The sequence below is a fragment of the Sprattus sprattus genome (assembly GCF_963457725.1).
Source record: "Sprattus sprattus genome assembly, chromosome: 13".
Taxonomy (NCBI): domain Eukaryota; kingdom Metazoa; phylum Chordata; class Actinopteri; order Clupeiformes; family Clupeidae; genus Sprattus; species Sprattus sprattus.
This window is the reverse complement of record NC_137911.1, coordinates 16202591-16337590: the sequence shown is the minus strand read 5'-3', so window position 1 is coordinate 16337590 and position 135000 is coordinate 16202591. Positions and strand designations below refer to the sequence as shown.

The 135000-nt window shown below is 42.1% G+C and overlaps 8 protein-coding genes across 22 annotated transcripts in view; 7 read left to right on the top strand and 1 right to left on the bottom strand.

The window, feature by feature from the left end:
* Positions 1 to 9985, top strand: part of trim9 (tripartite motif containing 9) — a gene marked incomplete at both ends in the record, with an annotated part of 36807 nt that extends 26822 nt beyond the window's left edge. For 2 of the 8 annotated variants that reach the window (XM_080850326.1, XM_080850325.1), the window contains 7 exons: positions 1205 to 1315; positions 1752 to 1914; positions 2448 to 2593; positions 5441 to 5579; positions 8284 to 8587; positions 8952 to 9114; positions 9908 to 9985. In XM_080850326.1, the coding sequence (XP_080706452.1) occupies positions 1205 to 1315; positions 1752 to 1914; positions 2448 to 2593; positions 5441 to 5579; positions 8284 to 8587; positions 8952 to 9114; positions 9908 to 9985 (1104 nt within the window). Of the gene's footprint in view, positions 1 to 1204; positions 1316 to 1751; positions 1915 to 2447; positions 2594 to 5440; positions 5625 to 6702; positions 6742 to 8283; positions 8588 to 8951; positions 9115 to 9907 lie in introns of all 8 variants that reach the window. The other 6 variants (XM_080850329.1, XM_080850328.1, XM_080850324.1 and 3 more) reach the window with 5 other exon arrangements.
* Positions 9986 to 13107: 3122 nt separating this feature from the next.
* Positions 13108 to 23995, top strand: pygl (phosphorylase, glycogen, liver; the record flags this gene model as incomplete). 2 transcript variants are annotated; one of them, XM_080849825.1, is made up of 20 exons in its annotated part: positions 13108 to 13350; positions 13791 to 13892; positions 15365 to 15443; positions 15910 to 16013; positions 16711 to 16842; positions 17047 to 17158; positions 17396 to 17478; positions 17647 to 17784; positions 17883 to 17975; positions 18084 to 18230; positions 18457 to 18620; positions 19010 to 19124; positions 19404 to 19505; positions 21427 to 21574; positions 21757 to 21815; positions 22179 to 22320; positions 22598 to 22805; positions 23151 to 23285; positions 23590 to 23656; positions 23806 to 23995. In XM_080849825.1, 20 exons carry the CDS (start codon positions 13108 to 13110, stop codon positions 23989 to 23991), a joined length of 2559 nt encoding a protein of 852 aa, XP_080705951.1. In that variant the 3' UTR covers positions 23992 to 23995. The 2 variants fall into 2 exon arrangements, with proteins under 2 accessions (XP_080705951.1, XP_080705952.1); XM_080849826.1 differs by lacking the exon at positions 13791 to 13892.
* Positions 23996 to 31575: 7580 nt separating this feature from the next.
* Positions 31576 to 37417, top strand: LOC308374837 (activator of 90 kDa heat shock protein ATPase homolog 1-like; the record flags this gene model as incomplete). The annotated part of the gene is made up of 9 exons (XM_080850784.1): positions 31576 to 31655; positions 33316 to 33506; positions 33948 to 34030; positions 34152 to 34269; positions 34590 to 34678; positions 34845 to 34970; positions 35585 to 35686; positions 35823 to 35874; positions 36221 to 37417. 9 exons carry the CDS (start codon positions 31576 to 31578, stop codon positions 36391 to 36393), a joined length of 1014 nt encoding a protein of 337 aa, XP_080706910.1. The 3' UTR covers positions 36394 to 37417.
* A 15578-nt stretch (positions 37418 to 52995) lies between these two features.
* On the top strand, positions 52996 to 82803 carry larp1b (La ribonucleoprotein 1B). Of its 5 annotated transcripts, none has more exons than XM_080850422.1 (19): positions 52996 to 53966; positions 57845 to 57906; positions 59511 to 59570; positions 60390 to 60609; positions 60940 to 61065; positions 63765 to 63936; positions 66941 to 67085; positions 68283 to 68445; positions 69695 to 69936; positions 73199 to 73252; positions 73887 to 74252; positions 76527 to 76641; positions 76816 to 76973; positions 77792 to 77898; positions 78070 to 78233; positions 78493 to 78637; positions 79954 to 80063; positions 80411 to 80538; positions 80875 to 82803. In XM_080850422.1, exons 1-19 carry the CDS (start codon positions 53591 to 53593, stop codon positions 81298 to 81300), a joined length of 3339 nt encoding a protein of 1112 aa, XP_080706548.1. In that variant the 5' UTR covers positions 52996 to 53590; the 3' UTR covers positions 81301 to 82803. The 5 variants fall into 5 exon arrangements, with proteins under 5 accessions (XP_080706548.1, XP_080706549.1, XP_080706547.1 ...); XM_080850423.1 differs by having other exon boundaries at positions 60387 to 60600; XM_080850421.1 differs by having other exon boundaries at positions 60387 to 60609.
* Positions 82804 to 83377: 574 nt separating this feature from the next.
* pgrmc2 (progesterone receptor membrane component 2) lies at positions 83378 to 93681 on the top strand. The gene is made up of 3 exons (XM_080849592.1): positions 83378 to 83738; positions 87279 to 87434; positions 91697 to 93681. The coding sequence occupies exons 1-3, from the start codon at positions 83387 to 83389 to the stop codon at positions 91792 to 91794; spliced, it is 606 nt and encodes a 201-aa protein (XP_080705718.1). The 5' UTR covers positions 83378 to 83386; the 3' UTR covers positions 91795 to 93681.
* Positions 93682 to 95012: 1331 nt separating this feature from the next.
* asmt2 (acetylserotonin O-methyltransferase 2) lies at positions 95013 to 102290 on the top strand. The gene is made up of 9 exons (XM_080849912.1): positions 95013 to 95224; positions 96413 to 96520; positions 97618 to 97792; positions 98470 to 98599; positions 98945 to 99013; positions 100035 to 100153; positions 100374 to 100511; positions 100873 to 100995; positions 101140 to 102290. The coding sequence occupies exons 2-9, from the start codon at positions 96440 to 96442 to the stop codon at positions 101349 to 101351; spliced, it is 1047 nt and encodes a 348-aa protein (XP_080706038.1). The 5' UTR covers positions 95013 to 95224; positions 96413 to 96439; the 3' UTR covers positions 101352 to 102290.
* Positions 102291 to 103024: 734 nt separating this feature from the next.
* Positions 103025 to 116485, top strand: jade1 (jade family PHD finger 1). 3 transcript variants are annotated; one of them, XM_080850502.1, is made up of 11 exons: positions 103025 to 103256; positions 105048 to 105120; positions 106114 to 106184; positions 106558 to 106715; positions 107079 to 107269; positions 107678 to 107889; positions 108280 to 108447; positions 111061 to 111177; positions 111765 to 112301; positions 113364 to 113481; positions 113727 to 116485. In XM_080850502.1, exons 2-11 carry the CDS (start codon positions 105072 to 105074, stop codon positions 114929 to 114931), a joined length of 2826 nt encoding a protein of 941 aa, XP_080706628.1. In that variant the 5' UTR covers positions 103025 to 103256; positions 105048 to 105071; the 3' UTR covers positions 114932 to 116485. The 3 variants fall into 3 exon arrangements, with proteins under 3 accessions (XP_080706628.1, XP_080706630.1, XP_080706629.1); XM_080850504.1 differs by lacking the exon at positions 106114 to 106184; XM_080850503.1 differs by lacking the exon at positions 103025 to 103256 and having other exon boundaries at positions 104944 to 105120.
* A 16937-nt stretch (positions 116486 to 133422) lies between these two features.
* The window catches only part of rcan3 (regulator of calcineurin 3), a gene marked incomplete at both ends in the record, with an annotated part of 30237 nt that continues 28659 nt past the window's right edge, over positions 133423 to 135000 (bottom strand). The window contains 1 exon segment of the mRNA XM_080850522.1: positions 133423 to 133592. Within this exon segment, the coding sequence (XP_080706648.1) occupies positions 133423 to 133592 (170 nt within the window).

Below are 135000 nucleotides of genomic sequence, written 5' to 3'. Positions count from 1 at the left end.
GTACGTCACGTATTGTTTTTTCATTATGCCTGGGATAAGATATTTCTACTCCCTGTGCTAGTGGATAAGAGCACCCACACATTGGCCAGATCTCTGTGTCACATGCTTATCTCCTAAACAAACCAAGTGTCCTGAGCTCTAACTAGAGATCTCGTCTTACTATGCCACGCCACAGGCCACCCTGTGCATGGAAGCATGTTGTGTCCAAAACGCACCAATTGAGGAGCCTCTTCCCTCCTCAGAGGTCTCAAAACCTGGGAAGCCCCTTTCTAAAGTGTTAACTGTGGACTGGGGAATTCCATGCCAGTTGTGTGATTGGGTGAGTGTGTGTGAGGTTGTTTTTGTTGTTGTTGTTGTTGTGTCGGTGTTTCTGCAGCGGCATCCCTCTCTTTAAGGCAGGACAGTCAAGCATCTTCAGCCCAAAGCCACTGCACCATGAAAGCCTGCAGGGCTAGATGCAGAGAATCACTGATGCAGTTACCTAGCAACGGCCCCTCAGCAGGACTGGTGATTCCAAGGCGCTGTTGTTGAGGAGACTGGAAATAGCATTGTTCTCTAGCAATAACACTATCCTCTTTTTGGTGTTACTCTTATGGGGTTTTAATCTTGTTACTTGTGTATTTGACTTTAAGTCTTCAACTATTCAGCTTTTAATGTGTTATTTTTAATGTTATTCCCTCCACCAATTATCATATTATCATTATTTGCAGTGGTGGTAGTAGTGTAATTTAAAATGAACAGTAGTAGTAGAAGTAGTACCATTTAACAAGAACAGAAGCATTGCAAGAAGTATGCATGCGTGTTTCTGTGTGTGTGTGTGTGTGTGTGTGTGTGTGTGTGTGTGTGTGTGTGTGTGTGTGTGTGTGTGTGTGTGTGTGTGTGAGAGAAAGAGAGATTTTCCCTGAGGAGAAGAGGAATGCCTGGCTATCCAAGCGCAGTGACATTCATTAAAGCTGTGTCGACAGTGTTACCAGAGGGGCCATTGAACAAGAAATACGACTGTGCCTGCTGTTCCCCAACTCGCTTATTTTTCTCACCACACACACGGATCTTATTATTATTTGCTCACTTTTTACCCCCTCTCTCTCTGATCCTATTACTCCCTCTCTCTCTCTCTCTCTCTCTCTTTTCTGCCCCTCTCTCTGTCTCTCTATCTCTCTCTCTCTCTGTCCCTCTCTCTCTCTCTCTCTCTATGTGTGTGTAGGTGGTGAGGGATCAGATCTCCCACTGCACAGTGAAGTTGAGGCAGACTACAGGCCTGATGGAGTACTGCCTAGAGGTCATTAAAGAGAATGACCCCAGTGGCTTCCTGCAGGTACCCAATACTGCATGAATGTATGTATGTATGTATGTATGTATGTATGTATGTATGTATGTATGTATGTATGTATGTATGTATGTATGTATGTATGTATGTATGTATGTATGTATGTATGTATGTATCTATGTATGTATGTATGTATGTATGTATGTATGTATGTATGTATGTATGTATGTATGTATGTATGTATGTATGTATGTATGTATGTATGTATGTATGTATGTATGTATGTATGTATCTAACATTCTGTCTGTCTGTTTCTGTATGCCTGCTCATGTATCAGTTTATCTGTCTATCTAAGCATTTACACTAAGAACTCTATTTCTTGCATACTAATGGACCTTGGTGAATGTGTCCTTTGCGCGCCTCTCCCTTTTCCCTCTTTGCCTCTCTCTCTCCCTTTCTCTCCTCTTCTCACTTTCTCTGTCAGATCTCGGATGCTCTGATCCGGAGGGTGCACATGACGGAGGGTCAGTGGGGGAAGGGCACTATGACCCCCCGCATGACCAGCGACTTTGACCTGACGCTTGACAACGGGCCACTGCTTCAGTCCATACACCAGCTGGACTTTGTGCAAATGAAAGGTAGCTCGTGTGTGTGTGTATGTGTGTGTGTTTAAGAATGTGCATGAGATGTGTGTGTGTGCATGTGTGTGCGTGTGCGTGTGCGTGTGTGTGTATGTGTATGTGTATGTGTATGTGTATGTGTATGTGTATGTGAGTGTGTGTGTGTGTGTGTGTGTGTGTGTGTGTGTGTGTGTGTGCATGTGTGTGCATGTGTGTGCATGTGTGTGCATGTGTGTGCGTGTGCGTGTGCGTGTGTGTGTGCATGTGCATGTGCGTGTGTGTGTGTGTGTGTGTGTGTGTGTGTGTGTGTGTGTGTATGTGTATGTGTATTTGAGTGTGTGTGTGTGTGTGTGTGTGTGTGTGTGTGTTTGAGAATGTGCATGAGCTGCGGATGTGTGTGTCTGTGTGTGTGTGAGTGTGTGTGTGAGTGTGTGTGTGTGTGTGTGTGTGTGTGTGTGTGTGTGTTTGAGAATGTGCATGACCTGCGGGTGTGTGTGTGTGTGTGTGTGTGTGTGTAAGGTGTTTGAGTTTGTGTAAATGTAACTCCTCTCTTTTTATAGTTCCGGCCGCTCCGATCCTTCAGCTCGAAGAGTGCTGCACTCAGAACAATAGTGCTACGTTGTCGTGGAAACAGCCCCCTCTCTCAACCATTGTAGTGGAGGGGTACATCCTTGAGCTAGATGATGGAAACGGGGGTGTATTTAGGGTGCGTACACACACAAGCATACACAGACACACACAGAATGCATACACACACAAATGCAACATGATTTGTACATTTAGGCTACAAATCTACACATACTTCATTTAGTATATAAGTGCACAACATGTGCACACCACTAGCACGTACTGCCTACAAGCCCAAGGCCACATGCACACACATGTGACATTTATACCGAGATGTAGCATTATTTTTCTTTAAAGGGACATAAAGGGTCATCCTTTAAAGGACAAGTCCTTCTAGCCATCACACACCACATAGGAATAACTGTTAAAGTGTGAAAACACACACACACACATACATATATACACATACACAAACACACACATCCACAAGCGGCTTGAAATTAAACCTTTTTAGTCAGTAAAGGCCAAGCCCAGCATCACCATACTGTCCACCAATAGCAATGCACTTCACCATTAACCTCATCATTATTCTCTTGGTGGAGTCCTTCATTGTGTCCTGGTACAAGACACTCTACAGTTGGTCTTTAAGCCTGATCATAGGGGAGACCAATCCTGCCCGCAGGGGTTTTAAACTGTGTGAACTTGTTGGGTGTGTAACTCTATTCCCAACCACCTCACCCAGATGCTGATTGAACATGTACCACAGGTGGCCTCTATAGTCTGTCTACAGGCAGGTACATTTAGGTCATGTGAATAAATCAGGCCATTGATAGGCTGTTTCCAGGTTAGTAGATAGCTTGCAGCACAGCTGGCAGCTCAGACACTGGAATAAAGCATGAACATGGATGAACATGCTTAGTCACACACACACACACGCACACACACACACACACATAAATAGATTCACACACACATACTCACATCTGTAATCTCCTATGTTGATCTTTATGTTTACTCTCTCTAAGAGCTAAGCCACTGCTAACACAGAGACCTACCTCTACGGAGCAGCAGCGCACAATAACACAGTGTCAATAACAGAAACCTAAACCACAATGGGACAAGGAGAGGCACGGCAATCAGCAACATATGGTCTTACCCCACCACCACCACCACCACCACCACCCCCATCCAAACATGCACACTCTCGAGATACACAACCCATATGGTCATGCACACATACACACATGCATGAAATGGCATACACATAAAAAATGATTGATTATAAATAGTAAATGTTTTGTATACACATGCCTCATTGCACTTGTCACAAAAAATTGAAGTCACAAAACCTTGTGATACAAGGTGGTTGCATCCAAATGAAAAATCATATAAATTCCTTCTGGTTTTGTGCTTTTCAAATTGGCCGTACACGCTAGTTCTAGAAGAATCAGTTTACTGAAGTGGAACCACAAAAAAAATCAGAATTAAATACACACCTACAATTGAATTCCCATGGACTATTACATAAGTATGGTAAATACAGAAACACACACTACCAACGTGGCTCTTTGGCACACACGTGAATGCACTAACATGTCCCTGTGCTCTCAGATATCTACACAAGGGCATGCATACTGACGCACTCTCACTTCCCCACCACTTCTACTCTGATATACACTGACATACTCAAAAGTGCAAACACACATACACCCACACTCACTCCAAACTGGCTCTGACTGCATGTGTAAAAGGGCATATGGTGTGTCCATGACCATGAGTTGTGTGTGTGTGTGTGTGTGTGTGTGTGTGTGTGTGTGTGTGTGTGTGTGTGTGTGTGTGTGTGTGTGTGTGTGTGTGTGTGTGTGTTACTGTGATTCACACTTGATCGTCAGTGGAACTCTACACAGATCATCTGCTATTTTAAACACATTGTGTGGGATGGTTTTCTCCCACATTATTTCTCTCTCTCTCTCTCTCTCTCTCTATCTCTCTCTCTCTCTCTCTCTATCTCTCTCTATATAACTCTTTATCTATCTATCTATCTCACGCTGCTTCTCTCTCTCTCTCTCTCTCTCTCTCTCTCTCTCTCTCTCTCCATCACTCCCACTATCTCGTGCTCTCTTCCTCGCCCACTCTATGTGGAGTAATTATAGACTGAGAGAGATCTTCAGAGTGTATGGGGTTTTGCAGTGGGCTGCGTGTGTTATACAGCACGACGTGCACAGCCCCTGCACTACAGCTCTGGGCCTCTGGATTCGTTTGAGCTCACACTGTACCTTCCCGAAGCCATGTTGCTCTTCTCTCAAAACCTGGATTGTTCCCCAATATCTTTAAACATCCTCAAATGTAAATCCTCAAATGTCATCATGAACAGCCTGAAATGGTTCCACATGAAGCTAATGGCTTTTGAGCTAATAGCGTTTGTGCTTCCTACATCCCACAATATAATGTTGTTCCAGCAAATATGACTATGGCAGGAGAATGATGGGTATTACCATTTACCTGGAACCTATGAAGTAGACATATATGTACTACGTATGAGCTCTAACAATACTGTGAGACACTGCAAAAGCATAGCAAGTATATTAAGTGCAAAAGACCGGTTCGTTATTCAGGTCCTGGTTGTATTCAGAGAATTAGATAATAATTAAGTAGGCGCTCAGCGTTCTCTGCCAAGCCATTTAGCTGTAATTGATGTCCAGTAAGGGGAAGGTAATAAAGATGCTTTTGAAAGAGCCTCTGGCAGCTTTATTGAGTTTCACTGGGGCTGTGTGAGGGAGGGAGAAGAGCTCTGGGATTGTGCTGTTTGTCCAGTCATTTAGACACAGACTGGACACTCATGAGAATGACTTAGCATGGACCAGGGGAAAGACCTACTAAATCCTGTCTTTGATTCCTCTTGTGTGTGTCTGTGTATTCTTGTGTGTGTGTGTGTGTGTGTGTGTGTGTGTGTGTGTGTCTGTGTGTCTGTGTGTGTATTTTACAGGAAGTGTATGTGGGCGCAGAGACCATCTGCACTGTGGATGGCCTTCACTTCAACAGCACCTATAGGGCCCGTGTTAAAGCCTTCAATGGCAGTGGCGTCGGCCAGTACAGCAAGACTCTCATCATGCAGACCTCTGAAAGTAAGAGAGCACACACAAAGACTGATATCAGACACGTACTCAGACATCATACACAAACATCAGTAAACACATAAACTCATCCACAAATTCAACATCCAACGTACATGCACACACATACAAGTTTATACACACTCATTAACACACACACAGACACACCTTTTCATATGCTGCTCATACATAAAAGTCTCCGCAAACAGTGTGCATAAATGCGCTTGCTTCTCCATTGACTGCTGCCACTGCTTATCCACAGGGAAGCTAGAGATTGTGCAGTTGGCCTGATGATGCTTATCTAGAGGCATGCGACTGCAATCACTCCATTCCCAGCCTAGAGTGTAGCCTGTGCATAATGCAGCCAAATAGTGTTGTGCACAAAGCATAGCCCCTTAGAAGCACTTAGGTTAATAGCCAGCGCTAAAGTTACCCTGTATGCTGTACGCTGAACGCTGAGTCTATCCCAAGCTGGCACTTTAGCTGCTGCTGCCACTGTTCTTTCCTCAGCAAGTGCCTTGATGTGTGCCATCTTCTTAAAATGGAGGATTCGGGCGCCTGCATGCTTCAGATTTGAGATGTCAGCCACTGGCAACATGTCAAATCTGATATCTGGAGCTGTAGATCTAGATTAACTAGAGCTTTACTGCAAATGAATAGCCCACAAGTCAGCAAATGATTTAAGCTGTTCCAGTCTCTTTGTTTTAATGACTCCTGCAGCAATTTGGCATTTTAAGTGGAGCTTTTAGCTCTTCAGTAATCTGAAACAGTGTGTTGTGAGCATTATAGATGGCAGGTAATAGCAGGTGCTTTAGCAGGTGTTATGCCCCATATTATAGCAGGTGTTGCAACATGTTTACAAGACTGTAATGAAGTTTCTATAACAGAGTGAAGATTTAGGAGGAGGCCACTAAGATGATCCAGCTTCCCTGATGAAATCTGCTTTCCAGTTTTCTCTCTCTCCTTCCTTCTGCTTCAATGTGTTCTGCTTTATCTCTCTCTTCTCTCTATCATTTCACTCGCTTCCCCCATCCCTCCACCCTTCTTTGTCCACTTTATCCCCACCTCCGTTCCCCTCTCTCTCCCTCTCTCTCTCTATCTCTCTTTCTCTCCATCTCTCTTCCTGCCTCATCAGCTGGACTCCCCCCATGCGATATTAACTCTCTTGCTGAAGGTATGGATGGCTCACAAACGCACACCACTTTCATACAAACTTAACTACTCTTTCCACATTTTCCCCTCTCCTTTGGTGTGTTCTGAACTGCATGCACCACCATTTTAGACCAATAGATGGCTCCCATCTGTATGTATGCATCCTTATAAGGCTGTTGTCCTCCCCTATCTAGCAGCATCTCCTTGACCAGCTAGCTGGCTGTGAAAGGATGCTGGTGCAGGTGGAATGCTAGCTGCAATGGTATACTGCCTGTAGGGATGCAAGCTGCCCACTCACTGAATGACTCATGTTTTTTGTATAGCCTGGCCTCCCGGTGTTGGAAGTTGTGAAGCATGTGTGTGCGCATGTGTGTGAGTGTGTGTGTGTGTATGTTTGTGTTTGTGTACCTCACACAAGCCCACAACCCAGGCTTTCTGCTAGCAGTCTGTTGGCAGGCTGCAGTGGAACGCAGTGGAATTTCAGATGAATGCTCCATTGGACCCACAGGTTTGGCAATAGCCAACAAGCCTGAATTCTCAGACAGGCAACCAGGCAACCATGTCAAGAAGTCACAGCTATGAATACTGCCTGTGGCCAACCGTGGGCTCTTTTTGCCATGCAGAACATGGTCTCAGTAATAAAGCTGAAAATTAAATCTATTTCAGAAAAATCCATTCAGTGAACTGATTAAATCAAAGGGAAGTCATTGAGATGGCGAAGGAGATACATTAGCTTCTACAGATGCGTAATCAATTTGGCCATCAGTATCTCAGTGATTTACAGAAAGTTGCTGTTTCAGCCCTTTCGAAAGTACTGGTCAATGCAGAAAGAAATCTGTTCCCTGTACATGACCTGATTCTGGAAAAAAAAAATATTGGCCTTGACAATAATGACTGCCAGACCAGAGAGAGAGAGAGAGAGAGAAAGAGAGAGAGAGAGAGAGAGAGAGAAAGCATTGACTAGAGTCTAGTCAGTGAACAAAGCTGCAAGCCCCAGGCATTCTTACACAACACATAGGCCTACTTCCACTCGTTGCTAATGCGGTACCTCCTCGTACAATTGTTCCCTATGTCATCCATTCAAATATTAGCGTCATCCTTTCTTTTCTTACCATACATTTGACATCTACACTCAAAAGGCCTTGCGGAAATCCATTAGTTCTGTATAACATTCATTTGTCTGAAGCATGTAAGATCTCTCAGGCGCTGATGCCTTTGATCAGAGAGACAGTTTATTCAGACCCATTCTGTACAGCACAGACCCCCACTGGAGAGAGGCGTGTCTTCCATCATTGCTGAGGGAAAGGAGGATGAAAGGGAATGGATGAAGATAGAAGGGAGAGGGTGGAGAGGTGGGCTAGAAAGGGGTGAAGACAGAAGAGAGAGGGACAATTGTAGAGAAGTAGAAAAAAACATGGAATGATCTCCAGTTGGGTCTAGTGTCTGGTTTGTTATCAAACGCGACAGCTTTTCGGGACTACCATTTCAAAAGGGTTAAAGTGTATGGTATTCTGTTTTGTTCGTGTGTTTGTGTGTGTGTGTGTGTGTGTGTGTGTGTGAACAGTCGCCTGGTTCGTCTTTGACCCTGCGTCAGCCCACCCAGATATCCTTTTGTCCAACGACAACCTGACGGTGACGTGCAACAGTTACGACGACCGGGTGGTCATGGGCAACACAGCGTTCTCCCGCGGCGTACACTACTGGGAGATAACCATCGATCGCTATGACAACCACCCAGACCCGGCGTTCGGCATCGCCCGCGGTGATGTGCTGAAAGACGTGATGTTGGGGAAAGACGACAAGGCCTGGGCCATGTATGTGGACAACAACCGCTCCTGGTTCATGCACAACAACTCACACACCAACAGGTGAGGCAACAACACACACTTTCATACACTTTGGAGTGTGTTTGTCACTGTGGCCTTGAGTGTGAGTAGGTTTGTCTCTTGAAGAACTTTTTGTACATATCTAAAAGACAAATGGAGAGAGGAAAGTAGAGAAAGTAAGAGAAAGAAAGAGAGATCGAGAGAGAAAATTGTAAATAGATTTGTGACTATATGTGTGTATATACTCTTTGTTTATGTGGTTCCCAGAGGTTCTCTTTGTCTTTATAATCAATCTTTTAATCAATACCATTGATGTAATGACCCTTTTATTAAACCCACTGTCATCCATTCTCTTTGTCCACTCTTCTACCACTCCTCCATCCCCCCTCTTTGCCTCCTCTCTCAGGTCGGATGGAGGGATCGGTAAAGGGGCAACTGTGGGGGTGTTGTTGGATTTTACCCGAGGGATCCTCCTTTTCCTCCTCAACGACGAGCAGCAGGGTCCCGTGGCCTTTGAGGGGCTGGAAGGCCTCTACTACCCTGCCATCAGTGTCAACCGCAACGTGCAGGTAAGACACACGCACACTTTCTCTTTCTCACTCTCTCTTCCTCTCGCCTTTTCCCTCTCCAACACACACACACAATCCCCCCCCCCAACACACACACACACACACACACATATCACATTGAGGTAATCCCCATACACAATAGAAACGAGACAACACAAGCAACAAAATGTACACACTGAACAGAGACATAAACTCCATACAATATCCATGCATAGAGAAATGATAACTGTATATGGAACACACACACACAAGAAGTTTTCTGCCACCACAGACCACACCATTTTGACAGTTCACAATCACTTTGTGAAAAGGCACAGTGATCTTATTCAGTCAAATACTTTCCAGGGTCAAAGTATGAATTTAAGAGTGCCAGTGTTTGCAATTATGCATGTTACAAGGACACCAAGCTGGACTGTCAACTGCTCATGCATAAAATGAATATTCATAACATGACAGGGACCTTTCTTCCTCATCAATATGCATGTAGGATGCAATTGAACAGATTTTGAGTTTATCACTCTGTGGCTCCACTGTGCCACCCATAGTATAAAGTATGTCATTACACCCTGAGAGGCCAGAGCGATTGCACACATTTAAAAAGATTGACACAGTGTTTTTGAGGTTGCTACTACACTGATGGACTGTATAAGTGGCATCACATATAATGTAACTGTTTAAGGTTTTAGGGGTGCTTTCTGACACCATATCTAAACTTTAATTCATACTTTTAACTATGAAAGAGCTCCATCTCATTCTGTGTGTGTGTTTGTTTGTTTATTTCTTTGTTGAGCAGGTGACGCTGCACACTGGGCTACCCATTCCTGACTTCTACACACCTGGAGACCCTGACCCCAACGGCTCTGTCTGTTAAAGCCAGTTCTGTCTACTCTGTGTCACCACAGCACCATGGCACCATCTCACCCACACCTCCATGCTCCTCTTCTGGGCCTCCTTACGCCAATACGCTCCTCCTCCCTCCCTTCAGCCTTTGTTGTGCATTGAAGCACACCGAAGCCCTCTCCTCTCTCATCTGGACTGCATCTCATCAGAGACTCACGGGCAGACAGAGGGACATTTTGGAAAATGGAAACGGCATACGTGTACTCTGCAAACAGCTTTTGTCTGTGTGTCTGTGTGTCTGTGTGTGTGTGTGCGTGTGTGTGTGTGTGTGTGTGTGTGTGTGTGTGTGTGTGTGTGTGCGTGTGTGTGTGTGTGTGTGTGCCGTCACAGACATTTACTTCACATACAGATAGAGTGTGCAACAGTGTTACGACACTTCCTCATTCTTGTTGTTATGCGTTGTGTCATGAGCACAAGTTCTGCTTGGACTCTTCCATTGTCCTACTCCATTACTAGCGCATCACTAGCATAGAGTGACCACTAGGGGGAATAATCGAGCACGTTAGGTGAATTGGCCGCAATAACTCCAGGTGGTCTCTGTGCTTTGCTCTGCTTTGCTTTGCTTTTGATGGTCTAGCAGCAGCTCTCTTCTCCTTTTCGCTTTTTATGTGTTTCTGTACAATGAGCAACTACCACGCAAAACAGCACTGACCCTCAGTCAGTTGCTAGGAGCATTTAGAGGGGGGAAGGAGGTGGACAACTGTCATTGGTGTAAGAGTATGTTTTCTAAGAGTGGAGAGGAGGTTGTGTGCGTCTGATTTACAACTCTAGAGTCTGAATGTTGGGTGTGTTCTGTGCTTCATGTTTGTGTCCTTGGGATCTCAACAATAACAGATTTCACAGTTCTTGAAAATTATTTTATACCCATCTAGGGACAAATTCCTGAATATTAAGAGTACTTATGTTTCTCCAGAGTATCTATAATTCCTATTATATTGATTAATATGATTATAATTGTTATTAATCTTCAGTGTCATGTTGGCACATGTTTTATGTGGTGCTCATGGTGTCAGGCTTTATACCGAAATTCCTCTGCTGGTGCCATGGGTAACCATGGGTATCTTTAGGTTACTGTGCGTAACCGTGGGTGACCAAGTCCTATGTTTTTATACTCGCCCTCTTGAAATACCCCTCTGTAAATGACCCATTATTCATCGCAATGTGGAGATACGCGTTAGGAGTCAGTGATGTTAAAAGCACTCTTGTTATGGCTGTCTCCCATCTGTTTTGTACAAAAAACACAAGAAAACAAGGCCCTTTCAGGTTGATGTAGATTTCTGTCCCATGTGGGTGTACCTTAAAATGCGACTATAACTGACCCCACATATCCCCCATCTTATGTGTACTGAACGGTATTGAACACAATACACTAAATAAGCACAAAATCCTTTCAAACGAAAGGCTGAGGTGCTGTGGCATGTGTTAATTGTGGTATGCTCCTGTTCCTGACACTTAAGTACTCAAGTGAAGTTCAGCTTTCTTTACACTTGTGGGCTGCTCAAGTATAAGGTGCTATCCACACACACACACATACACCTTGTGTGCCTCTTCACGCTGAGTACTTGATGTGAACAGGCAATGAGATATTTTTGTGGTGGCATAATACAGTTGTGGTGTGGAGTGTCATTGAATGGAGGTTGCTTTCAGAACTAGAAGTTTTATGATTGTGAAGTCACAATGGAAAGCTGTAATATTACAATTGTGATGTCATGGCATTAAAATAGAATGTTCCTTCTTTTTTATTTCATTTGGACTTTTTTGTCCAAATAGCCCCAACAGAAAACTCCTCAGAGCTAGTTAATACTGGCTAAGTGATACCCTCACACATGACTGAGCTGTGGCCTGATTATACACCATTGAGGCCTCTGTTTGAGAATCTTTGTTAGACTTGGAACGAGAAGGGATCCCCCCCCCCCAAACCCAGACTCAACCGGGGCATCCAACACAAGGAGCTCTGTTTTACATGTAGGGCACTCTAACTAGAGAACAGGGGTATTATTTTACCAATACATAACTTGATGTGGACACAGAATAGTCCTAATAGCTCTATCACTACACCTCAACTGCAACTCCACAATGTCTAAGTGTGGATCCTTCATTGGATCTGTGTTCTATACTGTACCTTTTACATGACATTACACTCGCCTTGAGACTGCTGCCTCAAAATCTCTTAAATCTGAGCTGCCAAAATGCAAAGCTTTCTATAGGCCAGAGAAGACTACCTGTTTAATTCCAAGCATAGATGTCTGCAAAGCAAATATTCTTATTAAACAGGTATAGGGCTGTATTGTGGTATTTAATACTAAAAAGAATGCAGTCTACTAAAGCATTACACTGTGCAGCTGCTAGATTTGACAAGACAAAATAAACAAAGAATATATATATTGTCATTTACTGCAAGAGAACAATGACTCTGCTCTTTGGGTGTTTCATTTGCCAAGTGCAAAACATTTACAAATATACAGAATCTATTTTGTGATGTCAGCTCAAGTATGAGTTTATTTATGCTTACACGAATGGAAGAACGCCCATGGTTGTATAGTTGGCTGTGACATGAAATGGGTCACAGACAGAAAGACAGCTGAATAATCTGAATCCAACCATGTTCTCTCAAAACTGAAGCCATGCTACTGGATGATGTGTGCTCGTGCTGTCCAGCCAATGATGTATGGTAGAATATAGAGTTCTTCGGTTGCTGTCGTCAACTGTCTTATTTATTAATTTACTCAAGAGGATATGAAGAATGAAATATGGTTATGTGGTTTATTATAATTATCGTTATTATTATTATCATTATTATTATTATTCGATGTTTGTATTATACTGTACCAGCACTTGGTGTTTTCTGTAACTGCAATTAGGCTACTAAATAAAATAAAGTCAGTGTGTTATCGCCGCCATGTACTGAGCCATGTATTTATTAAAATCTCACTGAAGATCATCTTGCCAAACGCCTACCTTGACAGGCCTGTCTCAGCTACCAATGAGAAAAGTGGAGGAGGAGACGCCTGATTAGGCAACCTTCTTCCTTGTATAAAGCACGATTCACAAAATCCAAATGCCGGTCCAAAAGTAGGGAGAAAGTTTTGAAGCATGGCTGCTCCACTGACTGACCAGGAAAAACGCAAGCAGATCAGCATCAGAGGAATCGTCGGGGTAGAAAATGTCGCCGAGATCAAGAAAGGATTCAATCGGCACTTGCATTTCACTCTGGTGAAAGACAGAAATGTAGCCACTCCGAGAGACTACTATTTCGCTCTGGCGCACACCGTGCGTGACCACATCGTTGGTAGATGGATCCGAACGCAACAGTTCTACTACGAAACTGACCCAAAGGTGAGTGTCCAGCCCGAAGGTAACGTTGACAATTGGTAATTTTGCCATCAGATATACCGAAGAGTGAGAAGCATGGACATGTTTGTAATATAAATGCAGATTTGGTGAAAAGTTGCACATAAGAACCAAACAAGTAATTCATTTTTCATTAAACAGACGAGCAGGTTGGTTCCAACCTATGTGCCGTTGCTCAATCCTATCACGCCCACTTTGCATGTACATGCAATGGCCCCGATGTGAAGAAAGCGAATCTGACTAATATAAATGTCTACAAATGACGTCCCACACCAGCAAAACATGACATTCTGTCTACATAGATAATATAAATAAAATTTTAGCTACAGATGAGCTGTATTATAAGAATCAATGGAGTATATTGTTTTAACATTGAGAAAATAGTAGGAGAAGTTCCCTAACATGCCTGACCTCTTCGCTTGCAGCGGGTTTATTACCTGTCACTGGAGTTCTATATGGGCCGAGCTCTGCAGAACACCATGATCAACCTGGGGCTGCAGAATGCCTGTGATGAGGCCATCTACCAGGTGACCCACTTGCACAATCACAGGGGGACACAGGGTAGAGAGAATTCAGATCACAGGCTATGCCAAGATGATGGCAATTTGTGTGTGTGTGTGTGTGTGTGTGTGTGTGTGTGTGAGAGCGAGAGAGGGTGAGACAAGGAAAGAGAGAGAGAGCACTGTAGAATGACCGTGCACATTTTAGACACGTCACTTGGCAACAAGTTGCATCACTTGATATGAATAACCGTAGGTGGAAGTTTGCTGTTGCCTCTGATGCTGTCCAACCTGTACACACACACACACACACACACACATGTTCTCTCTCTCAATTAAATGTAGTTCAATTCAAATGAGCTTTGCCATTACTTTTTTTGCATTGCCATCGGAACCCTGGAAGTAGGCTAGCAGACAGACAGACAGACAGACAGACAGACAGACAGACAGACAGACAGACAGACAGACAGACAGACAGACAGACAGACAGACAGACAGACAGACAGACAGACAGACAGACAGACAGACAGAGTGCCAAAGTTCTGTGTCATATGCTCACTGCTACAACCTGCAACTTTTATTTTGTAAGCTGCAATCTTTATAGTCTCTGTTACTTTGAATATGTCTCAAGGCCAATATAAGGAGCAACTTTTATCTCATATCAGAAAAGGGATTGACATACAGTGAGAAGCCTCCTGCCCAGATTAGAATCAGAATCAGATTTTTTTTAGCACATTCTGTTGTTACCCTCAAAAAAATATTTCACACCGAATGATGTAAATTTAGGACTGTGTATATGTCCTACAGTTGAGTTATATGCAAGCGTCAATGAAGAATATTATATGGATATGTGTTATTGTTTTCAAACCTGTGTTACTGGACACAACCAACGCTTTTGGTCTTTGCACCTTGCACTTTGTGATTCCCCTTTGAGAATAGATTTTTAGGGAAATCCATTTAGGGAAGTCATTTTCTCTCAAGCGCCAGTTTTTTTGTTCTCATGGCCCAGACAACGTACTTGTGCAGGAGCTTTCAATTTCCACATTTGTAATGTTTTATTGACACAACAAGAATACTTGTGTTGCCAAAGCATGTGTACCAGTGTTGAAGTTTTAGTGCATTTCTTCTTTGCCTTGCCACATTGTGTCCCTATTGCCTAATTAAGCTGAGTTTTGTGGCTTGTGTCTATTAAAGGTACAGTGTGTAGTTTTAAGTAGCATGTAGTGATAAGGTTGCTGAATTGCAACCAGATGAATACCCTTCACTTTACAAGCATGTACCTACAGTGGCCATCAAATGCCATAAAAACGTAAAAAGCGTAGATTCCATTTCTAATAATAGATGCCACTAAAAACTACACGCTGTGCCTTTAAGTGGACCACTGTTTCTATGAAGACGCAGTGGTTATTTAGACCAACCTGAATTCCTTGGTTAATCTGCTTCTAATAAGACTCTCTCTTTCTCTTTTTGTGCACTCTCATTTACATTCCCACCCTCAGTTAGGGTTGGATATGGAGGACCTGGAGGAGATGGAGGAGGATGCAGGTCTGGGAAACGGCGGCCTGGGGCGGCTGGCAGGTCTAGAAGCTGTTTGTTTTTATGTGTAGTTCCTCTCAAATTTGCAGTGCATTAGCTCTTGTCTGAGTCAGTGGGAGAAGTACAGTTAAAGTGGAAATGTACTGATGGAAAACTACAAACCACCTTGCCATGGCATGCTAGGACAGGAAATGCAAGGAACTCTCTCACTGACACACACACACGCACACACACACACACACATCTACTTCCTTTGGGCAGAGTTGCTCAATCTAAACCACAGCATAGAGATGTCTAAATATGGTTATTGCCATTAACTGCCTCAGATGTAACAATGCACTTTCTCAACACGCCTGTAAACTCCCTGTTTTTTAGGTTTAGTGGCACTCAGCCTGGCAACATACAGTAACATATTTATGCCTTCTGTAAACCTGTATCACTTACTAAAATCTGAAGTATAAAAGGGTAGTCAGAATGCAGTATGACCTATTGCCTTTCTTCCATACAGCTTGCTTCCTGGACTCGATGGCTACGCTGGGCTTGGCTGCATATGGGTATGGCATTCGCTATGAGTATGGAATTTTTAACCAGAGGTTCAAAGATGGCTGGCAGGTGAGATCAGCCTACAATATTGTATATGTATGTGTGAGAACTCCCCCTCTCCCTCACCCTCCCTAACACACACACACGTTTAATTCCTATGTTTTTACAGACCTTTTCCATAATGGGAATATCTGCTGCAAGCTTTTATAGTTAGTTCTTATGATAAATAAGTCTTTTGCCAAAACAAAAATAAATTTTTCAAAAATCAGATTTTATGCCACATGCCGATTAAGACCACCTCAAGAAAGTATGTAAGGAATTTCCACTGTGATTTGTGCAGGGAGCCCCTTCCTCTGATAATGAGAGGGTCAAGGTCCCATGAGTTTGTAGTATGACAGGAACAACCTATCAGTAAACACGTAGCGGTGCCTGACCAGAGAGTGGCTGTGTGGACTTGCAAATGCTGTTTGCAGTGTAGTGAAAAGGTTGTAGGTTATTTTTGTACCAGTAATATTGGCCAGGCCTACATATTTGCAGTGCAAACTGTATGGAATTGTGTAAACATGCTCTTTGGGATCCTAAGCATGGCCTCAAGTTGATTATTCATTGACGGTTACTGAACAGCCCAGTGTACTCTTATATTATGAAAGTAACTCAAGTTAACTGATGTGGTTAAATGCAACGGCAAAATGGTTTTGATGTAGTTCATCCTATTTGTGGTTTCCTTGTTTGATATCTTCACCCTGTGTGATTGGCTGGCTGTCAGGTGGAGGAGGCCGATGATTGGCTGCGTCATGGTAACCCTTGGGAGAAGGCCCGGCCAGAGTTCATGCTGCCAGTGCATTTCTATGGAAGGGTGGAGGAGACAGAGGAGGGGTCTAAATGGGTTGATACACAGGTATGATATACACACACACACACACACACACACACACATTATGATTCTAAAAAACAAAGGTAAACACAAACACTGGTATCCTTCATAGAAAGGTCAATGACTGGTTCCGTATCAATGGTTAGGCTAAATCCTGTTCCACATTACTGCCAAAGTAATTAACCTAAAGTTCATGTCCACCTTGTCTTTATCTCTTTGTGTGTGCAGGTGGTTTTGGCAATGCCTTATGACACCCCTATTCCTGGCTACATGAATAACACAGTTAACACCATGAGACTCTGGTCTGCTCGTGCCCCTAACGACTTTAACCTCAAGGACTGTGAGTGTTTACGGGGCGTGTGCGTCTGTGTGCAGGCATGAACATTGAACACATGCTTGCCCAATCATATTGAGTTCCTCGTCATCTTCCTATTGCAATGTTAACAGAATATTTACTTTTAAATTGAACAATTTTACCTAAGTAAGATAAAGATAAAATAGCATATCATATTAGTAAGACAACAGGGTAACTCTGTTTGAAGCTGATGTCTTTTTGCCATTCTTTGTCATGACACAGTCAATGTTGGAGATTACATCCAGGCTGTGCTCGACAGGAATCTGGCAGAGAACATTTCTCGAGTGCTATACCCCAATGACAATGTGAGTTAAGCTTTTAGCATAGTCTATACTTCATTCTTGATATTATGAAGCATTTCTCCCTTTAATATCTTCTTCCTACACTCAATAGCAACTTTTATAATTGATAATAATAATCTGAAGGTGTAGTCTTCAGTGAGAGACCCTGCATCCCATAATTCTGTTTTGTAGTTCTTTGAGGGGAAGGAGCTACGACTGAAGCAGGAGTATTTTGTGGTGGCTGCGACACTTCAGGATGTGATTCGCAGATTCAAGACTTCAAAGGAGAATAGTGGGTCCCCTCTGTCATTTGACACCTTCCCTGAAAAGGTGTGTGGACTTCGGATTTGTATGTTTGATTGATACCTGTGTTTGTGTGTGTTAACAGTACATTAAAACATGTGGGTGTGTGTCTGTGTGTCTGACAGGTGGCCATCCAACTAAATGACACCCATCCAGCTATGGCCATCCCTGAGCTCATGAGAATCTTTGTGGATATTGAGAAGTTGGACTGGGAGACGGTTAGTATGTCTACACCCAAGTTATTCAATGCCTAAAAAGAAAAGCCTTTATTGTCATTGTATTTGCTTACAACCAAATTTGTGTGTGTGTGTGTGGGTGTTCCACAGGCCTGGGATATCACCAAACGCACGTTTGCCTACACCAATCACACTGTCCTCCCTGAAGCTCTGGAACGCTGGCCTGTGGAACTGATGGAGACACTGCTGCCGAGACACCTGCAGATCATCTACCGCATCAACCAGGTCCACCTGGACGTGAGTGTCACACACACACACACACACACACACACACACACACACACACACAAACACACACGCACACAAACACACACAGCTATACACCTGAAAATAATCCACAGTATTGTCCAGATCAGTCATAGACCCACATATGAGTCTTAGACCCATATACACACACAGATACACAAATACAGACATCCACACACACAAACGCATGTACAACTCGTGTGCCTCTGTTGTGTAGGCCATAGCAGTTCTGTTTCCTGAGGATATGGACCGTATCCGCCGTATGTCTCTGATTGAGGAGGAAGGAGGCAGGAGAGTTAACATGGCCCATCTGTGCATCGTGGGCTCCCATGCTGTCAATGGTGTGGCTGAGATACACTCCAACATCATCAAAACCGACGTGTAAGTCGTACACACACACACACACACACACACACACACACACAGAGACCCCTGCTCTAGTATGCACACATCTCACAACCTACACTGAACACTTCATTTCAGTACTGAAAATCATATGTCATATGTCTCATTGAGGATTGTTAGTATACCCGACAACAGCAAAACCCTTTATTAGTGATAATATATAACGTAGGGCTGTCAATAGATACAAAATGTTTTACTAATTAATCGCACATTTTACGCACACGTTAACGTTGACAGCCCTAATATAATGTAATATATAAATTTGTATAAAATAATGATTTTAAATCAGGGGTCATGGCACCTGCTTGAGATCTGCAACAATAGTACCATTGAACACCAGGAGCACCACTGTTTCCCACTTTCAGATTCCGTGACTTCAGCGAGCTAGAACCAGACAAGTTCCAGAACAAAACGAATGGAATCACTCCCAGACGCTGGCTGTTGCTTTGCAACCCTGGCCTGGCTGACCTGATCGCAGAGGTGAGGGGTTACCTGCAGCAAAGCCTGAGCAGATATACGATCACATCCTTACATATACAGTACAGTGCAGAAGTCTTAAACACTGCTGTAAACTGAGGATGCTTTCAAAATGACATGAATTTTTTTGCTTATAAATTACACTTACAAAGTGCACACAAAATAATGTTTGAAAATCTAAATTATTGTGCACAGTACTGTATGTTTGCAGAACAAATATAAGATTGTTTAAAGGATTGTGTGAAAGAAACTGTCTGTTGTGGTGTCTCCCTTGGTGTTTAGGCTATCGGGGAGGACTATGTCAAGGACCTGAGTCAGTTAAAGAAACTCAATGAGCTGGTGGACGATGATGCTTTCATCAGAGATGTGTCCAAAGTCAAACAGGTGAATGCACATGAACATACACACTCATAAAGACGCTGACTCACACACACACTCTAACACACACACAATGTAGTATGGGTTAAATTTTCTGAGGATAACACAGGAAATGAAGAAGGACTGGAATTCCACCCCCATTTCCTGCTCAATCTGCAGAGAATGAGATTTGATTTGCACCTGAAGCGAAGCTTTCTTCTGTGCTGACTTGCTTAACTGCCAACCCTGCTAGAGGCAGATAGGCTTGTCCTTTAAGGCAGGGGAGGCTCAGAGTATCAGCTCCAGAATCTGTTTGTGTCAGAACCTGGACTCACATTTACGATAAATCCATTAGCTAAAAGTTACTACTAATGGACTGATTTATGAACAGCTTGGAATAATATTGGTGGTGTTACCTGTAATTTTAGGACTCCTTATTTTTTGTCCAGCAATAATATTAGCGTATAGTATTTTAGCACTAAAAGTAGATCCCACATTCACGTGGCAGGAGTTTAAAGGACTTCTATTTAAGGAAGACCAAAATGCTTTGAAATGGGTCCTCTACTGTAAAGAGATGGAAGGATTTATGACTTGAAGATGATCTGTGACTATGAGCTGCTAAAAAGGGTGTGAGTACAAACACAGTGGTCATTTGAGTTTGGGAGGTGTGCTCTGACCTCAACACAAACAGGTTCTGCCTCCCTATTAGGCCACAGGAATATTACCATGTACCACAAAGTGGTAATCACTCAGTATTGATCATAGAAAAGCTGCTGATGCTTCAAAAACTAAAATGAAGGCAAAAAGACATATCTCTGCCATATCATAGTGAGCAGAAGGCCATGAAACACCCTATCTGCTGCAATGAGGCCAAGCCTGCATTTGCTTTTACCTCAGGACGTTCTTCCCTGCAGTTGTGTACAGGAACTCTTATCTTAGAACATTAGGAGTGACTTAGATAAGATTGTTTTGGAATATGAGCCTGGGCTGATCAAATGAAGCAGAAATAAATACGAAACTGAACTGAACAGTGCAACAGGTACGTCTCCGACAGAATGATCACACGCACACATCCAAACCAGGTACAAACATGAAAAAGCACCCTTGAACACACACAAGCAGTACTCATTTCCTTTCACTCATGCACATGCATACTAACACATTCAGACACACACACACAATATTGAGAAAAACACCCTGCAGGCCTGTCCTCTGATGCCCACTGGTGAAAATGAGGAATTGCAGCTCATATAGAAACAAAGAGGTCTGTTCTCTAGCTGACCTGAAGCTGTGTGACTAGTTCTTCTGTTATTAGATACCATACATACACACACACACACACACACACACACACCATCTGCTCTCGAACCTCGCAGGTCAGGACAGGTTCTAGCCCCAAGCACACACTCCTCTGTTATAGATTTCTTGCTGAGTCAGACAGATGAACAAGGACATACCAGGGTTGAAGTCACACACACACACACACACACACACAAAAGCTTTGCATGCTTTTGGTACACCTGTTTGGTTCACCTGTACAAAATGGTAGATTCAGGTTTCTGCGGCAAAAACAGACAGAACTATGCTACCCAGCTGAAACTGATCCGAGTTCTTTAGATTTGAGATGATTCAAAATTATTATTTATTTGCTGAAGACACAATGATCATAATCCCAGCCCTGTAATGTCTAGGTATCATGTCACCTGTAGGGGCACAAGCTGTACAGAAACTGGCCATGTGAAAACATGCCAACATGTGCTCACGTCTTGATTGAACTCATTTCCCTCACCAAATAATATCTTCCCTCCTCCCACAAACAAAAGCTTCCAGTTCAGCCTCAAAAGACACATCTTCTTAGGGCATCCATTTAGTCCTCAGGGAGGTTGAGGGAGTTGCTTTGTAACCGTTACTGGCAGAGTAATGCATTGTGAGTTGTGATGTGTGCCAGGACAACAAGGCGAAGTTTGCCCAGTGCTTGGAGAGCGAGTACAAGTTGAAGATCAACCCTGCCTCCATGTTTGACGTCCATGTGAAGAGGATCCATGAATACAAACGCCAGCTGCTTAATTGCCTCCACATCATCACCATGTACAACCGTAAGTACAGTTAACACACACACACACACACACACACACACACACACACACACACACACATACTGTACATATGTACTTATGCGCGCACTCTCACACACACAGACACACACAGACATTCACACACATACCCACACACCCACACCAGATAATTAACTAAATCACTTTTTTCTGTGTGGTGACAGGCATCAAGAAAAAGCCCACTGCTGCTTTTGTCCCACGCACTGTCATCATCGGTGGAAAGGTAGTCATCTCTGATTTTTCTCTCTCTCCAGCTCCAGACAGATCTGCTGAGTTGCTAGGTTAAATGGATCAGTGAACGTATCAGTTCGCTGATAGCACTGTGTGTTTGAATTGTCTTCTTAGTAGCTTTGAGTGCAACACAATTTGTTTCATTAAACTAAGAAGTCAACTTTAAAATACATTCTGTCAGTGTCCGGTCAGACTAAACCTGTTTCAGATTCTGACAGAATCTCTATCTGAACTGTCAAATCAATCTCCCTGCTCATGCCAAATTATTTGAAAGTAAAATTCTCGTCTCTAACCACTCTTTTGCTCACTCTCTCGCTCCCTTTCTGATTGATGTGATGTGTGTCTCCCCCTGCAGGCTGCTCCAGGGTACCACATGGCTAAGATGATCATCAAGCTCATCACCTCTGTGGCAGAGGTGGTCAACAACGACCCAGTGGTGGGCAACAAGCTGAGGGTCATCTACCTTGAGAACTACAGGGTGTCTCTTGCAGAGAAAGGTGAGTGAAAACATATCCACAGACCTCATTAATGCACAGACAAATACTATGCACATCTGGTCACTCACTCTTAGTCACTCAAAAACAAGAGATGTCGGCTCATGGTACAAATAATGCACTGACACATTCTATCAAATCCCTTGCAATTACACATGCACATGTTCAAACACATATTCACTCTCACTCACTCTCCCACACTCACACATTCCCACACACCTCCCATTCCAATCACTGTGTATCCATGACAACCCTCTTCCTCCAATGCTTCCCTGGCCAGTGATCCCTGCCACGGACCTGTCTGAGCAGATCTCCACAGCCGGCACCGAGGCCTCTGGCACGGGGAACATGAAGTTCATGCTGAACGGCGCCCTCACCATCGGCACCATGGACGGAGCCAACGTTGAGATGGCCGAGGAGGCGGGCGAAGAAAACCTCTTCATCTTTGGCATGAGGGTGGACGACGTGGCCGAGATGGACAAAGAGGGGTGAGACCACATACCTTCCACAGTTACATATGTGCCCGCAAAACACTGTTTTCATATTACACAACCCATAACGAGCTATAGTTGTACCACTGCTATCAAACAAGGTAAGCAGAAGATGAAGGCTAATAGAATCATTGAGACAATGTTGCCATCAAGGTTAAGAGAACAGATAAGAAAGACGCATGACAAATATCACAAATGCACAAACCAAGGCTGTCCACCTGACAGGAAATACAGACTGCTGAGAAACTAACCGGTGTTCTTCTTTCATTTAAATATTTTATTGTTAATTTATTTCCCTGTTAGTTCTTAGCTACTTAGCATTGTATTTATTGTCCCTCTCAGCTACAATGCCATGAAGTATTACAAGGAGTTGCCTGAGCTGAAGCAAGTCATCGATCAGATCAAGAGCGGCTTCTTCTCCCCAAGCAAGCCTGAGCTCTTCAAGGATATTGTGGACATGCTCTTCAATCATGACCGGTGTGTACAGTCCACTGAGCTCAGTTCTAAAAGTCCTAGAAGGGACTCTAAAAGAGCAGAGTGTTTTTCATTACTCACCCAATCAGGGCTGAAGTAGAGGATGTAAAACTTTCTCTTGGAATCTTGGAAAGGTCAGGGTGGATTTGTCTATGGAAGTACTTTTTACCAAAGCTGTTTGATGTCAGATCCATCTGTACTGAAATGGGACCAACTTTTTCTTACCTCTCTATATGAATGTTAAAAAAGAATATTAAGCCCGTTTTGTTTTTTTGTCTCTTCATCTTTCATGATTCATGTTTTTCAGGTTCAAAGTTTTTGCAGATTATGAGTCTTACATCGAATGTCAGGACAGAGTTAATGTTCTCTACCAGGTAAATTACTCAGCTGTGTGTGTGTGTGTGTGTGTGTGTGTGTGTGTGTGTGTGTGCGCATGAGAGAGAGAGAGTGAGCACTTTTGAATACCTTCTCATTTTGAACAAATTTTTGTCCATTCACTCAATTAAATGAATTGTGTCCACAGAATCCAAAAGAGTGGACCAAGATAGTGATCAAGAATATTGCCGCTTCTGGAAAGTTCTCAAGTGATCGCACAATCACCGACTATGCCACAGAGATCTGGGGTGTGGAACCCACTGACCTGAAGATTCCTCCCCCCAGCGAACCACGTGAGGCTATCGAGGAGGCAGCCCGTGCTTTGAAGATGTAAAGATGCCCCCTATCAGCCATCTAAATGGGCATTAAGTCCTTTAATACTTTGTACTACTTTTACTATTACAAAATGTGTCAGCAGATTACAGCATCTTAATAGTACTTTTTAAAATACACTTTATGGGCCAATGCCATAGAACTAGGCACTTTTTCTCTGCTTTTCAACTGAAACTTATAGTGTTATTAACAGGCTAGTGTTTCCTAACCGGCTGTCTTAGTAGATCATAGAGCCAGAGTATATTCTTTTACACTTACATTCTGAGGATAAGGATGAAACCCTGATGTGTAGTTATTGTGATCTCTCTGATCTATGTGTGTATGTGCAGTCAGGAAAAGCTGATTGTTAGTGAAGTTCTCAGAACAATGAGCTGGTCAGTATCTCTGTTCACATTCTCAGTAGCAGACACATGTGTTTTTTCCTAAATTCAAAAAGATTTACCTCTCATGTAAGGCTATTTGTTGAGAAAAACCTGTTTGCTTTTTGGTTTGTATTTGTAACTGCTATGAAACTAAACTTTACAGTTACTGCTAACTCTGCATCCTGACCTATTGTTCGTTTTAGCATATTTTTTCCAATACTAACTTTCAAAAGCAGTTTCACTGCATTTGTCAGTCATCACTAAGTGAATGTGTAAGGTCTTGATTTCCCTGGACAGTAGGCCCTATATGTTTTTACACTTGCAGTATTTCCCCATTAAAAAGGGCCATGAAAGTGTTGTCACACAGGGATTGTTTCTAGTCCTTCAATAAACGTACACTGCTCACTGTGTTGGTCACTTATCTGGGTTTGTTTGTAATGGACTGAATTCTTATATTCATTCTAAAGATTTAATTGGCTGGCATTTCATATCTCTAATTAGATTTAAAGTGAATGTTGAAGTAAGTGCCACATACTGTGTTTGAACTGCTTAGACAGTTTAGAACTATCTTGGTGAAAATTAATAAATAAACAAATAAATAAGAACGCTGAGACACATATGGGGTGCCGTTTGTAAAATGTTGCACGTTCTGTGACCCTGCTCGGTTTTGGTATATTTAGCATTATCAAATAAAAAAGCACTACAATATTCAATACATTAGTCTGAAATGTGCAAGATTTTAGTTTCCATCTTTCCCCTTACAAAGTGTAAATTTCATTAGTATATATTTGAAGATTCAAGGTTTCTGTGGATGTTATTTGTATGTCTCATGGTAATAGATAGAAAGGACTATTATTTTATGCGAGAATTGATAACTATTTCTGCACCAAATACCTTTTGCTTTTTTTTAAGATGGATGGTTATTCTCACCCCTTGTTTCCTTTGTGTTTAACGTTTTAATGGCACTTTATCATTGATCATTACGTTGCGTTCTTTTGACATATCTGCATTATTGTGTTTGCGCCTACTGTATACAGTGGGCAAAATAATTATTTGAACTCCTCGCAATTTCGCAAGTTTGCCCAATTGCAAATAAATGTGTGATCTATAATTGTAATGGTAGGTCTATTTTATAACAGTTATGAATTGATTTAGATTTGTTGCGGTAAATAAGTATTTGAACCCCTAGCAAAACATGACTTAGTACTTCGTGGAGAAACCTTTTTTTGGCAAGCACAGATGTCAGACAGTTCTTCTAGTTGGTCACCAGGTTTACACACATCTCAGGAGAGATTTTGGTCCACTCCTCTTTGCATATCCTTTCCAAATCCTTAAGGTTGCATTTTCAATGGGAGGGAAAGAGGTTGAAGCCCAATACTCCACGGTACATGGTCCCATCCATAGTCCCCTCGATGCGGTGGAGTTGTCCTGTGCCCTTGGCAGAGAAACAGCCCCAAAGCATAATGTTTCCACCTCCATGCTTGACGGTGGGGATGGTGTTCTTGGGGTCATATTCAGCATTCTGACTGCTGAATATGAATGCTGGATATACATTATTTATAAATATATGTATATACAGTATACAGTACATGTTAGAAGTAAAGTTGGATATCCTGTATATCTTGGTGCCCCAGAGGTCCCAGGTGGTAAAGCCAGTAGGTCACACTAAAGAACATATATTCTGTTCTAAGACAGCTCCTAGGCTTTAATGTAAATGAGCTAGGCTTGCAATGCAAACAGGTCTGGCAACCTTTTGTTGTTCTGTATGAGAGTTTGGATGGTTCTCAATGGCCTCCACCATTCCCATACTATGATTAATTGCAGTCACTCACACCTCAGTTTGCTTCCTGACCCAAGGTTTCTGTGCAAATCCAGTGTGGGGACCTTTCCTTTGTTACCATGATAAGATTACCATTTTGGATGTTCTGCTGGCAAACTTTTGGTGGTCACAGCAGCTGCTTGATCATGAATTTTACAATGTATTTGGCTCAGATGGAGTCCAGAAAGTTTTCTGTGAACCTGGCCAGGACTACCACAGTAAATGAAAGTCCTGACAGTGAAGCACAGAGGTGGGAGTGTAATGATATGGGGATGTTGGGGGAGATGACATTTATAGATGCGCCATGAATGTATGTGAATGACTGTGGGTATACCAAAACATTGGCTGACAAGACCAACTTGGCAAAAGAAGAATATTCCAGCGTTATAATGATTTGTAGGTCATTGCCAAAATCACACAAAAGAAGAAAAACACCTGGCCAAGTATGTTGCCTAACTTGAATCCAATAGAACACCCTATTTTAAAGGGAAAGATAGAGCAACTTTACCCCTGCAGCAAAGATCAGCTGAATTTAAAAAATGTTATGAAGAATTCCAGAACATCTCTCCAGAAATGTGTGCAACACTTGTTTCTTCTGTGCCATGTGGAGGGTTAAGTCAAAAAATAAAGGTGGACATTTGAAACATAAATCCACTAATCCAGCCACTAATCATTTGCACTGTACTGTGTCAATTATTCCACTTTACATATGCACATACTCTGCGCTTTTATTGCTATTTTGTACTTCTGGTTAGATGCTAAACTGCATTTCGTTGTCTCAGTACCTGTACTCTGTACAATGACAATAAAGTTGAATCTAATCTAATGTAATCTAAATAAAAAAAGCAAAGCTCCGTAGTGAAAGATGTAAAAGTGACGCATTTTTGAATCATTTGACATTTAAGTGATATTGCACAGGGGTTTAGCCTATACTGCTTCTACAAACCCTGAATTCACCACCCTTATTGAGCTTACAATTCCCCTAGTGAAGATATTCATTTTATTTATTTAATATACTAAGATAATTAATGTTACATTCATGAGTTTTACTACTTTAATTAATTTACTGGATTTCTCATTTACATTTACACTGCCAAAGAAAGCTTTAGGGCATTTTTTTCTCGTACATCATATAATCTTATGGCAATAAAAAAGCTCTTAATCAAAAAGCAAATTCAACTAAATATAGTGAATCATTCAGTGGAGAAGTTGGGTGAATGGACTAGGATTCTGTTTACTGAGTTTGCCGTGTATATCTAAAGTGGCATGACAATGTGGGACTAGGAAGGGCACACACGACTACGCCACCCTCGGAGTTTCACCCTGGGAAATAGTTAAAATATAAATCAAACTAGCCCAAGGAAGCAGAGACGTGGTTTCCATAAATAATATGTTTGTATTAAATAAAACACCAGATAAAATACAACACAAGAATTTGCAGCTGCTCGAAAGAGTACAGCAGGGGCAACACAACCACTAGTACCAGCACAGACAAAGAAACAAAATATAACCTGGATTTCGGTTTACTATAGGGGCAGATCATAGACATGTATAGGTAGATGCCGCCTCCACTGCTTCAGCCCGTTGCCTCGGCGAAACGCGTCGCCGCCATATTGTTACAGGAGCTCTCTGACGCCAGAGGTCTGTCAAACGTGTCAAACAACCGCAAGTTGCCAGGAGCTGCGGTTTATCTGGATACAAATCGCGATAACCTTTTACATTTCGCAACCAATTTCATGGAGTATTCAAGGGTTTATGCTCTACGTGAAGTGTGTGAAAAAGATTTGCCTCTACATTACTTTGAATCTCGCTAGTTAAATCGCCAGTCATTCATGTGCATGGGTCTATGATAAACGCGCACCTTTCTTGCACAGCTTGTGCACTTTGAAAATACTGAGAAGCTCTATAAACTATCGAAATAGTGCTTCTTTAGTTACTACGTATTGACCATCATTAAGAGAAAGAGCATACATCAAATAGTGAAAAACTGGCAGTCAGTGTGTTTTTCATAGTTTAATAGTTCCTTTTCAAGTATGTGCATTAAGAAATGAATGACTCAGTATAATGTGCAATGGAATAACATATATATGATATATATAATATGTGATACAATATAATATAATATATTTTAAGTATAGGTATATAATCATATTCCACAAAATCAGGCTGCACCACATTGCAAAACTGAGCACGCAGCAATTACAGACTGGCAACAGTCGAAAAAAGCTCAGCAAGACGATACTTTTTAAAGGGTTCTAGCCTAGATTAAATTATTATATTATATCATATATTGTGTGAAATTCTATATTGTGTCAATTGCACTGCATAGATCTGAAAATGTTATGAGCATGATTGTATATGTCAAATTGTACAAATGTACAAATATATACAGTGGTGGCCAAAATTATTAGAACACCTGACAGATCTGAGAATAATTACCTTTCTTTTGCCTCCAAAACATGATTTAATTTCATAATGTTCATGAAACATGCAGATGGCTGTGGTGAGCACAACAAATATCAGATGAAGTGAATCCTACTGTTTTTATCCACTTTTAACTTTAATATGTGGTACGTCCACCTTTTGCAGTAATTACAGCAGCACATCTCTCTGGCATAGAGTCAATATATTTCTGAAGAACTTCAACACTAATGTTATCCCATGCCTTCTGCAACTCAAGCCAAAGGCTTTCCTTGGAATTTACGATAGATCTGTCGAGTTTATTTTCCAACTTGCCCCGAATTTGCTTGATGGGTTTGAAGTCCGGACTTTGAGAGGGCCGGTCCATCATTTTCAATGTTTTAGCAGATTCCTTGTCGCCGGTAGTTTCGGCAATAGTTAAAATAATGTTTAGGGTCATTGTCCTCTTGGAAAATAAATCCAGGCCCAATAAGACGTTTCCAAGAAGGAACTTTGTGCCTCACCAAAATGTTGTGTTATACTTTTGTATCCGTGATGCCATCAATTTAGCCAAAGTCACCTGTTCCTGAGGCTTAAATTGCACCCCACAGTATAATGCTACCCGCTCCTTGTTTAACTGTTGGCAAGAGATACTAATTTTTATATCTCTCCCCCTCACTTCGTGGAACATACACGCTTTGCTTGTTGCCAAACTATTCAAACCTGGACTCATCAGTACACAACACTTAAAGCAATCTTTCTTTGTCCATTTCTTGTGTTATTTTGCAAATTTCAGGCGTTACACTCAATTATTTTCTTTCAGTAATGTTTCTTTGCTGCTATTCTGCCAAAAAGTCCTTCTTCTCCCAGTTTCCGACGGACAGTTGTTGAAGACACTAATGCACCATTAGTCATTGTGATGTTGATCTCGTCACACAGTTCTTGTGAAGTCTTTCTTCTGTCCTGAAGACTGAGAATTTTGAGATGCTTCACTTGTGTGTCTGAAAGTTTCTTTTTGAAACCTCTCCCCTTTCGGTTCTGGTGCCATGGTGGTCTAAAGTGTACTTTACAGTGCTTGGACTGCATCTCAAGTCCTTGGCTATGGGGCAGTAACTCCAGCCAGCATCAAAAAAAGCCTTTATTCAAACCCGTTGCTCACTCGTTAGCTCCTTCTTCACCTTAGCCATGTTCAAAGAGCAACATGTGGTTCAAGACTGCTTCTAGAGGCTTTGGATCTATACCATTTGGTGGTGTGGCCTCAGTGACAAAACACTGATGTTACCAATCACTTAATGAGCAGGATAGGCCTTGTACAGTCAAAAGAATCGCCAAGGTGTGTCCTAAGACTCTTGCATCACCATCAATGTAACCACAATAACACCTGACAATGATTACAGAAGTAATTTGGCTTCTTCTGTGCAGGAACATGATTGTGTGACATTGACAGTGAAATAGGCCTAGCTTGTTTTTGTACGGAAAATTACCTAAACCTCAAAATGATGGCTCTATTCTATGGTTTATAGAGCATAATGATGACTTTGTAGATATTGAATTAGTTTTTAAGGTATTTTAAAGGCCAATTCAACAAAAACAACTGAAAACTCTTAAATATGTCTAGTGTTCTAATAATTTTGGCCACCACTGTATATATATATATATTATAATATGAATATATACCTATACTTAAAATATATTACATTATATTATATTGTATCACATATTATATATATCATATGTTATTCCATTGCACATTATACTGAGTCATTATATTATATTGTATTATATATATGCTATGTTATTTATATTACAGTTCAACTATTGAGATGTGTATGTATATATTGAGATATATAGCTTTTTTTGTAATGTTGATTTGTGAAATAACTGTGTATTGCCAATTGCACTGTTCAAGGTTTCTTAATGCACATACTTGAAAAGGAACTATTAAACTATGAAAAACACACTGACTGCCAGTTTCTCACTATTTGATGTATGCTCTTTCTCTTAATGATGGTCAATACGTAGTAACTAAAGAAGCACTATTTCGATAGTTTATAGATCTTCTCAGTATTTTCAAAGTGCACGAGCTGTGCAAGAAAGGTGAGCGTTTATCATAGACCCATGCACATGAATGACTGGCGATTTAACTAGCGAGATTCAAAGTAATGTAGAGGCAAATCCTTTTCACACACTTCACGTAGAGCATAAACCCTTGAATACTCCATGAAATTGGTTGCGAAATGTAAAAGGTTATCTGATTTGTATCCAGATAAACCGCAGCTCCTGGCAACTTGCGGTTGTTTGACACGTTTGACAGACCTCTGACGTCAGAGAGCTCCTGTAACAATATGGCGGCGACGCGTTTCGCCGAGAAGCAGTGGAGGCGGCGTCTACCTATATGATGTCTATGGGGCAGATTATTAGTTAGCGATGGCAGCACCTCCGGAGGTCACACCAAACGTGCTCCCCACACACATAGTAAGGGCGAATTAATTCGCAGAGACCTAATGGTCAAATGCCAAATGTATGACATAACAACATAGGACACAACAAGAGCTAATTGTCAATCGTGCCCAACCTTTTACATCATCACGCTTATCTTCGCATAGTTACAGAAAGGAAACACTACATCTTTATCTTGTCCTAATCCTTTTGCCAACAGAGTTCCTATCTTGCTAGTAAATGTGCACGCGTCGTATCCACTTAAAACAAATTCACACGTCTTTCCCTCTTACACAATCTTCCGTTTTACAAACATTATTTTCAATAAACAGCCCGTCATTTTCTCCGATATAAGCTTGATGTGTCGCATGTGAGATAGCGGAACATTTAGAGTGACACAAATGTTTCACACGGACAGCAACTATAGTACCCACCACGGCGAACAAAATTGGTGGAACAAGCTGCCTGGAGTATTCTAGAAAGCGTGCATCGGACAGCGAGAAATCATTCGCCGGGTGAAGAGCCTATATCGCCTCATCTGTATTTATTTATCAACTGAACAACTATGGCGAAATGGGGAGAAGGAGACCCTCGTTGGATTGTGGAGGAAAGAGCAGATGCAACAAACGTCAACAATTGGCACTGGTAGGAAAGGGTTCACCGTTAAACCATCAAACCGGTTAACGCTATCATACACTACAAGTGATGGCTGGGAATGCTAACGTTAGCGCTGTTGGTTTGCCCCTTGCCATCTAATTTATTTTCTGGTTTAGGCTACAACTTGAACTGTTCAGTATACACGTAGAGTAAATGTTAGCTTAGTGTCTCTTTTAAAAAAAAATGGTAATGTCGAAGGAACGGCAAACGTGGTCAATTATTTATGCTAACGTTTGCTAGCTCCCTAGCTGACAGGCCAGCTAAGTCAACTTTTGAAGTGTTCACTGGCTGGCATCTGTCGTTATGTCAACGTTCGCAAGAGAGCTCCGTGAACTCTACTTTTTAAACAGCTACTTGAAAATATAACTGATTGGCATTAGATGTATAATAAGGTAATGTTGCTTCAGCCACTCGTACAAGTCAATCGTTCGTACACTTGCTTGAATTGACCCAACGCTGTGCTATCACTTTCAGACAAACCTGCTCACTTCTTGTACATGTATCAAAACGTGTTTGTCTTCTTGTCACTGAATGAATGTTTTAGATGATCTCCTTCAGGCGACATAATGGGCTAGTGATGGTGAACTTGGTCCCCTGAATTGCAGTACCTCATCCGCTGCTTATTCTCAACGTGGGGTATCCGGGTGTAATGTTCTGTGTAGACCATACCTGACACTGCAGTCCAGCTTGTGCTCACCAGAGACGGGACTGTCAGAGGAGGATGCATGACAGTTTTATCTTTATTGTTAAGTACCGTGGTCATTTTTGTTGAACACACGATTGAATGATTTGTACATTAGCGGACGCTAAATTATAAATATTTTGCACATTAAAATAATCTTTGCCATTATAACACTGTACCTCCTGAGATTGGCTATCTCAACCCGTCCTGTACTCCTTGAATGATGGCAACTATTCATATCAAAATCGAATCAGTCAAGAATTGTGTCCCTTTGAAAGCAGACTGAATGTGTCCTGATGTGCAATACAATGCTGATACTAATTGTTACATTCCTGATTATGACGAGTGTGGTGTGCTGAGAAATGATGGCCCTTACTAATACTCCTTATCAGTAAAAGAGGGGTGAAGGAGAATATTTGAAAAGTATAGCAAGGCATTCAAATCTGAAAACATGCCAAAATAATTGTTTTTGCCAAATCACTATCATTATATGAAGAACATGACCTCTGTATTTGTATTTTGTTCTTCTGTATTTATGTTTTCAAGGGATGTACAACCTACACTTTCTCATGCATTCCTGTTTCAGATATCCCCTTCACCATAGCGAAACAATATAGCCAATGCTCTGGTTTGGCCCCATGCGATTGTGTATTTAAACTCACCAACGCAATGTGACAATTCAAGCTGCATGCTTTTCATCAGGCTTAAAGGGTTGGACTGAAAGAGAGCATGCAGCCTGGAATGCCTTGCATTGGAATGGCAGCAGGATGATGCGCAGACTTATTGGGCATGCAGATTGCCTTTTCCTATGTCCCATGTCTTAGTGTCTGTGATTTAAATGTAGTATTCAATAACTTTTAGACTATTTTGAGTGCACCGATTAGTAGACACTTTTTTATGACTATAATGAGCTTGGCCTTTGCTTCATCCCATTGACTGTGCCCTTTCTTCTGTTGGTGTGGTCAGGACGGAGCGCAACGCCACAAACTGGTCGTCTGAGAAGCTGAAGGAGCTGCTCGTGGGCATACAGGTGGAAAACGAGCATGGCTCTTGTGAGGTGACGGAGGTGAGCAAGGTGGAGGGCGAAGCCACCATCAGCAACCGCAAAGGCAAGCTCATCTTCTTCTACGAGTGGAACCTCAATGCCAAGTGGAAAGGTGAGGAGCACACAGCAACACACGCTAGACACGCACGCTAGACACGCACGCTAGACACACACGCTAGACACACACGCTAGACACACACACACACACTAGACACAAGACACAGAGAGAAATTGAGAGAGAAAGAGAGTGCGACAGAGAGAGAACAGTCACTTCACTGGAACATCAAGGCGGAGTGGAAGATGCCAACTGCAATGGAACCTCAGTCAAGTGGATAGTTGTGGTTTATAGAGAGGAGCACACACACTCAGAGGTCTTGCAACAAGGTGCCATAGAGAATTTGCATATTTTACCGGACTACTATCAGTACTTTCATGTATGTCCTTGTTGTCGGTTGAGGTCCTACTAATACAGTTGTCATATTACGCTGTGCTGTAGTCCTAATGTTGAATACAGTGGCATTGCTAACTCATTATCTGTCTGTGTGTTGTGTAGGAATAACAAAAACGGGGACCAAATTCAAAGGCCTTATAGAAGTTCCAAACCTTTCGGATGAAAATGACATGGATGACCTTGATGTAAGTTTTGATTTAAAAGGACGAAATGAAAAGGTTATTCTCCTGTTTTCTTGCTATTGCTGCTCTACTGCATGTTGGTGTTATTTTAACGTAAGTGTGACGTTTCCGGGGGGGGTCACAGATTAGCGTCTCACTGAGTAAAGACCAGCCTGACACTCAGCTTCTCGCACTCATGAGGAAGGAGGGAGCAGAAAGGGTGCGCACTGCCTTGGGCAGCTATGTCATCTTTCTCAAGACAGGTAAGGCCCTCCTACACACCTATGTATATGTAGAACCAAGTGACCCAAGTGGGAAAGCTACCTCACACACAAAAATTCAGATCACAAAAGAGCAGTGGTTAAATAATTTTTTTGCTGATTGCCAAAGGGGGACCAAGTTTGACAACCACTGCAAAAGAGTAACACTGAGGGACTGAACAACACCCCACTGCATACTGCATGAAATATACATACCGATATAGATGGATTGTGAAGGAATATGTAAGCCATTCTTGGGTTTGCTCGGGACTACAGCTCTGATCCTTCTTGTCTGTCTGTCCGTCTGTCCGTCTGTCATACAGAGTTCACCCAAGGCATGATCCTGCCCACAGCTAACGGCATCAGCAAGCAGCAGCCATCTCAGTCTAAAGCCAAGGTGGACAAAACTCTGGTGGGTAGCAAAACAATGCGCAGATTCACAAGGGCCCTTTTAACATATCCATCATATTTCTGAGACTGTAAAGTTGAGTCAGCCCATGCCAAAACTAGTAGTTGTATGTGGGCATATCTAAGACAGTGATATCTCTGCATCAAATGTGTCCTTTGTTCTTTTTCAGATCGGTTCCAACTGCTCGAAACCTTCCGCAAACACCGGAGAGAAGATCCAAACCTGTAAGTTCCGCATTAGGGACACCTTCACGACGTCCCCTGGGGAGCTGTACAGAGTCTTCCTCAGCCAAGAGGTACAGTTAGCCTTGACCAATTACAACAGAGTTCTGCTGCCCATGCTGATCCCTCTGTAATAGTAGTGTTGATAACCGTTCTGTCACACACTGCAACAGGAGAGGGGTGTGTAAGAATGCAGTTATGTTTTGAGTGGGTCAGTAGCATAATGCAAACAAGGTGATTTTTGATCCAGTTGTCTCCAATACCTTTCACACATACTGCCTCTGTGGCCTATACTACTCAGCTGTTTGGCTCTTGACACAGGCTGCATGGAGATATATCAGTAGGACATCTCTCACTCTATTCAGCTTAGTTCTTAGTTGGGAATCGTGGAGAGAAAAGGGGCTCGGTACCATCTCTCTGCACACAGTCTGGCAACCTGTAGCATCAGGGAAGCAACATTATGCCGCTGACACATTGTTTGAACATTCAAACCTGATACCATGGTCTCTGGAAAGAATAGAGGAGACATTTCACACTCCACTCTATGTATGGATCCAAACCAGGGGAGCTATTCACAGAAACTGTCTGGGATCTATAAGTTTAGGTATTGTATTCAAGCTTTGATTTGAAGCTGATGTTGTACTGAGTACTGATTTACCTGACTCTGGGTCTTCCTGGTTGTGTGTAGATGGTGCAGGCCTTCACACATGCACCTGCTGTGGTTGAACCTGTGAAGGGCGGGAAATTCCACATGATTGGTGGCAATGTGCTGGGAGAGTTCCAAGAGCTGGTGAGGTCACTTCCTGTTTATCCAGCGCATTTGAAATATACCAGTACCCGACATTAAAGAAAAATTAAAAAGCTGTCCTGATCTCCTTATACAGATAAATGCAGAAACAAACTACAACATGTTTTCTGTTTGGCAGGTTCCTCAGCAAAAGATTGTAATGAAATGGAGGTACAACTCCTGGCCCAGTGGTAAGACAACATTAACATCGTACACTCCACAAAAACACGTTTCAGTGTAAGACGATCTCTCGAGACATGAAGCCAGTACACAGCCATGTTGGATATCCAGATCCTTCTAAAAATGGGAAGAAGTTAAAGCCATGTTAAGATCCTCTTGAATTATGTAGTGGAAGGTTCAATATGTTCTGTTTAAAAAAAAAATAATACTTAGAATCCTTATAATAATTTCATACCATATAATTGTTTTGAAGGGACAAAAAGTTTTGTTGAAAATTTGAAAGCAATTTCAATGCTTATGTGATTATAATTCTATGCTGGTCCAGTTAACAAACATATGTGCACCTTTCCCCCGTAGAGCACTATGCTATCATCACGTTAACATTCTCCGGCCGGGAGGGAGAGACAGAACTGAACATTGAGTGTCGCGCTGTGCCAAAGAGTGAAGAGGAGAAGACAAAGGAGGGCTGGCACCGGTACTACCTGCAAGGCATTAAACAGACCTTTGGCTACGGAACCCGGCTCTACTGAACAGAGCAGCTTTTTTCTTTCTTCTCTTGCTTTGGTTTTTGGTCACGCACAGAACAGAAACTCAACATCAAGAAGTAACTCTGCTGCAGAGCCAACTTGGCACTATTTCATACTGGTTGGTTTTTAAAAACAAGAAAAGATAAAAGTTTTTTTTGGGCGTCATTGTTTTTTATCCTTATGTACAGAAAGAATGGGTGAAAAAACTGAACTGTAAAAGTTGCAATGACAAGACAAAAGGAAGATGGAAGAGAGTAGTTAAATGTTCATGAATTATCTATGAGTGTGTTCAAAATGTGTTACTATGTTTGTGTGTGTGAATGAAATAACTGAAGTTTTAATTGCAGCACAGTCTCCGTTGGCACTGGTCCTCTATGGTCAGTGTAGGGTTAGACTGTGCCTTTGTGGTTCTGAAATGCCTTGTGCAGTTCTGAGATGTTAAGTATGGGTTGTTTCCTCTATGCTTGTAATTGTATAAAGATGAAAACAAAGAGCATGAAAAAAAAGAAAAGTAAAGAACTTTGCAGCCGCTTAAAAATGTGTTTCATTCTGATGGTAATTTCAAGGAAAGTAGCACGAAGGCAGAATGAGTGAGTGTATGCTGCGTCTCTGTCCGTCTCATCCCCTCATGTTTTCAGTATCACGTGTCTGTGGATTGAATTATGTCATTTATACTGAATGTGTTTTAAAGTGCTGACCACTGTTAAGGAAACTAAGTCCTCTGACAGGGAATTGCTTGTGTCAAGCAGCCATCATTGAGGCATTAGTGGGGGCTATATTGAATTGATGTGCATTGTAAATTTACGCATCATGCTGTTAAGTTTTGTCTTGTATTTCTTTATTCCATTTTGGTCCGGTGGACTCCCCGGCCATGCCAGTGCATTGGTTGTGTTGTCCTGGGAAGAATATTTTTCACCCATGCTGCTGAGATTTAAAGTGCAGGAAAAGGAAAAACAAAATGAGGCGTCTTCTGGCTTCCATCTACGTCAGAAGTGCTTCACTTCAAAACCACGCTGCCACTTTATTATTTTTCTCCAACTGAAGTATTTTTCATCGATAGCACAACACTTTGTAACCTGTTGAAACCTCATTGATTTCATATAAATAAAATCATCCTTGCATTCCCCATTCCTCTGTATAGTCTCTTCCCAAGTATGAGTGAGTGCAGTAGCAGCCTATCACATGCAGAGGGCTGTACTGTATACAGTTAATGATGACTGACACACACAGTGCTTTACATTTTAATGCACAATATGCATCGTTGAAACACAGGGATTTGGCAAAAGAGACATGTAGGCGAGTACAGGATTGGGTAACACAAGGACAAACCAGAATAAAGCTTTAAAACTATGAACTGGTATGCTTGTTCAGCTCTTCCCATCCAATGCAAACACTTGAAGATTGAGTAATAATTCCTGATTAGCGTCACACTGAGTAAAGACCAGCCTGACACTCTCACGCTCATGAAGAAGGGAGCAGAAAGGGTGCGCACTGCCCTGGGCAGCTATGTCAGCTTTCCCAACACAGGTAAGGCCCTCCTACACACCTATGTATATGTAGACCCAAATAGTCTTAGTCAAGACTCAGATTTATTAGTTGAATTATATTTTACTGCACCTGTCTTTAGTGGCTATAATCCCTTCTCGTGACAGTTTAAATTCCACACATCTGTAGCCCGAGTATGTGAGCCATATACACATTTTGAGCTGCATTATTTTGCATGAAAGGTGCTATATAAATAAAGTTTTATTATTATTATTATTATTATCATTATAATATAGCGAGGAGTCAAAAGCCAAAATGTAAAGTGTGCTTTACAGGTCAGCATTAGTTCTGAGAACCTTACAGCAGAGCAGAGAAACTTGAAGATTGAGTAAAAGTTCATCACTATCGCAATGGATTTCTGATTTTCACCTTTATGAAATTAAGCAGTTTCACAGGAGGTTGTAATATGTATAACGATATAGTATTTCTCATTCATAAATATAGTATTGATCATAATAGTTATTTGAACTACTTGTAAAGGAGCCAACAAATTATTAAGTGTACACATATTACAGATCTGGTATTTTTTCCCCCATCCAACCTCCAGAATACAAACACATTCAAATAAAGTTATTATTTTCACTTACATATTAACATACACACATCAATATATTATTAAACTTTGTCTGCAGATCATTTGCATTGGACTTCAAAAACGTTCTCACCCCGACAAATAATAATTCACCAATAATCAAATTCATAACCAAAATTACTGTTGGGTCTTCACAGCAGTTCAAAATCAATCTGTTTCCAATGACATTCGTGGGGGAGGCAACACCATGGATAGTAAACCTGAAGTCACAATTTCATATTTAGGGGGTAAAAAGACTACAAAACACACTTTGAAATGACAACGGCAAAGTCTGAGATAATTATCTTACCCGTTTGTCAGCGAGACTGTTCAATCCAAACAGATGTACAGCTCGGACTCCTAAAAGGAGGATACATTGACGAAGAGTAGCAATCACAAACCATTTGCATTGCAGCGGTGTGTTGCTAATAAGGTGAGCAGGAAAAAGAAAGCACGTACACTGGAGGAGCTGTCATTATAGCGAGGTTCTCTTATGGCTATCTTAGGAGGCTCTTCCTTCTTACACGGCTTTGCCTTCACAGGAATATCCTGCCACCTTCTCCTGCAAAAAAAGCCAATTTGCTGAATAACATAGACGCAGTAGATCAGTAAAGCAGGCTCCATCTAATATCCCTTGTCAAACGTTGTTAGTAACATGCCTAAAGTCTACTGCTTAGGGATGTGGTTTGACAGCTGACAAAAACATTAGCAAATGAAAAGCCTACGTTTATCATCATAATCAAGTATGTTGAGAGATAATGCTAGGAAACAAAAATAAAACGTTAAGCTTTAGGTACTTCCGTTGTGGGCAACTTCGTGGTCTGTCACAATGTCCCACCTGTGTTGTCTCTCTTGACTCTCTTTGGTTGCGGAGGTGGCATGAGCCTGCTCCGCAATGGCACTTAGGAAATCAAATGTCCTCTCGGTATCTATGCACTGCTTCCTGCAGACGACAAGAATATCACACACACATGGACGAGTTGACAGACATTAGCAGGGTACTGACAAACAGGTCTGTTACTCCACAACTTCCCGGAAGTTACAATGAAAATGACAATATTTCCAGTCAGGTTAATTAATGCCAAACTTACACGTGGTTAACGGATAAGGTTCTGCCGTGCCTTGATTGTGTGATTAGGTTAGCCTTTGTGAGAAGAGATCTCAGAAACATCTCCAAAACTTTAGCTAGGACAGACGTTTAGGTGGAACAATACACAGTTGGCTCCTATGGATAAAACTGAGCTTGTTAAAAGGATACAAATAAGCACTGGCACCGCCATGGCCATTCTTCCCACCTCTGTATCCTTTTGCATGATCTTCTTAATGCGACCCTGTCCAGGATAACACAAGGTGAGCACTTGCCGTTTTAGCACAAATAGAGCATCAGAGAAAATAGGGTTTTCGCTTGTGCCATTGTGCACAAAACACCTTCTCAAATGTTTTACTTACAGGCGGAAATCGAACATTGTATCGTCGTCTTTTTCCAGGCATTTTAAACTTTCCCCTTGGAGTTGCTTGTTTATGCATTTTGCTTGATGGACGCTGCGGCCTGCTTATATTTACCTGTCACAGGAAGTAAATCAGGGAAGAAATGAGGTTAAAGGCCCCTTTCAACAAATTCGACACCTTCACTCTGGTAAGCGTGCATGTTTATAAATCATTCCTAATAGCTATTGTGTGATTTGGGAGTGTCATTTTGCGGGGGAAATGTATGTAATGTTGAGTAGGCTACGGAAAGTGCTTGATTCAATTTCCAGAGGTCAGAAATATACCAGAAAGACAGAAACAGGCCTAGACAGTTAATTTAAAAGACTGAAGTATGAACATACATTTTAAAAGGTAGGCCTAATTAACAATGATGAGAATTTTACATTTTATCTTGGTCATGTGGCACTTATTCACACATATCGGTGCAATATGTCTGTGTGCATTTGGTTTTCAGTGGTGATTGGAACATTAATAAGTGCACTTAATAAGTGCACCCTAAAAAATCTAGCTGTAATCTAAATGAAATGCCTGAACTGTGATGTAATACATCAATGCTGGTGTCTGGCATTTTGTCGGTTGAAAATGGCCCAACAAGCCATCTACTGTTTATAATCATCCTGAACCTTGACCGATGCTGACATTTTGGGACTTTTCTACGTCATGATATTCATAGTCGCTCTAATCAGCATCAGCATCAGAATCAGAATCAGAAAGGTTTTTACTGCCAAGTAGGTATTCACCTACCAGTCAACTGGGGAGTCACCTATGTGGGTCAACTGGGGAGTCACCTATGTGGCTGGGGCTGGGTTGTTCCTGAAATCTACAATCCTGAAATCTACAATCAACTCCACTGTTTTCAGCGAGTTGAGCTCCAGGTTGTTCTGTGCACACCAGGTCACCAGATAGTCAATCTCCCACCTGTAGGCAGACTCATCCCCACCAGAGATGAGCCCAATAAGGGTGGTGTCATCCGTGAACTTGAGGAGCTTGACGGACTGGTGACTGGAGGTGTAGCTGTTGGTGTACAGTCGTGGCCAAAAGTTTTGAGAATGACACAAATATGCATTTTCACAAAGTTTGCTGCTTCAGTGTCTTTAGATATTTTTGTCAGATGTTACTATGGAAGGCTGAAGTATAATTAAAAATATTTAATAAGTGTCACTGGCTTTTATTGGCAATTACATGAAGTTAATGCAAAAAGTCAATATGTGCAGTTTTGACCCTTCTTTTTCAAGACCTCTGCAATCCGCCCTGGCATGCTGTCAATTAACTTCTGGGCCACATCCTGACTGATGGCGGCCCATTCTTGCATAATCAATGCTTGGAGTTTGTCAGAAATAGTTTTTTTTGTTTGTCCACCCGCCTCTTGAGGATTGACCACAAGTTCTCAATGGGATTAAGGTCTGGGGAGTTTCCTGGCCAATGGACCCAAAATATCAATGTTTTGTTCCCCGAGCCACTTAGTTATCACTTTTGCCTTATGGCAAGGTGCTCCATCATGCTGGGAAATGCATTGTTCATCACCAAACTGTTCCTGGATGGTTGGGAGAAGTGGCTCTCAGAGGATGTTTTGGTCCAGCAAGCGCCAGGACCGTCTCCTAAACATGATTCAGCTGCGGGATCGGGTCACCTCCAGCACAGAGCTTGCTCAGGAATGGCAGCAGGCAGGTGTGAGTGCATCTGCGCGCCCAGTGAGGCTAAGACTTTTGGAGGATGGCCTGGTGTCAAGAAGGGCAGCAAAGAAGCCATTCTCTCCAGGAAAAACATCAGGGACAGACTCATATTCTTCAAAAGGTACAGGGATTGAACTGCTGAGGACTGGGGTAAAGTCATTTTCACTGATGAATCCCCTTTCCGATTGTTTGGGGCATCTGCAAATAAGCTTATCCGGAGAAGACAAGGTGAGAGCTACCATCAGTCCTGTGTCAAGCCAACAGTAAAGCATCCTTAGACCCTTCATGTGTGGGGTTGCTCCTCAGCCAAGGGAGTGGGCTCGCTCATAATTTTGCCTAAGAACACAGCCATGAATAAAGAATGGTACCAAAACATCTTCCGAGAGCCACTTCTCCCAACCATCCAGGAACAGTTTGGTGATGAACAATGCCTTTCCCAGCATGATGGAGCACCTTGCCATAAGGCAAAAGTGATAACTAAGTGGCTCGGGGAACAAAACATTGATATTTTGGGTCCATTGGCCAGGAAACTCCCCAGACCTTTATCCCATTGAAAACTTGCGGTCAATCCTCAAGAGGCGGGTGGACAAACAAAAAAAACTATTTCTGACCAACTCCAAGCATTTATTATGCAAGAATGGGCCGCCATCAGTCAGGATGCGGCCCAGAAGTTAATTGACAGCATGCCAGGGCGGATTGCAGAGGTCTTGGAAAAAAAAGGGTCAAAACTGCACATATTGACTTTTTGCATTAACTTCATGTAATTGCCAATAAAAGCCATTGACACTTATTAAATATTTTTAATTATACTTCAGCCTTCGATAGTAACATCTGACAAAAATATCTAAAGACACTGAAGCAGCAAACTTTGTGAAAATGCATATTTGTGTCATTCTCAAAACTTTTGGCCACGACTGTACAGGGAGAAGAGTAGAGGGGAAAGAACGCAGCCTTGAGAGGAACCGGTGCTGATGGTTCGGGGGTCAGAGACATGCACGTGCTGCCTCCGGTCTGACAGGAAGTCTGTGATCCACCTGCAGATGGAGTCAAGCACACTTAGAGGATGGAGTGAAGGGCCATGTTTACTGCATCGTCTACAGACCTGTAAGCTCTGTAGGCAAACTGCAGGGGATCCAGTAGACGGTCAGTGATGGCTTTGAGATGCCGCAACACAAGCCGCTCAAATGACTTCATCACAACAGAGGTAAACACCGGTGACAGCTGTTCAGCACAGTGTGGATGAATGTTTTTTTTTTTAATAAATCACCATCATTGTCTTTGGCAGGTTGAACTTCTTCAGCTGCCGCACAAAGTACATCCTCTGATGTGCTTTTTTGGTGAGGGAAATGAGGTTTAGCTCCCACTTGAGGTCCTGGGAGATGATGGTGACTTGTCATTACATTACATAAAAACTCACATCGCATAAAAACTCATATATTGTAAAATGCACACACACAGCTCTCCCATTTCCATTAACTAGATATTTAGACGCAGTTTAACGTATAACAAACAATGATCATTTAGTAGTAAACCGCTGCAGAACTTATACTGACACTGTCCTTTATCATGTCAACTTTACTACTTGTGCTCTGATGCACCTTAATTTAATGTAATTAATTTAAATGCAACCTTAACTTGAAAAGCTGTACTGTATGCATACTGTACATTATTCTCTCATCAGTTTACTAAGTAAGTTTCTGTAAAAGCTTTTACAAGTTGTGAGTGAGTCTGGCTGGGGGAAAAAATGAAACTATTCAAGACTAGTGTGTTTCTTGTTTGTATTTGTTCCAGCATCCTCCTTTCCCGTGCCTAGACATGAGCCCCTCATCTGCTGTGCCAACCAACCAACCAGGTTGAAAAAACAGACAATTGCCAACGTATGCCGTTAAATGTTTTCTCCTTTTCTATGTAAAGTATACAATAGAAGAGAATCCACCTTTGTGCAATATCACTTAAATGTCAGATGATTCAAAATTAAATGTATTAATTTAGCTTCTGGTGCACAAAAGTACTGATAAAGCAGCAGGTCTGTCCAAATTGCTAAATAAATTAGATTATTGTCAGGGTCAAATTAAATGTAAGTGTAGCAATGAAGCCGTAAATTAAATTGAGACTTTATTTAAAGTCATGGAAGTTGTTCAGGGATGCATCAATTAGTGTCTGCAGTGATGTGATACTGCAGGGCAGAGAGCAGCCTCTAGCTTTTATTCACCGTCATATTCTCTAGCTGACCATGTGACACTGTGATATTCAACCTGACACTTTGTGTACTGTAGTAACTTACCACCAGATGATGGCAGCAGTATTAAAGGGATGCTTTCATTGTAGTTTAAAGTGTAAATTATTGTCATGTTGCAGTAGTAAGAATAAATTAAATATCTCTAGTGTTGGTTGGTTGAGTTGTGTTGTCTGATCATAAAGTCTGAAATGTTTTATTATTGTTATTATATTTGAGTATTGGGAGGTAAAATTGAAACTGGCAATACATTAGTTATAAAACACCTAGCTACATCCTCTCATCACCCTTCCAATAATGTGATATTCCTGTATACAGACAATGTGTAATATGTAATACATTTTCCCCTGGAAGGATTTTAATGCCGCTTGAACTGGAAGAGCTGCGTTGTATAAATATATTGTGTTATTATGTTAGCATTAACTGACACGGTTTCTGCTCCAGCTTGTGCAAATTGTAAATGAGCCTTACGAAAAAGAACACAAACTCTTCATGAGTGCATTTCTTTTTTCCATGTTTTGTAGGAGGACCCAGAGACGGGCAGATCAAATAACTTCCAGCATCCTCCTTTTCAGTGCACAGACATGAGCCCCTCTCCCTCTGTGCCAGCATCAGGTGCGCGCCTCCTTGTGTGTTTGAGATATGCACACTCTGAATGCAGGGAATGCAGTTTTATTGGCTATTGAAGAGCACATCAAGTATGTGTATGCTGAATCATCTTGTGTGGTGGTGTGCCACAGTAAACTTGACACAAGTTGAGCAACAGTTCATGATGATACCAGCTGATTACACCTTTTAACAAGTAGGCAACAATATGAAAAACGTCATAACACTATCTTCACAACTGATGAGTACACAATGGATGGACATGATCACATTGATCAGTGAGTGTTCCAAGGGTGACATTCAGAGGTTTGGTTCCATTACGACAGGAGAGCATCTCAGATGTTTTTTATACCCCTATTTTCATAAATACACTCACAGTTTTTCCACCTGTAACCCATTTTCTCATATTTCATATCTGAAAATCGCACCATTAACTCCTAATACAGAATAGACTTTGTATCTTGTTGAGCTGTAGTCCAGATCAGAGGTTTATGGGAGGAGTAACGTTAAACTGTTCTCTGCTTTATCAGGAAAGCAGCACACCTTTTGTTCCCTCACAGACGCTCTACAAAGGTACAAACAGACAACCTGTGGAAGTAAATTAACGTCTAAATGATTCCAGTCATGAGGGTCTTCTTTGTTTTATGCGCAGCCCTTTTGGCGACTCACAGATGTGCTCAAGGTGAGAAGAGTTGATGGAAAAAACATCACAAAGTAGTCATTTTTAGTTGTCTTTTTTTTTTTTTTTTTAGCAGAGTTGGTTGTCTGTAATCATTTGAGTACTGGGAGGAAAAACTGAAACTGGCATTAAATTAGTTATAATTCACCTACATCCTCTCATCACCCTTCAATAATATGATATTCCTGTATTCAGACAATGTGTTTAATTTAATAAATGTCCCCCAGGAAACACCAGGCTGCAGAATTTTGAAGAAGCTCTGAAGAACTTCAGTGAGGAGGAATTACGCAAGGTCAGTCAAGTGAGATGTGAAATAGAGCAAGCTGCGTTGTATAAGTATGTTGTGTTATTATGTTAGCATTAACTGACACAGTTTCTGCTCCAGCTTGTACAAATTGTGAATAAGTCTGATGAAAAAGAACACAAACTCTTCATGACTAGCGTGTTTCTTTTTTCCATGTTTTGTAGGAGGACCCAGTGACGGGCAGATCAAATAACTTCCAGCATCCTCCTTTTCAGTGCACAGACATGAGCCCCTCTCCCTCTGTGCCAGCATCAGGTGCGCGCCTCCTTGTGTGTTTGAGATATGCACACTCTGAATGCAGTGAATGCCGTTTCACTTAACTTATAGCAGTGGTTTTGTTTGTGTTTTAGTGGAGTTTGTGAAAGCAGCCGACATCAAGGTTATCGCAGCAATGGGTGATTCACTGACTGTGAGTAGCCCTGGACTACTGCTGTAGCTGCAGATTAAACTTATTTTATTAAACTTAAAGCTTATTTAGCCTTTAAAATGAAAATACTGATTGTGAAAATGTGTGTAAGTATCTTTCGTAAATGTGAAAATGGTGATAATGACGCCAATGTGTTACTCATTGCTGTATTGATTTTTTTTATGTCGAAGACTGCAATTGCTGCCAATGCATCCACAATTTTGGGAGTGCCAATTGAATATCGCCATGTTTCATGGAGGTACAGTGCCCTTTTCTGAAATGACAAATTGTCTAATTTTGTCTTGTATCCTGACATCAAATTAGTGCTACATCCAATTACTTTACTGCAGGACATTTAACTACTATCACAAATGTCCCAGCACTGAGTACAGTGTCTATATTTGACATGAGTCTGGAGCCAAATAGTCTGATGACAGGACATTGTGTAATGGTGGGATATATCATGTAGTATCCCATGATCATGCACAATCATTTCTGAGAAGTTTGTTTGTTTGTCTGTAGCATTGGAGGACATGGGACATATCAAGATGTCATTACTCTCGCAAGTGAGTTCATGCGAACGTCGAATGTCTGTGTGTGTCATCAAGGCAGAGATCTGATATTTGCTCTAAATGAAACACTCCCTCCTCCTTCCAGATATTGTGAAGCTCTTTAACCCTGATGTGCTTGGCCCTGCTCCTGAGTGGACTATGAATGGACACCCCGCAACGTTAGAGAAGACAGGATTCAACCTGGCCGTTACAGGACATAACAGTCTGTAAGGTTTTTGTAATTTTCAGTTTTGTTAACAGCTCACAATTACACATCACCTAAACAAAATACAATTCAATGATTGATCCTGTTGTTTTAGTGGTCAATGTCATGATCTTCTTGACATTTACACACACAGGTAATCAACAGGCCATTAGGCAACAAAAAAAAACCCTGCGTCAAGTGAGATAGCATGGAGACGTTATTTCATTTCCCAGTAGTGCATGAGATATTTATTGATTTATGAACACAATTATGATCATATTGATAACAGTGTTGAACAGGAAGCTGTTTTGGGTACAAAGTCCTTATTGATAAATTCTGAACATGTTGTGTTGGACATTTTGTGATTATTGTGGTTGTTTTCCTAGAAACTTTTCTGAGCAGACAAGAACCGTGATTGACACCTTTAAAAACTATCCAGTAAGCTTAAATCCTCTGTGATGATGAGTGACAATACTCTTCTCTTTCAATGGCTATGGGGAATCTGTTTCCTCTGTTTATCTGTATTATGTATCTGTATTTCTATATGTATCTGTATATGTCTCTGTATAACTACACTGTTTTCCTCTGCATTTCTATATTTATCTGTACATGTCTCTGCATTTCTATATTTATCTGTACATGTCTCTGCATTTCTATATTTATCCGTAAATGTCTCTGCATTCCTATATTTATCCGTATATGTCTCTGTTTATCTATACTGTTTTCTATATCTGTTTTCTGTTTTTTCATTCAGGCCATGAACTTCGAAGAGGACTGGAAACTGGTCACTGTCCTGATTGGAATGAATGACATTTGTGATTACTGCAAAGACAAGGTGCACAGAGCCATTACATATATGCACTTACTACTGAAACTACTCAAAATTATTGATATGGTGTTATAGAATTACATTTTTAATGCCTTTTAATTCTCCCATCAGAAACTCTTCTCTGTAGATAACTTTGTCCACCATATCAACGAGTCTCTTCAAATGATGATGGATGAGGTAATGCCTGAGTGGGACACAGCATTCAAAATAGACTTTAAGTGTTGCCCTGTCATAAAAGGAAGACAGATCACAACTAGACTAACATATTGACCCTATTTTGTGGGTATTTCTGAATTTCTGTCCATGTCCCTGCACATTGACATGCCGTCTCCCAGGTTCCAAGGCTGATTGTGAACATGGTGCAAATCATGAATATGGAGCCACTCAGGGAAGTTCAGAAGCCAACACTGGGCTGCCAGTTACAAAAGTATGATTTCTTACCCTATGGATAACCTCACAAATGCACATAATCAGTCAGTGAAGAGTGATGGTTATCTGTTCATCACTGATGTTTTTTGTTTGGAACTGATGTCCAGAGGACAACAATGGACATACGCTCTAAGTTGTCAGAATTCATTACTTTAGTGTTATGTGCATTTTAGTTTTGTTATTCACCAACTCATCCATTATCCACAAACCACAATAAACATTCACACACAGACATGACATGTCAGTTTTTCTTCTGTTTATAGTTATAGTATAGTTATTTTTTCCAAAGCAACGTATTACTCATTGTTACTTATTGTTTACTCAGTGATCCCTGGTCACATGCTCTAGCTTTTGGTTTAGAGAGTTATGGGTCTGTTTGAGAAATTGAGTTACACACTCCCTCTCCTCATCTTACAAGGTCACAATCTTACTGTTTGCAGAGACTTTTGTTCCTGTTTGGTGTTACCAGAGGAGAACTCTACAGAACTGAAGGAACTTGTAAAACTTAACCGCGAGTTCCAGGTGTGTGCTAAATTGCTGTAAGGTGATATCATAGCTAGTTGCTAACTTGTACAGTTCAATTTTTTTCTTCACCCTTGCATATTTCATCATACAATACTAGTGCAGTGCCCGTAGGAATTATGCATTCTGTAGTGTTAGCAGACATAGGTGTAGCTGTTGGGTAGTGTAATAGCAAGACATATTTGCACTCCACATAGGTACAGGTTACACTGAAGTATTATTGTGATGCATGTTTCCTTTTCATTAAGAAATGTTTTAATGTTGTATAGCCTTTTTGGAGATACACCAACAAATAACGTTTGAGGTTATGTAGTGAGTTCAGTTGAATATAGATGTCAAAGTTGCCGTCTAAACTATACACTAAATGTCATAAAGAAAGAAATTATTTAAAATTAAATTATGGTTGAAATAGGATCACTTCTTTATTGTAAGGGTAAGTGTACGGTAAGAATGGTCATGCAGTTGGACTCAGATGTAGGTTAATTTTAATGAATGTATGTACTGTACTGTATGTATGATCCACGTCTCATCCCCAGAAAGAAATGCTTTAGGCTTGTACACACGGTTCGAAATACAATATAGTTGACATTATGTGTGTGATTCAAAGGTATACAGAGACCATAAATGTATGGCAAAATTAAGGATTGGTCATTGAGTTTACATTTACTTACATATGAGCAGGCCTACTCCAGACGTCGAAGATTTGTGTGTGTTCCTCATGAAAATTTTACGCGACAAACCCCTGGGCGGCGCCCTCAACAAACGCATTTCACCTCTTTCTCTGAATTACTACACTACCCATAATGCCTCACTACCCATAGTGCCTACGGGAAACGATAAGATAGTGCCTACGGGAAACGATCAAATACAAACATCTCGCGAACTATAAATTCTGTTAGATGACTGTACAACTCTAGACATTACTTTGAAACTTAATATAAAGAAGCTTAAAAATAAACGAATAGATAAAATCAATCACTGTCTTAAGATTACCTGAGCAAAAGTCTGTATCTGTTCACCAAGAAGAATTTGAATGCGGACCTCCTTATCGTATCCAACGCTATTCTGAACTTTGAGTGAAGGCAGGATCTATCTATAAATCCAGGAATCTGTGTGTCTGTCTGTCTAGGGCGTATCTCCCTGACGGTAGTTACGATAGTTATGAGATTTCGCATGTAGCTTACGCATGTCATGAACCTGTGCATCCTTGATTTTGAAGATTTTTGAATTTATAGTTCGCGAGATATTTGTATTTTACCGTTTCCCGTAGGAAACAATGGGTTATCGTTTCCCGTCCCGTCGGCACTATGGGTAGTGACGTCACAATCATACGCCTAGCAGTATCAAACAATATAAACTATCATGCCTTCACTCAAAGTTCAGAATAGCGTTGGATACGATAAGGTCCGCATTCAAATTCTTCTTGGTGAACAGATACAGACTTTTGCTCAGGTAATCTTAAGACAGTGATTGATTTGATCTATTCGTTTATTTTTAAGCTTCTTTATATTAAGTTTCAAAGTAATGTCTAGAGTTGTAGAGTCATCTAACAGACAGTGAATAGTAGGCTAATCCATCAAAATATGGACGTAGGCCCTATCTATCTATAAATCCAAAAATCTCTGTGTGTCAGTGTGTCAGTCAGTCTGTCTAGGGCGTATCTCCCTGACGGTACGTTAGTTATGATATTTCGCATGTAGCTTACGCATGTCATGAACCTGTGCATCCTTGATTTTGAAGATTTTTGAATTCATAGTTCGCGAGATATTTGTATTTTACCGTTTGTGGTAGGCACGGGTAGTGAGGCACTATGTAGCGGACCCGCGCAACGTGAATGATGTCATAGTCATAGAACAGTCGTTGTCATAGATGTTACCCCAGCTGATGCATATGGGCCTGGCATGTAACCAACTCTCATTACCATGTTAAGTAGTATATTGTAGTTTGATGTATTTGTATAAGAGTTAGCTTTCTATTCAATGTTGATGGTTAGCCTAGACCAGTGACCATGCGTTCATGCATCTACTGACGCAATGAGAGAGGTTTTCAGATGTGTCCCGATGTATCTGTTGTAATTCGTGTGTAGACTTTGTTTTCTCATTATTGCAATATTCTAAACCTCAGTCTGCATTTACCCTGGCTGGGAGAGGCTGTCATTCGGAAGATACTGTGTGTGATCGCCTTTGCTCTGTGTTCATTAAACCTGTCAGAGTGTATGAATAAACGGCTGGGTGCCAATCAAAATCACAACGCAAGAGTGGCCGCTACAAATGGTAGCTTATATTGATAAGCCTCGGAGGCTTTCAGATTGTAGGCCTACATTGCTTTCCCATCTGTTGCTATGGAGTCCACGAAATACGCGCAATTCTCGCTGTAAGTTATGTCGGGCCACGTTGTCATGTTATCCTCCCAGTTCTGCACTGAACAACAGCTAGCCTACACCTACGTCTGCTAACACTACAGAATGCATAATTCCTACGGGCACTGCACTAGTAGTTTTAATACCGCTACGCGTATATGTTCGATTGTGACGTCATTTCGGTGCACAGTGGGACTTGCTACGGGAAACGATAACCCATTAGTGCCTACGGGAAACGGTAAAATACAAATATCGCGAACTATGATTTCAAAAATCTTCAAAATCAAGGATGCACAGGTTCATGACATGCGTAAGCTACATGCGAAATCTCATAACTAACGTAACTACCGTCAGGGAGATACGCCCTAGACAGACTGACAGACACAGAGATTCCTGGATTTATAGATAGATGTTAACATTGCAAATTGTCGATGTATGTATGTATTATGTTATGTGTGAGATTCAGTTCCTCATTGATGGTTGACGACTCCCCTAAGCCCCTTGCATTTTGACAATTTAATTTCTTAAAATCATGAGAACCTCCTCTATATTTTATGGCCTAGGTCTTAAAGAATGCTACTTTTCAACACTGAGATGGTCGTGGACCCAAGTCCCTGGATGACTACTGAATATGAATTAAGTTCCCTGGATGACTACTGAATATTAATTAAGTTCCCTGGATGACTACTGAATATTAATTTTGCATTTCACACTACAGCTTAGGCTGGAGGAACTCATCCACAGTGGCCAGTTCTTCAAGGATGACTTTGCAGCGGTTCTTCAGCCCTATCTTACTCACACAGAGCTTCCCAAATTACCTGTAAGTTCACAGTGCACTACCAGTGCTAAGGGTTACACCTGAAATCCAAAGGACACTGTTTACGAGACAGTTTTTTTTAAATAGTTAGTTAAATGAAAAAGGAAAACCCTCAAGCATAGGTATTATTGTTAGCCCTATTGTTAGCACTTGAATGTCTCTTATCTCTCTAATTTGTCTAATTTGTTTGTTGGTTTGTCTGTAGGATGGCACAGTTGACTTCAGTTTCTTTGGACCTGACTGTTTCCACTTTAGTATTAAAGGCCATGAAGAATTGGCCAAGGGTTTGTGGAACAACATGGTGAGTGAGTGTCTCTGTAGAGGCATTCAACTGGGAGAATCTCGGGAGATATGTAGGTTGTGGGTGTTATTGTGTCTTAACACAAATCCTGCACCTTTGCACAGTATGGATACAGAAGTATCGATTCATCTCAACACTGAGCTATACTCATACTCACGCATTATCCACAGAATGATCTGTTATGTTCACTGGCAAGGGTTACTTGAACTGTGTCTGATATTGTTTCTGTGTAAGAACATTTTGGCGCTCGGTAAATCCCCTTTCTGCCTATTTAGTTCCAGCCTGAGGGTAAGAAAGACATTATATCCAGTTTGACCGAGCCTGTGAAACTCATCTGCCCTTCACAGGTACTATAGCTGCATCAATCTATAGAAATGCTCAGAAGATGAAGTTGTATCTACGCTTTAATAAATGTTGAAAGGTTCAAGGTATACAAGAAATGTAGTCAAACGTAGTAAAATAAATGTAACTTTACTGGCAAAAACTGCTTTGTGAGCTCACCTGTGATGGTGATCTCAATGGAAACCACGATACTCTAATCTGATCAGATTGTTGCCTCTGTTTTGTTTCATTTTCACCTTGTTTTAGGAGCACCCCTACATATACACACGACCAAAATCTCTGTACTCAGCTGCTTCACGAGGACAAGTTCTCCTGACTCTTTTGACTTTTGCCAGTTCCCTGACTGTAGGGTTTGGTTACTGATGTCCTGCAGTCAGATTTCACCTCTTCCACAACCATCAATCAGCATGAAACATTCTAACTGAGACTGTAGCGTAAATGCAACACTTAAGCTGTAAATATAATTCTGTGTTTAAACTCATGAATGTTGTTGTCGTTTGTATTATTGTCTGTAATAATAGATTACTGCCGACAGAGGGCAGCCTCTATCTTTTATTTACTGTCTTGAGCTCTAGCTGATACGACCATGTGATAGAGTGTAAAGTTACTCGACCTGATATTACGTGGACTGTAACAACTTGCCACCACATGAAGACAGCAAAGCACACTTAAAGTAACTATAATGACGTGATGGTGAAATTAAATGATAATTTATCCTAGAATTCTAAATATGAGGGGGTATGGGAATATTTGTGAATTTACGTTTGCAACTCGGTAACACATGTAATTTGATGTGGTAGGCATATGCTATGTCATAATGAGTTGGTTGGCCTAGTTACAGGATAAGTGACATCGGTATCTAACCACGCCACCGAATAATAGTTGAAGTTCAGACCGCCTACCTCATTCGAGCGATGCTTCAGCGTGGATAGGCCACGTCAGATTCACCGCCCTGAGGCAACCACATGGCACTCGTCCTGCCTGTCCTACCACGAGTGGTCAGTAGGGGCAGCAACAACTCCTCTGGCCGTACGATAACTCGTGGCCATTAAAACTGATAGGTACTCTAGGGAAGCTAAGTAGCTAACTTGCTGATCAGCCAATTCGGAAAGTTTGAAAAGAGTTAGGATTTTAGTTGCACGTCGTTTTCGGTCCAGTTACTCATAGCAATGGCTTCTTTACAAAATCATATATGTTGATGTTGCTGGCAAGCGTGTTACAACTTCAACTTGTTTACAATCTGCTTGTCTTCAATTCGTCGCTTAACTCTTAGTACAAAAACACGTTTTCTACTTTTGATATCTTGAAAAGTCCTGGAAAGGATTTTTCGTTGCAGGATGTCTACAGAAGTTGTTGTCGGTGAGTCCGTCGTGACAGGGAGTCGCTTAGGTGGCGAGAACCAAAACAACTCGGACATCGACCGACCCCAGGAATCTGGTAGAGCCAACCACGAGGAGGGGCACAGAGATCTCAAAGTCGATTCAAAACATCAAAAACAGGGGATCATGGAAACCCTAGCCCCTGCCGACGAAATAAACAAGGGTAACGTTAACAACAAAGAAAATGACCAAAATGCCACGAGCAATATTGCTGACCCTCACGAAAAAGCAAAGAAAAAAGTTATCGAGGCACCTCCACCGAAGGTAAACCCGTGGACGAAGAAGAATGCATGCCCCTCCAACAATCCAACAACTAGCAACAGTCAAGAGACAGGTTTGTTTGTTTCTCTTAAGTTTATGACAATATCAGCTGAAACACTGCCACACTGATAGTAGAACATATGGCGATGGGCTTGTTTGGAAAGTTTCTCACTACTTCGTTAGGCTAAACGTGACGTTAGCTCGTAACCATTGCTAAGTTAAACTAAGCTAGCTGACATGCTTAGGATTTAGATGGCAAGCTAAAGAACTTCGCTAACATAGCATTGCTATCTACATGTGTTTTCTGTCTGTTGGCAAACCAGCGATTGGTTGAATGCTTATTCTACTATATAACTAGCGTTCTTTGCTTTGATGTCACTCAGACAATAATGAACAACTTTATTTTTCTTTTAAATAGTGTTCGTAGAATTGAGAACTTGGACATGATTAATAACCATATCTGTGGCAACTCGAGTGAAATTTTCTGTTATTCATACATGGACATGGAAAAGGCAAATCAGAGGGAAGAGGTGTGGTCTATTAGCTTGCTATTTAGCTTTAGAGAATTAGCCATGTAGATTTAAGACAGCTGTCACAAGTGCATTTGTTTGTAACTTACTTGTTAGCGTTGTTTTCTTTTTCATGACCGGTAAAGTAGATACGTTAGCAACATACCATTTACATGACCCATGTTGCCACCAGTATTTATTTGCCCAAATGTCAGATTTTTAAGTAAACCTATCATGAAAACTCAGCGAGCTAACTTAGCTAGCATTAACATTAGTGGAGTAGATACCAAAGTTGTAATGTCTGTGGACGTTGTATGGTGACGTAAGTCAAATAAGCTACCTTCAAATGTATTGAGGTGGGCGAGTTGTTTGCCACCGTAATTATGTTATGATGGTCGTGGCTTCAGCGAAACGGCCAACATGCTAGCGGTTTGCTTATGACTCACTATTATTAGGGTGCATCGGAACCTATGCTGCTCAATGCTATTTTCACCCAAGCAAGTACATTTTATCGCACTTGACCACGGTTCTGTTCATAACACGAGCTGATGTGGACCCGATTGGAGTACTTGTTCGGGGAGATTTGCTGATGGTGGCAGATTCGGTTGTCCCCATCCCCCTCGGTATCTGATCAAATTGCACTCGAGCACGTGGAGTGCTGACAACTGCAACTTTATGTGACGGGAGTTGTTGCAAAGAGCAGGAGCAATGCACAGGCCTCAGTGCTGTAGCACCTCTTTAAATATCAGTTTATTACGATCATTATGGTCAATCAAATCGGACATTATCCTTTTGGAAATTAACTGCTTCCCCCAGTTGGTTCTCAGGCATTGACAAATTGCCATGTATTGTCATGAACTTGTCAACAGTGGACAAAGTTGTATTCCAACGTCTGACAGCAAAGTTATTAAATTAATCCGTTAGAATGGTTTTATGGCCCAATATGGTACTAATATTGTATTGTTGTAATGTTTAAAGTAGGAAGGCAACGGTCATATTATTCTTGAGAAATCTTCTGAACTATGCCATGTTATCCTTTAGAAACATTGTAAGCTATGCCAGGTGGAAGAAACGAACAATGCTATTAAATATCATGTTTTTTAGATACCAAGTTTATAAGATTTGTTCACTTAACCATTTTCAATGCCACACTCACTACCAAATGTTTTATGGGTATTATACCATTTCACAAGGGTTAATAAAGCAACACCAGTAGTAGTTGGTGCATTTATGTGTGTCTGCAGCATTCCATCAAGCATTCGTTAATGTGAACAAAACTCCAGAGGCCTTGTAGGGTAGCGAGTTTAAGGATCAAGTCTGGTCATAATTAGATTATCCTGTGGCTAATTTAAAAGGCTAAGATCCCATAATGCATTACTGTCTCAAATGGGAAAGTTGTGACAGAATAGTATGGCTTCAGAATCTCTGTAAATGAAAAGCAATGTTCACAGTTATAAAGTTCATAAACACATTTTCCAATTTAGTTCTTCACGTGAAAAGAGGCAGATGGCTCACATGTCTCAGTTCTATAGTCTATGTGTTAACCAACAAGGACTTTTTTGACTTGCGTATTCAAAAACAGCCTTATTTTAGCATGCTATAAAAAAACAAACTGCTCTTACATGACGTTGCAAACAGAAAATGAGCCAAACCTGAAGAAATATGCATGTTGGCAAGATCAGTTAGGCAGGCTTGTGCACACCTCTTTAAACTCACAGATAATGATGTGCAAATAATAATGGCACCTGTCAGGTTAGACAAAGCAGAACTCTTGAGTTTGTCTGTGAAGTACAAGTCCTTTGCCACTGTAAGTTTCACTGTTACCTGAATGTCTTTTTGTTTATTTATTTTTAACACAATTCCTCTGTTGTGAGTCTATACATGTTCTATTAGAGGTGACTTATGGTATCCCTCTTATGCTGAGGTCCCCCCCAGCTTTCTGTGCCAGGCCAGTATCAGTGTTAGTGTGTCCAAGAGCTGGGTCACACCCCATACTGTTTCCCAGCACCCAGAGCCTTATCAAGCAGGCCATCCCTGATGATAAAGGACCCCTGACACTCCCAGGGTTGGGCGCCCTGCTCTGTGCCTGTAAAATCCTATGATATTTTTTTTCTCTTCTTTAGCTGTCTTTCCCTTTTTTTGATGAGACAGTTTTTGCCTGTGCATACGTCCGTCTCAAACTGGTTTTGTAAGCAGTGTTGGTACATGTCCTCGTAAGAAAGAAACTTGTGATTTTATTCAGAAAGTTCAGAAAAGTTCAGAATGTCTTTGGAAATAAACCCAAGTTGAGTCAGCAGTGACTTGGCTCTATATTCCTGAGTTATTGACTCATGTCTCTCATTCTATGTTGAAAACGTTGGGCTGGCTAGCTTGTAAAGTTACATTTTGGCACCTGGAAAAAAAGCTCCCCCCACAACTGTATCATGTCATCAATATTGAAACACTTGTTAACAGTATGATATCAGCCGTGTTCGGTTAACTAGTTACACTAGTTGCCATGAATTCAGGGCTCATTATTTCCTGAAGCAGGAGAGTGGATTCTGCATGTCATGTATTGTGTTGCCGCAAACGAATATGCCCTGGCAACCCATTGTTAATGAACAACGGCCCACATACCGTAGGGACCTGACATTGTGAGAGTGACAGAGAGAATGAGAGAAGCAGAGGATCAGTGAGAGAGAGAAAGAAAAAGAGAGGGGGAGAACAAGCGTGACGCGTGCCAGCCATGGCTGCCCACTGCCGAGCGTCTGTTGTAAATACAGTCCCGCTGTTTGCTCCTGTGTGGTTAATGTTTGACGTGTGTGGATGGGCGACCTTGTTCGACAGGTGTTTTTGTGTGTTAATGTGGGGGTGCCCAATGTCATTATGCAGAGAAGCACAACAACAATTTTACCTTATTTCAATTCACATGCTGTTTTAGCGGTTTTCATCTTATACAATTTGTAATTTAAATTATTTTGTGTGTAGAAAGCAATACATTTTTCACTTGTTTCATAGAGCAGTGCAAACCTGTTTCTTGGAATGGTATCTGATCCATATCCTACTTCTCTGCAAAAAAATGAATATGACTTTTGATATCAGGGTAGCCACACACAGATAATTTCACTGAACAAATGTAACGCTACACAATAGAACTTGACTCATTCCCTAGTCCTAGCCTATTTCCCTGTCTGTAAAAACACAGAAACTAGTTGGAGAATTTTTTTTTTTTTGCAACTTAATGCAATCTAAGTAAACACAGTGGAACAAAAAAGAAGAAGAAAAAATATATATCTTGTTTAAGTAAGTGCCACGCAAGATGTGCATTGCTTGCAGTCTTCAGAGCCAGTTGGAGTCAGATGGCGTAGGTGTTTGTTGGATTTGAGCAGTGTGTGGTGTGTTGTTCCATGGATGAACAAACACACATGGTCACCTTCTCACTTTTATCTGTGTGTTTCCACAGAACCGCAGAGTCCTGCCAAAGTGGTCCGTGCTGCAAAGCCTCGCTCCAGGAAATCCAGCAAGGTAACCTGTTTGTGTATGTGTGTGTGTGTGCGTGTGCGTGTGTGCGCACGTTTATGCGTGAGTATGTGTTTGCATGCTTGTGTGTGTGTTTGTGTGTGTGTGTGTGCGCGCGCGCCTGCTTGCCTTCCTGCTTGCCTGCCTGCTTGCCTGCCTGTATGTGTAAGACAGGTTTGAATTTCCAGTGTTGGTAAACAACCATAAAATAACATAATACCACCAATAACAACAGTGCTTCAGGGGTCAGGGTGAAAACCAGACAATCATAATCAGATTCCTCAGTGTGAACCTATAGCCAACTTTGTGTGTGTGTGGTGTCTAAACTCCAGGTTAACGTCCCTTCCAGTAGCAAACAGTTCCAACAACTCGCTGACCGTTTCTCTTTCCTCTGCTGTTTTGCACTTCTCTATGGTTGCTGGAAGTCCATAGCAATGAGGTTATTTCTGGAAAAACAGACACCATTTATTGTGAAGGAATGCTTTTTTTTCCACCGCCTTTTTTTTTTGTCTTCTGTTTTTTTTTGTCATCCGATGACGGAGTGAGTAAAAGGCAGGATGAGTTATTCCAGTCTCTTACTCAGTTTGAGTCCGGCTTGATATGCGGGAGGCTGACATTCACACAGATATGTCAAAGGTACTCTTCAAGCAGCTCTCTTGTGGTGTGTTCTCTAAGTGTGTAATACTGTATGTGCTGTTGAAGGATAGTATTACACACACACACACACACACACACACACACACAGGGTGTGACCATCACCCACTGACTGTGTCAGCTTCGCTCTCTGCCTCTGGTCCACATTGGGACACACAGGAATCTGATCTGGCGCTAGGCGTTCTGGGAATTTAGTTGGCCAGGCAGTTCTTAAAACCATGCTGAAATCTCTCAAATAAGACATGAGACATGGAGATGTTCAGACAGCTGTGTGAGAATGACACTGGAGCACATCTGGAATTTAAAGGAAGTGGATTGCTTTTAAAGTGCATGGTGTCTAAAGACAGTCCAAAGCATTTGTTCTGTGGCTGTAGATACAGTCATCACTAGAAGGGCGCTTGGAGATCGTAAACCTCTGCCATAGTCAAATACCCTATCTCGCATTGTTAACCATAGTAAAAATGAATGAAGGGATCTAGCCTGTGAGTTTGAAGCCACCGCAGAATGTAACGTATTCTTCGTTGTCCTATGCTACACCACCGACCAAGTGTTATGAAAACAGGCTAATAAACTCAACCAAAAAGTAAACTCCTTTGTGGAGGCAATAATCACATGCATACGGAGACCTGGGCAGTCTTGATGGTGCAGTGGCAGTTGAACCACAACAATAAGACGACACACACACATACATATAATATATAAACATATATATAAATACACACACTTACACACACACACACCTCTTACTTCTTTCTCACACTTTGTAACTCCTGAATGATTGGCCTTGGGGGAAACCTCACAGTCTTTCTCGTTTGTGACATTTAAACATGAATTTGCATACCAGCTCCAACCATTTGTTAACATGGCTGTCAGATCAGGGGGGATTTGTCAGGAATTTCACTGATGATGTATCTATTGACCTTTTTTGTTGATGTTCTGTCTCTTTCTTTTTGCAGTCGGGTGACTTCAGTGACATTACAAACTGGCCCACCCCAGGAGAATTGGCCAACAAAGAGGTGAATTTTTATTTTCTTTCCCTCTCTCGTACCCACCATTGCCCCCCCACCCCCCTCCCCCTCCCGCTGGTGACAATTCGACAAAGCAGCTCTTGCATTAACACGTGCTTGGATCAGTTCACCACCCCCACTCTGCACCCATCCCCTCGAGCTGTTTCGCCCTCTGCTGCCTTTTCAGGATTCTTCTCTTAGATAACCAGGAGATTTGGGGGCTCTCTTACAGGTTCCTGGATTTATATTGAGAAAAACATCAGCCCAACAGCAGCTGTTTTGAACCAGCCTCAACAAGCTTCTGTCCTGTCAATACTAAACGTGTCCACTAGATGGAACCAAAACAGGAACCCACTGGCGCACTGATAAAGAGCCTTATTATGAGCTTGCATATAAACCGGAGTTGAATCAACAGTATATTCCTTAGCCAGACATTGAGGGCTGTGTTGATAGCCTGTGTTGACTCATTAGGACTGAATTACAATCAGTCATGACCTTGTGAGTTGCTGCAAGCAGGCCTTCATATAAAGCCGGTCATATTAACAGTGTATTCATGTGTTGTTGCAAATGAGCAAATGGGATGAGTTCTGAGTTTATGATAAGATTTGCGAGGTTCTTTTGATGCACAGCCTTGTCTTGACTGACACTCAGGGTTTGTAGCTCAAGATTTGGTTGGCCTTGAAAGATACATATGTATTTCATTCATGTTTCATTCAACAGAACCTTTTATCCAAAGCACTTTAAAGCACTGATATGCTGGTATGTAATAGGAGTACATTAGGATGTGGAAGCAGACCTCTAAGTGTCCCTTGGTGTTGCCCGCAGCAGAATAACCTCATAAACTCACAGGGTCGCAAGGGGCAGGGTCCTCGCCGCGAGAAGAGGCAGGGCTCGGACAGGAAGCAGGAAACGAGCAGCGACGGCAGCGACAGCAAAGAGAACCGCGAGGCCCAGCAAGACGGCGCCCCCAATCCACCCACAGGAGAGAGGACAGAGGATGGAGAGGGATCGCAGAACGCCAGTCAGCGGAGAAGAGGGGGTGAGAAAAGTGTGTAACACACGATCATGACAATATACATGTAGGCCTGTACCCATACATACACACCCATTAATGCGACCATAAAGAATTGAGACAAAAGTAGGACTTGAAACTATACATTATATTAGTCAAAAACATACATACATACATACATCCACACATACATACACACAAACATTAATTTATGTGAGCTTGACTAGGGTAACTCTGTATTTGTCTTTAATTGTCTTGTCTGGACTCTGGTTGTTTGTGTGTATGTTTGTTTGTGTTTGTGTGTGTGTGTTTGTTTGTTTGTTTGTATGTGTGGTGTGTGTGCGCGCATGCATAACCTCTACAAAGGTTGGCGGCGAGAGAACAAGGACCTGAATGACGACACATCGAGCGTGCGCAGTGATGGTGGAAGTGTCCGTGGAGGGCTGAGAGGCAGAGGCAAAGGTCGCGGGCGGGGCAGAGGTCGTGGCCGAGGTAACAGTCCTTTAATAGTAATAATATAAACAAGAACTGCTTGTCTCCGGTTTGCTGGTGGTAAATTGTATCCCACAGAGGCCATTTCGATTACTGCCACCATCCATTCTGCACTTAACAACGTCATTGAATAATTTGCATGCCAGCAAAGTCATTCAAACCCATTTCACTGCGATATGCAGTTCTAATGATGAATGAAAAGTTAGTTTGCAGATAACACTGGCAATAGCCTAGGCTACACACTACGTCATGTTACGCTTTCCTTGGGTCTTGGGACACCAGCCAAGAAAAGATAATGTAAGTAAGTCTTTCCACCACAGCCACCATAGAGTGGAGGAAAGTTAATTTATAGATACTTACAATGCATACTCCATGTACACAATCTGTGGGTCTTGTGATGTTAGTCCGCTACATTTACACGTCAGATTGATACCATTCGCATTATAATGTGTTTAAAATAGTCATCACATCAGTGAATGAACACATAGCTCTGCTACTTATCTTATCTTAATGCTCATAGCCTACTTGCAACCCCTTCCTGCGGCGTCGTATTAGCCAAATGCAATCCACCATTTTAGGCATTGTGGTAAATAGTAGGCCTTTTTACCACAGATAGCCCTTCATATGAATTTCTGTTTATTATCTTGTTATCTAGATAATTATGTTTGAGCCAGCTGTTTTCATGTTAAGATATTTTTGTGTTCTAGTATATAGCTATACTATGTATGCTATAGTATATAGTTATAGTTATATATAACTAAATGATCTTGTAGGCCTTTTTAATATGATTACATTACATACAAATTGAATTTGAATGTACATTACATATTTATAGAAGTTGTATTAACAATGCAGAAGGCTACAACATATTTAGTATTTAGGAATAGGCTTAATGTAATGTTATCACCTACTTGATAAAAAGTTTAAAGGGAATATATAGAGTTCAAATCTGAGTGCTTGTATTTATTAATATATGAAAGAATTGTGAGGCCAGCTTAGATTCACACCTCTATTATCTAGACAGCCTTAAGACTTTCATAACCAACACCTCTGTGTGCGGGCAGGAATCAAATAATGTACAACCACAAAACCTGTCTAATTTGCACTTCTCCTGGAAAATGTAATCAAGGCGAAAAGTGTCTGTGACTATCACCTTGACGCGATAATAGAAACCTTGTTACATTATTAGGTTGCTCTGTCTCACTGGGGCCCTATTAACCCTCACAGCCCCGAACACAGCCACTGACGTCCAACTTCCCATAGGTGAAATACTTGTCATATGATTCACAACTTGACATAAATATCTGGGGAGTTGTACTCTGTGTGGCTGTGGTAGTGGGAGACAAGCTGTTGCATGCAGCACAAAGTTAAGATTTTGATCAGGTCCACCAGTGTTCCTGCTTAATATATTTTGTAATACAGTAATAACAGCAGCAGCAGCAGCAGCAGCAGCAGCAGCAACAACAACGAATAATCTTCATTGATAATCTGTTTCAAAGGATATACAAAGAGCTTTACAGTGGTTTAAAACCGCTAAGAAGGTTGTGTAGTGTTAAAATCGACATATAAAATAGCTTTTCAGTTTTTCAGTCTCATGCCAGCTAACCTAGCATTCCTAACTAATTCTAGTTTAGGGAGCCCTCCTAACAGTTGGCAGTTGCAATTAGCTGCTAAATTAATTAAACGTATGTATTTGGGGGCCAAGTAGAGAAGCTTCACAGTGTTTTAACCAAACAGTTGGCAGTTGCAAGGGTGTGTTAATACGACAGTCTTGGGTTCAAAGTGATCCCGGCCCCTTGTGGCTGATGTTTAAATGGCTTCACATAGACATTAAACAATCCTGAGAAGTAATGGGACATAGGTGGGGTAAGGGCTTTCTCAGATCTCAGCGTAGCGAATGAAGGCGGACCAGTCAACCCTCTCTCTTGCCCCTTCTTGGAGACGGGAATCTTGCTGCTCACATTCCTACTGGAGCCATGGCAAAAGATTGGCATTATTGTTACGAGGTCAACAGGGGCTAGATTAATGGTCCAACTTTGACTCCCATTTCAACACAACACTAATACGGCATAATCACGACAAATAAACCGCTTTCAATGTAAGTGGTAGTTGGGTCTAACTCTTGTGCCCTTTAGCTGATCACTGAGTTCTCATTACAGCACCATCACCTTAAACAGGGCAGGGCAGCCATACCAGTCACACAGGTGTGACATATGCTGTTAGGACCCTTCAGGGAAGCCTGAGGTAAACATTCAGGAGATGCTTCCACTGTGTTTTCGTTAACGCTTTAAATCCAGTGTGACTTGGTGGCCAGTGGATAGATACACTTAACTAGTACCCTAGTGAAGGATAGACACACCAACCCTTGGCATAATTGGCATCATGCTACACAGACTGGGGCAGAGTTCCAGAGCAGGCTTGCCTTACTGAAGACCCAGACACTCTCTTCTCAGCCCCTCCCTCCCACCCTTCCCTTCTGCACCCCCCTCTCTACCCAGCCGGCCCAAGAGCTTTAGAGTGTTTGTATACATATGATATTAATGAATTTTATTTTATTTTATTGCATGCATGTTGATTCAGTTAATTCAGTGGTTCCTTGTGTGCAACATGTTGGATGTGGACATAGTGCCAAGTAAAGATGAACTAAATATGTGAGGTTATTGGGTCGTAACCACCTCTTGTCCTGCCTTCCCCCCCAGGTCGCTATGACTACTCGCACAGCTACAGAGAGTCCTACAGTGAGGGCTCCAACACAACGATGGCCAATGAGTTTGGTGGCAACAACATGATGTATTACTATGACGACGGCAATCGCATGCAGATGTACACGGTGGAGGAGAGCCTCCTGAAGGAGTACATCAAGCGCCAGATGTGAGTTCACACTCCAAAGGGTCAAAAGGTTGAGGTTCACAGGTCCGCTCCAGCATTTTGAGTGAGCTATCTGTATAAGAAACACAACTATTCGGTCAAACTCGTGTGCGTCAAGGAGGAAGGAGGTTTAAAAAAAAAAAAAAAAATGCTCATGAGTGGCATGTTTTATTCTAAATGCCAGTGCTGTAGTTTCTGATCAGTGACCAGCTCATGGTAGTTCATACTACTTAGAAGATGGCAGTGTGTGTGTTTGTGTGTGTCGTCTCACTCAGGATCTCAGGGTCATCCTCTAGCCAGTAGGTGGCACTGATCGTGCAGCACATAGAGTGGGGCACAGTTGGGCCAGGACAGAGTGGCGTGTGTGTGTGTGTGTGTGTGTGTGTGTGTGTGTGTGTGTGTGTGTGTGTGTGTGTGTGTGTGTGTGTGTGTGTGTGTGTGTGTGTGTGTGTGTGTGTGTGTGTGTGTGTGTGTGTGTGTGTGTGTGTGTGTGTGTGTGTGTGTGTGTGTGTGTCCTATATATAGCCCTGTGCCCTGGGGAGGCTGAGGGGGTGTAAATGATCTGGGGCAGGAAGTGAGGAGAGAGAGAGAGAGGGGTCACTGTTTTTTTTTGGCCTGTCTGTTCCTCCCCCTCTCTCCCTCTCTTTCTCTATTATTATCTATCTTAGTCTTCCACTCTCTTCTCTTACTGTAGCTGTCATTCACTCGCTCTTTCCTTCAGACATACTCTCTTTCTCTCTTTAAAAAAAAAAAATCTCTGACGGACTTCCTCTCTATCATTATCTGTCCTCACATAAGCAGTCAGTTTCCTTCAGACACACCTCACCTCTCTCTCTCTCTCTCTCTCTCTCACCCACCCTCTCTTTCTTTCTTCTTCCCTCTCCCCCTCTCATTCTCTCTTTCTTGTAATGGGGGAGGTAAGGGCCCTCCAGATCCCCAGTAATGCTCTTCAGTGTGTTCACCCAGCCATGCGCTCCACCCAGCTCCAACCCCAGCCCTGAGTGCCTGTGCTGGGGGAGCTAGAATCAGACTAATTAGGAGCCGTTACCGACGTTTCTTTTGACAGGAGGGCTTTGAGTGACGGGGCATTGATTGACAGGACTCTCTCTTTCTGTGTTTCTTTTTTTATGCTGTTAATTGATTCGGTGTGTCATGTGCTATTTAAAACAGATGCGTGGCAACAAATAGATGTAAGAGTTTATAATTTAAATTATAATTTAAATTATATATATATATATATATATATGAAGGGACGTTTCCTCAGCTGGGGGCTGCTGTGTACTTTGTGTGCTGTGGGGCTGTGCGCAGAGCCGTCCTGAGCCGCCAGAGATGAGCTGTGCAGAGGTGGAGGGGCCAAGCGCTGGTAGAGCACGTGCGCCCTGGCCTTGGAATCCTGCCTCTGGCAAAACACTCATCACTTAGACTTACTCTTACTCTCCCTGAGTGCACTGCACAAACTAGAGAGCAAGAGAGAGAGAGAGAGAGAGAGAGAGAGAGGGAGGGAGAAAGAAAGAAAGAAAGGGAGACAAAAAAAGGAACACGAGAGCGCGACTGAGAGGGGAAATGAGAAGAACAACAAAGGAATGAAAGAGAAGTAGATAGATAGAGAATGGGGGGTTACAAGAACGGGACACTGTAGCGAGAGAGGGTCGGGTAGGGCAGAAGTGCTGGAAGAATGAAGAAGATGAAATCAGGAGAGTGTGAGATGTATGGTAAGAGACGGAGAAAGAAAGAAAGAGTGAGCGAGAGAATAGAGAAAAAGAGGTAGGGAGAATGAGAAGGGGAACGACTGACAGCTCAATATCTCCCATCGCTTCTGACACACAAATGTAACACCAGCACATCACACCTGTCACATTGGCCAGGAGAGAAAACACACCTGGCAGGTAGAGGGGAGAAGGAAGGATGAAGAGAAAGAGAGAGTGAGGAACAGAAAGTGAGAAAGTGAGAGAGTGAGGAACAGAAAGTGAGAGAGTGAAGAACAGAAAGAGAGAGAGAGATAGTGATGAAGACACCAAGGGAGTGAGCGAGACCAAGTGAGTGAGTGAGCGAGACCAAGTGAGTGAGTGAGCGAGACCAAGTGAGTGAGTGAGCGAGCGAGACCGAGTGAGTGAGCAAGTGGTGGTGTTGACAGGCGGTTAGATGGGTGAGTAAGCAGTGGAATTAGAGTAATGAGTAATTTGACCTGGTTTTGTTCTGTGTGGTTCTCTGTTTTTAATTAGTTTTCATTCCGTGCCTGCTACTGGACTCTGGCATTTGTTTTCCTTTTTTCTTTATCCGCCTCTTTCCCTTCTTGGGCTTCAGTTTGGCATGAAAAGGAGAAATAAGTGGAGAAGTTTTAGTGGAGAAGTTTTAGAGTGAAGAGGGAGAGAATGGGGATAATGCTGTTTGACATTACGTATGCTTCAGGCCCTGAATCAAGGCCAGTAGCTTGTTGTAGCTACTGGCTTCAAACTGTGGCCCAAAGCAAACTCTTCCAATGGTCTGTTAGCTTCCCCATGTAATCCAAAAGGGGAAGATCAATTCATTTGGAAGAAACAATTTCTCTGCAACTGTCTACATATTAAAAAAAATATATATATATCTCAAAAGACATTACGTATGCTGCTAGCCAGTCCTCTGCTGTAGGATTACGTTGGAGCTGTCCTAAATGTGTTAATCTGCGTCAAAAATGCAATTCAAGCCCAGACTGGTCTTAATCTCTAACTGCCCCTCCCCCCCTGAAAAGCCTTAGCCTACCCTTAATGACGGGAAGGCCAGTCTTGACCCCTCACCTCCGATCCCTGACCTTTGACCATGTCTATAAGTTGTGCTCAGGCTTTAGGGGGTTAGGTAAGTTTCATTGCATATTTTATTGTTTCATCTGGGAAGGCAATACAACCTATAAACCATAACATATGCAGGAATGCCCTTATCTCTTTCACACTCAACTGAACCCCTAGTAGGCCTTGCGCTTAAAGCGAATGTAGTCCATTCTTCTAAAACTCGCTGTGCTCTCTGTGTGCAGTGAGTACTACTTCAGCCTGCATAACCTTGAGCGGGACTTCTTCCTGAGGAGGAAGATGGACACCAAGGGCTTCCTGCCCATATCTCTCATCGCCAGCTTTCACCGTGTGCAGGCCCTCACCACCGATGTCAACCTAATCAAGGAGGTGCGCATACGCACACACACACACACACACACACACACACACACACACACACACACACACACACACACACACACAGGTTTGGGGAGTTACTATACAAATGACAGAATAAATGTAAATGAATAAATGTTGGTGACCAAGAGCCTACATCAGAATATACAAGTTTTGGGGGAAATATGTAGAATATAGAATTCATTCTGTTGCAGAATCCATTCCTTTGGCCGTAGGCGCTAACATTTGGAGTGTTGGTTCTCCTGTTTGAATGTGCACTGTCTCTCGTCTTCCAATACAAAAAAAAATCAAAAGTAATCAAATATAATAAGTAACATTACTTTGATAAAGTAATTAAAGTAAGGAAATTACTTATTACATTTGTAACAGGGTACTGTAACAAGTAATCTGTAACCTATTATATTTCAAAAGTAACCTTCCTAACACTATACACACACACTAGCGCACACACACACACACACACACACACAGAGCTTTCACCGCGTTCAGGCCCTCACCACCGACAAAAACCTTATCATGGAGGTATACACACACACACACACACACACACACACACACAAACACCATGCCATAGAACATTTACCTGTGTGACATGTTTATATCCCTCAAAACATCCCATGTTTCCTGACACTCTGACACTCTGTGTTTAAGCATGTACTCTAGAAATCATCCAACTGTGACCGCTACATCACCATAACATCCTGACAAACTATTTTCACTACATTCGCTCACCCTTTAGCATCCCTGTAGCACATACAAACTTGTTCATCTGCAGGGATGCTCTACCTTCACGACTGACCGCAAACTGATCATGGACGAAATGTGCTATTACTTCACCATCTCTGCAGAAGATATGCAAATGATCACACATACAAATTATTTTCCATTTTCACTGAAAGATATTTCTTTGCTGGATGTTCATTTCCTGCATCACTGACTTCCAATGCATCCTGCAGGAGGTGATCTCTGTTTCTGGCATTCTCTTAAGCCCAGTCATGGAGTAAACTATGCATTGTCATTCTAGATTATTATTATTTATACCCTGGAGAGAATAAATACTCTTTTTTTTGATTGGCTTATAGTTACAGGTGTCCATTAGTTCTCCGTAACAAGACACCTTTTAGCTAATTTATCTATTTGATAATCTAGCATGTGGTGTTAACAACATGTGACTGTATTGTCTGCCAGGCTCTTGAGGGCAGCAAGGTGGTGGAGATAGTGGAGGAGCAGATGCGGGCTAAGGAGGACCCCGAGCAGTGGCCCATCCCCACGCTGGACATCCCCCGCACAGACTTCACCCAGCTCATCAACTGCCCTGAGTTTGTGCCCCGACAGAACCTCTCATCCTCAGGTATGTCACGCCTCAGACATCAACTTCAGGTTCAAGTCACAATAATTATAATTTTTTTTTCAAAACGTTGTAGTTGATTGTCATGTAAGGGATAATGGCCGACAGGGCTTACGGATGGCAGGAAATAATGGGCGTTCAAGGTGGGTTGGTCATTACTATGATACTATTGCTACTTCAATGTCTTGAAGTCCATTATGCTGCTTATACTACAGTTTCCACACTTGCATTATGTTAATTTGCAGATATAATTTTCCTGTGATGATCAGTAAAACTGACTTGTTCGTAGAACTACTTTCAGGGTTGCGAACTACCATGCTTTTGGCGTGAGGCGCAATAATTTAGATGATAGTCGTGTTGTGACAACGACGAATGAATTTGTCAAATTGATATGCATGTTTAATATGGTCAAAAAGCACACTCAAAGGTTATTTGACATTCTAAAGAACACATCACAATTGAAAATTCAACCAAGCCGTGATGTAATGTTCGTCACAAAGTTCTAGTTGATTGGTTTGCGCTGTTTTTGTGAAAATCAGAGTTATTGTCAGGAGAGAAATATTTGAGTCGACAAGCATGTCAACTGCAAGTACCGTTTTTAATATATTATTGGCCCGAGTTTGTGTTACTATACTTGCCTGGAATGTAGGCTTATATTATTGAGGTTCCATCTGCACCTTTGGCAGAAGCCCACAAGGGTGTATCTGGCTCGGCCAATAGAAATTTGTGTGTCGTTTTTTGTTTTATTGAAATTGCTTCATAACCTCTTAATATAACACAGCTGTGTGATGCTGTTGTGCTATTTGTGATGTTTGCGTCTTTTAAGGATCCAAAGCACTGTTGGCAGGGGATTTCCTATAGAAATAGATTATAGCGCAGAAAGGCCCACACACTTATTTACAGTGTTGACGGGGCGTTAGAGCAGTCAGGGCAAGATACGGAACCACAGGAACGCCTGGGATGTGTTTGGTCAAATTTGGATCATTCTGCACGTTGTGTAGGTTCTTACACGTAAATTATGGTCATTATGGTATTGTTGATCCCTCAACTGGGATGATTTAAAGTCACGGGGTACCCTGGGAAACTAGGAGGCTGTGAATGGAAGAATAAGTGCTTCTAAGTCTAGGTCTGTCCAGTCTATTTTTGTTTTAATTTTGTTAATGCTCCCAACTCACCAAGGCTGTGAAAATATCTTTCATAAGAGACTGCGAATTCTTCTTTGTGGTCTCTGATTGGTCTGCCCTTTCCTCAGTGTCGACCTCGCCCACTAAAACCACCAATGACGATGCAGAACCCTCTGGCAAATCCAAAGAGCCACCTGCGACAGACCCAACCTCCCAGCCTCCGGGCTCCTCAGCCCTGCCTGAGGTTCCGTCTGGTTCCAAGGTCAATAGCTCTGAGCTCAAAGGCCCGTCTGCCAGCGTGGCGGAACCAGAAACGGAGGAGTGGGTCCAGGTGGAGAAGAGACATCGCACCTCCTCAGGAAAGACTAAGGTACATTCATTCTCTCACACTGCACCTCTGTCTCACATTCCTAACTTCATATATGTCTCTCATCCCTGATGTTGATCTCTCATCAGATATCATATGATATCCAGGGTTCCCGATCATATTTCTCCGATCAGCTACCCATCTCTCTCTCTCTCTCTCCCTTGATCGATGCTACTAGTCACTTCATCTCTATCTGTCTATCCCTTCCATCTTAGACAATCACTCCTTTCAGATCCACGGTCATCCATATCTCTATTGCTTCATCTGTATTGTTCTGTCTATCCCTCTCAGACTTTTAATCCTGCTCACGCCATCCCTCCCTCCATGTCACTCTACCCTTTTTTCTATTAGCAGCCCCTGTTCACTTCTGCCCACTCTAAAAGTTAAGCTATGCCTGTTCGGTTTTTTCACTTATAGATACAATTCAGAGTTTCTGTTAGCTGATGTAATACCGTTTTTTGCCTGGTAAAATAAAAAAATACAACAAATTAAAAACTTGCTGGTCTAAATGCCCAGTAATAATGCTCATTCATGCTCAAATGTAGCTACAACATTAGAGTGTGACTCCCCCTGAAGTGGCAACTGAGTCAGCTGACGCGCCTCTCATTGATTCCAGGCGCGCCACAAAACGCTCCCCAGTTATGGCAGTTTAACTTCTGCAACAACATGCAAAGTGCTTTTTTATGAGTTCATCGATCTGTATCTGACTGAGGCAATTTGAGCCAATGAAGCTGCTGTGTTCTGCCTGTGTCAAGCATGCCAGCAGAGGGGCTTCTCTCTGCAGAATCGAATTAAGACAACACTGCGAAGTCGTCTGGAGGAGGAGAGTGTGAAACGGATTGCGCATGTTTGATTTCAAGTGAGCAGCAGAAGAGTTCACTTACTGTTCGCTTGGCTTAACCGTTACAGTTCAGGAAATAGTCAAACTGCTTTGAGGTCGTTGTCATATCTTCTGTTAACATGGGTGTACATTATATTTGCGTTTGTAACAAAGTTGTTAAAACGTGACCCAATATTTCAAATTGGTCTTCCAACGTCAACATCTTTTTCTGCAAGCAAAAGTCCTAGCGAAAACCCTGGTACAATCTTGTCCCTCCTCAGTTTCCTGCATGGATTCCGTATCACACTTCCTGTGTCACCCTAATGATCTAACCTCGACCCATTGGGTCTAGAGGTCGACCAATATATCGGGCCGATATTTGTCATTTTTTAATCTATCGGCATCGGCCGATTTAAAAAATAATATTTTTTTTTTTCTTGAACTAACAACACATGAAAACATAAAATGTGACGGATTCATGTTTTACCAAGAATTATCCCTTCCCCCCTCCCCCCTCCCACGGCCCAGACAACAACAGCAATTTTTTTTTTATTGTTTTCTTGAACTAACAACACATGAAAACATAAAATGTGACGGATTCAAGTTTTACAAATAATTCTCCCTTCCCCTCTCCCACGGCCCAGACAGCAACCCTAAAATAAAGACAAATCATAGTCTGTACACATACATATATGTATATACATTGAAGAAAAGAATAACTAAAATAATAATAACAAAAATAATAAATAATACATTAAAAAAAGGGGGTGGTTCTCTGGATTACTAGATTATGGATGTTTGTAAGTATTAGGCTGTGTGTGTGTGTGTGTGTGTGTGAACTAGAGCGTGGCCCGGGCCGGTTTTTTCTGTCCGAGCCCGGCCCGGTCCGACAGAATAGTAACCGAGCCCGGACCGAGACCGACAGCCATTAAGATTATTTTTTTCGAAACCGAACCGAGCCCGACGGAATTCATTTCTCAACTGTTCATAGTAGCCTACTAATGCCACATTGACGTACGTCTTTTATGAATATCCTGGCTTTATTAAACTGGGGTATCAACAGTTAAATGCTCTCTCTCTCACAAACAAGCGCTGTTAAACAACCGCACACAATAAAGCCAATATGCATATTTAAATTAAATGATTCACATTGCATTGAACGTTTAGTAAAATGGTGCGGCTCCTTTAAGATGAGCACGTACAAAGACAAAGGTGACGCATAGTTTGGATGTAGCGACAAACATTTATGTGCTGTAACAGGGTTAACCAGTATGTGAGTAACGTGAGCTTTATTAAAGCATATTAATAGCGTGTGTAATGTGTAGCTATTTCATCCCGTTTGTTAACCTTTCCTGCTGTCTGTATTTACTAACCAGCAGCAGACGTAAAGGAAAGGGAATAATAAACCCCGAAGTTAAAAACATGTAGCTAATCTACTTCGGCCGTGGAGCATTTTGCTTCCCTGCAATCTCCAACTATCAGAGACAGACAGCAGGAAAGGTTAACACACGGAATGAAATAGCTACACATTACACACGCTATGCTTTAATAAAACTCACGTTTTATGCTACACTAACGGAGGCACAACAAACAAGTCTTACCATTGAAGATCTGTTAGCACGCCGACGTTCGTTCTGAAACTATCTACATCCAACCATCGAAGTTTAATCCATGTTGTTGTGGAGAACGAGAGTTGCATCAATCATATTTCATTAAAACTTCACACTTCTTACATTGGACATATCCAACAGCCTAATTAGAATCTGCATCGTCTACTAAGCAGAAATATCTCCATACAGTAGATTTCCCTTTGTTTAGTATAATTTTAAACTCTCCAGATGACCGTTTCTCTTTAACTTTCTCCGTGATGCCATTTTGCCACCTGTAATCATGTTGGCACGGACATAAACAAATCCCCGCCACAGGAAGAAGGCTGTTATCCTAAAATGTAGGACCTAAATGTAACAGTTGATATTTAAAATTTGGAATGTTTTATGAATTATCGCGCTGATGTGTCGAACCCGACCCAAGCCCGCTTATACATTTCTAATATTTGTCCGAACCCGGCCCAACCCGACGGGTTCCGACGGGCTCGGGTCGGGTAGCCATCCTCTAGTGTGAACGGGGGCACGGACTTCAGACTTAAGATACTAGTAGGGGAGTAAAATTGTGTGCATCAAGTTATTATTAGTGTGACGCTTTAGCATGCAAAATTAATGGGAAAACTTTTAGAAAATTCGGCAGCCCATATCGGCTATCGATTAACCCTGACCTCTAAGTATCGGCATCGGTTATAGAAAAACCCATATCGGTCGACCTCTAATTGGGTCCCTGTTTCATATTCACTCTTCCCTAACCCGTCCCGATCTTGTCTCCTGTGCTGTCTGTCCCCATATCTGTCCCCTGGCTCTTCTGTCACCCCTCACTCATTTCCCTGCTGTTCAGTCCTGTGATGGCACTTCTTCCCCTGAACCCACTGCCCAGTGCATCCCAGCACCAGTTGAGTACCTCTGTTCACCACGCATCCCTTTCTTTCTTTTTTATTCTTTGTTCTCTCCCTTTTCCTTCGTTCTCCCGCTTCCTTTCTTCTGTATCTTTATTGTTTTATATTCCAAGCTCTGCTATATCCTAGAGTAGTGGTGTGTCACCAAATAAGGATAGCCACAATGCAGCTACTTTGAATTGCAAATGTCTGTACTGGCTTAGCAGTTAACCTGGTAGCATAGTACAACTGGTGAGTTGTCTATTTTATGCGCTGGTGTCAGCTTTCTGAAGGCTTTGAAATGGAATTAAACTGTTAATTAAAGGTGCAGCCTGGAATTGTAATTCAATTGACATTTTTTGTCAAATTCAGCGAATTACTCTTCATGGTCTTCTACCTATATGTCCTGTGTGTCCACTTAGATTAGAAATACAAAAGGTGACTCGGACCAAGCTATAGGCTATTCAAGCCGATCATCCTGTTGGGTCCGGAGCACAGAAAAGAGTGGTGTAATTTGATTAGCTGTTTAATTAGCACAAATAGCAACAACCTTTTGCCAGAATCATAGACTGCACCTTTAAGTGACTTTGGTGTCCCTTACATCCTGTGCATTCTTTAACCTAACACTTGGTTCTGTTTTGGCATGTTCAGGAACGTTCAGAGCCGTCCCAGACCGTGCCACGGCCCAAGGCTGAACCACAACTAGAGGAACTGGATTTCATGTTCGATGAGGAGATGGAACGCCTTGGGGCGCCTCGCAAGAACACCTTCACTGATTGGTCCGACGAAGACTCCGACGACGAGCTGGCTGACAACGATGTCAACAAGATCCTGATCGTTACACAGACGCCTCCCCACATGCGGAAACACCCCGCAGGCGACCGGACAGGGAACCACGTCTCCCGTGCCAAAATCACCACTGACCTTGCCAAAGCCATCAATGACGGTCTGTATTACTACGAGAAGGACCTCTGGGACGAGGAGGAGGATATGCAGCTGGACTGCGCGAACATCAAGGTACACATGTCTATGTTGGAGGTCTTTGTAAGGAACATCTGCCACAAACATAATTTTGATTCTTAAGGTCTGCTTTAATGAACAATCACTGATGGTCTCCAACGTCTCCCCAGAGTCTCACTTTCAACTCCTGATTAGTGGAGTTAAAATGTGACGCCTATCAGGCTTGTTCTCCCATGCTCCACCATAGAACTCGATAACCTCTCACTCCAGTGTTGGCTACAATCAGATCCTGCCACTGCACCCCACCCCAAACTGAAGCCCTAGGGCATTTCCTCTGAAAAGACACACACACACACACACACACACACACACACACACACACACACACACACACATAACTCCCAGCATGTAGCACTTCCCAAAATAACCCCTTATTTATTGCCATCTTTGCCCTGCTCCTATGTGTGACACCATACGTGACACTACAGCTGGGTGCTTAATAAATTCACTGCACACCACGGAGAAGAACTGGGCCAAAAGGATCTAAGTGTGGCCCCAGGCTTTGAGTTATAGTTAACTTCTGACATAACATGGTTTCTTCTTTCTCTACGGTGGCAGTCAGATCTATACTGTTGCAGTGAAATTGTGTGATAGAGATTGGGAAATTGTGCCACGTCAAAAGAAATCAGCACCTGCTTTCAGCATGGCTGTAGGCACCTAGTTTAGTTATTATCAGTTTGTTATCACCTGAAGTTATCAGCACTTTTTCCATCAGTTATCAGTGTGTGTTTTGTCTTCTCTTTGAAAACAGGTGGAAAGTGCACAGAGGGAGAGAGAGACATAGAGGACAGGTTCAGGGAGAAAAGAGGGATAGAGAGAAGAAAAATGAATGAATGAAGGCAGGAAGGAGAGGAAAGGAAGAGAAGAGAGAGGAGATGCCTCATCTGGTCATTGAGGATATTAGATTTGCTCACTTTTATCTCTGCAACTCCTGGACCCAGCCTGTCCAATGTCCCCTAACCTCTTGCTCTCTGAACAAACACACCCACACTGAGAACTATTAAAGCTAAACCAGCTTTATCTGCACAAACACACGTAGCCTTGTGTTCATTTTAAATACTTAAAATCCCATGAACTCTGGTGTTTAAGCCTCAAGCTAGTCTGACAGATATGGTTCATAATGTTCTGTAGTGTGTGTGAAAAGTGACAGATGTGTTCACATGCCAAGGTCGCATGGTTGAAATTTTTTCCTCCTTTTTCCTTCCTTTTAAACTTAAAGTCCAAAGTTCAAAGTCCGGCAGCTCGATAAAGCCTGCGAGCGTGTCGTTCTCTTAACAGAAGACTTAAAACCTTGCTTTTGTGTTTGCCCTGCATTTCTGGGTTTCATACAAACCTCCATAAGGAAACATACCGTTAGAATTTCATAATGTGAAAGTATGTATGGGACCTATAGGGTCTGTTTCAGAGTCCATTGTTGTCTTACGAGAGATAAGGAAATGGCACCTTTTATATACACCGCCCAAGCCCACACCATGCCCTCATGCATTAGCTTTATTATTTGCATGTGGTCTTCTGTTGTTGAGTTTATGTAATGTGTTTAAAGTATGTTAGTGTTATTTATTAAGTTAGATAATCTCTTTCATGAATTAATCTTTGTAGCCAAGTTGGTTGGCAATGTTTTTATGATGAAATCCTGAAATGTTGTATGGCAATAATGATCCTCCATAAATAACAACTTTCATGCATGAAGGTGTCTGATAAACAAGTCTGACTCCCGTAATAGTTTTTTTTCTGTTCAAATAAAAATATGTTTAGTGTTGGATTGCCAAAAGGATTTATAGTCTCCTTTGGTGTTCTACGAGTTTAGATGCAACTGTAAGGAGTAGCATAACCCACAGAACGCCCTATCTAAAGATCTTTTTGCCTGCCTTAAGTAGTGATAGTAGATTGTTGTGCTCTTTGCACCCGAGGTAGTAATTAGCAATCATTAGCAAGAGTAATCTCTCCTGATGTGTGTGTGTGTGTGTGTGTGTGTGTGTGTGTGTGTGTGTGTGTGTGTGTGTGTCTGTTTCTGTTTGTCTCTTTGTTTTTGTCTGTCATGATCCTCGTATTTATGTTTTGTAAGACTTTTTACATTTATGTTGATTCTAGTAGACATACCAGGCACACTGTTCAGATTTAAAATAAGTTGTTGTTAGTGCAGACGTGTGGCTGTGTAGTTACAAAAATTTTCACATTTGTTGAATTTGACCCTCCTAAAAGGTTGGGAAATCCTTTTAGTCCATTTTTAACAGCGAACATGCATTCGGTCTCGGTCTGCCTGACTTTCAGGAGGTGGAGAATTTCAAGAAGTTGAACGTGATCAGTCAAGACGAGTTCAACACCCTCGCCCCCAAAACGCCCGTGGATGCCTACCAGGATGTCCCCCCACCTCCCCCTGAGCTTGGTACCCACACAGACAGAGAAAAAAAATACACACACACACACACACAGTTCTTAAAACTTCAGCCAATATAATACCACCAATATAAACTCACACACGATTGCAACACACCTTTGAGACATTATTCATTGTTTGTTTCTGTGCCTGACCACCCACTCCTCCCCTGACTCCAAGCAGACGAGGCCAGTATGGCTCACTCACTCCCCAAGATGGTCCCCGATTCTCCTGGAGGTCCCAGGACCCCACATACCCCGCGCACACCCGGACGCCAAGACCCCAGCAAGATGCCCCGTTTCTATGCTGTCATCAAGGAGAGCGGTGAAATCGACGAAAAAGTAAGAACCACTGGGCCTCGTAAACAGAAAATGTATTTTTGGCAGCTTGTGACTTGTGTAAGGTGCATTTAACACATAGCATAGACAAATAACCATAGACAGGAAGTAAACGCTGTGGATTGTAGTAGGTAGAGGAGGAAGAAGTGTTTTCAATCCTGTATACAAAGTTTCAGCAGTAGTGCTGTCGTGGTATGCTGTGCATGGGAGGAATCTCTGAGACTAAGTGTGCCAAGCAAAGATGTTTAAAACATAACATTCATTCCAAAGGGCTCTAAAAAGTTTCTCATCTGTATATAAATTCTTTCCCAGTTAGACATCTAAGAGTGTTTACAGTCTGCATACAGAGGCTTGAAAAAGTGTTCAACCCCCCTTTTTATTTATCTAAATTTTAAGCAGACAAATTGCTTATTTAGCCTATAGTATGAAAATACTGATTGTGAAAATATGTGCAAGTATCTTTTGCAAATGGTGATGACTTTTTTAGTTTTAAGTTGACATATTTTGTGTAGGTCACTGTGTGGTTGTGTGTGTATATATACGTGTGTGTGTGTGTGTGTGTGTGTGTATAAACGACTGTGTGTGTGTATATACATACTAGTGTGTGTGTGTGTGTGTGTGTGTGTGTGTGTGTGTGTGTGTGTGTTTTCATTTGGTTTTAATCATAGTGCATGCTTAAGAATTAAGAATGCTCAAGAATGGTCTTGTCTTGTCTAAAAGTAGAGTGTTGTTGTCTGTCGTCAGTTGAGTGTGTGCTTAATAGTGTGTTTTCTTGCTTATGATATCTGCTAATTAAGAGCTATGCACCCTCCCTCCCTCAGACCCCCAGGAAGAAGAAGACAAGGCACAGCTCCAACCCCCCAATGGAGTGCCACGTGGGCTGGGTGATGGACTCAAGAGAGCACCGGCCTCGAACCTCCTCCATCAGGTCTGCTACTCAGAGATTCCTCAGCAGGGGTTCCCAGTGATGCCCTATAAGGGATTCCTAACAGGCATTCCTATTCGAAGACATAATGATTTTGGCTACCAGTAGTATTAACCCAGTTAAGGGGTTGCAGGTTCCCCCTCTAACCCTCTCCCTCTCTCTCTCTCTCTGCAGTAGTTCCAATGCATCCCCCTCTGAGGGTGCCCCTGCTTTGTCGGGGAGTTACGGCTGTACCCCTCAGTCCCTGCCCAAATTCAGGCACCCCTCACACGACCTTCTGCGTGAAAACGGATTCACTCAACAGGTGTATCACAAGTACCGCAGACGCTGCCTGAACGGTGTGTACACACACACACACACATGCACACACTCACAGGCATGCACAAACACATATACACAGAGACGTCATTGATGTGGTGTGCCAACAACACATGCATTTCATTTATACTCCATCACAGCACACTATAATTCAGACCAAGATGACAAAATGATGGACACTGGTGTAGACATATCTTCGCAGTCCATGACAAATGATCATAAATTCCCACAAACTTCAACACATTTGTTTATTGTTTATCCTGGTTGCTGTGTCCTTAGAGAGGAAACGGTCGGGAGTGGGCCAATCTCAGGAGATGAACACACTCTTCAGGTTCTGGTCCTTCTTCTTGAGAGACAACTTCAACAGGAAGATGTATGAAGAGTTCAGGCAGTTTGCCGTGGAGGAGGCCAAGGAGAACTACAGGTCCGTCTGGAACAGAGGCCGTATTGTTTGAGTTTAGATAACCTCAGCCGTGGCATAATAGGAAGCAGCTCATGCCAAACGCGGACCATAATCAGAATGGTATAAGTGCGTCACTCTTATCGTTTGTCAGTTTGAGCTTTCTCGACTTATGGACATCATGGGCTCATTTCAAAAGTAAAGTGACTGGACTGGAAGTATTTTTTATTATTATTTCTAATGAGGCCCATGTGTCAATACTGTGTAAATACTTTTGAACTCCAAAAGGTAGATGTACTGTGTAGCCTCTCTGTCGCCAACTGACAAACGATTAGAAATGCGCATACACCAGACAAAAAGTTGGCATGGAGGAACGCACATTCTCATGTTCATTTCACTCTTGATATGTCCGACCGTGAGCGTGAACGGTGCCGCAACGTCTTTGTGCGTACGCAACGTTTGTACACGAGGCCCTAGTTCTTTGTTTACTATGCATGCTCTGGCTTCAAAAAGCACTTGCTGCACAGAATCAGTCTGATTTGAACATTATGGTGTTCTTTCTATTTATTTCTTAACGTAAGGGCATTACTCCATGCTGTGTGCGTACTTATCGTAGTCATTGGGTTTGAAGTTAAGTGCCCTGTTATGCCACCTCACTGGAGCAAACAACCCTGGCATGCTGAAGCATGTAGTTTGACGTGAGTAGTTCGTTAAAAAGGGCAATAATATCAGGGTGTGGGTAGAGAATGTCTGGAAGTTGGGAGCTTAAAAACTTCCTGGTAGGCCAACTGCATAGCAGTGCTTTAAAAGCAGCGGTTCAGCACCTGCCAAAGCGACATTCCTTTTTTAGACACGTCAGTGAGCAGTGTGTGTGCAGTGAGTGTTCCTGAAGTTAGGGGTATGGGAAAAAAGTCTGCAGGAATTTAAAAAGATTCTTAGTGGCTCAGAGGATTACGTGTAAAATCTTAATCAGGTCTTTCTGCTTCCCAACCCCGTTAAAAATAGCCCAATGATTTACGCAGTGAAATCTAGTTCAATTCAGTGCTTGAGTAGTTAAAACTCTGAATGGTGTCATAAATATAGCTATGCTTTGAACCTACTGCTTTTACTATAATGGTATATATTATTAATGTTTAAATGTATACAGTTGGAGATAAGTGTACACAAATGCTGCAGAGTTACTCACAAAACATATTTTTAAGTTGCCTTTTTGAAGCATGTACTGTAAAGTCACGCACACCACTGACCATGACACACGGTGTTATAGTGTACACGTGATTATAATTTTTTTTCTTTGTTATATGATATCTAACATGTTCGTTTAAATGTATTTTCAACAGGTATGGACTGGAGTGTTTGTTCCGGTACTACAGCTACGGATTGGAAAGGAGATTCAGACAGGATATTTTTAAAGACTTCCAGGAAGAGACACTGAGAGACTATGAAACTGGTAATGAAAGTTGATTTTTTTCGTTGTTGTGGTTTGTCTGTTTCGGTGAACATTATTAGCCATGATTGAGAATATCTGTCTTGAGAAATCTAAAGTCTGTGGCAGTTCGCCTCTACTGCTCTATGGTGAGATGAAACATTCAATTTGTCACATAAACGCACGTATGCAATGGTTAACCCTTGCTCCCTCGACATATTGCTCTTGGATGTCATCATGGAGGTTGAAGGCACCGCAGTACAGTATCTTAGATAAACAGCTTTTGGTAACATTATGTCTCCAGGTAACAGGTCATCAAAACTGAATTAAAAGTTTAAATGGTGACTTAAATGCCTGTGTTGTGTGTTCAGGCCAGCTGTATGGACTGGAGAAGTTTTGGGCATTTTTGAAGTACTCTCAGATGAAGAAACAACCCATTGATCCAAAACTGCAAGAACATCTCAACAAATTCAAGACTGTTGATGACTTCCGAGTAGTGGTAAGTTGTGTGTGTGTGTGTGTGTGATCATATAAGTAGTTTCCTGTATTTTCTCTCGTGATCTGTTGTTTGTTGGTGATTGTCCTTCTTTATATAGACATTATAAATCAGCCAATGGTTTGTCTTTTTTTTTTCATTTTTACCTTTTTTTTTAACAATTTTATCCACACAACCATGTTTTTTCCCTGGTATATCACATGGGTAAACACAATGTTGAGTTTGTCATACCCAGTGTAGGACCTTATTGATAGTAATCATTTGGTGTGTGTGTGTGTGTGTGTGTGTGTGTGTGTGTGTGTGTGTGTGTGTGTGTGTGTGTGTGTGTGTGCGCGTTAGCCTCCCATGGGAGAGGAAGGAGGCAGGAGGAGACGACACTCATCCTCTGGTGGCGACGAAGGGAGGAGAAGACGACACAACTCCAGTTCATCCAGTTCCAAGCCTGCCCCCGGCATCAAGAACACCAATCAGACCCCAGCTTCTGCAACTGCCAAAACCACCTCTGCCAATCCCAGCTCTGCTCCAGCCACTGCCAAGACCCCGGTGGCCAATGCTTGTGCTGCTCCTGCTGCTGCTGCTGCTGCTGCTCAGGCCGCCAAAGCCTCTTCAGTCAGTCAAAAAACTGTGCCTTCAAACACCAAGACCTCCTCCAGTGAGTCTGCGACCACTCGAGGCGGACCCAAAGACAAGCCCAAGCAGAACACCTCTGATGCCCACCGTAAGGAAGCCGCCAAGCCTAAAGATGGGCAAATGCCAAATAAATGACCTCCCTCCAGGGAACTCTGCCTTAGTTAGTGGTTCTCCACCCAGGGAATTGTGTCTACCTTACCTGTCTCTAGTTAACTCTTTCAGGTAGACTCGGCTTGAGTGCCAGAGCAAATAGAGACATAAGGTTAGCTTTAACTGTCCACACCTTAAGGTTTCAGGTGTGACGAAAGTCAGTAAAGAGTCCCATTATCAACTTGTGTGCTGTTTTTAGGACGTTACCTTTGTGTCAAAGATGATGTTTAGATCACGTCATTGCACAGTACAAACAGTTTTTTTTTTTTTTGTTTTTTTCAAAAATAGGATTTTCAATCAGGCACCAACTGTAAAGATCAGGGGAGGTGATGTTAATCATGTTATTTTTCAACTGTAAAAGTTTACAGAAAATGCATTCCTGCATTGAAGGCATTTGTTGTTACTTTGGAAGGATGCCTTAAACATTTTTAAAAAGGATTTATCAACAGCTACTTAACTCATATCAGGAGACAATTCTCATTAGAAATTGCATTGCCTCTATGTTTGTCGCAATATATGTGTGCCAAGTCAATTATATTACAAGTTAACAACAATCTAATTTCTCTAAAACACCTAAAATGATCCAGGGACATCTCCTTGAGGCTGACACTATATTCACAACATACAGTTTAGTGCGTTCCTTTTTTTAAGGTTTATGAAATATTGTGATAAAATGCTATGTAATCAACAGAAAGAGCAAACAATACAGAAAATCATTTCCTTGACTGTCAAGTTATGCTTGACATAAAATGGTGGAGGTTGATCAACTGAAAAAAAAAGTGTTTCTGAAGCTATGACCCTTATAATCTGAAAAAAAAAGAAAACAAAAACAAAAAAAATCCTATTATGCTGTTTGCATTGTGTGGCTGCTTTTTGGGCAAGGATGTCCTCTTTAGTTAAGACCGAGTTGGTTCGGGATGGAGCTGAGACTGGGGTAGGGTGTCAACATTTTATTGATTTTACTTAAATTAGAAAGTGTCTGTGTACTTGAAGATTTTTTTAAAGAAATTATATCTTTTAAAAAGAGGAATTTTATTTCCACAAAGTTTTGAATTCTATTTGGAAGTCAGATAATTTATTGTTGTTTATTATGTTTTATTTGATCTGAATGACTTAAACAAAAAGGATCATCATTTTTAAGCCTTGCATTTATTTGAATTGTAGAAGCATTAGAAACCGTACATGGTGCATCCTCTTCAATTGTGTGTTTGCTTTCTCTAGCAGGGAGATAGTCTCATATGCTTTCTGTCTTTAAGAGTCTAAAAGTCCTGAATGTAACATATTTAGTCATGAAAAACTGTACATAAAACTTAATTCGAAACAGCTTTCTTTTGATTTGATAAGTTAATTTTTTTCTTTATCATAGTATTTGTGTGTGTGAGTGTGTGTGTGTGTGTGTGTGTGGCTTTAGTGTTGGTATGCATGTCTTTTTTTTTGTGAACTGTAAAATGTAAAAATGCATATAAAATGATAAAATCCAAACATCTGTTTCATGTGTGGCGTTTGTCTTCAGTTGCACATCTTTCTCGATTCACAAACAAGCAATGAAATAAAATCTAATTGCAAATGTAAAATTCAGAACTACACAACTTTAATCCTCTCAAGATAAATGCAATTAGTGTTCTGTTAAGGAATTATCCAAATCATTTGTAGCTGCACAGGGATCAAACTAAATTGACGACCGATCCTAAACAATGGGGCAGATGGCGTCTTTAAGTGCCAAGATTTGATAAAGTAGGTGTAGTTGATAAAGTAGGTGTAGTTTATTTGAGGGAAAATATTTCGCCATAATATTTATGTGAGGGAAAATATTTGTTTGCAAATTCATCGAGGTCCACTTGCCTAGCCTTCTCATTAATGGATTTGGGTATTTTTGTCCGCCTTCAATTATTATCGCCCCTTTGTTCTAGCGCATGGTCTGTGTTTGTATTGTGTAGGCTGTCAGTTGAACATATCCGGAATTACTACAACTCCCAAGCATGGCGCCATCATGAGCGACGTCGGCCAATAACATTTGAACCACGGTTTGAAGTGGGCGAGTCTGTTGTGTGTAGAAGCGCTATCGTGCAGTATGGCGGACGATGGAGATGGTAGGGGTGGAGCAGCAGACACAAGTGGCGGTGGGCAGGGTACAACAGAGGAGTTGGATCCAGGGCCCAGTCTTGTCGGGATGCTGTTTAATTTCTGTGTTTTAGTTGTAATTGTCGCTATCTGCTATGGAATTTACCGACGGTGGTTTAGGAGACTTATCGGTGCTGACGCGGCCCAGGGAAGCGAGGCCTTGTCTCTGCCTAAGATGAGAAGACGTGATTTCAGTCTGGATCATCTAGGGGAATATGATGGTGTTCAAAACCCCCGGATCCTTATGGCTGTGAACATGAAAGTATTCGACGTTACTACTGGCAAAAAGTTTTATGGTCGTGGTAAGGACTTTTACACCGTACAGTCCAATTTCTTTCAGAAGTGTGTACAATGCTAGTATGCTAGTAATTGTTAGCCAAGTTTAGCTATTCAAGTTATTTTCGAGCTTAGTGACTAGCCAAACACGCTAGCCAACTTCGGCGCTATTTTACGCCGTAACAATATCACAGGTTGAGAGGCCAGTAAAGCTAGCTACTCCACATGCAGGGTCAAATCTGAGATTATTGTCAGTGTAGTTAATTCCAATGGCCACTGTGTGTCGGACACCTTGAGACAACAATATGCTTAATAATTAATTATTTGCATACATTTACGAATATATTTGTTAACAACGCAGCGACTTTCCCTCTCTTTGGAGACACATTTGAAACATTGGAGTGGTTAGCTACTTAGCTTGCTACCTTATAACGTTAGCTACTGCTACCTGATGTTTGCAACGTTAACATTAGCTTGTTGTAAACTAAGCTTATAGAGATATGTCAACTTGACAAACGTTGCTTGCCCGTCATAGCAACAGTTGACATACGGTATTTGTAGCCAATACTTGTATTATTGCGGAGTTGGTGGGTTGTTGTCAAAGTCTTTATGTTTAGTTCACTTTAGTAGCGCATAATGTTACATTTGAAAGCAGAAGTTGACATAAGTGCCTCTAGTTTTGGAAGCAACGCTAGCTTGCTAGCTTACTTGCTTGCTAACCACCGTTTTCCAAGAGTTGACGTTAGACAGGGGCGACACGGATCGCCCTGTCAGATCTTTCAGATGTCGCCACTTGTTTGGTTGGCATATTGTGACCTAAAATAGGAAGGCGGACGAGGCTACCAGAAACGCAATGTCAGTATGCCTGTCAGTAACGGTAGTGAGAAAGACGCTAGCTTGCTACGTCCATTTAAAATTAGTTGACCCACCCACCAACCTCTGTTACATAATGGGCAGAGGGTCTTCATGTGCTTAATCATGGATTTAACATTTTCATGTATTTATTTAGGGAAAGAGGTTTTATGACAGTTCTTGTATAAGAAAATACTTATCAAGCCCTATTCAGCACAAATAGCCGTGACATGAGTGTCCTGTCGCTAACAGTTATGGTTCGGGCATGCCAAGACGGCATGGGCTAGGCTGCGTACATGCACTGAAATAAAGTCGACAGACTTCCTTGACAAAATAAATAAATGTGTTGTCCCAAACGTCGATTGCAGCATGTATTGGAACCACTCACGTCTTTACAAGTCATCTGTGAACAAGTCATGTTGTGACATTGAGGTTAATTTAAGCCAAAGCGAGCTAGGCAATAGGAAGTAACGTCCGCTATGAAACTCGTGCAAGTTTCTCAGATGCGTCAGCTCTCCCGCGACTGTTTGGCGAGCCACGTCGGAGAAATGTTATCTGAATTATCCCAGGCGTTTATGAGAGTGGTGTTGTTACCATAAGCGGAGTTAACCTCTGTCCAGTATCGAACAGATTACTTGACATGGTTTCTGTGTCTTTAGCAAGGTGTGTTTTCCTTTCTAAACAGAGTAGGTCTGCGTAAAAGTCAAAGTGAACCATCTGGTTTCTCAACGTGAGAAATGTCTCCATGCCACAATACACAAGGGAGCCAGGCTAAACTCAGCTGCTTTGCCACAAGCAGATCATATGATGAAACAACACATTAAAATAACCTAGGCCTGTGTGCTTCTGCTTCTACTAGCACCCCTTTTAAAGTTACAGCTGTTCCACAGCACATTACTCGAAAGAAACACAAGCTAGTTACTGAGATTATTTTTGGTCAGTGCTAGTTAAGGTAAGTTGATTGACAGATCAACAGTAGTCACATTATGGAGGAGTTCTGCCAAAGACAGCTGTTTAGGTGCAGTCAGGCAGCTCTCCAGTTGACTGTCAAGAATCTGTTTCAGGTACTAATTACTGATGTGCCCGAAGCCCTTAAACAGACACATGGAGCAGGTTTTTGGCCAAAGGGTGGGGCATCCTGACCTGGCTCCAGTCCAGCTGTTTTGGGTTGTCTGTGTTTATAAGAGCCATCCTATGCAGCAAGGAGTGCTAACCTGCATTCTTAACATGGTCATGTGAGGCTGTAGGTGTTCCTTTTTACTGGTTGGTCGTAAATCCAAAAGTTTGAACTGCCATGTCACACCTTTTGGAGAGAAGGGGAGAGTGTCAAGAACATTCTTGAACTTTTTCTTTTTTTACTTTATAACTATTCCGTTGTTTTTAGTGAAATTCCTACTTGGCTTTGGCATTTCTAGCAATACTATCAGTATCGCTGGGAACTATTCCACTAATTGAACACCGTATTCCGTTTTATCCGTAAGACTCATGGATTTTCAACATCGCTTATGTGTCACAACCGGATTTCCACACTCAACACCATAGCATACTAATTACAAATCACTGCCGTGTTCTTCTTGTGCGGCCCACTGTGTCGATATTAAGCAGGTCTGCACCGTCATCACTGAATACATAGACCTGTTTATGAAATGCTGTGCAAATGTAACAATATGCTTGCATGTTGTTTTTTTGTGTCTGTGGGCTGTGGGGATGGTTCATAGATTTCAGTTACTGATCTTACAGATTTCGGTCATGTTAACAGGTATGACACATACACACACACACACACACATACACACACACAAACACAAAGAGAGACACATTCAAGCTTTACCCTGAGTTTACACTGCACCTCGTTTCTGTTTATTTTTTGAAGGAGTTCTACACAGAACTTTTTGATGGCTGTTCTAGTCTTTGACTTTTCATGCTTCTTTTGTTTGTTCGGCATCATCTAAGTCTCACAACTCTACTTTCTTGCCCAAAGAGAGTCAACATAGATGTGAGCAGGGTGGGAAATTTACATATTTTTGGGGGTCAACATTTGTCCTTCATCAGCGATTCCCATCTACGGATGGACAACACCAATGTCGTTTCACTTATTTGACGAGGATTCATGCTCCTTTTTATATTGTGCTAAATAACAAGTATAATGTTAATATAATGTCCATATGTCAAAATTTGGGTTTTCAAACCTCTTGCCCCACCAGTAGCCACTGGTCTTCCAACTGGCGCCACTTCAACTTAAAATTGTGAAAGGCTCTCTATAGAGCCAGTGTTGTCTGTTCTGGGTTACTGTAGAAACATGACGGCCTCCATAGAAGATGACCTACTCCCATGTAGATATGAAGGGCTCATTCTAAGCTAATGAAAACAAGGATTTGTAGTAAAGTAGTCATACACTAATAACAAACATACAAACATAATTATAAATACTATATTCCATTTCTGCTTATAGACCCCCCTAATTTCTACACATTGATGACCGTGGTATGAACTTTGATATTTTTTTTTTTAATGAATATTCAAAAATGATGACCCATCCCTAGTACCTGACCACCTCAGCTGGGTGGAGTCATGCAAAGCTAACAGTGAGTTTGCTTTGTGTGAACAGTACAGAAATTGGTGTGGAGTCAAGTTACCATTCATTCACCCTCTCTCATCTTTCTCTCCCTTTCTCTCTCCATAAACTGCATACTTATGCTGTCAACCCCCTGCAGATGGGCCATACGGCATCTTTGCTGGTCGGGATGCATCTCGAGGCCTGGCAACCTTCTGCCTGGAGAAGAACGCGTTGCGAGACGAGTATGATGACCTGTCAGACCTCAATGCCGTGCAGATGGAGAGCGTCAGGGAGTGGGAGATGCAGTTCATGGGTGAGGAGGACTCTTGAGGCATATCCCAGCATGCATCAGTCAGAGAGAACTGCCACATATGCAGCCCCCCACACACTAATCTCCCTCAGACCACTCACAGAGCATTCCCTGTTGACTCCTAGGCTGCATTCTCACACACAAGTATCATATAAGTAAATACATACACACACACACACGTCCCCCGTCACCCTGAACTAGGGATGCAAATGATTAATCGACTTTAGATTAATTGTCGATTAAGAGGTTGCTCGATCAAAATGTATTAATCACGATTAATCGCTAGAGGGCGCTAGCGCGAGAGACCGGTTGAAAACAAAATGAAGCGAGCGAAAAGAAGTGCGGTGTGGGACCACTTCAACATTGTTAATTCAGGCAAAGAAGTCAAATGTTCTCTGTTTAATGCGGTATTGAAATACAATAGTTCCACTAGCTCACTCAGTTATCATTTGAACACCGTGCATGCTGCTGTCCTGCATGGCACCACCAGTTCACCTGATCAACCTAAAATCACAGCTACACTGTATTATACCTTCTCTCGCTTACTGCCGCGAGGTTAGCTATTAGTTCGTTAGCGGGCTAGCTCACTGAGACTTCATAGAGTTAGCTACCTAGCTCGTTAGCGGGCTAGCTCACCTTGCTATGAATATGAATATCTCTGTGTACTCCCGTGCTAACGTGTGCCCGCGAGTTTGGCTCATGAGAGTAAGTAAGTAAGAGTTGAGTTGGCTATTTAGCTTGATAGCGGACTAGCTCACTCAGGCTTAATGATATTATATACCTAGCTCGTTAGCGGGCTAGCTTACCTTTGCCTGATGGCTTGCCATTAAGAATGTAACTACTCTATCCCTCACTACCGTGAGTGTTGGCTATTTAGCTTGTAATAGCCTAGATGCAGTTTCTTCATAATCTATAGGCTCAATAATATTCTGTTTGGCTCTCTATTTAATTTCTTCTATTGTTTTTTTTTTTATGTCTGTTTCAAATGCAAGAACTGAGCCAGTCCATAATTTATTTCTTTGTTTTAAATTAAAGAATGTATTTTGTTATACCATAAAAAAACTTTTCTGCTTTCTTTTCCTAATGCATAATTACTTGAGGAATGTATAATAGAATAGAATTATCAGAATGTAATGTAATATAATAACTCAACTATTTAGCTGATATTTGTAAAGGCCCTATTGAAACACTGAAACTCAGGTGAAAAACGCCGCTTATCAATTAATCGAAAGTCGATCGATAAGATTATCAACTAATGATTAATGAATTAATCGATAATTTGCATCCCTACCCTGAACATATAACACTTACTCTTACAGACATACAGTGGTGGCCAAAATTATTAGAACACTAGACATATTTAAGAGTTTTCAGTTGTTTTTGTTGAATTGGCCATTAAAATACCCTAAAAACTAATTCAATATGTACAAAGTCATCATTATGCTCTATTAATCATAGAATAGAGCCATCATAATGAGATTTAGGTCATTTTCCGTACAGAAACAAGCTAGGCCTATTTCACTGTCAATGTCACACAATCATGTTCCTGCACAGAAGAAGCCAAATTACTTGTGTAATCATTGTCAGGTGTTATTGTGGTTAAATTGATGTTGATGCAAGAGTCTTAGGACACAGCTTGGCGATTCTTTTGAATGTACAAGGCCTATCCTGCTCATTAAGTGATTGGTAACATCATGGTTTTGTCACTGAGACCACTCCACCAAATGCTATAGATTCAAAGCCTCTAGAAGCAGTCTCGAAGCACATGTTGCTCTTTGAACATGGCTAAGGTGAAGAAGGAGCTAACGAGTGAGCAACGGGTTCGAATAAAGGCTTTTTTTGATGCTGGCTGGAGTTACTGCCCCATAGCCAAGGACTTGAGATGCAGTCCCAGCACTGTAAAGTACACTTTAGACCACCATGGCACCAGAACTGAAAGGAGGGAGGTTTCAAAAAGAAACTCTCAGACACACAAGTGAAGCATCTCAAAATTCTCAGTCTTCAGGACCGAAGAAAGACTTTACAAGAACTGTGTGACGAGATCAACATCACAATGACTAATGGTGCAACAGTGTCTTCAAGAACTGTCCGTCGGAAACTGGAAGAAGAAGGACTTTTTGGCAGAATAGCAGCAAAGAAACATTACTGAAAGAGAACAATTGAGTGTAACGCCTGAAATGTGCAAAAGAACACAAGAAATGGACAAATAAAGATTGGTTTAAGTGTTGTGTACTGATGAGTCCAGGTTTGAATAGTTTGGCAACAAGCAAAGCGTGTATGTTCCACGAAGTGAGGGGGAGAGATATAAAAATTAGTGTCTCTTGCCAACAGTTAAACAAGGAGGGGGTAGTATTATAGTGTGGGGTGCAATTTAAGCCTCAGGAACAGGTGACTTTGGCTAATTTGATGGCATCATGGATACAAAAGTATACCACAACATTCTGTTGAGGCACGGAGTTCCTTCTTGGAGACGTCTTATTGGGCCTGGATTTATTCTCCAAGAGGACAATGACCCTAAACATTATTTTAACTATTGCCGGATCTACCGGCGACAAGGAATCTGCTGGAACATTGAAAATTATGGACCGGCCCTCTCAAAGTCCGGACTTCAAACCCATCAAGCAAATTCGGGGCAAGTTGGAAAATAAACTCGACAGATCTACTGTAAATTCCAAGGAAAGCTTTTGGCTTGAGTTGCAGAAGGCATGGGATAACATTATTGTTGAAGTTCTGAAGAAATATATTGACTCTATGCTAGAGAGATGTGCTGCTGTAATTGCTGCAAAAGGTGGACGTACCACATATTAAAGTTAAAAGTGGATAAAAACAGTAGGAATCACTTCATCTGATATTTGTTGTGCTCAGAACAGCCATCTGCATGTTTCATGAACATTATGAAATTAAATCATGTTTTGGAGGCAAAAAAAAGGTAATTATTCTCAGATCTGTCAGGTGTTCTAATAATTTTGGCCACCACTGTACATACACGCACTCTTACAGAAACACATTCAATCAGCTGATGCTGGAATGGAGCCAGATCTGGCCCAAATTCATTCTAGACACACACACACTCACGCACACACACACACACACACACACACGCACTCACACACAGAGGCTGTAGTCCATACCCCGGCCAGGGTACTCTCGCAGCAGCCCCCAATGTGCCCAGAGGAGCAGATAAGAAAAGGCCCGTCATCATGTTCCTGCTCCTACTGATTGCATTGTTCCATGCTTGTCATCGCCCCTCTCGTTTGCTGTCACAGTTTTCACACTACAGAAGGAGGCCGGCTTGCATTCAACTGGCAAGATTAGTTTGCCTACAGCAATCGGTAACACCTGTCAATTGATTCTGAGAAATGACAGGAGGTGAACTTACTAGTGAAACCAGGCGACAACAGTTGACAACGGCTATCTTTAAACTGAATGGGATTGACTCCAGCTGCCAGCATCTGACAGTCCACAACGTAACGTTAAAATTCACACCTATAAAATTGCTCACAATCAAATGTATTAACATTGGCCTTAAATCCCCTATAAAATTTAGTTTTGTTCTTTGTGGCAAACATTCAGCATTATCATCATCACAGAGTTGTGTAATACTCTTGAGATCCTTTCTGAAGCCTAGGGAAGGTTTATGGCGACTGATGTTTGTATTACCATGAAGCATGAGGTTGGGCACACTAAGACACCTACGTTTGAACGCGCATGTTAAATAGAGCGTGTGATACAAGGCTTTTTGGGGGGGGAGTGTGTGGTCCTGTAGAGTAGTAGCTTCAACACATTTGTGTTTTGTATTGACGTCTTGGGGCGTGTGTCCATGTAGTTTTTCTCTGGCAGGAGAGCGATGACGGGGCACTGGGGAGCATCTCAGAAAGTGCTACCATGCTGCTTTGTTTGTTTCTATAACAACAATATCTTGACAACAAATCACCAACTTCATTGTATTACTAGCATTGTCCGGTTCTGATCACACCAGTGCCCTCAAGTCAAGAGATTTTCAAGTGCTTGGACCGGCTGAAAAAAAAAAGACACTGGGCGAAGCTTTTTCTCTCTAGGCGTCCGCATGTGTCCTCATACGCTCTGTCCTCATTGGGAACACTTGAAAAAAAGACACTGGCGCTGAGAAAAAAGCACTGTATGGACGCACGCCCATATTCTCTACTTAACCCAAGGTCCTTTTGCAAAATATGGCTACGTAGAGTTGTGTTGTTTATCAGTGCCGTCTAATGTATGTTCTGTTTGTTTATGCTCTGATTCTGTAGAGAAATATGACTACGTGGGCCGTCTGCTGAAGCCTGGGGACGAACCATCAGAATACACAGACGAGGAGGACGTCAAGGATCACACAAAGCACGAGTGACCAACCTGCCACACTCGCCCACCCCATGACCAAAGCCTGGGCTCAAGCAGCTGTCTCCACCCTCTGGCCATCTTCCCACGCGCACACACACACACACACACACACACACACACACACACACACACACACACACACACAACAAGCGCATCAGGCTCCACATGTGGTCTGCTGTACAACTGCACTGGCTCAGCTCTACATGTGCACAGCAGCATCTTGCCCCCCCCCCCCACCTCTCTGTCACAAACCTCTATCTTCTCATCCCTTTTTTTCTGTGGCTGTGGATCTTCTCCTTCTAGTCTCCTGACCTCACTTCTACTCCCCCAGTATCTATCTCTCTCTCTCTCTCTCACTGCACCTAAATCCTTGTACGCAAGAGCCAAGCTGCTTTGGGACCGAATCAACCAACTGGTGTGGGCCAGGATGATGTGTGTGCGTGAGAGGGTGGGGAGGGGGTCTTTCAGAAGGCTGCAGGTTTGGGGGTTTGGGTATCGGACTGAAATGTTGGGGATTCGGGGGAAAAAAGGAACAAAAGAAAACACACATACATTCACGTTAACAAAAAACACAGTCCCCCGTCCCCCCCTCTCTCTCTCTCTTTTGTTTTTGCGGATGTCACTGTTTGTACCACAGTTCTTGCTAAGCCTTATAATAGTATAAAAACACTGGACAGGATGGTAGGGAGGGGGTGGGAGCTCTGACCAGTCAGTCCTCGGTTTTTCACAGGGTCCTTTTCTCTGTTGTTAATTGTTCACTTGTGTTCTTTTTTTTATATAACAATGATTATCATTATCTGTTTGAGCACCCATCTCACTAGCCTCTGAGCAATCAGTTCTCACACTTGCCCGCCACCTGTGGGACACGTCCCTGTTTTATTCTGACGAATGAGAGAGAGGCAAGTACGATATATTAACCAATCGAAAGGCCAGCTGAGCCATGACCTATCTAAAGCCGAGCGGAAAAGGAATGGGGGTTTTAACCATAGGTTTTGTATTGTATGTACTTCCAATGACAGTTTGTCACTATGTGATTGTATAAATAAGAAAAGGAGGAAATACTAGATTGTAATTTTTTTCTTTTTGTTTGTTTGTTTGTTTTGGAGGGTGGTTTGGGGATTGTTGCCATTAAACTACTTTTTGAATCACAATAATCTGAATGGCTGGTTCGGGGAATAAAAGGGAAGGTCAGTCTGTTGACAGGTCTAATCATTTGACTGTTTACATGCCAGTCCGCGGAGGCCCCTACCACAAATGGTCTGAGTATTAATTGTGCCTTATTTTCTTTTTTTTTCTACTACTAAAGTACTGAGCAGTCGAGGATTCAAAAAAGACAAAGGGGAAAAAGGAGACAAATGTAACATCCACATTGAAAAAAAAAAAAAAAAGAATGACAATGATATCCCCGTTATGTTTTTTTTTTTTTTTTAATTAATGTGGCGGTATTGTAGACAAAAAGAAAGAATGCAATCATTATCCATAATTATATCCAGGCTAAAAAGGCATGCTTGTGTCTGTGCACAAACAGACAACAAAGACTTTCCTTCGTCACAACCTTGTATATAGACTTTACAAAACTATTCAGTGTTACTGCCATATTTATGTAGTTGATGAGCTCCATGTACTACTGTGTTGTATTGGCCAAAAGCTCCATGCTTTATCTTCTGTTTTCTTGTCTTTTCCTCCTCTCTGGTTTTAAGATCTCTGCTAAGGCTTTTTTTTAAGTGTGGGGGAACCACGAAATGAACGTGTAAAAGTGTTTTTTGAGGAATGGGAGGCTAGGTGGTTGGTGACAGTTTAGGGGGGGTGGAGAGGGCTGACAATACAAACAAAACGATAGTCAATTCTGTAAATATGTGTATCATTTTATTAAAGCATGTGCAGCCATGTGACCTGCTGGGTTCCCAAGTCATTGTATTTAAAATGTTGGGTTTGTGCGCGTACGATATAGGGAAAAGGAAGTGTTAATGCATAAATAAATAAACGGATTTGGTTAATAATGGTGTTAGTTACAGTTTCTCTTGATTTGGGGGTAGATAGCCACAGAGAGCTAAACTTTTGTCTATTTCCCTGGATTTCTCTCCCATGCACACTTGAGAAGTGATACCCATCCCTTGCCTCTCCCTAATGGTTTCCTTGACCATGACTTGGAGACATGAAAAAAGAGCAGCGTACTTCTGAAGAGGGCAAATCTGAGCAGTGTAACGTATCCAGAGCTGTTTTTTTCCCAGTGTTGGGACACCTTTTCCTGCTCTCGCACCGTCTATCGGCTCGGCCTGGTAGAGTCAAAGGAATCTTACAACCATGTAACAGTTTTTTGGAAGGTCAGTGGGAATTCATTCCTGGGACCGCTCACTGTAATCATGCATGGCTTGTCCAGTTGGCTGACGTTGGCCATTGCTTGACATCTTGTAGATGGCTGCAACTGTTTGAAGGGATTATTTATGTTAACTGGCCCACTTTTTATTTGTAACCTCCATTGTTATTAATCATCTCTCACAACATGGCATGATGCTACTAAATATCACACCTTCATAGCAGTTGCAAATGTCAGAAATGACGAGCATGTCCAGCTGGCCTAATTTAGCATAACTTTTAATACTTTCAGTAGATGGCCGAATTTAATTTAACACTTAACAGGACTAGGTGTGGTCTGTAAGCTCTTTCAATTTCACTATAAAATACACATGTTTACTGTTTTTGACAGTGTCATCAGAAGCATTACCAGCAATGATTCATTATAGATGTTTCCATTCCACCACAACTTCTGGTAAATCGCCAACACCACTGCATTCTCATCAGTATTTTTTTTGGAGTGCATTACTTCTAAATGGTGGACAAACGTTTAAATTAAAGATAACTGCCACAAGGTCACAGTGACCAGTGGGCTCTTGGGTTCATCCATCCCTCATGTTCTAACAGCATCATCAGTGGGGTGATACTTAGGTCATTCAGTTAAAAGAATACGGTGGAGGTTTAAGCAAATGGTGTAGCTAACTTTACCAAAAATGATGGGACCAGCATGTGATTTGTATACTCTTCACCACGCAAGAGACACTACATTGCGTCCTCAGCATCACAACTTGTGTGACCTGTAAAAGTAAACTGAAAATTATAAAGGCCAACAACTGCACCTTTTATTTGTAAGGTTGTGGGCTGTCTGATAACTGGACTATCACAGATTCGGACTGTTGGAATGTGGACGCCCTCTGTCGGATGTCACCGTCCTAGATAGTCAAGTTGCTGTCGGCATTAAGACCTTCTCGCTTGAATGGGTACTGTTGCCTCCAAGAAGAACCTCCGGTCTTGTTGTGGATGTACCACTGTCCCAGATGTGCAGGAATAAACGCAATTGCTGATTTTTTTTCCCCCACAAACGAATGCAGAGTGAGACACGCAGCTAAATTGTCACCACTGCCGGCTTCGTATTGCATCTGGTAAGTTAGCATGCTAGCAAAACAAATGTGTCAAAGAAGGCTTTTGGTCACATCGTAAAGATACGGTCTTGAAACTCTAAATAGCCAACCATATTTCGAGTCGTGAATCACTGTTAAGCCATAGTCTATATCACAGGAACGTTACTGACTGCTGGATGTTTACATTCATGCTTGCGGCCAGGATTCAGATGCAATGATATCGCCTTAATATGTGTATTTTAAGCACTTTGCATGATTCATCGTGTAAAGCATATCCATATCGTCACGTTTATGTCTGGGCCACGAAAATGGAAAGTAGTAATTGTGGATGTACATTTACCGATGTACATTTACCTCTGTGCTGTTTTTGTGGTGTACACTTTCGCCAAAACTTTGTCATGCCGATCGTTTGTTATATAACAATATTCAGAATGAAGTAACCTATATAAAATCAGGTGATTTAGTAAAGACAAACGTGACACTTGTTGTTGTTGTGTGTGTGTGTGTGTGTGTGTGTGTGTGTAACATTCACAGCCAACCTAAGTGATAAAATTCCCTGCATAATATTGATAGTACTTGACCTGTCGTGGCTCCATACATTTTTATTAGAGCTGAAATGATTCCTTTGTATGTAGTACTGACATTGTGTGAAATGTATTGTGAACATGAAGTGTGACAATTATCCCTGGTCTCTCCTTTAAATTCATTAGCCATGAATGGACACACTAAAAATTGTATCAACACCTTAACTGTAGACTAATGAGAAAGCCAAGACATTATTTGAAGACAAACAGACTGAAAAGTTACCTGGAAAAATAGTCTCCAGCCAAAATGTCTGCAATGACATGGTGAAAATATAGTAATTAGAAACAGCACAGGCAGAAATGCAGTAAAATGTTATAGCACACTCTCAAGGAAGGGGCACTTTGTACTTATAAATTATTTTAGGGGTTATGCAACACACTGCAGCTTGACTCACATTTGCTTAAGAAGTAGCAAAAGTAGAAAACCATTTCCCGTCTAAAAGCTTGAAAAAGTTAAGGGTTAAGAGAACAGTAATGTTGAACTCTAGGTGAGTTATAAGAACTCTTAAACACATGATAATGGCAAAATATAATCTTTTAACCATCTGAAACGTCACGATGTGGTGCTATTTTTAAGTGTGGAGCTTACTATAGATCAGTGGTGTTTTTGTTCTTTTCCTTTAAGAAAATAAAGGCCACAGAAGTTCTCAGCATGGCAGAGCACCTATCGCAGAGTGAACTGGACTACCCTTTTAAACTGCTGGAATATTTCAACGGCTTCAGAGTCTCTAAGGTTGTATGCAGGGACTGAAAAGCTCTTTGAAAATATTCCCATCAGTGATGCTTGCATGTCCCTTCACTGGTTACAGTCACATTGCTGTGTTTATAGTGTTGTAAAATTAAGCAATAAGCCCCAAGAGGCCGTGCTTTGCGCTGATTTTAGAACAGGTAAGGGAGTTGTTAGGCACGACGCGAAGCGGAGTGCCGTTAAACCCCCTTACCTGTTCTAAAATCAGCGCAAAGCACGGACTCGCGGGGCTTATTGCTTTTCTAAACCTGTTACTACACATATTTGATATGGTTTCATAAATAAAGACAATTAAATTTAAGAAACAATAGTTTAATGATAAACCGTCATTCTTCCGCCACTAAAAATTATAGTTCCTAAATAAATCGTTGCCACGCAACCCTTGAAGCAACGCAACAGCCAGATGGAACACTGGGTATGAAATGCGCTATATGAATGCCTTGCCATTCGCTGCGCAGTAATATGGAATGTAATCAGGTCAAATTGTAAGGTAATGCTGGATTTTACAACGGCTTTTAGCCAATCACAATCAAGGATTTGAACAATCAGGTTTAGAATGAATGTTCTATGGAATATCCATGATGTTTGCAGAAACACCAAACATATCATGGAATTTTAAATGTTGCCATTGTCGTATTCTTGTATTGGAATGTTCGAAATGCAACTGCTGAAGGGATAGATGGAACAAGCAACTCGTTCCCAAAACAAGGCACATGCCTTGCCCTCACGGGGGATGAATACAAGAATCTTGCCTTAAGGCATTGGCTACCAAAGTGTGGGGAGGGGATTGAGAGGGAAAAAATGGAACGTTGAATTCAATTGATGAAGAATTCAAAGATTAAAAGAAGGTTATAACAATGTATTGCAAAATAGCCTTGTGAATAGCTAGATGTGAAGATGTGTGTAGAAATAATTGTGCTGTCGGTATGAACATTTCTACAGAAAATTTAAGAAAGATGTTTATAGTACCAGGCAGGATACCTCTTTGGTCCCCTTCATCAACTGACACAATGCAAATCTAAAAGTTGAAGATTTATTGTGCAGAGGTTTACTTTTGTGCCACACTCTGTCCTTCTCCACAGGTGATATTCTCTGCATGTGAGCTAGGTGTGTTTGACCTCCTGCTGCAATCCCAGAAGCCCTTGAAGGCAGGGGAGGTGGCTCGGGAGCTGGGCACCAGCGAGGATGGCATGGAGCGACTGTTGGACGTACTGGTGGGCATCGAGATTCTGGAAGTGGAGCACACAGAGGGCACAGGTGGTGGTTTGGAATATTCACACAAACACACACACACACACACACACACACACATATATGATTACAGCATTAACAGCAAATTAAATTACTAGACCAATCCAAGGACCTCCTAAAGGCAGGTCTTGAAGGAGGAAGAGGCTAATATTAACATGCGGTCAGGGGGTGGGTGTTGGGGGGGGGGGGGGGGGGGCTGCAGATCAATGAGTTTGTTTTCAAGGGGCTCCATTCCAACCGCTACAGTTTCAACAGGTTGACTCCAGGCAATCAATGCTAGTCACAAAGTGCTGAAGCCATGTCTGATGCTGCAAGATGGCCACGTCTGTAACTACATATAATACGCCACTTCCACATAAGATGTGATGTGTTATTTACATTCCGTTTTCGGTGGACATGAATTGTTATTTCTATATAACATGTGGCAGTTCTGTGACCTTAATGTGTTAATTTACAATAGACTATTCTTTCAGTGTCACTGGCTAACTTGACAGGTGCTTGCAATTTCAACCTTGTGCTGTCTTCTCTTTTTATTCCTCTGTTCTTCCTTCTCTTTTTTTCACCTTCTTTTGAGAACATGCATATACGTATATGCACATGCTTACAGCATGAGGGAAAGAGAGGGAGAAATAAATCAAGCAGAGGTATATGTAATATTTTCCTCTTTGGTTCTGTGTCGTTAGCACACTACAGCAGCACAGATGTGTCCAATCTTTACCTGGCCAAAGCCAGTCCCAAATCGCTGCATGACATGATCATCTATAACTCTCAAACCATCTACCCTCTCTGGAACAACTTGGTGGATGCAGTCAGGTGAGTGTTCAATGTGACAAGGCCACAGCAGTGGTAGGGTTTTATCCTGATAAGAATACATGTCTTGTCTGAAATACGAAATGGACATCATGCGCTACTCTGATTCTGACTTCCTAATGGGGATGCTAACACACTGCCATGTCTTTGCACTGCATGGATGAACATATTATGGGTGAATAGATTGTGGAAATGTCATAGCAGAGTTATTAATGTATTGCTTTTCACAAATGCTCTTTTATTTATTTTTTAAGCTGACAGTTGAACATTATACCTCAACTTGAACATTGAATTAGATGTTTAGAGTTACTTTTATTGTAATGTTTTTGTACACCCTGTTTCCTTTAGGGAAGGAAAGAATCAGAATGAAAAAACCTTTGGATTATCATCTGAAGACATCTTTTCAGCAATTTACAGGTATGTGCCTCATTTGTGTCATGATTACTGCAAAGAATAAAGACACTTGGAAATATTGTTAGCATGTTATTATTTGCATTCTTATTCTGTAAGCTTGTCCATACCAAATAATTACAATTTCATGACATCTTGGCAGAAAAATTAATAAATGCTATGCCTTGTTCAAAGACTGTTTTTTCAAGACTCATTGTAGATGTCTATTTTCAAATCCTTATTATCCATCCATTTGTCATTTTTTTTAAATTTATATTAGGATTTGTTTATGATTTATGATCTGTATTCAGTGTTTATCCAGTGTTTTGGCATTCTCCTCCGATTGTAAGGCACTGCATTGTTATTTGAACAACATTATATTTCTTATTATTATTTATTGACAGCAATAACAAAGGTGATATTCTTACTAAACAGACTAAAGATAAACTGAGATCCATTTTTTTGTGTTCCTTTAGCGAATTGATGCTGCATTGAACAATTTTCCTGGGGCTGTTTGGAATTTTGGGTCACATCTTTTTTTGTTCTCTGAAATCTGAAGCTCACATCTGAGCTTGTCTGACAGTCCTGTGTTATTTAGAGAGAGGTCACTGTGTCATTTCGCTTTTCAAGCCCAGCCAATGAACCTAAAGAACTGGGGATGTTTCTCTAACACACACAACTGCAGTTTGCTGCTAAATTGTCCAGTGGCTTTTAATGTGAGACTTCCTTTTACTGTTGTGACCAAAGAGAACAAGGACTTTGAAACATAAACGGAATATGTAATATTTTTGTCATCTGATAGGACCATTAACTCATACGTGTGAAAAACAGACTTTCTCTTTTCCACATGAATGTGCTTGTTGGTGCCAGAATGAGCAGATGGCGTCTGTGTGTATGCCACTTGGGGTCTGTCTAATCAGGCTCTGCAGATCCATATGCGAGTGTGTCTGTGTGTGTGTGTGTCTGTGTGTGTGTGTGTGTGTGTGTGTGTGCGTGTGTGTGTGTGTGTGTGTGTGTGTGTGTGTGTGTGTGTGTGTGTGTTCATTAGGTCAGAGGAGGAGATGCTCAAGTTCATGGGGCTTATGAACTCAACGTGGGCTATTGATGGACATGATATTGTCACTGCCTTTAACCTCTCTGGCTTTAAATCCATGGTGGACCTCGGTGGTATGTCTTTTTGAAACGCTTTAGACATCTTTTTTCCTTTCATGAGAAAGACACCATTAATCAGGGGTGAACATCATTCTGATATTATTTGTATTTAATTACATGCCATAAAGCAAACTGTGAAATGCTCTGTTAGAAATGTGATTTGGCTCAAATGGGAGTCATTAGCGTCTGCCTCTGGCGTTAATAATCCGGTGGTTTATGGTTATTTTTTTGGCAGGCTGCTCTGGTGCTTTGGCTCGTGAGCTGGCCAGGGAGTACCCCTCCTCCACGGTGACGGTCCTGGACCTGCCCAAAGTGGTCCAAACAGCCAAGCAGCACTTCACAGAGAGTGGTTGCACAGTTGAGTTTCAAGAGGGTGAGCTGCAGTGTCATGTGAACCTTTTGGATGTGTGTGATTGTAGGCATGGGTTTTGTTAAAAAATAATTAATTTTACGGGCAAAATGTTGACTTAAAGCCAGTAATGTTTTACTTCGCTTGACGTGACATTAAAAGCATCAAATGAATTGCCTGTAGCTTATAGGATATTAAAAATATTATTGATGAGACTTTAAAGACTTATCTTAAGTTGGCATTTCATTGTCATACTGGAACGCTGTCACCCGGTAATGAGTCATCCATGCACCTCTCCTCAAAAATACATCAATCACTCTAAATACTTCTGATTCCTCTTTTGTCATTGCTCACGTCATCATTCTCAACTGTGTTGTGGTCTCAGGAGATTTCTTTGAAGGAGACCTACCTCCTGCTGATCTTTACATTCTTGCTCGGATCATCCACGACTGGAAGAAGGACAAGTGTGAAAAGCTGTTGAAGAAAATACACTCATCTACTTCTCCCGGTACACCACTACTCTTACGTTTGGTGTTTTATTATCTAACCTATTCAGTATTGTTATAAATATTATGTTGTATTGTGTATTATGCTTTATTTTATGTTGTTGTTAGTATTCTATTTTTTGGGTTTATCCTTCTCTCTCCTGTAGGTGGCGGTGTCCTGATCGTGGAGGCCATGTTGTTTGAGAGCCGGCGCGGGCCAATCACAGCTCAGCTATATTCCCTGAACATGTTGGTCCAGACGGAGGGGAAGGAGCACCCCCCGTCCCACTATACACACATGCTCACCCAGGCGGGGTTCAGGGACGTGCAGGTGTGCCGCACGGGGAAGTCTTATGATGCCGTCCTGGCCATCAAATGAAGACTGCACCAGAGACCTCCCCACTCTGACTGTCCTCAAACACCTAAATCTAAACCTGAGAGACTTCTGGAAGCATTTAGCCATAATCTCAAGATATTTTCCCTTAATATCTCTATGTAGGAGTCATCCTAATCCTTACTTTGCTTTGTAGAAAACACCTTTATTTTGACAGTCAAGAATAAGACTACAAACTCACATCTATCAGATTGCCTTCAGTGAGTGTTTAAGTGTTAGATGACAAACATTAAGTGGAGGTTTGGACGTTGTGTTGTGATGAAGTGCCAAGTCAAATTGCCATGGCATCTCTGAGGATGTTTCTGACTTGATCTGATCTTTAAGTAACAGATGACCAGTCCCACAGCAGAATTATGTAGCCTACCAGGTGGCTGTGTTTTAGTGGGTTAACATAGTGGTAAAATGAAGGGTCATTATAATAGCTATTACTGTATACTGTTAAAGCCCTAAGCACCACCTTATCCTTGCCTTCCAGGTGTACCTCTTTCACTGTGATTGCAGCCTTTAATTCCATCCAAGTGTGGCCTAACAATATTCCACACAACACACCTTTTTTTTATAAGCATGGCAACCTTATCATAGACTCATTCACCGAGTCAGTTACCCACGAAAAGTACGATTTATCTGACTTGTTACATGATTACAATAGATATCATATTATGAAGTTATGGCAAGCTAAGATTTGGACAAATCTTGATATCAGAATGTGAGACGCATGAAATGACAAGTTTGGGCCTGAAGTCCACTGGGTCTAAGACCATTTTCATGTATGTTCGATGGCTAGATACTTCTCTGTGGTTTACTGAATTGTCGCCCATTGTTGTTGGTAAAAACGCAGACTTGACTACATTTTCGTTTACAATGTTGCACGTGAAAATATGTGGACTAGCAACTCGGTATTAAACCTTCACAAAACTTATTACAGTTTCCAGCTCTATAGGTCCCTCTTGTGGCCATAAATAGAAAGTCTACATGAATAGTGGGGTGACCACACGCCAGATTGTTGCCTATGTGTCGCATCTGTCCTAAGACAACATTACTGAAATATTTTAAATATTGGCTACAAACATGGAGTTTATATGTAGCCTAATACACACAGTTTGTATTTGTTGAATTCACAGCCATTTTTTGAGAGGCACTGGTTGTCCACAGCGGAGAAACAACGCTGCCTTCTAAACAAGCCTATCAGAGACCTGCAGAGCGTACCCGCCTTCTTATCCTAGCTTAGGCAACAGCGCCTCCCCTCTTCCCTGCGTCTGCACTGCATATGTTCTTTCAGATCACTTTAGTCATTGCAAACTGTACTGTACCCAATGTACTGAGCCTGGCAAACTTAATTTGGAACGATCGTGTTCAAGTAACTACTGTTGTAAGTTCACTTTACTGCATCTTTGATAGATGGACTATATTGGGATAGTTTACACTAGTTTGGGTGATAGTTCTATGAGTGCAACGGAGACTTGATGGTGAGCCTGTGACCTGTCCATCAGAGCCAAATCCCTGGAGCGTCATTTATATGTTATGCAACCATCTATTCACTCCACGTTCACATTCTAGTGAAAAACAGATAGCCTACCGCAGTTTGGTCTCTGCTCAACAAGACAAGACATGTCAAAGCTCCAGCCAATGTACCACTGACACGATGTAACCAACTGCAAGACCGAGAGCAAACACGCATTATGATAAGCGGAAATGCTCCCTCTAGAGGAAGGGTTAGTTGCATTTATGAAGCGGTGACAAGTGGATGCATACGTCAGTCAGTGTGTGTTTGTCTGAAGTCCAGGGAGGGGAACGACAATCTGCTACCGCCCCAACTCAAACAGCACGCAGCACCATTGCTTAGCTACACAGAAACGTCGCCGCAACGAACGGCCAGATTGTACAGTTAAGGTACACTTCAATTATTCATTTCCTTCTGCGAGACTGCATTTATTAAGCACCACTTTACAACTTTATGAACCTTCAATTTTAAAGCCATGTGGCTAGTGTTTTGAGGTATTTCCGTGTACAGTTTTGTGTACAGATGGTCGCATCCCGGTGGAAATTTAGTACGTCATTAAAATGGCGCCAAAAGATTAAGTTCAGACCACCACTAACGTTACATATTACGGTGCGGGGACGTGACCATAGCCGCACAGCTGAGGTCACGGCTTGCCGCTGGTAATAAATATAAGTTACGTGCTTCTATAGATAATTAGTTTGTCAGCGCGGAGGTGTTAATAGTGGGACGCAAGCCGTTCGGTTTGAAAAAAGCAAACGTCACTGGTTGGGTTTAAAGAGGACGTTAGAACTACGGGGCAAGACGAGTCTTTTTGAGAATTTAAAGTTTGAATCATTAGCCGTTAATGGCATGTGGCCCCTGTGCACGGGTCTCACATGACATTATTGTTAATCGGTTCCTTTAAGAAGTCATAAATGTAACCTTGTGCCTTATCTCAGTAGCTCAGCATTACCCCGTGGCTCTCCATGCCAGTGTCTGCAGTGATAATTCTGTAAATGTGGCTGGCTAGCTTGCTAACTGCTAACTTAATCAAGGGATGTCCTAGCATTCCATAAATGGTGCCTCTTATGTTTCAGTGACGTTCGCACTGTCAGCCCAGCTGTGATACGTGTTAATAATTGAGCGTCTGTACATTATCTACCGTCAGTTATGACGTTCATGTAAATTGAGTGTATGCATCTAGCATAAGGTTAAGAGGTAAATAAGTTATTCACAACTTTTCTAACGTTATCCAGCTGATTGCAATGCGTGTGCTGTTGTGCTAGGTAACGTTAGCTAACGTAAACGTTAGATTTCAGTATTTCACGCAAAAGTAGTAACGTTCAATTGATTATTAACATTATTATTATTAGACCAATTCCCACGCAACCAAGATATAGGTATTTTGCCCAAATAAAACGATCAGTTTATTGAATACATTTGGACATTTTGTGCCGGCTCTGAAAAGGCCACCTAAAGTTTGAGCGAAGGCGTGGTTATTACAAAAATGGTTTACGCTTGGTACAAGGGGGTTTTATAAAGTAACTATTTTCAGAGAAATAAGCAGAAGTTTATTTATTTATAAAACCAGATAATTGTTCAACCCACAATAACATAAATGAGGTTTCAAAACGATGTTGCATCCTCAAACAACGTCAAGTTTAGTGGCACAACAGTCTGGTTTGTCAAACTGCAACACATAACTTAAGAGACGGTTACAGCATTTTAAAGAGATAAATGTTTCAGGTGATATACTTTTTCCTCTTTATGGTTACACTTATTATGGACATGGATAATAGACGATTGTGACGTTTAGAGATGTGACGTGTATGACAATGTTGTGAGCACGTGCGCAGTAGCTTGTTTTGTTTTCCTTCCGTCAACATCCAATGAGCTCAAGACATTAAAGGGTGTTTTGGTTGGTTAGTTTTCCGGCTGGCTCTCCTACTGTTTGCTGCATTTGATTACTTTTGATGTGTAAAATATTCTTAAGTAAAGTCTTATTCAGAGATACTTGGTAACTTTAGAATAATCAGAGAAAAAGTTGTCTTGTCAAGACATTGATCTCTCTATGCGTGTATTTTTCTTGGTAATTAACAGTATACCACAGGTCCAAATAATGTTCAAGGCTCTGAACGTTTCTCAAAACAAATCATGTCTGACAAAGAAGGCAATTGAATGTGGAGGACTTGTCTTTGCAGATCTGTGGTCATCCAAACAGGAACATGAAGCGGATTCGGCATCCAAGCAGCAGTGATGACTCCGACACTGGCAGTAAGCAGTAGGGCTGTGTATTGGCAAGAATGTGACGATACCATACATATCATGATACAGGGTTTTCCCCCATTATAACACGATTTTGTTCATTAGAATGATTGTACTAACCATATTATATCCATCCAACTAGCTTTAATGTTGTGTTTGTTCAGACATATCTTCCTTTCCCATTTTTTTCCTCATTGAATGAATGCCGTGGCTAGGGAGAACCAGAGCCCGCAAATATGTGGCAAAGCAGAAGGATATTTGCACTCAGGCAGAGAAAATGTGTAGACCCAGACAACGAGTGTGGACTTTTACTGATGTTGTGCCAGGTCAGACAGAGAGAACATGGCCCCTGGACCTCAACAAAGTGTTAGCAACACTAAGGGGTTTGATACTCAGGGGGCACATATACATATAGCAATGTATATATAACTATACAATACGATGACTCAATTTGAGCAAAAACGTGCTAAATGACTAAATGTCCATGTAAAGACAGACAGGATTTGTATGTGTAAGATTGCTACAGAAGACACCCATTTGCTACCCAGTCTTGCAGGCCAGATGCATGCCGTGTTAAATGCATGGGACTATAGGGTTTGGAAGGTATTACTTAGTTTGAAATTTGACAGCTCAAAGTATGGGCAGTAGATCAAATTTGGAAAGATTGGAAAGACTGTTCTGGAGAAACGCTCCATCACAATAGAAGCCTTTGGGTATATAGCCTTGTCAGCAGTGGATTTTACGGACATTGTTTACCAAAATAATAAAAAGGCGTAGTCTCATCTGGCCCTGCGAGATTACTGGCTAACTGCCGGCCTGTGATGTTATTTATCTGAGATCATTAATATTTTTTTAGGATGTAAAGCTTGCAGTTTCTTCACACGATGAACTGATAGTTATACAGTGTATATGTTTTGTTTGGAGCTGTGATCATTGTCAGCTGACATAACCCCCCCACACACACACTCACTCACTGATTGCCACTGCCTGTCCCTTTGCCAGGCACATCCACATCCTTGTCCCAGCACTCCAAATCTCAGAGCCGGAGATCCAAAGGGAAAAAGGCGTCTGAGGTAAACCACCCCTTCTGAACGGTGATCGGTGTCTTATCACCAACGTGTTTGTGCTCTCACACACACACACACACACACACATACACACACACACGTTCTGTACCTTTGGTACTTTCCCATTTCAGTCCTCGCCTCCAGCAACCAGGGCCGTTTGTGTCACGTGTTATCAGTGACCGCTCTAACTCTGTGTTCAGCGCTCGCTGTGTCGCATGCTTTCCATCGTGGATCGACCAGTCCGTTGATCAAATAGCAGTAGACTGTCTGATTTTGGTTTCTCGTTTTTTTGTTGTCTAGTAGATTGCATGATTGATGGGTGAATATATTGAGAGATTGCGTGAACGATTTATTGAGTGTGTATCGTCTTCTGCGCCAGGTTTTCAGGACAGACCTGATCACAGCTATGAAGCTGCACGACTCGTACCAGCTGAACCCAGAGGACTACTACGTGCTGGCCGACCCCTGGAGGCAGGAGTGGGAGAAGGGTGTCCAGGTGCCTGTCAGCCCCCACGCCGTACCTCAGCCAGGTGTCTGGTACGAGCCCCTTCAGTATTTCTCAATCACACTGTGTATTTATCTCTCTCACTATGATGCATCAGAGATAACATTAAAGTAACTAACTTAAAGCAAACTGTGGGTATTTAGGAATCTGTTGTATGTAACCCCAGCCTCTCTGCACATATCAACATCTACCTTTTATCCATCACTGGGGAAAAATATAATAACAATACAATAACTTTTAGTGTGTGTATGTAAATAACGAATTTGTCTGTTTAACTGGCCTGTCTTTTGTATGTGTGTGTGCGTGTCCACATGTGTGTGTGGATAGGGCTTGATACATCTTTCCGGTGTCTCCTATTTATGCACCTTGGTGATATTCTGCCATTTTCTTTGAAGCCCTGTGGCTGAGAAGCCCTCTGCGGTCATGTTCAGTAGACCCAAGAAGATGATCCGTTCCTCCGGTGTAGAGCCTCCCGTTCTGGGCTATGTGGGGATCCGGACGCTGGCCGAGGGAGTCTGCCGTTACGACCTCGACGAGGAGGATGTGGCCTGGCTACACTACGCCAACAAAGAGCTCAGTCAGATGGGTGAGAGACAGTGAAGCACATCTGTGCAGCTGCTGATGTGACCCCCTTTATTTCTTTTTCATTTGGTATAGACAATCCTGAGAGGGAAGTGCATAGAGAGTCCAGGATAGGATACTATTAAGATCCCTCTCTTCTTAGTATAGTAGTATGCCATACCTAAACTGGAATTTTGCATGGTAAAGAACTAGTCTTATCCAGCATAACTAGAGAGAGAATCTGAGTTACTGCACGATTTTTGAGACAAAAACAAACAAACAGAAAAAGAAACCCTTACTGAACACAGAGAACAGCTTCATTATGTTTGCCTTGTGTGAAGAGCACTGCTACTCAGTAATTACACCCATCCAAAAGCAATTGCAAGTATACGGCGCTGCCATGGTAACGCCTGACTCGTTGTTTGTTTCCCAGGGATGCAGACGGTAGACGAGCTGACCATGGAGAAGGTCATGGAAGAGTTTGAGCGCAGCTGCTACGACAGCCTAAGCCACGCCATGGAGACGGAAGAGGGGCTGGGCATCGAGTTCGACGAGGACGTGGTTTGTGACGTGTGCCAGTCGCCCGACGGAGAGGATGGCAACGAGATGGTGTTCTGTGACAAATGCAACATTTGTGTCCACCAGGTGTGTGTGTGTATATACTGTGCTCCCTCATTTGAAACTGTAGTTTACCTGAAGTGGAAAGTGCTCTTGTCAAGGTGTGTTTAGCTTTACTGAAAGTGCATTATGTGTTTGATGCAAATTATAGTTTATTGAAAGTGCAAGGTGTTTTTATGTTTGGCTGTTATGGCATATTGAAAGAGTGTGCTTGGCTACACATGTGATGGTTTACTGAAAGTGTAATGTGGTTTCTTGTTAGCATGTTATGGTTTACAGACAGTGTGATTTATGCTGTAGGCCTGTTATGGAATACAGACAGTGTGATTTATGCTGTAGGCCTGTTATGGAATACTGAAAGTGTGCTTTATGCTGTAGGCCTGTTATGGAATAATGAAAGTGTGCTTTATGCTGTAGGCCTGTTATGGAATAATGAAAGTGCCTGAGGGGAGCTGGCTCTGCCGTATCTGTGCCCTGGGCATCCTCCCGAGATGCCAGCTCTGCCCGAAAAAGGGTGGCGCCATGAAGCCGACTCGCAGCGGCACAAAGTGGGTCCATGTGAGCTGTGCGCTCTGGATCCCAGAGGTGAGTTGCACACACACTTAACACTCAGTCAGGACTCTTCACCACAGGTGCAGTTTTAAGCCTAACTCCGCCATTCTAATCGAATCCACTTTTTGTTAAATTCTACAAAAAAAAAGTTTGTACACGGTCCTTGCTCTGTACATGGGAAACAAAGTGGTTTGGACTGAGGCATACACTATTCCAGCCAATCAACACATTGCTTCAGGAGTACAGAAGAGAAGGGTGCAATTTGATTGGCTGTTGAGCTCAAATATCAACAATTTTTCAGCAGAATAGATAACTGTTCCTTTAAAGGGTGGTTATGAGGTTCTTTAGAGTTCACTTTTTGACAATAATGGGAAGATTCTTCAGAGAGGCTGATGGCAGAGAGCAGTTTTGCTGTGAGATTTCTAGAATTCAATTCTATTTTTATATAGCACCAAAACAGTACAACTGCCTCAAGGCACTTTACAGACGCAAGGGCCTGAACAAGTAACGGTTGTAGAACTGTGAGGTTCTTAATAAAGTCCTGCTTTGAAGAAACAATTTATGAAAAGTTAACATAAAACTAGTACTGCCAACTGTAATGAATAGGTTATGAGCAGTGATACCAAAGAGGAGGGGTGGCTCAGGTATCCTCCATTAATGTTCGTTTTTCTCACCTTTCCTTGAATTACAAACTGGGACACATCCCATAATTCTTTTGGGACTGTAACAGGACTCTGCTGACTGGGCTGTTGATGGCTGACTGTTGTTCTTATACAGTATTCAGTTTCTCTTAAGGCCAGTTCAGACCAAAGGTTTGCGACAAGACGAGCTGCAACTTACTGAAAGCAGCAGCTTCCTGCAACAAAGCATTCTACAATTGGGGCTTCAGACCGAGTACAACAGCACCAACGTTTCCATAACATTGTCTTTGTTACACCACTCGTTGTAGCCAGATATGACCTAGCTGTTTGTTTTTGTGAATTTATTAGCTTGTGCTTTCTAACTGACATGGGTGTTCTTCAAACCAAGTGTAGCGCCCCTGTACTCTAAGGAGCGTAACAATATATATGATGGTTCAGTTATGACAGATACAATATCCTTAGGGCTAATAATAGGCTCGGCATTGGAGGGGGGAGAAAACTGACAACAAGACTAATCTATCTATTATAAATACAATGGTTTTATTAAATATAAAGATATAAGAATAACAGCAATAATAATAATAACAATAATAATAACAATAATAATAACAATAATACAAAAGAAAAGAGAGCTCTATTAATTATCAAATAAAACAATTAAACAGACAAAACAAATAGTGTGTGCAATGGTGAAAGTCAGTATATGTGAGGCTTATCTTTCTCCAGTCCACGCAGTTCAATCGCTCTTTGGGTAGCTCGCCATCCAATGTTCCAAGGTACATAAAAAAACAATCTGCGTACAGCAGGTCAACAGAACAATCAGCAATATACAATTAATAATCAAAGAATCTAAAATCTAATGTTCAAATTAATCAAAGGGATCGCACTGTGCGCGAGCCGCGGAACATTCCACTCCAACGGCCCCTCTCCAACGTCTGTTAATTACATCAACCTCCTTAGTATTTCTATAAGTTAATAGCCTATAGTTAATTCCCAATTCAATTATAACACCTTTATACATTCCCCAATTCCCCTATACAAAGACATATAACTCCGATTCAATATTAACACTTATATCATACAACATACAACATATATCATTCGTGATTCAACAATAACAACTATAATTTCCCCGATTCAACTATCCCGAACCATTTAACTCCCGATTCGATAATAACACTAATATTGTCTTTAACGTACACACATATCAATCTTCATTTAACAATACTATATACACAAACATTAAAAGAAATTCTCCGATTGGTTTTAAGAATTACGATGGGTAAAACAAACGGTCAGTTTAATTACTCACCGGAGATCGGATCATATCATAAACAATTCAGGTCAGGTTCAGGTCAAGTTCACGTCAAGGAAATCAAGTAGAAAAAGTAAAATGATTTAAAGCAAAGAAATATGAATTGATAAGAAAACGATTTAAAAGGTAAAAAAGAGGGTTTCGAGGAGCAGAAATCAATTGGGGTGTATCCAGGGTATCAAAGAAAGTAGTATAATGAAAAGAAAACAAAAGATCTCCTTGGAGACGGTCGCGTGAAAGAATTACACGCGACTACTATTCTACCCACTTATTCAGGTGGGTTACACAAGCTAATAAGTAGTTATCTTCAATAATGCCGTGTCTTGACTGACAAAAGCTGTGAGTTACAGGCGTTCTGAAATCTTGCAATCGCGTTTTGACACAACAAATGCTTTCTCAACTGCCTCAGACCGCCGTCAACGATTTGCAACAGTTAATTCACACCGCTGCAACTTGTCTCTGTGATATTCTGCAAAAGTTTTGATTCATCATGAATCTTTGGTGTGAACTGGCCTTCAGAGTGAAGGCATTAGCTGGTTATACACCAGCTGTGACTCAATACTACTAAATAAAATCTGGTTCCTGTGGTTTGATTTAGTGTCCCTGTGTTTGATAGTCACCCCTCCTTCCCTTGCCTCTTTGTGTGTGTGTGTGTGTGTGTGTGTGTGTGTGTGTGTGTGTGTGTGGTAGGTGAGCATAGGCAACCCAGAGAAGATGGAGCCCATCACCAACATCTCCCACATCCCCAGCAACCGCTGGGCTCTCAGCTGCTGCCTCTGCAAAGACCGGTCGGGCGCCTGCATACAGGTATGCTGTGTCTCTGTGGGCTTTAAATTACAGTCAATTTAAAATGATTTTATTGATGTAGATATATGTATTTGTCTTATTCTGATATGAAGTAAAAGAAATTAATGTTCTAATGAATTTAGTCCTGTTATATCTGTGGATGTATTGTTATTGTACTGTTTTGAGAATTATCATTGAGCGATTAGTATTCCTTTACAAAGAGACTATTGGTACGGAATTCTGTAGCGATAAGATTGGCACTATTGCTACAGATCCGTGTCAGTAGTGGCTTAATAGTCCGGGGCCCCTTGATGTTAAGGTGTGTCGGTGGTCCAGTGGTCAGCATTGCTGCGTTCCAAACAGCACTAAGAATCAGCACAGCTGGGGATGCAACCATTTTTCACCCTTTACCATATGGAGAAATGGAAAATTTGTCAAAATCTCTAAAAAAGAGAGTAGAAACCATTCCGGACCGATACTGTTCAAACTATTGATACGGAATTCTGTAGCCGTAGCAGGTGCTATTATTTTGTGTGACAAATGATAAGTATCTGTCTGTGTGAACATCTGCGTTTACCCATGTGTCTATCTTCGTCCTCCTCCCTCAGTGTTCTGCCAAGAGCTGTCGCACAGCGTTCCACATCACCTGTGGGCAACGCGCAGGCCTCAAGATGAGCACCATCCTCACAGAGGCAGACGAGGTCAAATTCAAGTCCTTCTGTCCTCAGCACTCTGGTCTCAAGACAGGCAAGGAAGAGGAGGTTGGAGAAAAGGAAGAGAAGGGAGAGGAAACGAGTCAAAGGGGCGGGAGGAAGGGCAGGGACCCCAAATCTAACCCCCGCCCTACTCCGGACCTTCCCCAAGCGGAGGGCATCCGTCTGAGCGAGCGCAAGCAGCGCCTGCAGCAGCTGGAGGATGAGTTCTACCGCTTTGTCTCCATGGGCGACGTGGCCAAGAGCCTGGGGTTGCCGGGGGAGACGGTGGACTTTGTGTACCAGTACTGGAAGCTAAAGCGGCGCGTCAACCTCAATCAGCCGCTCATCACGCCTAAAAGGGAGGAGGAGGAGAGCCTCGCCCGCCGCGAACAGGAAGTCCTCCTGCGCAGGCTCCGCCTCTTCACCCACCTGCGCCAGGACCTGGAGCGGGTAGGTAGAGCCGGTCGTAACCAGGGGCGATGCAGAGAGACAGGGAGCAGCAGGAAGTGGGTGTACAGTGCGGCGGCGGGCAGGAAGACTCGAGTCGGTTAAACTTCCTGCCACAGAGAGCCGCTGAGAGAACAACAGCACAGCACAGCACAGCACAGCCCTCTTTATTTTATTTTGCCTGGCAGGAACTTTGCAAATAAACACAGCATTCAATCAGAGCAGAGTGATAACTTAATTTCATTATTATGATGGGTAGTTAGATGTGGCTTTACCTGCTTCTCCATATGCAGCATCAGAGCTTAAGTCATGTATTGATTTGACTGCAATCCTTAATTTCTCATACTTGTGTCAATGTAAGGGCATTTTTAATTTGGTCCTAAACTTGTGGTCACATGTCACATGCCTATGGTATGTTGCTATCAGTTGCTATGAGACAGATTTGTAAATGTTGTAAAGGTTGCTGTAATGTACTAAAATAAGAGCTTTTAAATTGTTAAAACTGGGTGAAGAAACTCTTTCTGGGGCATGATTTTATTTCTTCAGTGTAGCCGTTATTGCGGTGTTTTACCATGACATCAGTGGAGGAGATACAGTTTACAACGAAGATACAACAAAACTAACTAATGCCAGAATGGGTCAAGGTTTTTGCTTGACCTCTTTGGTTGCCTTGTGGCTATACTTTTTTCAAACTGGCTCTATGTTGTGATGAAAATGTTGTAAAGTTGCCATTATTTCACAAGTGAATGCCTGCATTCTCCCAGATATGCTCTTTTTTCCTCCTGTCTTTGCTGTGAGACATACATAGTATTCCCTATCAATGATAACTTACAAACAAACCCCAGAAATGCCTGAGCTTTGGAATGTTCCTCCCCACGGTAGATCGCCTCATCTGATTCTCTACTAAGTTTAGGTTGCAGTGTTCATGATGAGGTGTTTGGCATTTGGAAGCCAAACACCATAGGAGGGAAAAGTGTTTCAAGTAATCCTCTGCCTTTGCACTCGCTAACTCCACACACACTCCTGACGGGAATCTTTGACCTCACGCTTGTTTGTGTTTCTCAGGTGCGAAACCTGACCTACATGGTGACGCGGCGGGAGAAGATCAAGCGTTCCGTGTGCCGCGTCCAGGAGCAGATCTTCCAGCAGCACATCAAACTGCTGGAGCATGACCGCTTCACTGGTGCGTCAGCAAGCTCACACCATTACTCACAAACATGTCCCATCTTCACACAGACGTATGCCTTACGATCACGCACTCTATCTGTGGATAAACATGCCTCATATACTGTATATAGGCCGTCTACACAGACACTGTGTCTGTGTTGAGTTTATAACAAATGTGTGTTTTGATCATTATACATCTCACAAGCGCTCTCTCTCCCTCCCTTTCTCCTGTGTCTCTTTCTAAATCTCTCCCAACCCCAGGATTGTCCAAAACGAGACGTCTGTCAGAAGCTCTGTTTTACTTCAGAGCGCCTCAGAGTGTGCCTTACTCCTCTCCCAGGGCCCTTAAAGGCCACTCGGCCCTCAACACTCCCCCTCCTCCCAGCACCGCTACCCAGGCACCCCTCAGTTCTGCTCAGGCTCCCCCCGACCCAGGGCTCAAACTGGAGGAGACCCAGCTAGCAGTAAGCACCTCCAGATCCTCACGGGCGGAGAGCCCGCCCAAGCCTCCCAAGACCAATGGCATCCTTCCAGCAAAGACGCTGCGAGCCAATGGTGTGTTTCCGTCCCAGCTGCCTCGGACCAACGGGGTTGTTCCGGGCAGGCTGCCCAAGGAAACGGATAGCAGCCCAGACCTGGCGCCGGCTGCGAATACCCGTCGGATCACCCGGGGCGATACGACCAGAGCGGCCACAGCTAAGCCTACTGATGCCAGTGAGAAGCAGAGCACCAGTAGCACTATCGTAACCACGGAGACATGCATGCGAATTGGGGACCTCGGCCTCCCCCACACGCTCCCGAACCTCATTCCTACCCTCAGGCTGACCCCCGTCACCATCCCCCCCCACACCCAGATCTACAACATGGAAGACCGGAGGAGAAGACCAAGGGATCCCTCCCCAGTCCGATCCAAACTCCGAACCGGGCTGAGGGTCCCTCAGGAGCAGCAGCATCAGCAGCAGAAGCCAGTGGAAAATGCCGACACCACGGAGACAGTCACCCAGACCAAGGCCCCTCCGTCAGCTGTTGCCGTGGAATCAAAGTACAACGGAGTTCTAAGGAGGTCCAGCTCTAGCCAAGACTGTTCGGCGTCGGCGAATCTCAAGGACTGGGGCAGTTTCCGAATCCCCAAAAAGAGCGAGAGGACCACACGGGGGCAACAGGGGGGGGAGACGGTGGGGCAGGTAGAGTCAGAGCCCCATGTTCCGCATCCGGAACCCCCCTCCTGCCCCCGCAGAACATCAGACCGAAGCTCCGTGGCAACACATGCTGCACCTCCGACGCTCAGAACTCGCCTGCGGGTGGGCTCGGAGAACCACGCAGATGCGGCAAAGGGTGCCGAGAGCGGCCAGTCAGATCAGGACGCGCAGGGCAAGCGGTGCCAAACCCAGCGCCTGCGCAGCCACGACATCATGGCCAGGCGCTACACCTCGGACATCATCCGGCGAGGGGTTTTAGCGTCCTGACTGGGACACCAAAACGGGCGGGCGAGGGCAGTGCTTACACTGGTATTTATTTTTGTACAAGTGCTACTTTTGTTCCTGTACTTTTGTACATGTTTCATTTTGAAGTGTTTTATGTAAGACTTTAATTTATGTTAAAATGAAAAATTCCTTTGGTCTTCATCAAGAGATTATCTTACTCCTCTAACATGCGTATTAGTAGTTCGATTTAATAGGAATGGGGGGAAAAAGCTCACCATAACTGAAATGTGACCTTCAGAGATAATGTGGTTATGCAAGCTAAAATAACCCCCCTTGTAGCCTTGAAACTCACAAAACAATTCTAGCATTCACTCACAGGTACACTAAAGGAGTAGTATTCTGCAATGTCTTGCTTTGTGAAAGACCAATTCTGAAGCAGGAGAAATTAGTCCTTACTTGCATATAACTCAATCATGAGTGATCTTGAGTGTCTCAGATGTCTCCAAAACAGGCACTTAAGAGGAGTTATAAAATTAGTGTTTTTTTTCTTCCTTTATCTGTAAGTCTAATATGGCCTCGAAATGAAATAAGCTTATTTTAACTCTTTAATTATTGAATGTCAGTTATGTAACCATAATTTGTATAAATACATATTGTAGCAATAGCAAACACATCATTTTGATGATAGTATATGATCCTTTTTATGGTATAATTAATTTGGTCTGAAAAAAAAATTGTGATAGACTACTGTATTTGTTAAAGGATAATGCCTTAAACTCTCAGTTCCTTGTAGCCTTTAACTCCCTCTATGTAGTTGGCTGGCTAATCCTAAACCGCATTTGGTGATGTACATAGTTTAATTAAAGGTATTCATGATTCGTTTTCATTGGCCCGTTAAATTCTTAAGTCCTCATCCTTTGATTTTAATGAATAGTCTGACAGCAGATCATGAATTAAAGTTCATTTGGATACTCTGTAGGACTTTATCAACAGTATTCCCCAATGCAGTTCTCTCAGTTAATGCAGTGCATCAGAAGATGGCACTTAAAAAATGTGTAGGTTGTTCTGTGTTAAAAATAGTTGTACTAAGATGGGCCCAATGCTTTTTTCCATGTCTTAATGAAATGCAGTATTTTATACCGACAGCCAAAGGGGGGCGCCATGTCTTTTCTAAAAGCAAATGTTTTCCGACTACCAGCAGTAATCAGGATCCAGAGCTCCGTTTCTTTTAAGGCCATTATCATGCTCTTGTCTGTTTCTAATGATATTAACCTATTTGTAGAATCACCTGGCTTAAACCTAAATACTGCTTAGCACCCTCTGGTGTTGTAGGCAGGAATTGTATCGAAAGAACCCGAGGGGCGAGTGCAGTGGGGGGCCAAGGCCTTCGAGGTTAGACTGCAGATCCACCCCGTGCCTATTGTTCATTTACATGTTGCACTAATAGAGAATGGAAAGGCGACAGTGACTGTGTTCAGGTAATTATTTTTTCATACGGAAAGATATTTTATATGAAGCGCTGCTGTCTTATTTTTTGTTATGCAGATCTATTTTGTTTTGTCTCGTCAGATTGTGAATAAATTTAAATTTCTCTGAGATGAATGATTTGGTGTTGATGTCATTTATACAGTCTTGGAGGAAGAAAAAAAACTGAAAATACTCTCTTCAACAGAAAAAGCATTTAATATCTTAGTTTAAAAAAAAATTCGAGCCTGCTTACTTTCTTCTAGATCATAGCTAGTCTTCTCTGATTTAAGTGCTGTTTTTTATCCAGGGCCAAAACTAAGATTTGAAGCTACTAATTTCTCTCTGATTAGTCCTCTTAATCTTACCGTCCTTGAAATGCCACATAAGCTAAAGTTTCTGATACGATGCAACTGTTAATCGAAATGTTTTGTATAGCTGATTAAACAGAAATATCAGTAAAGACAAAATGAAGTGTGAAAATGATGGAAGTTCACTGTTAAATACGTGGAGAAAAGGTTTTATTTGAGCATGTTTAGGTGAGCATGGCATTCACATTATAAGTAAATCCAACGATGATATCCATGTTTAACCAAGAAAAGAAACTTTGATCAGTCAAATACAATGTGGATAGTATTTCATCACTTTCAGATGAATTAAGATGCTGCTGGATTTTAAAAGGTGTGATGCTCAGTTTTTTGGCAAGCTGGGAGATATTACATGTATAATATAATGTTCCCTATTTGGGGCAATATGGAAATAGATTGCCTGAAGATACACAGAGAGGACATCATGGTACTGCCTTGTGGACTTTGTATACAAAGCTCTGTACTATGATTCCACATTCTGTCAGCATTTTGATAATATACAAGCACAGCCTTATAGCCTATATTAAAACACAGTTTCCTGACAGTGAAATCAGTCAAATAAATAAAATTGTTTACAAAAATAAATCTTTTTATTACACCATACTTTTAGCTTTTAATCAAAACCTAGGAAAGATTCACATTCAATTAAGGTTCATGAAAGACGTGTCACAACATTCACAAGAACAGCAACGGTCAGTGCAAAATCATCTGTTGAATTAATATAAACAGTTGACATGGCTGCGTTAACTAATTTGACATATAGCCTACACCCCGCTTATTTTAACCCCTTTCAAATTCTCATTGTGTTCTTCGCATCGTTTCCTTCACACAGAATTCTTGTGGGTCATAAGTAAAACGGCCATGGGCACCAATGGAGCCTGAAGATCAGCGCGTTCTGGCCTCTGACCCGAGGTGGTACAATGTGAACCTTCGTCCAGGTCTCTATGCTGGATTTCACAAGTGGCCTACAGTGGTTTGTTGTGACTGTCGCTGAAGCAATCAGCACGGCGCTCTTTTGTGCATTGTGGTGTTGTTTCTATTAATCCTTGTGATATGACATGCACGTCAATTCTGAAGTCTGTTCCATGAGGCTCTGGCTGTGACAGCGACAGCTCCTACGTGTTCTCTATGGAAGGCGCGTCGTGTACGCTGACAACCGTAGAGCCGCTGGCTGTGCTGTACTGCTCCAAACTGTTATGGTCAACATTAGCCATGTCTACCCTTGGGAGACGGAAGCCATTCTCTGAAGGGATGGTCGACAGCACGAAACTCCCAGTCACGGAACTGGGCGCCAGGTGACTCATACGCATGTTCACCTGTGTTGTGGAGGAGGACTTTTTACGAGGTTTGGAGCCTCCAACACCAGCGAGCATCCTGGACGTATGGGTTTTCCTGTGGAAGGAAAGGTGTAAAGTTTAGTGTATGATTTATTGATTGCTTTAATATTTCAATCATTTAGTCATGGTGTTATCCATATGTGTAAAGTTGACTCATTAGAATGATTTTCTCATTCTTACATTCATCACCAAGCCAATGTTAGTCATTTTGAGGGTTAATGTGGTATTTTTTTAAATATATTAAATAGCCTGCCTTCTAACTTTGCATGAATTATTTCAATTTCTGTTACTTTGAAATTATCTAGGTGATAAATCTTTCCCAAAATGATCATCTCAAAACCAGCCACAAGTGTTGACTTGCAACTTGCAACTCTAAACTTGTACAGTGGCATTTCTTTCCCACACAGGAACTCTATTACCTCATGCTCTGTGAAATGACAGGTGATGATTGAATAAACACAAATCCGCTCTCACTGGTCAGGTAATTGAAGGGCAGGATCTTAGAGTCAAATTACCTTCATGAGAAGTAACCTATCAACCCATGTATCAGTGTGAGAAGAACTAGGCTAATGTGGGAGTCCGCTCACATGTGCCATTTTTAACGACTAGTCTTCACCAAGCCCTTGTAATACAGTGCTATTTTGGTATGACAGGAATGTGGCATCACCTGTTGTAGGTCTTGAGAATGATGAGTAAGATGATCAGAATGATGATTATCCCAATGACTATGAGTGCTATCATAGCACCAGAACCTGAGGGAACAACACAACAAAACACATGTGTTAATCTTATCTAATTAAGACAATCTTACGTCTTTGTAATCCTTCGGAATTTCCATGTTTGACGTGACTCCTATTCTTATTTCATTACCCCACATCGTTACCATAACGAAGATGCAAATGGAAGAAAACATAAATAGAAATTCCTGTCACATATCAACAGGTGTACCAATGGTCACGTTTGACCTTCAGTTGAACCCTAGTGCTTTGTATTAGCAGACAGTGTCAAAGGTGAAGACTTCAAGTAACACAGTGGAATTCCAAATATGACTGATCACCAGTGTGTATCGGAAGTGAAAAGTTCAACCACAAGTTTACTCTGAATTAAAAAAGCAGCACTTACTCTGAGTGAGTATTTGCTCGATGGACTTGGTGGTGGATGTGGTATTCAGGAACGCTGTGGTGAAGTTGGTCACGGGCTGTGCAGTTGAAGTTTGCATCTTCAGTAATATCCTGGAAAGGAACCATTGCGGACAGTGTTTGGATTACATTACATTATATTATCACAGTCTCTTTAACGGTGTGGTGAATATGGTGAGTGACAGGTGTGAAAGCCTTATGTGTGTCACTGTGTGAACATAATTTTTTTAAACTAATTTCTTCTTCTTCTATATTTGAACAGCGCCATTAATAATTACATTGTTTCAAGGTGCTTGAAAGAGCCCAAGACCGGAACCAAACATTTGAATTATTTTCTAAAAAGACATTAAATAGATTATTCTTGTCCCTAGGGTTAGGGCACTGGTAGAACAAGCTACTAAGGATTCAGTGCCCAGTGAGTGCATATTACCTGTGTCTACCGGTACTGTAAAATGCTTTTGAAAAAAAGTTGATTTTTTCCCCCCCCCCTTTATATACTTTATATACTGTTCAAATTCTGTCAAATTTGCAAGTTGCTAAATGAAAAATCTGCAGCTTACACTGGTAAAAGTCTGGCCCAGAACCAGGGGAGAGAAGGGACGGGATGCAGCCAGCCCCTTTGCAAGCCCAGTGAAGAGTCTGCATATCCCACCACCTCTACTTAAGGGCCTCTCGCCCCACAATTTGTGAAGAAATTACTATAGAGAAGGATGATAAAACAGGGAGTTTTATGCCCGCCACCCCGGCAAGAAGATGTGACACATGCCCTGAATGGAATCACCAGGACCTCAGTCAGCCATGCATCATCTGCTAGGCTCGGCACGTCCACAAGGTTTTAGGAGCAGAGCTGGAATGTGGGCTTTGTGCTGTTCTGAGGGTGGCACATTTCAATGAGAAAGTGCCACTGTTGTAGGTGATCAGCAATGCACTGAAATCAGAGGATGATGGGCTGGAGCTCGGTGGTCGTTCTCCTTGGGTTTGCACCGTCTCAGTGGGAGCTGCCTGAATTGAAATACGACACCCTGGCCCAGAGAGTATGGCCACAGGGAACATTGTAAGTGTTCCCTACTGTTCCACTGATCCCTCCGCTTCTCCAAAGAAACAAGGCAGAGTGCCGGGCAGTGGTACTGATAGCTCCAGATCGCCAAAGCTCTGTTTCCAGAGGTTGTTTGCCTCGCAATAATAGATCCGTCCCCTCTTCTCATGGTGGATCAGGGCACCTCCGGTGCTAGGGCAGCCCTTAATGGCCCGTCTCCTGGCTCCTATCATTTAGAGAAAGATGGTTTCTGAGCACTCATCATTGCTTCTCTTCAAGAGCCTAGGGCTGCCTCCACCATGTCTTCATATGCTACAAATTGGGAGTTGTGAGGAGCATGACATCGACCCTCTGACATGTCCTATCAGTCATATTTTGCAGTCTTTGCTGGATGCGGGCAAGGCCATCAAGGTATACGCTGCTGCAATCACGGCAAGTCATGCAGGGTTGCAGGGTGTGCTAGATTTTTTTGCAATGTTTTCTAAAGGTGCTTTCAGCAGTGAAGGGGGGCACTTGACGAGGGGTATGGCAGCATCGGCGGCACTGTTTCGGGGTGTCTCTGTCACTGCCTGTTCTACTACTTCATTGTCGTTGTTATATCTTTCATTACATGTTATCACAGGGATACGACGCAGTCCAAGGCCGTGTTAGGCGTTGCCACAGAAAACAGGCTGAAGTCGGCGGATAGTTGACGTTAAGTGAGTTATAAATGGCTCTAGATGGTGTTATCTGCTCCGGGAGGTTGTTGGGACGCAGCTAGGTGTTGACTCATCTGGCTGCTCCCTATGGCAGTACCGGAGCTGTTAGGGGGTGGAGCCCATTCGAAGTATAACCATTAGTTACTGTTGCCTTTTAGTCCTATCTATGACAGTGTTATGCCTTTGTAATAGAATTGCTCCTCTATTTTGTAGGCGAACACATGATCAAAGACACACCCATCTCCGCTGTAGGTGACTCGGTATGTTAAACATCTGTGATTCACCACTGATATGATACACCAACATTCCAGTAGTTCACCAGCATTTCTACGTGTCCTTTTGCTTTTCAAGCACACCCCTTACTTTAGAACCCTGTGTCACAGTTCTTTACATTTAACTATGTGAAACTAAATATTGCACACGCCTCAATACGTCACGGTTTTACTTTAGACATCATGCTTTGGATATCAACTGCTGACACAGGCTGTGAGTTCGTCTCTACCATCCAGGATGAATTCATGCCAGCCTGTCATTAACATGAGAGATAGGGAACTTCCCTATTTAAGCCACTGCTCTCATTCTTTTGACCTCATAAAACAATTAATGTATCATCATCCGATGTCAACCGCATATGATTTTACGAGTCCCTCTTCCTTTTTTGTGAAAAGAACAGTCTTCTAGAATCAGAATCTTGTGAGTGGATTCCAGAACGCTGGCTGAAAAGAATGGAGCCTTTCATGTGCCCTTGGTTTCTCCCCATCCCCCAGGGCCTCCCTTATGATGTGACCTTTTCAACTGGCTGCGCGAGCAGACGCCACGCCACACCGAGGGCTCAGCTTCCTCCAGAAAGGCAGAAGTAGCCGCTCGATCCAGCAGACACGGGGGAATGCTACATGGCACAATCAGAACAGGTGTTTCAGAAGAGGACAAAATTTGCATCGGCTATAAAAAGCTGAAAACCCTGGAACACGGAAGAGAAGTCTCTCTCTCTCTTTGCCTCAACCCTCAATCACAACAACACACAACCCCTGCCCCCCCCCCCCCAACACACACATGCGTTCCCACACACATGCATGTACACACACACACACACACACACACACACACACACACACATAGAAACCCATGAGGGAGGACTATTCTTAACCCACTGATTAGATTCAAATGGCTTTGCAACTACAAAACATGCAAAACACACAATTTCATAACAGCAATTATATTTTCCACGCTTAGAGCATAAGCCTGGGCCCCTTTCTGGATGCAAATGCCAGCACTGAGCTTTCTTTTAGGGGGGGGGGGGGGGGGGGGCAGGGGGGTAGATGGGGGTACCCTATACTGTTTTCCATAAATACAAACTGCTGTCCAAATGATGATCGCCAGATAGACACTGAACCTGGAGCAGTCCCAGCCTGGATCCAGCACTGAACTGGAGCTGATATGGCAGATAGCGAGTCAACTGCCTTTGTGGATTGATGTTTTTACAAATATTACAAAAATGAAATCCTAAAATCTGAAATTCAAATGGGTGTGGGAAATTCAAATGGGTGTTGTTAATGACCCATCACATCATGAACCATCACAATCTTCTACAGAAAGAAGAATTGTTATAATTAGTTATAACATGTGAATGAGAGATGGAATAGGACCAGTCAAGACAAGAAAAGATAGGTTGACCAAAATGTAACAAACTTTTCAGGATACATTCACTGAATGTCAATTCATGAACAACATGTCATTGACTAATTGAGTTGCTTGTGAGAAACATAATCCACCATTTGAGAATCGAGTGGCAAAGACAAAAATGCTACACAAAACCTCACCTGCCTTTACAATTCTCCTACAACATAACTTCAATTTTATTCCTATCATTTCATCACTGCCAGCCCACGACTATGCATCAGACACAACCTCTTTTCTCCTGACTGAAGGGCAATCCATCACCACATTACAAACACCTGTTTGGGTCTCTCTTTTTCTGGGAACAATGAGATACACACTGGATCATTTTCACACACATCTCACTGTTTCAGGAGGCCTCTCTCTGTCCTGCCAGTGGCCCCTTGGGCCCCCAGGCTACCACCATACTTATAAACAAAACAGAACAAAAAGAAACCCCAAAAACATAACACCTTTTCTTCAGTCCAGCGAAAACTAGTTTATACTGGGCAGTAATATCCACAGCCAGCACTGAAACCCAATCAGTCGGCGTCATCAGTTTAGGAAAACTGTGAAGGAGTGTGATGGTGATGTGACGTTATTCCTCTTTCTAAATCGCTTTTGTTATCAGCGCAGCTCTACTAAAAGAGAAGTGAGTTCTGAGTGTGTTGTACAATACTTCCACATGAACTCATCAAACAAAAAATTAGATGGTTTCTTTGAAGTATACTGAAACGAAGCACTAGGTTGTGTTTTACCCAAGACTGAAAAATGTGCATGTGCACTACCCCCCACCCTGTCATTTTTATGCATTTAACAATGACATTTTTTTCTTCAGTGTTCTCCAGTAGTGCATAGAGAAAACCCATTCATCAGTGTTGACAAGTCTGATTACACAAAGCTTTGTTGAATTACAGGACTGAATCATTACCTTGGTGGAACTGGACAGTTGATAAGCCTTGACAAACTGTGCATTTATGGGGCAAACAGCAAAGTATCTGCTTATGTGTAGCAAAGTGCAGGAGTCAACACCCTTGGGTAGCAACTTTCTCCTTTATCTTTCCCAAAGTTCTCATAGACCATCAGAGCTGTACAGAACCAAGTTGTATTTATCTTACTACAGACATTTTACAGCTTAAAAAGTAAACTTGGAGGCTTTTTGACGTGTTTTTTGTAGCGTCACAATGTGACAGGGAGTATGTGACCATTTGTGTCCATGCTTGCTCCCCTTAAACCCTTTTCATGTTTTCATTTAGCCAGGAGGGAATTTGTTTAGACTTCTACAGAACAGTCACATATAGTTTTTACTTCTCCGAGTCTTAGTTCGCAGACAGCTGGAAAAATCAAAAGCTTCCCTTTAATCCTTTAAGTCAAACAGAGAAAGCCCACTTAACTGTTTGCTGTGCGTGTGTGCTCGACAGCATTAAACACAGGGGAACGGTCAATATTTAAACAGTAAATCTCCCTCTGTGTCTCCTGTTATTTCATTATAACTTGAGCACACAAAACTCGTCCCCCGCCACTACAGCACTTTCTCAGAGCTTGACATGGCCGCTCCACCTTCAAGCACCAATAGACAACTAGTTGTGCTCTTTTGTGTACAGTCGTAGAAACTATTCAATGTGATTTGACTAGCACCTGAGTGAAATGTCGGTCATTAAAGTAGTACAAAGACTATTATCTACTTACTATGTGATTTCTGAACTACTTGAATCAGACAAAAAAAAGCTCTACTTTAATACTACACTATACATAGTTTCTTTGCCGTTTTTACCTTCAGCAAAATAAGCAAACTATCTAGCTTATCAGTTGTTAACCACTGACATATGAACCTTTGAAAATAAGCCAGTGAACAACATAATCATTTGTCTACTGTTCTATGACACACTGAACATTATTCCTGGAACATTTTTCTTGCAAAACACACATAGACACAGGCTCACAGAGTTACAATCTGGCATAAACTCTTGCTTGACCATGTTTAATAGTCAAAAACAAAACAAATAATCCCACTTCGATCATGTTACGCTTAACAAAACACTAACCTCACAACACCTTTTAGAAATCAAACAATGAGTTTACTCAAAATAGCCACACAATTACATACCAGTCACACCTACAATGTAGTAAACATAACCAGACACAAAAAAACTTCTGTAAACTCCTTGGTCATAAACTCAATCAAGGCAGATGAAAGGCCACCACATAGATGGAGACACAAGTTTTCATGCCTTAAATAGGTACTGTATTCCAAACACCAGTGGGCTGGAATGTGAGCTATTTGGCGGCACAGAGACCCACCTGACGCTATGCTGCCCGGAGGAGTCTCACCACTCCAAACAGGGGCAGGGACAGGGGGGGGGGGGGGGGGTCTCCACAGTCCTCCGCAAACAGTCAGAATGAAGGTAAAACTAGAGTATGTGTACATGTGTGTGTTGTGTGTGTGTTGTTAGTGTGCGTGCTGTGTGTGTGTGTAGTGAGAATAGGAAGCAGGTTCCCTTGTTTCTGTGTTGTGCGTTAAGTGGCTCACCTGTCGTGCCGTGAGTCTACCGAGAGACTTGTCGTCCGTCTGCGGCGTGTTCTGCTCCTCAGCTCCTCATCTCCTCTCCCTCCTCTCGGGAGGGCATAGTCCACAAAGACACACACTCACACTCACACTCACTCACACACTCCAGTGAACTCAACAGGAGGGTGGTGGTGGTGGAGGAGGAGGGTAGGTGTGCGCTGAAGGCAGGTGGTCGTCTGAGTGGAAAAATCCACCTGGGAGAAAACAAACCGCAGAGAGAAAGGCGACGGGCGGCGAGTGTTTTCTTCAGAGAGAGCGGGGCGGCCGAGATTTGTGGGGAAGTGTCCGAGACACACACGCGGCTGTGTTTGGCAGAGCACGGTGTCTCTGCGTAACCTCAGTGCTACTGACTGCCAGCTGGTTTTTCAGGTCCTGCCTGGCCCCTAGGTGTGCCGTCTGTCAGCGCACAGCAATCCCACACACACACTCCTCCCCACACACGCTCTCTCACACACACTCCCAGTCCTTACCTCTCCCTCAGGTAGACCAAAATCCACACAATGTCTCAATGGCACACTTCCATCCAGGGCGTGTGTGTGTGTGTATACAACATGCGTAAATGACTAAGAAGGAGTGAGTAATTGAGAGTGAGAGCAAAGAGAAAGCGAGAGAAACAGAGGGAAAACCAGGGAAGACAAAATCATTACCGCCCATTAATGCAGAGGAGCCCATGTGGTAACCATGCAAATGGCCTTGTGTGTGTGTGTGTGTGTGTGTGTGTATGTGTGTGTTAGTGTGTGCGCGGTTCAGAGATGTAATCTTATCGGCAGCATTTAAATTGCTGATGAAAGTTAGTGGCACTCTGTGTGGTGGCAGACTGGACTAGCCTCAGCCCTCGCTGAGGAGCAGGAAGCCCTGCCTGGAGCAGGGAGCTCCTATGGGCCTTTTCTCTGCATCAGTCTAGTCATGGCCTGGCCACAGCCAGTTAACACTCTAAGGAATTTTAGACTTTTCAAAGTAGTCTGACGTGCCTGGATGTTTTTGTACATTTCCCTTAACTAAAAACATTGATGCACAAGTGGCATATATGATTATATTCTAAAAGACCTCAGCAATACTAACATGAGGGTAAAAGGAATGTAGTAAAACAATTTTTTTTATTTAAATCAAATGTAAGCATACCCTTAGAAAAACCTAGTTTCAGAGGTGCTCAGACTTGGTATAAAAACAAATTGTAAAGATTTCAACACAAGAATTTTGAACTCTGAACCTTGTAAACATAGGTGTTACCTATACATATGTGAGTTCAGCATTCAGAAAGTGTGTGTGGTTTCAGTACTACATATTTATAATTTCAAGGTGATAGGTCTCCCTAGGTAAGCTAAGTAATGAAGGAGTGAAGGTTTAATAAATGTGGGTTTGGTAGAACCAGTCTAGTGTCACACATCAAGGCAAGTTTATTTTACGTATATAGCGCAATTCATTCACATTGGCAACATTGGTAACTTGATACGCCCACACGTCATTCTCTTATTACATAGTTTCAGCTTTTGTATGATATCTTTAGGGTTGAGGGTACAGCTTGGTCTGTCGATAGATTATGTGAGCTGGGTTTTTAACAGTCAGGACACTCGTGCTTTGTCAATCATTTCTAATTTCCATGCTTAATAAATGTGTCTAGTGTAGCACAAGTGTCACACGCAAGGCAAGGCAAGTTTATTTATACAGCACAATTCATTCACATTGGTAACTCAAAGTGTTTTACAAATGAGCACATAAAAGAACAAAGAAAAAAAAAGATTAAGGTAAATTGAGGAAGCTCCAGCTGTTTTTCAAGCCCTTACTCACAACATCCACGTCTGGAGTACTCTCTCTCAAAAAGAGGCTACCTTGTATCTTTTAATGGGTTCATTTGTTCCAAGCCGAAACTCCTGTGAAGCTGCAGGTGTTATTCAGCACCATTAAGGATTCTGTAATGTGACACATTTCACAGAGAAGGTTTCCTCAAGAGAACTGTGTTTTTTTTTCTTAGCAGGTGAACTTGCTTTTTAAGGGTGTGTATTACTTGTGTTCATTTGACAAATGCACGTATTCGCACATGTGTGAGCAGCGTTAGTTTCTCTCTTTGTGTGAAGAGGAAATCTGTAATTAAACGTATCCACAAAGGCCCACAGACATGTATTATTCTGAGGTGAGGTAATGGACACTAGTTTGTATTGATTTGGGATAAGGCTTTCTTCACTCGGCTCTTTGCAGCTAAACCCACTTCACTGATAGGAACATTACAGTATTCTGTTACAGTGGCCAGCCCCTTGTGCTTTCATGCTTTTCAGAGCCAGGCCACTGAACTGGAAACGTATGCCTTTCTCTCAGAGACATTTCCTCCTCGTCCCACACGCAACCACCCCTCGTCTCACCTAGCCCCATGGTGTGGGCCACATAACAGGAGGCTCCCTCTGCGGAAAGCCAGCCAGCCTGCCGGAGGGAAACACAACTGGACTAATGTTACCTCTGAGGATAGGTGTTTCTTTCTCTCACTCTGTTATTCTCTCTTCGTTAATCACTTTCTCTCTCCCTCTTTTTCTCTCTTGTTTGCTATCCCTCTTTGGTAATGTCTCTCTTTCCCTTTGTCTCTCACTCTTGCTTCACTAGCTTGATCTCTCCTACCTCACTTTCTCTCTCTTATATTTAGCTTTCTGTCACTTCCTTAACCCTCTCTTGTCATTTCTCTTTCTCTCCCTCTCTCTGTCTCTCTCCAATAAAGTTTTTTCCTCTCATTTCTCTTTCCCTCCCTCCATCTGTCCACTCCTCTTTTTTGAAAGAGTGTAACTGCCTTTTATTGTGGCTGACGCACATTGCAGTGCTGCTCCCAGAGGGCCGCCCCAGCCTCTGTCCCACTCCCTGTCCCTGGTGCCGTGTTTGCCTGTGTCTCCAGTCCTTCTCCACCCCTAGAGAGATCTCTCATTATGAGCGCTGCGTTGCGTAACGCTGCTTCTCACGTCCGGCTTCAGTTTCCACCCAGGCGAAAAAGGCTCTCAGCGAGAAACAACACGACCACTTCTTTCAGTGAACTCCTCTCTTTCCACCCCTCTCCTCTCCTCTTAGTCAGGTTCAAACCAGTTAAGGCCGGAACATCCCTGTCAGGACAGTCTACTCTCTGCTTACTATTGTTCTCTGGGTTGATTCACCCACACGTCATTCTCTTATTACATAGTTTTAGCCTTTGTATGATATCTTTAGGGTTGAGGTCACAGCTTGGTCTGTACATAAATTATGTGAGCTGGGTTTTTAACAGTCAGGACATTTGTGCTTTGTCAATCATTTATAATTTCCTTGCTTTCTTAGCTTTACTACTTTTGTTGTGTGTTAAATGTGTGGACTGGAACACCAAGCCTAAGTTTCCACTAATCACAGCAGCAACAGTGAACAGTCATTGTGCATGCAAACATCCGTAGGCACATTGAGTTGTTGACAGTAATTCTCTTCCTATCTCCTCATTGGATTGAGCATATTTACTTTTGTCTTTTCAATGCAAAAGAGCAGGGGTGGTAGAGATAGAGAGAGAGAGCGAGAGGGAGACAGAGAGAGTGGGAGAGAGAAAGAAAGAGAGAAAGGGATGGAGTGATTTGTTTATTTTTGGAGCAACGATGTTTTATCTAAATGTAATCTGATGGCTTGTCTTCAGAGAACAGGAAGATAGCTTTAGTGCTAAATAAAACATTAAACAGATGGGGTGGACATTTTTCCAGAGGTCAGAGGAACACTTTTCTGGTTATTTGTAGCAACTGAAAATTCAGGGTTCGAGGAAGGCAGTTATTAGTAATTTCCTATGTTTATCAGTTTATTGCTAATTAATATCATATTATGTCATAAATTACATGACAAACATTTACTATATTATATTGCAGGTAATATTTCTTGTGTCTCTGATTGCCAATATTTATCTACAGAAAGGGTAATTATGTAATATAATATTAAAATATAGAATACACAATGTAGTATTAATTGTGCTAATCAGCTGGACTTCATTTGTTCACTCAAAACAGACCTGACTAGGCATAACACAGCATGATCAGTATTTTAACCCTGAACCTCCAAACACACCCTCACAAACACACACACACACACACACACACACACACACACACACACACACACACACACGCACACACACACACACGCACACACACACAGAGCAGCTTCATTCTCAAAACCTTGTTTTATTCTTATCAACCCAGTATTCATCTTCCTATGCAGCTCCTACCTGCTTGGTTGACCAATAAAAATCTATCTGCCCTGTTCATCAAACGGCATCCATTATCAGGTTCTCATAATCTGAGGGGCCCACTGTCACCATGACGCACCATAGCTAAAAGAGTGCCTTTGCATCGCCCCAGCATCCAGACTGAGCAGCTCTGTACCTGGATAAGAGGTTGGGCTTTACCTGCATGCACCTGGGTCAGGTGTGTGTTCTTGTGAACTGAGTGGGAACATCAATGAGAACAATCGATCTTCAGCTCTCTGTTGGTTTTGATAAATCTGTCCCATCTGACTATTGCTGATATCCCCATATTGATCTATTTCGATTAAGTCGTCATATGACTCTGCTAGTGCGTGCAAAGAGCATGTTTGTTGTCACAGTTGGAAAAGAAAAATGAGTTTCCAGCTCAGGCTACAGTAAACAGTGGATTAGGAGCAACAATGTCAACACAGTTTTACGTAGACATGCAGACCCTTTGGTTTTGTGCCTCTTATAACATTTAATCCAGGATATGAAATCAACTTTCCATGTCTTTTACATGTGCGTGCCCTTCACCTTTCTTTGTCATACTGTAGGGTGAACAATGGATCACTGTCAACAATGGTTTGACAAAGCACTTTTTACAGCCGTGACTAAAATGTTCCTGTGTGCGGTCACGACTTCTGCTAAACCAGAAGAATGGCATGTGGAAGTAACCAGCCAATAGATCCTCTGCATCTGACAGCAGGGGAGACAGACTTAATGCTGATACCACTGGATCAGTTTGCAGTTTGAAATAAGTGAGGGAATAAGCCAAGACAAAGGGGAACTTGTTCCAGGGGAAACTGGCCGTAGACCAGCGCCAGAACCAAGCCAAGTCGGTTTAGGGGTCACATGCAATATGGGTTAGGATCCGAAAGTTTTTCCAAGACTGCATCATGAAAATCATGAATGTCATCGGAAAAAACTCCTACTTACTCACTCCCTCTACTGCCTGTGTTAAAGTGTCAAGATGTAAGCATGCATGGCCTCTGTACACAGATAAATTACCACAATGCAGCCATTTCTTTATAGGAATAATTTCATTTTATGTATTTCTATGTGAAACAAATGGCAATCATACCTACACAAACATAAGCCATAACAGTCAGAGAAAATAACTCTGGAAATGAATACATCTCATATAGGAGACACAGATAGATAAACGGTAAATTATTGCTTGATTGCTACATTGTTTTCTGGTTAACTACGGTACAAGACATACAATTTTATATATCAACAGAACAATACAACAGTGACAGAATTGAGCTTTTGTAGACTTCTGTAAAAACAAACTGAGTCCAATTTAAACACAACACTATGAAGTTGGAATTAAACCAGCATATTTTCTTTTCTTTTTTTATCTTCTTTTAATTGTCATTTACAGAGAACTTGAAATGAGCTGACATTTGTTATGCAATGCTTGGCATATATACAGAATTACATACACTCTTTCACTGTGACAGAAATGTACCCATTTTTCAGAGACCCAGACAACAGGTAGGTACAAACAACAGTAGCCTCATCAAGACTGTTCCAGAACAGCACACCGAAACCATCTGTCATCATTAGTCCTCTGTCTTTTCTGTTCAACGCTTCCTGGTTTTTGAAGTCTGCTATTTTTTTTCAAAAATGTATTCTTTTCTTTTTTAGCAAGGACAAACTGACGTTAAATAAAATAAAAAATACAAAATAAGAAAGGTATTTTCGGGGGCTCAACTGACGGTCTCACAGCTCGCTGTGCTTGTGCAACGAACCTTTTCCCCAAGGAGACCCATGATTGCCTCTCAGCTGCACACTGAGGCGAGACGCTTCACAAACCCCCCCATTGAGACAGTATAAAAAAATGAAATATGGTAAAAAAAGTGAGCATCACACTCCCACTGCCATGCTGGTGAAGGCTACCCAGGTGTACATTTTTGAAAGAAAAGAAGAAAGAAAGAGAAGAATAAAAGAAATAAAAGAAATCCGCCTGCCCACAGTCCACTGACACAGCAGGTGGTGAGATGGATGACAGGACAGTTATAAAGTGCTAGCATGTGCCGAGACTTTTTGGCTAAATCCAGTTAGCGCTTTCGTCCCTTCCCATGCTTTTTTCCAACACAGTTTGGCTTCCTGACAAAGGCTCAAACTCGTTTTTTCAAAGACTTGCTATGAAAGAGTTGAGTAGGATTGACTTAAAACTTGCTACTATATGCCAATCGGCCGTGGTGTGCAAAAGCTGGGCTTATCACAGTTATCGCAAATGGACCTTGTGTATTAGTCCTTCAGTGGGCCTATGAGGACAAAATGCAATTTGCAGAAGTAACATGTCCTGAATGGAGTGTTTGGTATCCACAGTGAATAGACTCAATACAAATCTTAACTTAAGAAATCAGATTAACACGTGATGTTGACAGTCCCTTAAATGCATTGATGAAGTACATTTTCTTGTGTTTGTAGTGATTGTAAAATAAAAAAAACAAAAAGCCTTTTTCTGGTAAATAGGCTGTCCCTTTTTGTTCCTTGGTTACTATGGGCCTAGCTGTGAATTTTGTGCGTGAGGGAGGCATTGGTATGGAGCTCAAAAAGCTTGTAAGGTTCATCACACAAAGCGGATGGGATTGTAAAAGTTTGCATCTCCACTGTCTACAGAAAGCCCTACTACTAATCAATGAACTATCTACAGCAGAGGGAAGCAGCCAGCAGTCACCAGGCCCACAGAAGAGAGCAAAAAAGCAAAAGACTCCAAGCCAAAAACAATCAAGTGAGTTTCAGTGCAAAGACGAGCAGCAGCAGGACACAGAAAACACACTTTAAGCAAGCCAATCACAAAAACACCCAAGCATTTATGATGAGCACAGGATTAATCATAATAATCTTAATAATAAGAGTAAAAAAAAGTTCAAAACAAACACACTTTTTTTGCATTATATTTTACTTTAAACAAACACAAACCTCAGCGTCCTACTCACGCCCATGAAGAGGTTCAACCGTTGCCAGAGGGCCATGCTTGACACAGTGCCACTGTTCACACAAGAGCTGCGCTCTGCTGTCTGAAAATGTACGTGTCCCTCCCTGCCGTCAAGCTGGACCCGCGGATATGAACGTCACCGTCAAAAACTGTCTCTCTGGATCCCTGTAAGTTGTGATCAGTAAAAAACACTTGAGCTCCTGACTACGTTAGTTAGCATGCAAAAATGTTTGTGGTATCAAATACATGGTAAGAATACACATCTAGTTCAGTACAAACGCCCTTCCGTTTTTTTTTTCTTGGTTGTTTTTTAAAAAGACCCCCCGACCCCACCCCAAATTCGCAAAGCTCAGAGCTTTATCACCTCAGTTTAGTTGCACAAGTGGCGGCCTGCATCATACTGCCTGACCATAACTTCTTTTGTGTGAACAACTTCTTTTGTTTCGTCTTGTAAGTATTATACATAAACACACACATACAGAAGCGTGATTCCAGGCCACCATCTGGACTCACTGCGTAATCACATGAGTACAGCTGATATGAAAGAAAACATGACCAACAGATACTTATAATAGTAGTAGGAATAATAATAACAATTACTTAAAAAAATGAAAAAAAAAAAAAAATCAAATGGTTTCAAGCATTAGTGATCTCTGTCTTAAGCGACCACCGCTCTAAAGTACAGATAACTTAAACACCTGTGAGAGAACTAACCCTACACCCTTATCTACTGCTAATAATGGCTTCTAAGTACAGAAACGCACTGTGACTACACTCAATGAAAGGAGGGTAGGTGGTGGGGGAGTCATGGACATTCCAATGGGCCTGTGAGTCAGTGATGAGGGTCAGTGCGAAGCCCATCTGACTGTAGGCATCCTTTGACTGCCCACCCATCCGTCCGCCTGTCCGTCTGTCCATACGTTCATATGTTGTGTTTCACAAACATCGCCCGCAGTTCGTTCGTCCGTTCGTTTGTTTGTATGCTTTTTTTTTTTGTTGTTGTTGTTTTAAACTGAAATTAAAGGTGTCTTTCTCTGCATGAGAGAGAGAGACACAGAGAGAGAGAGATAAAAGGGTGGAGATTTGCGGATGGGCTTTTAGTTGAAGACTTTAGGAGGCCCTTCGGGGCGTCGGGTCTGGACGATCTTCATCTTGGGCCGAGCATCCTCGTCCTCATTCTCGTTTTCGTTTTCGTTCTCACTGTCACACACGTGCACCACCACACTGGGGGTAGACTCGGTGCCAGCATGAAGCTCATACTTGTCACCTGCGGGAGAAAGCAAAGGAGAATGAGATGTGTGAGAGAGATAAACCAGACAGACAGAGAGAGAGAGAGAGAGAGAGAGAGAGAGTTCACAGGGAATAGAGGGAAAGAAAAAAGACATTACTAAAACAGCAATTGAAAAAGTAAAATTGTAAAATTCCTATATGACCAACAACACAATGCCTCCAACAAATGAAATGCTGAAGGACAGCTCAGCACTGCAGGGCGGACTGGGTAGCCTGTCCAGTCACCTCAGGTGACTTGTGTGGCACGTTTCTCTAGGATAGCTTAGCTTTTAATCTAAAAAGGTCCCGACCTTAACAGCAAAGACTGTCAGTCAGACAGATATAACCCAACTAAGCCTACAGGATGACACAGCTACATGACTCTTTACTGCAGTCAGGAGTAGCCCTATGTGTAGCAGCACACTGAAGAGCAGTAACACTGCTACTAACTCTGCTATTTACTCATCCACTAGAGTGTAAGAAAGGACGAGTATCTCAGTTGTATTGATCTCCCTCTCTTCTCTTCTCTCTCTCTTTGACCCACTCGCATTTATTCAGACTGCCAACTCAGCCCAACTGCAGCCAAATTCTTCACTGAGGAAGGTAGCATGTGGCTAAATGACATAACAGACATAGCAGAAGCTAATAGCTATCAATGCATGACTCAGACAAGAAGCTGTGGGCTCCGTCAACCAGCAGAGAACGGCTTAAAAGCTGTGGCCCACTCAGATTTGCCCAGTTAGACGTGGGGAGATGTGCATGTAATGTGGTCCTAAGAGCCGGGAATAGCAGATAGCACCACTAATGGGTGTCCATGGAGAAGTAGGCCTATTACCTCAGCTCAGAACAAAACACCCAGACGTACAAGTTAAATGTGACTCGTATACAAAAGTGACAGAAAATTAATAAATAAAGCTCAACTGCCCCCACAAGCCCACCCCCACAGACACACACGCATTTTAAGACATGTGTAAGTGTGAGTGTTGCCATAGAGACCACTAGAAAGACAGGCAGGTGCATGTGGGTCTGGGATTAGGCTGCAATAAGGAAGCTAATCCAGCAGAGGGTGTCGCAGCACCATCACCAGTTACTACACACACCCACAGTTACACTGACTGACATCCTGAAAACATACACTCATTCACACATACACATCCATAACTTCATATATATCCCTCTTGGTATAAGTGCACATACACTGAATAACTCAAATGTACATACACATACACAGACACATACCATATGCAGTAACACTGTTTCTCACATGTGCAGTAATACTTATATCCACACAACAGTCTGTGTGCATACTACTGCTACTTATAATCCCACAAACATATACACATGTAACACACACACACACACACACACACACACACACACACACACACACACACACACACACACAC

Bases quoted from the DNA above. Each gene is read 5' to 3' on its own strand.
- larp1b (XM_080850421.1), top strand. From the start codon at position 53,591: ATGTCTACAGAAGTTGTTGTCGGTGAGTCCGTCGTGACAGGGAGTCGC. The intron at 61,066-63,764 runs GTAACAGTCCTT...CTTCCCCCCCAG, and splicing joins GGGCAGAGGTCGTGGCCGAG to GTCGCTATGACTACTCGCAC. The intron at 80,539-80,874 runs GTAAGTTGTGTG...TGTGCGCGTTAG, and splicing joins TTGATGACTTCCGAGTAGTG to CCTCCCATGGGAGAGGAAGG.
- asmt2 (XM_080849912.1), top strand. From the start codon at position 96,440: ATGGCAGAGCACCTATCGCAGAGTGAACTGGACTACCCTTTTAAACTG. The intron at 97,793-98,469 runs GTGGTGGTTTGG...CTGTGTCGTTAG, and splicing joins GGAGCACACAGAGGGCACAG to CACACTACAGCAGCACAGAT. The intron at 99,014-100,034 runs GTATGTGCCTCA...TGTGTTCATTAG, and splicing joins ATCTTTTCAGCAATTTACAG to GTCAGAGGAGGAGATGCTCA.
- pgrmc2 (XM_080849592.1), top strand. From the start codon at position 83,387: ATGGCGGACGATGGAGATGGTAGGGGTGGAGCAGCAGACACAAGTGGC. The intron at 83,739-87,278 runs GTAAGGACTTTT...AACCCCCTGCAG, and splicing joins CAAAAAGTTTTATGGTCGTG to ATGGGCCATACGGCATCTTT. The intron at 87,435-91,696 runs GTGAGGAGGACT...CTGATTCTGTAG, and splicing joins GTGGGAGATGCAGTTCATGG to AGAAATATGACTACGTGGGC.
- jade1 (XM_080850502.1), top strand. From the start codon at position 105,072: ATGAAGCGGATTCGGCATCCAAGCAGCAGTGATGACTCCGACACTGGC. The intron at 106,716-107,078 runs GTACGAGCCCCT...TTTTCTTTGAAG, and splicing joins GTACCTCAGCCAGGTGTCTG to CCCTGTGGCTGAGAAGCCCT. The intron at 112,302-113,363 runs GTAGGTAGAGCC...TGTGTTTCTCAG, and splicing joins TGCGCCAGGACCTGGAGCGG to GTGCGAAACCTGACCTACAT.